At 37.3% G+C, this 136215-nt stretch overlaps 1 protein-coding gene and 1 non-coding gene across 2 annotated transcripts; both read right to left on the bottom strand.

Annotated features, from left to right (window-relative positions):
* Nucleotides 1-5959: 5959 nt before the first annotated feature.
* On the bottom strand, nt 5960-6064 carry LOC131145341 (small nucleolar RNA R71). Its single transcript, XR_009134124.1, has one exon. It is a non-coding gene; the product is annotated as a small nucleolar RNA R71 (small nucleolar RNA).
* Nucleotides 6065-62054: 55990 nt separating this feature from the next.
* LOC131144605 (ethylene receptor) lies at nt 62055-118392 on the bottom strand. The gene is made up of 7 exons (XM_058093338.1): nt 118165-118392; nt 114505-115452; nt 79705-80073; nt 79309-79575; nt 79070-79197; nt 78364-78561; nt 62055-62616 (listed from the first exon to the last, which is right to left on the bottom strand). Exons 2-7 carry the CDS (start codon nt 115408-115410, stop codon nt 62262-62264), a joined length of 2223 nt encoding a protein of 740 aa, XP_057949321.1. The 5' UTR covers nt 115411-115452; nt 118165-118392; the 3' UTR covers nt 62055-62261.
* Between the last annotated feature and the right edge of the window lie 17823 nt (nt 118393-136215).

Here is a 136215-nt window from a genome sequence, read left to right on the forward strand (position 1 = left end):
GGAGTGCCTATGTCCATCGTTTCTGACTGAGATCCACGTTTCACATCACAATTCTAGAAAAGTTTATAAAAAGCTTTGGGGTCCCAGTTGGCTTTTAGCATGACCTTTTATCCACATACCGATGGATAAAATGAGAGGACTATTCAGATATTGGAGGATATGTTACATGCCTATGTGCTAGATTTTGGAGGCAGCTGGATTCAATACCTGCCACTAGTGGAATTTGCTTACAACAACAGCTACTAGGCCAGTATCGAGATGGCCTCGTATGAGGCATTGTATGGATGGAGGTGTCGATCTCCGTTATATTGAGATGATATTGGAGAGAAGCAGATATTGGGGCCATAAATGGTACAACAGGCTTTTGAGAAAATCAAGCATATCCAAGAAAGGATTAAGACAGCTCAAAGCCAATAGAAAAGTTATGCGGATATCCATTGACACGCACTAGAATTTAAAATGGGTGATAATGTATTCTTAAAGATTGCACTGATAAAGAGAGTAATGAGATTTGGGAAGAAGGGTAAGCTTAGCCCTAGGTACATTGGCCTATCTGGGATACTGGAAAGAGTTGGCCCAATTGCCTATAAGTTAGCGTTACCCCCAGCGCTATCTAGAATTCATAATGTATTTCACGTGTCTAGGTTAAAGAAATACATCCCAGATCCATCTCACATAATAAGTTATGAAGCGCTAGATATTGGCGACACCTTATCTTATGAAGAGATACCAGTTCAGGTCTTAGATTATAAAGAACATGAATTGCGCACCAAGAAAATCCCACTAGTGAAAATGCTCTGTAGAAATCACGCAGTTAAGGAAACTTTATGGGAATTAGAGGAAATGCGACAGAATTACCCACATCTGTTTTAGTGGGATTCAGCATCAGTCAGAAGAAGGAAATGTTCAGGTAAGAAATCATGTAAGTAAGTAAATTTTTGTGCAAGTTAATAAGTTGTATGCTATAGTTTTTAGTTTTGATGGTTTTGGGAGGGTTTTTGTTTGGTTATCGTAATCTCCCATAACCGTAAATGTTATCACAATATTCCTCCAACATAAGTGAGGGTAATTAAAAAAAATTTAGCATTTACCTTTAAGGATTGGTGCAAGAGATGAATAGTAAATTTCAAGGACGACATTTTTATGAAGGAAGGATGTAGAGACTCAAAAAATTAATAACAATAAAATAATAAAGGTAAAATGGAGAATAAAGGAAAAGAAAAAAGAAAAAATGGGGGGAATCAATAGGAGCAGATTGTTGATTTGGGGTTCTTGGGCAGCATCCCAAAATCAGGATAAGTAAGTTATTTTAGGGTTTATGTCGTTATTTGGGATTTGTGAACTCAGGAAAGGTGTTAGATGATAATATACTGGGTTTTGAGTCTATTTAACTGGGATTAATGCAATTTCAGGGTTTGGAGTTCTAAAAGCCACAGGCGTGATTTGGGGTTTTTCTACAAGCTTCTTAGGAAATATGTAAGGGGATAAACTAAGTCAGATACTTTCAAGAAATTTACTATTGAATATATAGTATTTAATTCAAAAATTTATATATATGATTAGTATAGTTTTGGGGAATATTGATGTTAAATGAGAAAACCCTAGAAACAGATCAAATGATATTTTTCAGTAAAATATGCTTTTTCCATACAGATAAAATAATATATATATATATATATATATATAGTAGCACTCATTTTTGTGGCATAAGTATATATATATATATATATATATATATATATATATATATATATATATATATATTACAGCATAAATAACTTATCAGAGTACTATAAACAGTATAGAAATTATGTTTTTAGTATATTATGATATTCAGCTGGCCTAGATGCTGTGATTATTCAACTGGCGCAGATGCCGTGATTTTTCAGCCGGCGCAGATGCCATGATTATTCAGTTGGCTCAGATGCCGTAATATTTTAGCCGGCATAGATGCCATGAACAAATTTATATGTATAAAACAATTTAATCAGAAATATTATTATGTCGGATTTTACACAGGATCATGAAACAGTATATATAGTATTTATGAAATATATTATATGATAGTAGAACCTGGATGGCTTAGTTTAGATTCAAAGCACGGAACCATAACTATTCAGTTCAAGTAGTGCTACCACACATCTCAAATAAAGTGTGGGAGTTGGATAGTCAATTTGGCATCAGGGAAGAGTAGTGTGCCCCCCTAGCGGTTCGGACCAGGCTAGGCAGGTCAATCGTACTTACAGACTTATCAGTTTTAGCTTAGAGTGGTAGGCCAACCATTTCTAGGTCCCGCCTACGGACCGCACAACCCAGTCATGTGGGGGTAATACATGACGTCAGCTAACTATCTATCCAGAGTATAATTCCAGTGTAATACACAGATATAACAAATGATTTGTATATATACAGAAATTTAGTATGTTATGTTGTATTATGTTTGATTCAAATTTTATACAGAACAGTTTTACCAGATTTTTCAAATGCAAGTTCGGTTATGTACAAAGTTTCTTTACTTATCAAATACAAATTATCATATACAGTATATGTCTAAAACAAAGTAATACTCATGTTGCCACACACTGATATTAGTCTATTTCTCTTATTAAGAGGTGTCTCACCTTAGCATTACAAACATTTCAGGAAACCCCGATAGACGTGTGGAGCGAGCTCTGAGATAGAGGAGTTCGTTGATACCACCCCAGTTGTAGGGTAAGCGGTCGAGTTAGGATTAGGGTGGATTATTGGGCTTGACTCTAAAATTTTTAGTCCTTTTGGGATGCATATGTGTATATATATATATATATATATATATATATATATATATATATATATATATAGAAGCAGTAAAACTCTGGTATCGTGTATAACTTTAAGTACAACATGGTTTCCGCTGCTTAGTTGACAGGTATGTACAAACAGGTGAATTCCCGGTACCTATGGGTCCGGGTTGACTTTGTTTACGTTTTATGGTATCAGAGTATGCTTATTAATATTATAAGGAAAAAAAATATAGCAGAAATTTGGGGTTGTTACAAGTGTGGTATCAGAGCCTAGGTTGCTAGGTTTTGTAGACTCTAGTGCCCAACAGAAACAATACTAGAGTATAGTAATAAATTTTGGAAAGTATAGAAAATGGGGTAGATCATAATTTTAGTGAGACGAAGTTGGGAAGTTATGATGAAAATTTAGGATTTTGTTGCGCAGTCTGGAAACAGGATTTCCGTAGTGGTTTCTGTGTCTTTTCTGGTGTGACGATTTCAAGAAAGTCATAGTAAACTATTATTGGGTTGTGTTTCTAAATTGCTAGACTGAATCTTAAATTGAAAATAAGGATAATAGGTTAATTGATAATATGAGATTTTAGTTGGATAAATATAATAGTTATGTTATGAAGATAGGGTCCTCATATTACGTTTACTTGCTTTTCAAGATGGACCCTTGAGGTAGCAGTGCTCATGCTAGTGGCAATGATGGCGCAGGGCCCTCTAGCATTGGCAGCGATGATTGAGTTGCAGTTCTGCGCAGTGTAGCTCAGCAGGTTATAGCTGAGATTGCATAGAGCTCTAGGGAGCAGGGAGACCCATCAGCAGGCTAGGGCTACATGATGAGTCCCTAAAATCTATGATTTTAGATCCTCATTTAACTATGCTTATCCTCATTTTATTATGTATTTACCCATAGTTATCATTGTTCACAGCTATGCAAGGTTTGTTTGCCTTTTCAGGAAAAACAAGACAAAACCATGGAGTTAAGCATTACAAGAAGTCAAGGAGAATTTGGAGGATTCAAAGTATGAATTCAAACATTTAGCCAAGCTCTAGAAGCTTCAAAGCATAAATGGACAAGAAGATGATGCTCAACCATGTCGCACGACCAGCAAACCACAGGGGTGACTTAGTCTTCCACTGCAAACTCCATGGTTTAGACTGTGATTAAAATGTTGCAAAGCTCGACCAAGTGCTACCAAGTGACCCACAGGGGTGACCACGTTGAGATGCTGAGACAGAACTAAAATTCAGAAGTACTGAGAGTCTCAACGAAGTTTTTGACCAAGAGACCTTCAGGAGCGGCTATGTCAAAATACTGAGACTTCTTGAAGATCTAGATACCGCAAGTCTCGACCATTAACTTGACCATCATGACCCTGAGGCACGATGAAGTCAAAGGCATTGGAGATTCGAATCCCTGACTTTCCGTGAGTCTCGACCAGGGTGCGCACAAAAATGACAAAGGGGCGACCTAGTCAACAGCGACGATCTTCTGCGCAAGATTTGCTGCAAACTTTCCTAAATTGTAAAACAAACTTTGTAAACCCTAGATCCTATAATTATTCACTATGAAAATGAGCTCTAGGTTCCTCTTTGGCCTCTCGTAGGTTAGTGACAGACTTAAGATGTCATTAAGAGCTAAGTTAGATTAGGAGTAGTACAGTTTTCAATTCCTATTTCAGTGTGTGCATGAAGTGTTCTTCGACCTGTGACAACTGACGACGTTCGTGTGCTATCCGTGTATATTACACGGTCACTCCTTTTGTAATTCCTGACATTGGTGACAGACGTTCTGAATAATAAAGGGATGATCCTTTTACTTTTTCTTTCATTTACATGCTTTCATTTACTACTTTCCATTTACCTACTGCGTGTTTGATGAAGGATTACTGATAAGAATAAGCACTTCTGCATTTTAGTCAGAGCTAAATAGTCAGCTATGGAATCGCAAAGGTGTTCATTCATCGTTGAGACAGGGTATACTCTGGTTCCCGACCGTGCCCCAGACGATTAGTGCACCCTTGCTACCCTATGCCCACGATCGCCCCTCTCCTGCCTTGGCCCGCTTGGGTTAGTACTTCTATGGAAGTCCTGATGAATGTAGATAGAGGCATCGTTTCCAGCGTCTGATTTGGACCACAATATCACTTTGTAGGAGTAAGGTAACTTATAAATTTACTTGCTTTCCAGTAGCATAGATTTACTTGCTTTCATTTAATTGCTTTCCAATAGTTAGAAACAACCACATTTTCAAAAGATCACCTTTACTTCTTTTTCATAAAAAGACCATAATAAACTAACTTGGAAGTGGTTTACTAACTACACTTCAAGTCCCCGTGGATCGACACCCGAATTAACCACTTTCTACTAAACTTGGGATAGTTAGGTTTATAAATATTATTTTTGGTAGTTACAAACCCAAGCCTTGGTGACCCTACCAAATTTCGGTGTCATTGTTGGGGACTTGGCTACGGTTATAAGCCAACTTCCACTTTAGAGTATTATTGCCTTACTCTTTTGATTTTCTCTCCTTTTATTTTCACTTTCTTACTTAATTTCTATTTTCTTTATTTTGTTTTCTATTTTCTATGAATGAATCTGTTTGCTTATACGTGTGTATGTTTTGTTTGCGTTCTTGGCAACCCGAGATATTTCCCATAGATCTTGAGATTGAAAAATCTCGTAGGTCCCTTAGGAAACCTATGTCTAATCCAAAGAAAGTTAAGTCATCTGAACTAAAAGCAATGGCCAAAGATAACCCACCGGTTCCCGCTGAACAAATCTCGGAACCCCATGCTCCTCACCTACCTGTGGTGGAAGAGCAACACCTACAGCCTCTTAGGGACTACTTTGCACCTAATGCATACACATCGCCATCCTGCATCTGGTTCCTAGATGTTTAGGAGGCCCAATTTGAGATTAAGACTTCAATCATCTCGATGCTACCCAACTTTCATGGGAACTCTACTGAAAATCCTTATCAACATCTGGATGAGTTCTTAGAAATATGTTCCACCATCCACATCCCTAATTTTAGTGATGATGTTCTCTATCTTAGGATTTTCCCATTCTCTCTAAAGGATAAAGCCAAATATTGGTCGACGTCCTTACAACCAAACTCGGTGACCAATTGGGCCACCATGCAATATGAATTTCTTAAAAAGTACTTCCCAATTGGGGAAAAAATCAGCTTCTAAAGTCATCACAAGTTTCTCACAAATGGATGGGGAACTCTTTTTTGAGACTTGAGAGCGCTTTAGGGACCTGCTCCATAAATGCCCACATCACTAAGTCCCAAAGTGGCAATTAGTCCAAACTTTATATGAAGGGTTCTCTAAGAGGGATAGGTCTATGGTTGATGCGTCGTGTGGAAGTATTTTCCGTACTAAGCACGAGAATGAGGCCTGGATTCTTTTTGAAAATCTGGCGAAAAATTCTCAGCAGCACATGGCTACCAAAAGGAGATTATGAGTTGGCCACTAGCCAAGATCTAGCCCCGACCTTGCATGCCATATCTAAAAAGTTAGATCAATGTCTATCCTTAGGACTGCAGACAACAATGTGTGTAGAGAATTGTGCAATTTGCTCCGACCCTTCCCATACATGTTACAATTGCCCTCACGCATATTCCCAGCCTTAGATTGTGTAGGAGGAAGTAAAGGCCACTCACAATTGGTATGATAAGCCATCTAACGACCCTTATTCAAATACCAACAATCCTAGGTGGGAACAACATCCTAACTTCTCCTAAAGGCCGCAAGCTCGAGGTTTTTAAAGCCAAAGACCTTAACAAAACCCTAATGATGTGCCTCCACGCCTATATCAAAATTTCCAAAACCATACGGACTCAACCCCTAAACCTTTAACCATTCAGCATCCACCTCCACCTCAATCCAAATATGATTCATTCCAAGAGATGGTGTTGACAGCCCTTAAGCGAATTGAAGCTAACTGTCAAGTGGACCGACAACTCCTTCACTCCCACTCCTAGTCTATTACAAAGCTAGAAACTACCATGGGAAAGCTAGCCATTGCTTTAAGTCAAAGCGATGAGGGTAAGTTACCAAGTCAACCCATCATGAATCCAAAAGGACAATATGGGATAGAATGTGAATCGGACGCTGGACCCTCCTCATACTATGAGCAGGTCCAGGTAGTAACCACATTTCAAAATGGCAGGCTGACACTTGAACAAGGTAAAAAGCATCCAAGCAGGAGGGAGACCCAAGATGAAAAATTGGAAGTACCCAACGCGGATTCATGCACTCTCTCTTCCTTTAGTCGGGTACACAGACCATTGAGTCTCACACCCACCACCAGAAGAACAACACCTCACTTTGCCCCCCATAGGTCTTTTCATAGCTACTCAGTGACACATCTAGCAACCCCACTTGCACCCTCTATATTCAGGAAAACAGCTTCCACTGAGTCAATCTGGGACATGTTTAAACAAGTGCGAATGGATAAGCCTCTCCTCGATGACATTGAGCAATCACCTGCGTTTATAAAATTCCTTAAGGACTTGTCAATGCAAGAGATAGAATCAAGGGTGCATATGGATGGTTTGGTTAAGCAGACCGAGCATCTGAGTTCCATAATACTAAAGCACCTGGTTCCTAAACTAAAAGACCCAGGCTCACCTACGATCTCATGTGTAATTGGTAATTACATCATTGATGGGGCTCTTCTGGATTTAGGTGCAAGTGTGAACATTCTTTCATACTCAACCTATCAGAAACTTAACCCAGGAGTGTTGCAACCCACCACGGTTTCCATATGTCTTGCTGATTGATCTCTTAAGCAACCTCGGGCTATGGTAGAAGATGCGGTAGTCAAGATGGGAGATTTCCATTACCCCGGTGACTTTATCATTTTGGATATGGAGACCTCCACCAACCCAATCCCTATCCTTTCGGGACGACCATTCCTAGCCACGGCTAATGCCTACATTCAATGTAGGATAGGGATTATGGACATCTCATAGGGCCATAAGCAATGCAGGCTAAACATATTTAATGCTTTCCAACATCCTCTGAACGTCGTCCGAGCTATGGATGAAGACATAATTGACAAAATTGTTAGGGATGCAACTCCTTCAATGCTATGGAAACACCCTTGGGAAATTCCAGTGCAACTCAACAGCCCTACCCATGCTGAATTTGGGGATTCCCTTAAGCAATCTATGCTAAAACATGATTGGGACCCCAAATATGAAACTAAGTTGGGGGTATGCAACTTAGGGTGTGAGGAAGAGGAGGAAGAAACTAATGTTAGCTAGGAACCATGATGAGTTTAAAATAAGCTTTGAAGTTTCTGGGTGAAGATGGTAAACTTAACTCTTCTGGGAGGCAACCAGATAAATGTTTGGCTAAAGACAGAAAACTTAGCGCTTCTAGGAGGCAATCCAATAGTTTTTTGTCTTTTATTTAGTCCATAGGAGTGCAACAAAGTACAGTGACCATCACGTATGAGGGCGGCCTGGTCGAATCCCTACACCATTATTAGATTGGGAGATACCGAGAGGGTTGACCAAGTTCGCGACTAGCACTGAACATGGTGCGACTTGGTCTAGAAACATTGAGAAGTCATTTACTGCTTGACCCTCACTCTTCACCTTCTTCCTTCTTATTACAATGTGGGCGATCATAGTTGCCCTTTCCTCACACTTGCTACTGGAGCAAGCCGCAGTCCCATTGCACTCCCTCACAATGTTTTCTTCGTCCGATTCATCTCTGGTATCCTCTTATGCATCATCCCAACCAGCTTCTATGAGACAATCACTTGGAGCCTTGCCACAACGAGGCTCTTCATTAAGGGGCTGCTAGAGTTTAGTGGCACTGGAAAAAAGGGTGTATATGGTATGGCAACCCCACAGGCATCTATGGCAGATTCCATGGCAAGGTTCGACCCCATGACTAGTAGGAGTGTCCGACTCTATCACACCACCATTTAAGGAACAACCCTCCACCATTCTCCATGAACTTAGGTTTCCCTATCCATTAACATTTCAACAAACCCTACTATGTCGTATATCCCACCATCAGAAGCCTTCGACCCATCCCCCACCGAGCCCCAGGCTCCCAAGACTAACCCAAAACCATTGCCATACCCCTTTCTGTCATATCAGACCCTTCTACCACGACCAATGCCTGACCAGCCGAGGCCACTCCAGGCTCTTTAGCCACAGCAGCCTCGACCTCCCCTCTCTCCCCACCAGCTTCAGTACCTGTGGGAAACCACACCTGCTTGTAACGCTGCAATGGCCCAACCACTGATAATCTCATTTGATTCGGATTCTGACTCTGATTCCAACAAAAGTTTGTATCAAGTAATATTGGGTCTTGTAATCTGCCTCTACGACATTGGGTTTTTTTTTTTTTTTTTACACGAGTCCACCATGTTTTGTAGCTCTCATGCTTGCACTACATTGTACTAATTGGGATTTAAATGAAATGACCATGGTGCTGTTAACTTATATCTATCTTTTGTGCTACAGTATTTTCTTGCTTGCATGTTATTTTGGTTCTTATATTTTGCAAGGCACTATTTGCTCTTCCTAACACCGTGCACTGTCTTATCCCTTGCCCTGATCCTATTCTCTTTCAACACTTCAGTAAGGACACTGAAGTTCTAAGTTGGGGGTAGGGGACAATACATTGCACGTCATTATTTCATGCACAAAAATGACACAATGGACATATAAAAATTTTTTGAAAATTCCAGGGAACCATGCTAACATATTTATACTTTATACATACACCCATATAACCTAAGGTTACATACATAAACTAGTTTATTATATGATTTCACCATACTCACCAATAGTGTAGTAAATCAGTTGTATACAATTTGCATAACATGGCTGACAGCTTGACATTACTCTACGTAATTAACTAAGTGGTTTGTTTGGGTTAATATTGCGGTGTAAACTCTTATATTTACATGGTACTTCATGGGGCCAAGAACATATTCGCACATGATTTGTAACACTTCAGGTTCTTTGAGAGTACTGAAAGAACAACCATGGCGACTATGACACCTTGTGAGGTACTTGAGTCATTCGTCATTTCTCGAGTTTTTTACGTCAAACTCTAAGTTTACAAAACTCAACTACCCACCTTTCACTGAATTTCCCTTGTCAACTAGTCTTTATTCTTGTATTCGCTAGCCTAGAGGTGTCATCAAGTGGAGAGATATAAATCTAGGTCTTGTACCTTACTCAAGACATAAAGGTAAAGCCACCCTTAGAAATCAACTTCTCCATAGACTCATGTTTGAGCTACATTCCCATTGGAAACATGAAGACAAGATAAGAATATGATGATTGTCTTAGCTGACCATCTAAAGAAGAAAATAAAATGAGAAAGAAAGAAAAAAAAAACTGAGCAGAGAGAAATAAAAGCAAAAATTATACACCTGCTCTGAGTAAAGATAAAGAGATCAAGCTAAGGACACAACAAGTCTGCACGCACGAAGACTCTTTTGACCAATGCAATTTCTGAATTCACGCTAGTCTGAAATAAGTTTATCTAGGGTGGTCTTGATTAAATGTGGCGAGTAAGTGAGAAGATGCTAGTTTGAAGGACCCGATACCTCATTAAGGGCTGGATTCCTCTCCTATATGACTAGTTCACTCCACATTTCTAACGTTAGTTCTTCAAATGCGTGATATTTTTTATCGTAACACTTTTCCTCACATATGAGAGTGAACCCATTTTCCTGAGTGAATTCAGAGGGAATAAACCTGTGAAGCGGAGTCAATACGACCATTCTATAGGTGCCTTTAAGTATTCTAAGTGATACAAATCATATACTGTACACATGCTCTGTGAGGTGGCCTATTCATACTTGGATTTGCATACTAATATTAAATTTGAATTATAATCACAGGCTAATTGTCTGTGAGTTGTATCCGGAAATGGCTGTGTTGTGTTGAGTTTTACATGATTGAAATGTTGCAGAGTGGGTGTACAATGGAGCCATGTATGGAGTCATTTGTATGTAATAAGGTTATATTTTTGTATATAAAATGGTATGATTATATTACATGTGTTTCCAAATTTTATTCACTACACTATTGTTTGTGGGAATCACTCTAGAAACCCTCACGAGACTAGAACTCATCCACTAGGATGGACCTAGGGGTTTAAAACCTTGTTGCATATGGTAAATGCAATTGTGTTTCCCGCGAAAGAGGATATAGGTAGAATTGGGTAGTTTTCTAAATTTTTCTTTGCTCGATGACCAACAAAGTGTAAGTTGGGGTTGTGATGAGTCCCTAAAATATATGATTTCAAACCCTCATTTACCAATGCTTATCCTCATTTTATTATATATTTACCCAGAGTTATCATTGTTCAGAGTTATGTAAGGTTTGTTTGTCTTTTCAAGAAAAACATGACAAAACCATGGAGTTAAGCATTACATAAAGCCAAGAAGATTTTGGAGGATTCAAAGCTCAAATTTAGATGTTTAGCCAATCTCCAGAAGCTTCAAAGCATAAATGGACAAGAAGATAATGCTCAACCATGTGGCACGACCAGAAAACCACAGGGGGTGACTTAGTCTTCCACTCTAAACTCCAAGGTTCAGACCGAGATCAGAATGCTACAATGTTTGACCAAGTGCTTGACCAAATGACCCACAAGTATGACCACGTCGAGATGCTGAGATAGAACTGAAATTAAAAAGTGCAAAGAATCTCAACGAAGTGTTTGACTAAAAGACCTTCAAGGGCAACTATGTCGAGATACTGAGATTTACTGAAGATCGAGATACTACAAGCCTCAACCATCAACTTGACCATTAAAACCCTGAGGCACGACAAAGTCAAAGGCATTGGAGATTTGAATCCCTAACTTCTTGTGAGTCTTGACCAGGGTGTGCACAAGAATGATAGAGGGGCGACCTGGCCGACAGCGACGATCTTCTGCGCGAGATTTGCTACAAACTTTCCTAAATTGTAAAACAAACTTTGTAAACCCTAGACCCTATAAGAATTCTCTACAAACACAAGCTCTAGGTTCCTCTTTGGCCTCTCTTAGTTTAGTGATAGAATTAAGATATCATTGAGAGCCAAGTTAGATTAGGAGTAGCACAGTTTTCAATTCCTGTGTGTGTGCATGAAGTGTTTGTTGGCCTGTGACAACCGATGGTGTTCATGTGCTATCCGTGTATAGTACACAGTTACTCCTTTTGTAACTCTTGGTGTTAGTGACAGATATTCTGTATAATAAAGGGAAAATATTTTTACTCTTGCTTTCATTTACATGCTTTCATTTACTACTTTCCATTTACCTGTTGCGTGTTTGATGAAGGATTACAAATTAGGATAAGCACTTCTGCGTTTCAGTCAAAAGGAAATAGTCGGCTACAGAACCGTGAAGGTGTTCACTCATTGTTGAGACAGGGTATACTCTGGTTCTCAACCATGCTCGGGATGGTTGGTGCACCCTTGCTACCTTGTGCCCTCGATCACCCCTCTCCCACCTTGGCTCGCTCGGGTTAGTACTTCTATGGAAGTCTTGACGAACGTAGATGGAGGCATGGCATCTAGCATCTGATTTGGACCATAGTATCGCTTTGTAGGAGTAGGGTAACTTATAAATTTACTTGCTTTCCAATAGCATAGATTTACTTACTTTCATTTAATCGCTTTTCAGTAGTTAGAAACAACCACCATTTCAAATGATCACCTTTTACTTCTTTTTCATAACAAGGCCATTATAAACTAACTTGGAAATGGTTTACTAACTACGCTTCAAGTCCCCATGGATCGATACCTAACTTACCCACTTTCCATTAAACTCGAGATAGTTAGGTTTATAAATATTTTTTTTGGTAGTTAAGGACCCAAACCTTGGCGAGCCTACCACTGCACTATAGAACGGTTCACCAAAATGAAGCCTCTGGATTTTTCAAGGGGTACAGATCCAATTGCAATGGAGAACTAGGTAAAATGGAAAAGATACAAACATTACTACACTGCACTAATGAGCGGAGAGTGTTATTTGCCATCTTTAGACTAATAGGGGAGGCAAAGCATTGGTGGTCAGCTGTGAGACTCTTGGAGGAGCAAAGGCCGATACCTGTAGCTCTGACTTAGAGTTGGTTTAAAGAGATATTCTTTGATAGATATTTCCCTACCACCACCATAGAAGCTAAATTGGAGGAATTCTTAAATCTGATGTAGGGAAAGCTGACAATTCAGCAGTATGCAGCGAAATTTATTGAATTGTCCCGCTTTGCCCCGTACATAGTCCCAGATAAGGCAAAAAAATTTGAGAGAGGTTTGAGGCCAGAAATCTACAAGCAAGTAGTGGTGTTGAAAGTGCAGGATTTTTCCAAGTTGGTGGATAGAGCATTTGTGCCTGAGGCGAGCAAATAGAGGGGTGTTGAGGTGCAGAGCCAGAGGAAGAGACCCACTCCTCCTGGATTTTAGGTGGGCTCTAGAAAAGTCTCGTGGAGGAGAGGTGGACATAACAAGGGGACAAAGGCAAGAGACTGGGAGCCGTGAGGTTCAGGGCGAGCTGACCTATCCTGTTTGTCCGACATGTGGTAAGAGACACATGGAAGAGTGTCAAGCGGGGAGAAATATCTATTACCGTTGTGGTAGACCAGGTAATTTAGCATGGGACTATCATGCATAGCATAGCATTCCTCCTAGTCACAAACAGTTCTGGGATAATATCCAATAGCCCCGAGGAGGCCAGTAGAAAAATTCCGCGCAGGCATGGATTTACACACTAACGTCGTGAGATGCTGAGGCAGCTGGCAATGTGGTGACAGGTACGATAAATATGTTTATAATTAAATTTATTGTATTATTTTAAATCAGGCATATTTTAAAATTAATCCTGATATAATATATTCCCCTTACCTTAGCCCTGGAGTGGTGCCTACGACGTCCAAATGACGAAATCTCTCCGGTTAAATTGTTGAGGAGTGAAGTTAGGACCCCAAAAATGATGTTTGTTTTTCAATTTGGCCAAGAAATAGATGATAAATTGAGAGAAAGAGAGGGTGAAGAGAGAGATTGATGAGAGAGAGAGAGAGAGAGAATTCGATTCTGGGGAGTTCAATTGAAATCTCAAATTGATTTCTCCTGAAGTTGAGACTTATATATATTATAATATTATATTATATTATATTATATTATTTAATTAATAATTATTATTTAAGTAATTAATATAATTTTTTTTTTGTTACTACATCCTCCCCTCCTTATAAAAATTTCGTCCTTGAGATTTGTTAACTTAATGTTTAACCCAAATCAATTCTGAACTATTTTAATTCTATCCTATATGAGTTTTATTTTCTCATAAGTTTGTTGTATAATCTCTAACCCCAAAATTTTTCATTCACTAACCTCATCCCAATATAACGCCTGCAACAGAGGCAAGAGACTGCGTTATATATCGGAAGTTGGATTTGATATATAACGCCTCATATGGTGTCATCTCAATACTAACGTAATAGTTATTGTTGTAGGTAAACTCATCCAATGGTAGATACTGAATCAAACTTCCTCCGAAATCCAACACACATGCCTGCAACATATCCTCCAATATATGAATTGTTCTCTCTGATTGTTCAACTGTCTTGGGGTGAAATGTTGTACTAAAGGTAAGTTGAGATCCCAAGGCTTTCTGCAAACTTTTCCAAAACTAGGAGGTGAACCGTGGGCCCTGATCTGATATGATGGATACTAGTACGCCGTGCAATCTAACTATCTCCTGAACATACAACTCTGCTAATCTATTTATAGAGTAGTTAACTTTGATTGGGAAAAAATGGGCAATTTTTGTTAGAGAATTAACAATTACCCAAATGACATTTTTCCCATGAAGTACTGATAGTAATCCTATAACAAAATCCATGGAAATGTGCTCCCACTTCCACTTAGGAACGTGGAATGGTTGCAATAGCCCTTCTGTTCTCTAATATTCAGCTTTCACTTGCTAACATGTAAGGCACTGCTCCACAAATTGAGCAATTTCTCTCTTCATGTTGTTCCATCAGAAAGATTCTCACAAATCTCAATACATTTTGGTGCTTCCTGGATGCACTATATAAAGATAGCGATGAGCCTATTCTAGAATTGTTCTTTTAATCTCTGCCTCATTGGGTACACATAATCTGGTGTGAAACCTCAAAATCCCATCATCTGAGATGCTAAAATTTGTTCTCAATCCACTCTGTGCTTAACCCATAACCCCTACCAACTCCGAATCTTTCATCTGTGTGGTGTTAATCTTTTCCAACAAGGTCGGTTGGATTACCAGATTAGAAATGAAAGCTTAGTGATTTTCCTTCACTATTTTCACACCAAATCTCTCTAGATCCATCCCAATTGGATGTTGAGTTACCATTGCTGATACTGATGCCTTCAATGACTTCCGACTTAACGCATTTGCTACCACATTGGCTTTCCTCGGGTTGTAACTAATGGTACAATCATAGTCCTTTATCAATTCTAATCATCTTCTCTATCTCATATTCAGTTCTTTTTGTGTAAAGAAGTACTTGAGGCTTTTATGGTCCGTAAAAATCTCGCACCTTTCATCATACAGGTAGTGTCTCTAGATTTTCAACCTAAATACCACTGCCGCCAATTCCAAATCGTGCGTAGGATAGTTCTTCTTGTACTCCTTGAGTTGCCGAGAAGCATATGCCATGACCTTCCCCTATTGCATTAATACGCACCCAAACCTTTTTCAAGATGCATCATTGTAAATCACAAAACCACCTTCTTCTGATGGAATGGTTAGGACTGGAGTAGTGACGAGTCATTGTTTAAATTCTTGGAAACTTTGCTCACATTCATTTTTCTACTCATACCTCACATTCTTTCTTATCAACCTTGCCAAAGGACCTGATAATTTAGAAAACCCTTTCATGAATTGGTGATAATACCCTGCCAAACCTAAAAAACTCCTCAGTTCGTGAACATTCTTTGGTCTCGTCCAATCCACTACTGCCTCTATCTTGCTTAGGTCCATAGAAATACCATCCATGGATATCACATGTCCTAGGAATGCAACTTTTTCCAACCAAAACTCACATTTTTTGAATTTGGCATAAAGCTTCTTTTCCCTTAGGTACCAACCTCAAATGAATCTCATGCTCTTCAAGACTCTTCGAATATACCAGAATATCATCAATAAAAACCACCACAAATTGATCAAGATATTTATGGAAAACCCTATTCATAAGGTCAATAAATGCAGTAGGAGCATTAGTCAGTCTAAATGGCATAACTAGGAATTCATAGTGACCATACCTAGTTCGGAATGCAATCTTTGGAACATCCTCTGATTTATCCTTCACCTGATGGTACCTTGATCAAAGATCGATCTTAGAGAAAACTTATGTTCCTTGAAGCTGGTCAAACAAATCATCTATTCAGGGTAGTGGGTACTTCTTCTTGGTCATCACCTTATTTATTTCTTAGTAATCAATACACATCCTCATCAGCCCGTCTTTTTTTTTTTTTAACAAATAAAACTAGTGCGCCTCAAGATGACATACTAGGTCTAATGAATCCTTTATCAAGTAAATCTTGTAATTGTTCCTTCAATTCTTTTAATTCTGCCAGAGCCATTCTGTATGGAGCCTTAGAGATTGGTGTCATTCCTGAAAGTAGGTCAATAGCAAACTCTACTTTACGATCGAGAGGCAAGCTGGGTAGGTCCTCCGGAACACATGTGAGAATTCCCTTACTATTGAGACATCCTCAAGCTTTAATTCTCCCTCTAGTGCTTCCTTCACACATGCCAGGTACCCCTGACATCCATCTAAGAGTAGCATTTTTTCTTGAATAGCTGATAGTATTTGTGGTGAGGAGCGCACGCACGACCCAACAAACTTGTACTCTTGCTCTCCAGAAGGTCTGAACACTGCCTCTTTCTTGTAACAATCTATACTAGTATATCTGGAGGCTAACCAATCCATCCCAAAAATCACATCAAACCCATGCGCGTCAAACACTACTAGATTCGCAGGTAGCATCCTTCCCCGAATACTAATTGGATAATCTTTTTAAGTACCTTTCTATATACCACTAAGGTTCCCGTCGGTGTGACCATAGATAAGTTAGCATCTAATGGTTGAGTTCCTACCCCCGCACATTTTAATAACTTCAGATATATAAATGAATTAGTTATTTTAGAATTAAATAATACTATTGCTTGCTTCGAAAAATATAAAAATGTTACCGATCACTCGCATTTTCTGCCTCTTCCAGGGTAAGGGAATAAACACACGCCTGGGCCTTGTTCCTCTGTTGTTTGCCTCAGGGTACCTAATTTTTTCCTTAAAATTGACTAGGAGTGGGTACATGATTCAGTGGCACACGAAAGTCTCATATAATGTGGCTGGGTCTACCGCATCGATAACAGATAACTGCTCTAACCTGACATTCCCCCGAATGCCTCACATAACACCTAGGACAAGGAGGGCGTGATGGATTACCCTGATGATCTCTATTCCCCATTTCCTATCTCTGGCCCACATTGTTACTATCTCTTCTCCATGGACACTAACTTGTACCTGCTTCAAAACCAGGAGACATGGGCCTTCTCCTTTGATTCTGTACACCTGCACTTCTCTGTAAACTTGTCTCCAATCTTGTTGTTTTGTCCACCAACTCTGAGAAATTTTAGACTTGAAATGCCACCACCTACTCGTAGATCCTCAGACTCAAACTGTTGATTTAGGTGTAATCCCAAGAGGGGGGGGGGTAGATTGGGTATTTTAAAATTTTTTGAAACTATTTAGCAATTAATCCCTATTCTATATTTAACTAATTAATGGCAGGGATTTGAAGCTGATTTAAATTACTATATCAATGACTTCTTTTTTACCCAATTAAGTGTGTGTGAAGTTATTCAACATACACAAGCACGCTAGATATTGAAATACAATGTGGAAAATAAAGAGATAAGGGAAGAGAGCATGCAAACACAATTTTTACAAGGTTCTGCCAACCCGGCCTACGACCTTGCCTTGAGCAACCTACTCAAGGATTCCACTATAATCCCTGCTCCTTAAATTGGGATGGAGCTTCCCTTACAATCTGCTGCTTACAAGAGGTACAACTTCCTCCTACTCCGCTGCTTACAAGAGATATAACTCTCTCCTCAAACCTGGTTCACAACCCGAATCGTGAATACAATGAATTCTGTAAAACACTTAAATTTTCTTCCAAAAAAAGCTAGTGAGTAAAATTCAAATTCCTAATACATAATCATACAATGAAACTTGAAGTTCAAAATGTATGTAACGATACAATCGTTAACGAATGAATATGCTTCAATACACAAATCCCTTTTTATCAAATCTCCTAAAAATATTTATATGAATCAATGCTTTGGAGAACTTAGGTTAAATCTTTGAATAAAAAAACAATTTTGAAGATTGCAAAGATTTCAAACACACTTTATCACAACAATATTTCTTTCAAGTTTCCAACCATTATACGATCTTTGTAGTATGCAACTAAGTATAAATACGATATGTGAACCAAAGATCAAAATCCTAATGTGATATATTTCAAAAAATATGCCTCAATAATATATCGATATGAACACTAAGGATATTCAAATAAGTAGATTTGTAATGTTAAAAATATCAAGTCTTTGAATGAAAACTCACTTGAACCTAAAGTATTTAATCAATAACTAAAGCTCTTCTTAAGTGGTAATCTTCTCAAAAATGATTTACTATATGCACACTCAAGATCAACCTCTTATCAAATATTCAAAAATGGATTTTCCCATGACAAGCTCTTTGAAAAATGAATATCAACAAGTAGATCAGTTTATATATGAAGAACTCTATGCAACTAACTCTTAACAAGAAGTATGATTTACTAAACCTCAATATCAAATAAGCTTGTACAAAAATCACAAGAAAACCTTTTTAGGATCAAAGTACGTTTAGCTCATATGTGTAGCATAAGATTTGAAATCCCAATCACAACCTCAGTAGTGTGATCTCCCAAGCTGTGCTAGTATGTTCAATTGTATTGCCAAGCTTTGATTTTTCTTCTTCTTGTGGTTTAGTTTTATTGTTGTTCTTGTTCTTGTTGATCTTAGCTTTTGCACTAGGGTTTAGATGTTCAATATATAGGTGCCTTACACTTAGAATAGATCTCAACCGTTGGATCAAAAAATATCTCGCGAGTTCTCTTATTAAAAATTAAATTTTTAAGTTTTCCCGCAAGTTCAGACGACTGAGGTGAAAGGCCCAGATGACTGAAGTTCCTTAAAGCTTCAAAAAAATCAACCTAGATACAGGGTCAGACAACTGAAGTGTTTTGTTCAAATGACTGAAGTCTGAGTTCAGTCTTCTAAGCTGCTTCTGCCAGGTTTTGTGTTTCACCATAAATTCTTCAGACGACTGAACTTAATCTTCGGTCTTCTGAAGAAATTCTTCAAACGACTGAGGTTATCTTCAGTCTTCTGAAGTGGCAACTTCAGGGGACTAACCACTAAGTTCGATCATCTAAAATTCCTAAATCCTGAAATTTTTCTTTAAACTTTGAAAAACCATTTTCCCCTCTTTCTAGTGGAAGAGGGAAAGTATCGATCATAGAAGATTTCCTTAAAATGGTTCCATGTCAGGGTTGCTGGTTCTAGCCTTTGTTCTTCGAGTAACTTCGCAGAAATCCACCAACGTTTGGCCTCCCTAGCCATTTTAAAAACATCATACAGATTCTTCCGCTTGTTTGCGCAACGAAGAATTTCCAATAATTCCTCTATCTCCTAGATCTAGTCCTTTGCAATAATTGGATCAGCTTCTCCCATAAAAAATGGGGGCTTCATATGGGTGAATTACTTGATAGTGCAATCCTGCTCAAGGGGCAAGCAGTTTTGTCCCCTAGAATTCTATATAATCTCTGCCATAACCTACTAGTTTAGCCTATGTAGCAATGAAGTTGAATCACTAACTTCTTCATTGAAAGCCCCTAAATTATTACTTCCCCCCACATCTATGTTCTTATCTCTAGGATCCATCCTAAAGATAGGACAAACAACCAATTTAGAATCCTAATGTCGTAACACGACCAGCACAATATTTCAATAGGAATTTATAAAGTACTCAACACACTATACAGGATTGCGTAGACTTTCCTTTAGGGACTTCCTCTGATTTAACTTTCGCATGACTGTATCCTAATTAGAGATTGATCTTAGAGAAAACTTGTGTTTCCTGAAGTTGGTCAAAAAAAACATCTATTCAGGGTAGTGGGTACTTGTTCTTAGTCAACACCTTATTTATTTCCCAGTAATCAATATACATCCTCATCGACTCATCTTTCTTTTTAACAAATAAAACTAGTGCACCTCAAGATGACACACTAGGTCTGATGAATCCTTTATCCAGTAACTCTTGTAGTTGTTCCTTTAATTGTTTAAATTCTACAGGAGTCGTTCTGTATGGAACCTTAGAGATTGGTGTCGTTCCTGGAAGTAGGTCAATAGCAAACTCTACTTCATAATTAGGAGGCAACCCAGGTAGGTCACATCCGAGAATTCCTATACTAGTGGGACATCCTCAAGCTTTAATTCTCCCTCTGGAACTTCCTTCACACATGCTAGGTACCCTTGACATTCATGCAAGAGTAGCCTTTTTGCCTGAATAGCTGACAATATTTGTGGTGAGGAGCACACGCACGACCCAACAAATTTTTACTCTTGCTCTCCAAGAGGTCTGAACACTACCTCTTTCTTGTAACAGTCTATACTAGTATAACTAGAGGCTAACCAGACTATCCCTAAAATCACATCAAACTCATGCATTTCAAACACTACTAGATTCGTAGGTAGCATCCTTCCTCGAATACTAATTGGATAATCTTAAAGTACCTTTCTACATACCATTAAGGTTCCCGTCGATGTGACCACAGATAAGTCAGCATCTAATGGTTGAGTTCCTACCCCACACATTTTAATATACTCTAGATATATAAATGAATGAGTTCTTTCATAATTAAATTAGACTATTGCTTGCTTCAAAAAAATATAAAAATGTTACCTATCACTACGTCACCAGCATTTTCTACCTCTTCCAGGGAAGGGGAATAAACACGCATCTGGGCGGTGTTCCTCTTTTGGTTGCCTCGGGGTCCCTAATTGTTTCCCCAAAATTGACTAGGAGTGGGTACATGATTCAGCAGCATACGACAGTCTCAGACAATGTGGCCGAGTCTACCACATCAATAACAAATAACTGCTCTAACCTGACATTGCCCCGAATGCCTCACATTACACCCAGGACAAGGAGGGCATGATGGATTATCCTAGTGAGCTTTATTCCCCATAACCTATCTCTGGCCCACATTGTTACTATTTCTTCTCCATGGAAAGTGACTTGTACCAGCTTGAAAACCAGGAGACATAGGTGTAACGACCTGTTTAATTTCCATTTATATTTTTTTTCCTTAAATAATGCAAATCAGTATAGTAAATCCAGTAGATCATAATCAATCTGTACCCGTGGGTACCAGAGATTTGTTAGAAAATAGCATGGAAGCCTAAGCAGTAAGAAACATAAAATCATGAATAACTCATAATACCAAATAATGTACCATCCATCACAATACCAGAGATACTATAACCACTATAACTACATATGTAAACAACCCAAAAGAGTCCTAGGGTCATTTCCCAAAATATCCCCTGACCCTATCACAATATATGTACCCTTCAGAAAGGGAAGATCAGTACTAACTACCTCAGCGGAGCTTTATCCGCTCTCCTATCCAGGGCTCCTGAAATGTTTATGAAATTTTAGGGTGAGACACTTCTCAGTAAGGGAAATAAACTAATACTAGTGTGTGGCAACATGAGTATTAGTGTTATACATATAATCTTATTCACAAACATATCCAGTAAAACTGTATGTATCATATATGGGAAAACATATATACTCATTTCAAAGCAGAACGTAATGGATTTCTAGTTGCATAGATCATCTCATTTAATAATAATACAAAAACCACCCTAGTAGGTTAGCTAGCTGTTGTCATGTATTACCCCCACATGACTAGGTTATGTAGCCCGAAGGCGGGACCTGACAATGGTTGGCCGATCACTGCCAAGTCAAAAGTACAGTCTGTAAATCCGATGGGTCTGGCATACCTGGTCTGTACACCAAGGGCGCTCACACTTCTTAAAGACTATCTGTCCTCACGCTACTCCGTACAGCAGCATTAACACAATATCATGATGATCATGAACATATAGCAACGATACCGTGCAAGTGTTAGCCTAAACCAAGCCAACCAGGTTCTGATAACATATAATATATAATCAAACTGTGAAACATGGATACTTCATATTATTAACTTCCAAATCAATATCATGGAATCATTTTGTATATTTATATATCATGAAAATCATCGACCCATACGCCGGCATTTCATATTTTACCATAGCTCAGCCCATACGTTGGCAAATCATATCCATAGCTCGGCCCATACACCGGAAAAACATATCCATAACTCGGCCCGCACGCCGACAAAACATATCCATAGCTCAGTCCGTACCCCAGTTTTTCATCATAAAAATCCATAATATTATCATGTTCTCATAAAACAGCAATTCATCATAATTTCTACTTATGCCACAAAAAATGGGTATTACGTATATTCAGAACATATCATCATTTTCAACAGTATTTTCCAATATAATACATAATTATATATATATATATATATAAACGTATATTTCCCTAAAATTAGATGCTATAAAAATTATACTTATTTTTCATGAAACATCTAGCTTAGTTTATCCCCTTACCTGACTCCTGAAAGAGCCCCTAAAATAATCAACTCAACACCCGCCGAGTTCCCCGTTCAACACCCTGAAAATGATATTTTCCAGAACTAAACTTAAGTATTTCTACACGTACTACGCTTGTTACAGCTGTCATAAAGTCAAAAACTAAGTAGAAAGCCTTACCCTGGATATGGGAAGGATTCCGAACTAGTCCCACCAACGATCCACACCGGAAGATATGAAGAGAACTTCCCCAGAAGCGTCGTGGTGGCCTCAGATCGTCGAACCGGCACAAGATCGGCCTTAAATCCTAGGGAGAAGTAAGGAGGGAAGAAAAGAGGAGTGAGAGAGAGATTCTCATAGGGTTTTTGGCCATAAAATGAGGGTTAGGCCTATTTATACGCTAGCCTTCGTCGACGAGCCACGTTTCCTCATCGACGAGGTCATGAAGACAACTCGTCGACGAACTCTCTCCTTGTCGATGAAATTCAGAATCACCCAAAACCCCCTCTCGGTATTTTCTACATACCACTAAGGTTCCCGTCGGTGAGACCACAGATAAGTCAACATCTAATGGTTGAGTTCTTACCCCACACATTTTAATATACTCCATATATATAAATGAATGAGTTCTTTAAGAATTAAATAAAACTTTTCTTTCTTCAAAAAATATAAAAATGTTACCTGTCACCACGTCACCAGCATTTTCTACCTCTTCTGGGGCAAGGGAATAAACACGCGCTTGGGCAGTGTTCCTCTATTGGTTGCCTCAAGGTGCCTGATTATTTCCCTGATATTGACTAGGAGTGGGTATATGATTTAGTGGCATACAACAGTTTTGTACAATATGGTCGGGTCTACCGCATCGATAACAGATAACTGCTCTAACCCGACATTCCCCTGAATGCCTCATATTACACCACAGACAAGTAGGGTGTGTTGGATTACCCTAATGAGCTTTGTTTCCCATTTCCTGTCTCTGGCCCACGTTGTTACTATTTCTTCTCCATGGACACTGACTTGTACCAGCTTGAAAACCAGGAGACATGGGCCTCTTCCTCTGATTATGTGCCCCTGCACTTCTCTATAGACTTGTCTCCAATACCGTTGTCTTGTCCACCAACTTTGAGAAATTCTAGACTTGAAATGCCACTACCTACTCGTAGATCCTCAGACTCAAACCTTTCTCAAATCTCTGAGCCTTCTTAGATTCATTTGGAACCATGTCCGGGGCAAATCAAGACAACTCAATAAACTTGGCCACATATTGCCAAACGGTCAAGTTCCCCTGGGTTAAATTGGTAAACTCCTCTGCCTTGGCATCTCTGGTGGAAGAGGGAAAGTATTGATCATAGAAGATTTCCTTAAAACGGTTATATTGGAATTGGTGTGATCTCTAGAGGGGGGTAAGTTGGGTTTTAAAACTTTTGGGCTAAATTAAAACATTTACACCGATTCACCAGAGTTCATATCCCATTCAGTATTATAGCATGTATGAAAAATAATGAAGTTATATGTTTAAACATACACGTGTGACATATCTCATTTAAAATAGAGGTGTGCATACAAATAATTATAACAATAAATGAAAGCATACACATACAAAAATTTAAGTGTAGTAATATAAATGAGATTGAGATAGAGCAACACATAATATTTGTTATCAAAGTTTGGCCAAACCAACCTACATCCTCGCCTTGGGCATACCCCCCAAGGATTACACTATCCCTGCTCACTTAAATAGGTGGAGCATAAGTCATTACAACCTCTCCCTACGAGGCGAGCTAAACCCCAACTCAATTATAAGGCTGAGCCCACCTTGTCTCACTTATGGGCTGAGACTCCCCAGTTCAATTTCCGGACAGAATCGAGCTGGTCTCACTTACGGGATTGAGACTCCCCAGTTCAATTAATGGGATGAACCCAACCGGTACAATAAACCATTTTTATACATATAAAAATGCTTCTAAAAGCAAGCAGATATGTACAACATTAAAAGCTCAAATACATGCACTCTAATATGATATGAGTTAAGCTCAATAGAGTAAATGGTGCTTATCTAAATAATTTTGCACAAATAAAATATATATGAAAAATGAGTATTATTGTTCTCCTATAAATAATTTTTCAAATAAAGAATATTTGAAGAATTTAGGAATTTAAGCTCAAGAAAATATTTGTGCTGTGAATAATTTTCTCCCGAAAATATTTATCAAAGAAATAACCAGGAGAAAACCTAAGCAAATACTCTCAAAAATGTTTTTCAAACATAAAAGTTATGTGAAAGTAAAAACAAATAAAATGCCCTAAAAAAAAAATACTCTCCTCAAAATTGATTTTGAAATAAATGCATGAAAGAGAGTTGGAGAGATTTGTATTAAAGATTTGCCCCAAAAGAATGATTTTATCAATAAAAATTGGTTTTGGGGGAACTTTGATTAACAAAGGTTTAGAAAGAATTTGGAGTTAATCAAAGTTGCTAATCTGAGTTATGGAGGGGGTTTTTATAGATTTTTTGAAAATTATGACCGTTGGGGACACTCTCGGTATTTTGGAAAAGCTTAATTAAAAAATTAATGATGTTTTAGCCCTTAAAAAATTTCCAACCCGAGAGGTTCGGTTGACCACTTTAATGAGTTCGGTCGACCATGGATAATTTGAACTGCAAGTTCGGTCAACCATATCATGGCGGTTTTGAACCCTCCAAGGTTCAGTCGACCAGAGTAGGTTCGATTGACCATATTTTGATGTTCGGTCAACCAAATCAAATTTCAACTAATTGTTTGATCGACTAGAGGGTTGGGAATTACCCACGTGCTAGTTCGGTCGACTGTGTGGTGCAAGATCATTTTAAAAGTGGTAGACCGAATAGTCAACTATTGACCCTGGAAGGTTCGGTTGATCGAAAGTTTATATAGTTCAGGTTCGGTCGACCGAGCATATTAAAATTGTGCATTTAAGTCTAGATTTTTATTCCAAGTCACCCCTATTCACATAATTATAACTTCTAAGTTATAGAAGACTTTTCATGTGATATTTTGGGACCTAAAGTCAATCTATGGTCATTGAGAGTCAACCCCAAAAATCCCTAAGGTCACTCTATGGTCTTGTGACTCCCTATGGTCAATCTATGGTCTTGTCTGAGCAAATAATCATATCATGCATATGCATGCATTATTACAAACCAAATAATAAAAATAAATGCAATTACAATAAGAAATAAATGTCTTCTTCGTCTTTTTGCTCTTCTGACTTCATGGAATGCGCTTAATTGTATAGGCTTTAAGTCCTGCAAGCTTCCATCACCATTTCCTTATGTGTGTGTTAAATTAATGGACCTGTTCACATGCTAAATACACACATAAGAAACATGTGCTTTGTAAGTATCAAAATAGGGACGGACTCAAAATGTCAACAGGTTCCATATTAGGGTTGCTGGTTCTGGCCTTTGTTCTTCGAGTAACTTCGCGGAAATCCAACAACGTTTGGCCTCCCCAATCATTTTTAAAACGGCATATAGATTCTTCTAATCATCTGTGAAGCAAAGACTTGCCAATAATTCCTCCATCTCCTAGATCTAATCCTCTGCAATGATTGGATTAGCTCCTCTTGTAAAAGTCAGGGGATTCATGTGGTTGAATTGCTCGACAGTGCAACAATAGTCAGAGGGCGGGTAGTTTTGTCCCCTAGAATTCCGCATAATCTCTGCCATAACCTGCTGATTTAGCCCACGTAGCAATGAAGTAGAATAATTGCCTTCTTCATTGAAAGCCCCCAAATTATTACTTCCCCCAGCATCCATGTTTTTATCTCAGTGGTCCATCCTGAAGATAGGACAAACAACTAATTTAGAATCCTAATGTCATAACACGATCGACACAATATTTCACTAGGAATTTATAAAGTACTCAACACACTATACAAGATTACATTCACTTTCCTTTAGGGGCTTCTTCCCACAACTCAATCAACTTAAAGTTCAAGTTTAAATTTTACATTTTAGTCTCATTGCCCCAAAACAAAACCATCAGTGGTTTGCCATGCCTTTTCTGAAACCATCAATTGCTTTAGAAAAATCACAGAAATTGTTCGACGGATTTATGCTTCCAGGATGCGAGATAAAAGTCCAAAATTCCAATGCATCCTATACCGGATCAACCTTACTACACCTATTCTATTCATTCCTACCCTCATCATAATTCATACCTATACTCTGGTAATAATCATCCCTAAAGTCTACAAAACCTATTAATCTAGACTTTAATACCACAACTGTAATGCCCCGAACCCAAAACTGGGGTCCAGAGTGCCACATAGGAATAAATATACTCTTTGATACTACAATTCATACACCCCAAACCCATTGGGGTCTAGGGTGGGACTTCCCCAAAATCAACTCAATGCAAACAACGGAAATAATTTAAACTCAAATACTATACCAGAGTACTAAACCACCACCAACATATAGGTATCTCCAAGTAAAAATAATACAACCCAAGGAGTAAAAATAAAACATATATATAATTCAATATCTTATAAACACTTACTCTAAATTATAATATCTAACCCCTTCCGAGAGCTCGCTAAGATTGATTTCCTATAGGTCCTAAAAAGTTGAAATATTTATTGGGGTGTGACACCCCTCAGTAAGAAGGAATAGATTATTATCAATGTGTGGCTAACATGAGTTTTATTGTAAGAAAAATACATCCATTAATTTAACTTTGAATAAAAATGACATTTGTAAAATGTAACTCACACCTATATAATTAAAAGTACACATTTTCCTTCAAAACATAATTTCCATCTCAATAATAGCCCATTTACAAAAACCTACAAATATGCATAGAAGAACTCCTCATTTGGACTAATGACATGTTTAACCCCCATAACGAGTTGTGCGGTCCAAAGATTGGAATTAGCCCTGGCTGGCCAACCACCAAGGTAAGTCAAAGTAACTCATCTACAAGTACGATTTGCCTCCCGCATCCTGGTCCAGACCCAAGAGGGTCCACAACTCTTCTCAGGCCAAATTGACTTTTACCGCCTACACTTCCACAATAATGTGGTTGCACTGGTAATCTCATTAGCTACGGTACCGAGATTTCATCACACCAAGTCCATCAGGTTCTTAAACCATATATTGCAATTTTACATAATAAAACAAATAAAATAATCTCATTTTCTCAATACATGATTCACATTAGCTTTTCCAAAATTTTCCTGCACTCTCTAGGATCTGTATAAAACCATCAAATTCACAATATGCACGTTATTCTCAACCATTCAAGAAACTAGTACAATATCACAACTTTCATCATATAATACCATATAAATTCCAACGGGTTTAATTATAAAATAAAAGTAAATCATTCTCATGCCACACAATTTGAATATTAATAATTATAATTTCATAAATTTCTTGGAAAATTCTTATAAATATAAATACACAGTAAATTTAAATAAAAATGCGGGTATGATCAATTTCACCTATTTAATTTAATTCCAGTATATTCCCAAAAATCCAATTTGATCAAATCCCCGTAGTTTAATTTAAGTCAAATATATTTCCAAAAATACGATTTGATCAAATCCCCGCAGTGTAATTTAACTCAAATATATTTCCGAAAACCTGATTTGATCAAATGTCCACAGTTTAATTTAACCCAGACATTTGAAAATAATTAAAATAAAAATAATTATTTTAAATCAGGCATATTTTAAAATTAAGTCTAACATAATTTGTCCCCTTACCTTACCCCTGGAGTGGTGCCTACGACGTCCAAACAACAAAATCTCTTCGGTTAAATTATTGAGAAGTGGAGCTAGGACCTGAAAATGATGTTCGTTTTTCAAGAGAGAGAGAGAGAGAGAGAGGGTGAAGAGAGAGATTGATGAGAGAGAGAGAGAGAGAGAGAGAGAGAGAGAGAGAGAGAGAGAATTCGGTTCGGGGGGGTTAAATTGAAATCTCAAATTGATTTCTTTCTCCAGCTTTAGGAGACTTATATATATATTATATTAATATATTATTATATTATATTATTTAATTAATAATTATTATTAATTAATTATTTAAGTTAATTTTTTTTTTGTTACTACAATTCTTGTTACCATTCTATGACCACCTTGTAATAGTTATATAAATATATATATCTCGAAACTAAAGATTTATAAGAACATAATAATCTTCCTTACAAGTTCTCCCCTCTAAAAATTTTGTTGTTGTTGATCCAATCATGATTTCTTTGTGACCATTCTTGCAATGTATATGCCTTGTTAACCAAGTCGCATTATTCCTATATCTTGATTGGTGAGTACATGTCAATCAAAAAGGTTGTTGTATCTTGGGGCAAATGCCAATAAGCCTTTTGCATCATATTAAAGGGGCAAAATCTTGCATAAGGAAAATGTTACTCACGCCTCAACCAATAAGTTCCCTTGGTTTTATTTTCTATATATATTTTTTAGATTCATTTTCCAACAAATGCTCCCCTTATCTCTGATTGACAACGGTTGATAGTAAAACAAAGATTTCTCTATACTTCATTAATTAAAATAAAGGTAAGTATTAAGTATCAAAAAATTATGTGAATGATCGAATGGTTTGGCCTTGAGTTCTGTATATTCTATATAACCTTTATGTTAGCTTTGGTGCAACCCCAAAAGGGGGGTGAATTGGGTATTTAAAATTTATTGCCTAAGTTAACAGATTTAACCAATAGTACAAACCAACCTAGAGTCAGTCTTACACAATCAACAAATAAACATGTACGTGCAATAAAGATAAGTTGCAGAAATGTAAAGAACATGCACGATATGTTATCGGGGTTCGGCCAACTGTGTCAACGTGCCCGCCTTGGCCACACCAGCACAAAGAATACCACTATAATGCTCACTTAAATGGCTGGAGCGGCACCTGATACAACTAGGTCAATTCAAGGGACTGACCTCAATCGACACGCTTTAGCAGGATGGCGCAACTAGCTTTCCTAATTGGGTCTAAGCCAATCCGAGACTATTCCAGGACTAGTCTCCCTCTTCAGGCCCGTGCTTGGAATACAACCAATGTGTATAAAATGTTTGAACGCGGAAATTCGCTTCTAGACAAGAAGATGTGTGCACCAATATAGCTCAATCAATAATGCAAGCATGAATGCTATGTAAGTATGCACAATGCTCTAACATGTGCTAAACACTCAATCACGTATAAGTTTTCAGTTTAGATCTAGAGTGTATACCTACGCAATATTTAAAACACACTATGTGAATAATACAATATCATATTAGGGTTTCAGAATATGCTAAGCAAGTTCAAAACAAACAAACTCAATAATGTATTCTAATATTCAAAGCACATAAAAGTTGTTTGAGGCACTAGCTTTTGAGGAAGATTTTTGCACACAAAATCTAGGTTTAGGTATCTTGCAACAACAATGCAAGAACCACAACCCTCAAAGTCTTTCCACTCTAGGTTTATCAAATGAAACCGGTGGAAGAACTTTAATGCTAAACTCTTTCAGAAAATTAATCAGGCAACAATGTAAATGAGAGTTCTAGCAAATGTGATTAAGCACACTAGCCTTACAAGATACTCACAATGCTTTTGAGAAATCAATAATGAAGAGTTTGTGAGTGTTTGGAAGTGGTATTTGGCTAATATAGGGTTTTGAAAGTTGAGAGAATTTTGCCTTAATCAAGTTTGCTAATCCTTACTAATTAAAAGAAATGAATGAGTATATATAGGCAAGGAGGAATTTTTGACCATTGGGGATATAGTGGGTATAATTAAATTTGTTTAAAAGACCATTAAGAATATTAACCCTTTTTATCCCATTTAAAAATTCGATAAAAAATATTTTAACCCGCGAGGTTTGGGTGCCCGACCAGAGGTTTGAGTGCCCGAACACACAGTCAAAAATTCAACTTTTAGAGGTTCAGGTACCTGAATGTTAAGTAGCTCGGCTGAAAGAAAGCCAGTAGCAATTGTTCAATAATTCGGGTACCCGACTCATAGTTCGGTTAATCAAACTAGGCCGTTCGGTCGCCCGAGCCTCTTTTTAAACGTAAACATTCGGTCACCCGAGTAGTTGAAAAGTGCACTGACAAGCATTCAAGTGCCCAAGGAAGGTACGTTCAAAATAGGTTCAGTGCCCGAAGACCAACTCAACAAATTGACTGGTTTAGTCGCCGGAGCCGCTTTACATAGAAAAGGTTCGGTCACCCGAACCCTCTCATCTTTTCCCATTAAATTAATTTTAGCCTTATTTTGATTCCCCTAATTATGATAAGTGATGTAGGGGACTTGTGTCCTTAGTGTAGGTACCTAAGGTCCAACTATGGTCCTTTTGAGCATACCTACCTACCATGCATGATGCAAATTATTACAAGTCACACATGTGCACAGTTCATAATAAATTACATCCCGAAATGAAGAAATAAACAACTGAATACAAATTACAACACAGAGATCTTCATTCTTTGGCACGAACACCGCACGCCATCATGATATGTCTTTTAGTCCTGAAACACGCACAAGGTGAACCTGCATGCAATTCTCAGTACAACCATTAGTACCAAAAGTATTTGTCATAATCAAAACTGGGTGTGACCTATAAGGTCAACAATCTCTCCATTTTTTATGATGACAAATACTTCATGCGAAAGTGGGTTCAGCCAAAAAAGGCTCCCCTTGACTTGATACATAAAGATACTTAAAGTGATGGATAATAAAAGATTAAACATAATTAACGGTCTGAATAAGTACAGTTTTACCCCACTTTTGCCTCTTCTCCCCCTTTTGACAACAACAAAAAGGGTTAAGCAATAAGATACGAAGGCAAAGTATGTCATGTAGATGCAAAAGGTACATTAGGAGAAAATAAATTCGGCAACATGCCATTTGAAAATAGAGCATTCCCAATCATAACCCTATATCTAACTGACCTGTTTGGAGTTTCCATACACAGTATGTAGCAAATTGCAACTAAGTAATCTAAATAGAATGTGTATCAAGGAAGTAAGAGTAGCATTTAGCATATGATACCAATTGATAATCTTAATGTTCTATACTCCCCCAATGGATGATTATGCAAGGATGAAGATTAAAATTTTAATTTGGTTTTCACTCATCCTTTCAAAAATATTTTCACGTAAATTGTATCATAGTCATCTTTTGTTTGCCAAAACAAGCTCGAATTTCCACAAGGTATTGTATAATAAAAATATGTCAACCTAATACCAAGTGTCATACTTATGTGATAGTGAGCCTACCAACTATAATCATGCTAATTGATAAAAACACTAATATTTGTAAAGGCATGATATTTTGAAGTGGGCATGATATCTAATAAAGATTTTGTCAAAACATGCACATGGATATCATCTAGTTAATGTATTGGCTAAATGATGTATAGAATAAAGGAACAAAACATTTCTATTTCTTAGGTCTTAATGATTTAAATGTTAAGTGACTCCGCCTAAAAATATGCATTTTCTTTGTAAATCAACTTGAGTAAAATTTACAAATCATTTTGGAAGCACAACTCAAGTTTAAGGAGTTTTGCATTCATAAAATGATATAAAGTTATATGCAAAGGTTTCAAAAATTTGGGCAGCATTTTGTCTGAAGATGTAATTAATTCCATAAAAGCCTGCCAATATTCAAGCCCTTTAAATATATACGCACAACCAGCCCCAAGGAATTTAAAATTTCAACGCAAATGAGCCAAGCGTAAATATTTAGAATTTAATATTAAATTGCATTTGCACACAAGATAATATAAAAAAATGTTTTAATCATTTGGGCAAATGTCTACAGAAAATTCGGCTGCATATCGGCTATGAATAGGACATTTTCCAAAATTTACCTGCACAAAAACGATTCTCAAACATGCAGTATCTCAAGAGTAAGGCATGGGAGAACATATAATCTACCAGTAGGAAATTCTCATCAATTACATCTGCCATGCAGGAGGCTTTCTACACTAAGCGTGCATTTCGACAGAATGGTCATCCAAGCACAAATGCATGCAAATCAAAGTACTTCAGATATATATAATCATAAGCAAAAGCACAATCACCATATCATAGTTTCTGCGAGTGTATGTGGTGAGTGTGATCGTCAAAAGAAACAAATATAACAGTTGTTTTAAAATACAGACCAAAAGAGAGTGTATCTAAATAAAACATAACAGATGATCAAATGAGGAACTGGAATATAACGAAATGGATCCTCATGAAGTACTCATATGTCTCCTCCTCGTCATGATCATCATCCTCTTCCTCACCGCTCAACTCCATCTGGTTATCCTCCCCAATGTCCTCATCATTCATCTCTCTCAGCCACTTACCAAGGATATGGAAATTAGCCCGTACCTCGGACTGGAACTCGATGAACTCGCTGTAAAAGGAGTCAAGTCTAGCTTGCGATGAAGATACCTTCTCAATCATGGAGATTCAAAACTCTTGAAATGAGGCAGAGAGATCGATGATGGTTGTCATGATCTCGACACTAGATGGTACATGGGGCAGCTCTTGTGGGATCTCCTGAGCTCCAGGGTCTCTCTTATGTGTAGTGGGAAACCACATGTTGTCGGTAAACTCGTGTCCCATCAACTTGAGTGTGGTGGAGTTGAAGATGTCTGAGGACCTGATCTTCTTGATAGTGGCAAGTGGTGACCTATTAAGCCTTTCCCTAACAAATATCCTAGTCAAAATCCCACCGTAGGGTAGAATGATCTTCTTTCTAATGGTTTTGATGAACATCCACCATAGGATCAATATAGGAAGGTCTAGCTTATTTTTGGTGAAGAGGCACCACATCACAAAACAATCCAAGTAGAATACATGGTCCCTCGATCCATACTTGGGTAAGATGTTATAGGAAATTAGGTGGTGTACCACTTTTGCCTCTAGAGTCAAGGATCTATAGTTGGGAGTATGGGTCAGAACAACTACTAGATTCATCATAACTAAATTAATGAATACACTCACCGTGAAGTCCTGCTCGGCTATCTAGGTAGAGGACGAATCGAGGGAGATGAAGTCGCCACGCTGGATCTCAAAAGTCTCTGCCAGGTAGGCATCGTCAAAGTGGAGATCCGTCTCGAGCATCCTAGAGTACTAGCTCTGGCCATCTTAAGCAAGATTGGCATAAAAGAGCCGGATGAGCAATAGGTACATCCCCCTGGGATGAAAGGCAATGAACTCATACTATCCTTGATATTGAAACATGTCTAGGGCATTGTTGAAGTGGATTTGCACGAATTCGATATCAAGGATTTTCCCAGAATGGGGTCCTTGAGGTGAAAGATTTTCTCATACTTGATTCACCAATCGGGTGTGGGAAACCATAGATCCAATGGAACACCCGCAATGACACGTCTCTGTTCCCTTGCCATAGAAAAATCTCAAAGAACACCCGGGCTAGAATGAGAGGAAAACAGAGGAGGCACTCAAAGAAATGGGAGAAAATGAGCTAATTTTCGTGGAGAAGCATATATATCAGCGCAGTTGGGGTACCTGAGCATAAGTTCTGTCACCCGAACAGCTTTAAATATGGACACCCTCTGAGTCTTTTCGGTAGCCCGAACACTGGTTCGATCAGCTAAATATTAGGCGCCATTTTGTATTTTTCGAGGGTCGGTCGCCTGAATTGAGTTTGAACTGTTCTCACCAGTCACCTGAAATCTCTGTTTGGTAGCCCGAAGATAAGTTCGGGGACTCAAAGAAGTTTGACAGCCCGAAGTGTGGTCAATGGCTTGGTCAAAATTCAAGTTCGGTCGGCCTAAGTGCAAATGCACTGCTTTGTTCGGTCGCTCAAACTTGGTCCACTTGTTTTTTATTTGACTGGATTTTCAAAGCTAGAGACCCTATGGTTTATCTATGTGATTTAGGGCATTGATAGGGTTTCAAGATGAGTTTAGGACAAGATTTTTTACTTTAATTTCTAAACCTCAAATTCGTACAACGGACAAGGTATGCTTAAACGTTAGATGTTCATATTTAAGCAAGAGTTAAGCAATTTGAAAAACAAATACAAAGGAGACAAGCCAAGTCCATTTGGGAATAGATTTTTATTTAAACAACCAATAAATTTATATTTCAACCAAAGAATATGTTCATTAAGTTCAGATTGGTTTGATTCTTCGAAATGCTTAGTATGTGAGATTTTACATATTGGACATACTAAGATTTTACATTTTCAGCCCCTTAGAGAATACTACCTCCAATAACTAATCCTAACTCCTAAGGAAGAATTGTGTGATAATGTAATTCCTGTTTGAGCAAATTCTTCCTTGAATTTCAAGAGGTTTTCTTTCTTAACAACCCATATCATTTTTCTTCCTTTTATTTTCGATGGGTTAGGAGTTGGTGATTCCTTAAATTTCCATACTCGTTTGGGTTTCATACCTTTTCTTTTAAATAGGCAATCCAATATCGTGTGCCCCTTCTTTTTACATAAGATGCATGTGGTGTGAGTGTACGGACCAGACAAGATACTAGCATAATATTTTGATTCTTTTACAAAGTACCCCATGTATAGGTTTTTTCTTTTCTTATTTTCTATTCCATTATAACCTATACCTTCCTTATCTAAGGTCATCTTTTGTGCACCTAGCAATTTTTCAAAGTTTTCCTTACCTCTAGTGAACATGTAGATGATCTTAGATTGTTCTTCTATTTTCTTCTCTAGATCTTGAATTTTTTAGTTTTCCAAATCTTTGCAAGCATTCTGAAGTTTCAAAAGTTATTAGACAAATCGTTTGCTTTACTTTCAAGATCTGTAATCAAGTGGTTATTTTCATCATCATTAGAAGCTTTAGATTTCAAGCCAACCAATTCTTTTTCTAATGATTCATTCTTGCTCTCTAGTCTTTTAATTTTCAAATAATTTTCTCTTTTAGTAAGAATTTTTGAGTCATATTTTTTTAATGCATGCATCATACTTGTTTTTTAGCACAGAATATTTCTTATTTGATTTTACGAGTAACTTATGAGTCCTCATGTATTCAATTTACAGTTCCTCATAAGATGGCATGCTTTCACTATCACTACTATCATATGATTCATAATCATACACAACATTCAAATCAGTGCATGAATCATGTTCATATTTATCTACTAAGACAAAAGGAACTGAGATAACCTCATCATTAGTCAAAGCCACAAAACACTCGTTACCTTCCTTGAGATCAGTGGAGCCTAAATCGCATGGGGAGATGTCTTCCTTTTGCATGGACACACCATATCTCTACTCAAGTTTGTCCCAAATCTGCTTAACACTACTACACGCCATAACCTCACATAAAACATTAGAATCTAAAGCATGCAGTAAGGTATTCATGGAATCAAAATTTATATGTACTAAATTCCTATCATGATCATTCATTTCACACTCAGAGGAACATTAGTACAACTAATAGATTTCATAGGCACACAATCACCCTAATCAATGACTTTCCAAAGTTTCCAATTCAAAGCTATCACATACACAGTCATTCTAAATTTCCATATAGCATAATCATTACCACAGAATACAGGTGGGTGTGTGACTAGTCTTCCCTCACATGAAGGGGATGCACTAATACGAGCCATCATGATATTTTAACTAAATAATGTCTAAGTCTAGGTTATGAGGCTCTAATACCAATTGTTAGCTTTGGTGCAACCACAATAGGGGGGTGAATTGGGTATTTAAAATTTATTGTCTAGGTTAACAAATGTAATCAAAGTACAAACCAACCTAGAGTAGGTCTTACACAATCAACAAATAATCATGCATGTGCAATAAAGGTAAGGTGCGGAAATGTAAAGAACATGCACAATATGTTATCATGGTTCGGCCAACTGTGCCTACGTCCCTGCTTTGGCCATACCAGCAAGAGGATTACGACTATAATGCTCACTTAAACAGGTGGAGCGGCACCTGATACAACCAGGTCAATTCAAGGGGCTAATCTCAACCAACACGCCTTAGCAGAATGGCGCACCTAACTTTCCTAACCGGGTTTAAACCAATCTGGGACTATTCCACAGGGTTAGTCTCCCTCTTCAAGCCCGTGCCTAAAATACAACCAATCTGTATAAAATATTTGTACACGAAAATTCGCTTCTAGAAAAGCAAATGTGTGCACCTGTATAGCTCAATTAATAATGCAAGTACAAATGATATGTAAATATGCTCAATGCTCTAATGTGTGCTAAACACTCAATCACGTATAAGTTTTCAGTTCAAATCTAAAGTGTATACCCAAGCAATATTTGAAACACACTATGTGAATAATACAATATCAGATTAGGGTTTCAGAATATCCTAAGCAAGTTCAAACAAACAAACTCAATAATGCATTCTAATATTCAAAGAACACAAGAGTTGTTTGAGGCACTAACTTTTGAGAATGATTTTTGCACACAAAATCTAGGTTTAGGTATCTTGCAACAACAATGCTAGTACCACAACACTCAAAGTCTTTCCACTCTAGGTTTATCAAATGAAACCAGTGGAAGAACTTTAATGCTAAACTCTCTCATAAAATCGATCAGACAATAATGTAAATGAGAGTTCTAGAAAATGTGATTAAGCACATTAGCCTTACAAGATACTCACAATGCTTTTGAGAAATCAAGAATGAAGAGTTTGTGAATATTTGGAAGTGGTATTTGGCAAATATAGGGTTTTGAAAGTTGAGAGAATTTTTCCCTAATCAAGTTTGCTAATCCTTGCTAATTAAGACAAATGAATGAGTATATATAGGCAAGGAGGAATTTTTGACCATTGGAGATATAGTGGGTATAATTAAATTTGTTTAAAAGACCATTAAGAATATTAACCCTTTTTACCCCATTTAAAAATTTGGTAAAAAATATTTTAACCCGCGAGTTTCGGGTGCTCAGCCAAACGTTCGGGTGCCTGAACAAGAGGTTCAGGTGCTTGAAGGTTTAGTAGGTCGATTGAAACAAAGTCAGTAGCAATTGTTCGATAATTCGGGTGCCTGACTCACAATTCGATTAATCGAACTAGGTCGTTCGTTCACCTAAGCCTCCTTTTGACCATAAACATTTGATCGCCCGAGTAGTTGAAAAGTGCTCTGACAAGCATTCGGGTGCCCAAAGAAGGTACGTTCAAAATAGGTTCAGGTGCCCGAAGACCAAGTCAACATATTGACTGGTTCGATCACCCGAGCCGCTTTACACAGCAAAGGTTTGGTCGCCCGAACCCTCTCATCTTTTCCCATTAAATTCATTTTAGCCTTATTTTGATTCCCTTGATTATGATAAGTAATGTAGGGGACTTGTGTCCTTAGTGTAGGTACCTAAGGTCCAACTATGGTCGTTTTGAGCATACCTACCTACCATGCATGATGCAAATTATTATAAGTCATACACGCGCACAGTTCATAATAAATTACTTTCCTAAATGAAGAAATAAACAACTGAATACAAATTACAACACATAGATCTTCATTCTTTGGCACGAACATCGCACGCCATCATGATATGTCTTTTAGTCCTGAAACGCGCACAAGATGAACCTGCATGCAATTCTCAGTACAACCATTAGTACCAAGAGTATTTGTCATAATCAAAACTTGGTGTTACCTATAAGGTCAACACTTTACAAGAATGCTATACATGGAAAGTAAATAATTTCTAGCATGATTCTAGCCCTATACACGTAAACTATAATCTATCAAGCCTTATACATGTAAACTAAATATATGCTAACTGTACAAAATAATAAATTGAGAAATAAGGAAATAATTGTGGGCTAAAGTAAGGAAAGAAATCTTTTTCTTGGTTGTTTTCTATTTCGTTGACAGCATCCCTCAAATCGATGCGGGTCGATCAACAAACATCAATTTGCTACTTAGGAAGCAATGTCGGTGATGAGCAAGAGCCTTGGTGAAGATATTTGCAATTTGTAATTAAGTGAAAATATATGGAAGAGTGATAACACGAGCTTCAAATGCTTCATGGATAGAGTGACAATCGACTTCAATATGCTTCATGCGCTCATGATAGATAAGATTGGCCATGATCTGGATAGCACTCGTATTATTGGTTTAGAGACCCAAAAAATTTTGCTCAATTCCTCTAAAATTCTCTGATACCACCTGTAATAACCTGAATATTTCATATGATAATAATCACTGATAAATACAACGAAAGAAGTTAAATGCAAATTACCAAAGTACTAAACTATTCCAATATAACAATATCAATCTCATTGTCACAATAATGATTTGAACTCATCAAAAATATAAATAAAATAATACAATTCTAAACACGACCTTCTATCCCACCCACGCTTCACTGTGCTACTTCGATCACTGTTATACTCCACACGACATCTAAAAAATATTAGATAATCATAGGGTGAGACACCTCTCACTAAGACGAAATAGATTATTATCAGTGTGTGGCAACATGAGTTTTAATGTAGTAGAAACACATTTAATAATTAACTTAACTTTAATTGAGAAATCATATAAAATTGTACTCACACCTATATATTTTAAAAATACTTACTTTCTTCTCAAAGCATGCTCTAACTTAATAAATTTCCCTGTTTACATAAATTCACATATATGCATAAAAGAACCTCCCTGAATGGATAATTATATAACATCATGAATTAACCCCGCATGATCAGGTTGTGCGGTCCAAAGATTAGACTTAGTTATGGCTAGCCTACCACCAGGCTAAGTCAAACTATATCTATATCTGTATTTGTATATGTAACTATAAGTACAATGTGCCTACCCAACTAGTCCAGACTCCAAGGGGTAACTCTACTCTTCACTAGCCAAATTGACTGTATACCACTAATACTCTCACAACAGTGTGGCTGCACTAGTATCTATGAAGCTACGATATCGTGCTTAGTTCTGGTCCATCAGGGTTCTTAAACCATATAACGCTATTTATAAAACAATACAATAACATGATTTCATTTTCACAATTCGGTATAAAATTGTCATACTATACTTCTGTATATAAAATATTGTAATACTGTTACTCAGTATAAAACACTATTACATTGTAGTTCTGTATAAAACATTGTCATTCTCTAACTCGGTATAAAATGTTGTCATACTGGTAGTTTTATATAGAACACTATCATTCTGTAACTCTGTATAAAAACTCTATCATATCATAACTCTATATAAAACATTGTCATACTATTACTCTGTATTAATAAACATGGTCATTCAATAACTCTGTTAAATTCTATCATACTATAATTCTACATAAAAACACTATTATATCATTATTCTGTATTAATCTCATGCTACACAATTTGAGTTAATAATTCATAATATAATATTCTACTTGGGATAACTATATGTTCTACTGAAAACATGGGTATTATTAATTTCCTATTTGATTTAATTCCAAAATATTCCCAAATAATTTGATTTAATTAAATCCCTACAATTTAATTTAATTTCAAAATATTCTAAAAAATATGATTTAATCAAATCCTTGTAGTTTAATTTAACTCAAGCATATTTTTAAAATAAAATATGAATATAGATATAATTAATTTCACATGCTCAATTTAAATCAGACATATTTTACTTAACATTAATCTAATTAAATTCACGTACTCAAAATTTAATCAATAAATATTTTTAAAATAAACCTAATATAATCTATTCCCCTTACCTTACCCCTAGAGTGGTGTCTACGACGTCCAAATGACGAATCCACTCTGGTTAAAGTGTTCAATAGTAGAGTTAGGACCCGGATATGGTGTTCATTTTTTGATTTGGCTTACCGACGAAGAGAAATTGAAGAGAGAGAGAGAGAGAGAGAGAGAGAGAGCATGAGGAGAGAGAGGGAGAGGGCGCGAGAAATAATGGGGGGGGTCTCTCTGTGAATTCTCCTGAAGCTTTAGTAAGCTTCAGGAGTATAACTTATATATATAACTTATGTTATAATATTATATCATATTATAATAATATATTATTATATTATATTATTTAATTAATTATTTTATTTTAAATTACTTTTTTTTAAATTTAATTAATTAATTAATTTTAATTTTTTAAAATTAATAATAATAATAATAATTATTATTATTATTATTATTATTATTATTATTATTTAGGATTATACTTGCATATTATTTTTGGGGTTGTTACAATCAGCATGTAAAGGTGTAGGATTGGTCTCAAAAAAATCTTACTCAGCAATCAAACCTCAAAGCCAAATAATTTCACAACTAGCAAGAGACATCGCCCGGTTTTCAGCTTTCGTTAGTTACTTAGAAACTTTGTCTTGCTTCTTACTCTTCCAAGAGATCAATGCATCACCTAAGAACACACACCAACCAGTGATGGAGCGACGTGTACCCGCACAACCAGCCCAATCAGCATCGCTATAAGCAGCAAGGAGAGTATAATTTCCTGCAGGGAAGAATAAGCCATGGGCAAAAGTGTAACAACCTGCTGAATTAACTGGTTTTTTTTTTATTTTATATATACCATAATATTTAACATGCTCTGATACCATACTAGGATAAACCCAACCATAAACCTAAGCAGCAAGAAGCAGAAACTGAATAAACATATCCATATGTAAATATATACAACACCATACCATACAATACCAAAGTACTACATGTTTCCCAAAAATATACACATATCACTGTTTTCCCAAAATATCCTCAACCACGCTGGGATATACAAAAACACTCCCAAAATATACTCACTCTCTGATAGGGCACTACTGAAACCCCTCTATCTACGAGCCTGGTTTGCTCGCCTACCTGGATCACCTGAAAAATGATTCAACACTAGGGTGAGCCAACGCTTAGTAAGACGAAATATGCTATTACTAGTGTGTGGCAAATGAGCTACTATATATCATGAATTTTGTTTTCATATAAACATGTATAACTGAACATGTAAGTACGGTATAAGTAATAGAATTCACCCCCCCTTTCCATGTTACTTAACATTACAGTATCGTAGTTTACTATTCAAAATACTTCTATTAGGCATAAGTATATCTCTTGTTTCTGTAAAACTGTAAGTACATAATAATAATAACTGAAAATGTTCCCTGTGGATATCTATGTGTCATGACTTACCCCCTTATGACAGGGTTGCGGCCCGTAGGTTGGATTTACCCTAACTGACCAACTAGGAATAAGTCACTATACTCCATTGGTCGATTTGCCCACCTCAACCCATATCTGGATGGGGAGCCTAACCTCTTCAAGGGCCTAGGTGAACGACCTTACCATGTATTATCTAAATAGGTGGTTGCACTCATAAAGTAACATAATATCTATAGCAACGGTACCGTGCTCTGTAGCTGCATAGTCTAATAGGGTCTGATATCATATAATAAATTTCTATATATATATATATATATATATATATGATTTACCATGATTCTGAAATACTGAAATAACTATGATGCTGCATAAACTGTAACTATAGTTCATACGTAATACTGAGAACTGTATAATCATAACACTGACATCTGCATAATCATAGTATTGAAACTATATGATCATAATACTAATATTCGCATTATCATGGTACTGAGGTTCATGAATCATGGTACTGAAATATCGTAAAATCAAAATACTAAAATATCGTAAAACATATCTTCATACTAGATTCTTATTCACAAGCCACATGATACTTTAATACATCATTTTCGTAATTTAATAAATTGTATAATATTTTAAAAATACCTAACATAGCATATTTCCCTTACCTGACTACTGGTAAGCCCCTATGGAATACTAGTCTAACACCCGCAGGGCCTCTTACAAAACACCCTGAAAACAATATTCGCCAAAACAAAATATCAGTATTTTTCTGTCTATATCATTTCCTATAACTGTCCTAAGGCCAAAAATGGGCTAAAAGGTCTTACCCTGAATTTGGGATGAAATCCAACTTCGTTTCCCTAATGATCCGTCCTAGCAAACTTGAAAAGAACTTTGCCAGGAATGTCGTGGTGGCTTCAGATCGTCGATCCGGTGTCTGGCGAGGCTGAAAATGAAGAGAGAAGTGAGAGGATCCGTAGGAGAGAGAGGAGAGAGAGAGCGGCGTGAGAAATGAATAAAAAATCTGGTTTTTAGCTATTTATGGGGCTAGATTTGTCGACGAGTCCTTCATTAAATTCGTCGACAAAACCTTGTATTCGTTGACGAAATTTAGAGCAGCCAAAAACCCCGCTCGATATTTTCTTGTCGACGAATCCCTGCATTCGTCAATGAATTCTCTATTGCACTCGTCGACGAATCCCTGTATTCGTCGACGAATTCTCTATTGCACTCGTCGACAAATCCTTGTATTCGTCGACGAAGTCTACGACCTCCTTCTGTTTCTATTTCTATTTCTCTCTCTCTCTTATTATTTAAATAAATTTATTCTTTAGGTCACTACATTCTCCCCTCCTTATAAAATTTCGTCCTCGAAATTTACTATCTGAATCTCTATCTATACTTTTATCATTCCATAAAGAAAAGGGTCTACTTATTTTATTACCTGCCCTCACTTATGGCGGAGGAATACCATGGTTATATGAGTAGTTCTGGGAGATTACAACCATTAAAGAAAATTTCTCCCAAAACAAAATACTGCCTACCCTATACTCTACATTACAATTACATTGAACTCAACAAAATAAAATTACCATCTTAGCATATACATCAATACTATAATTCATCAAATAAATTGGGATATTTATGTCTAATCTCATTTTCAAGCTCCCACGAAGCTTCTTCTATCACGTGGTTTCTCCATAGAACTTTCACTAGTGGTATCTTCTTGTTGCGCAATTCTTGTTCTTTCCTATCTAGGATTTGTACTGGAGCTTCTTCATACGCTAAAATCTCATTGACTTCCGATTCTACATGGCTGGTGATATGGGAAGGATCTAGGATGTATTTCCTCAACATAGAAACATGAAATATATCATGAACTCGAAATAGAGATGGTGGCAAAGCCAGCCGATAGGCTACTGACCCAATCTTCTCAAGTATCTCAAAAGGGCCAGTAAACCTAGGGCTCAACTTACCCTTCTTCCCAAATCTCAAGATCCTCTTTAGTGGAGTTATTCTCAGAAAAACATGATCACCTACTCCAAATTCTTGTTCTCAGCGGCGAGCATCCGCGTAGCTTTTCTGCCGACTCTGCGTAGCACTGATCCTATCTTGAATCAGTCGGACTTTATCACACACCTGCTGAATAATATCTAAACCCAAAACTCACCTTTCGCCTACTTCATCCTAGAAAAGAGGAGACCTACATCTCCTACCATACAATGCCTCATAGGGTGCCATGCCGATGCTAAACTGATAACTGTTATTATAAGCAAATTCAACTAGCAGAAAAAACTGAATCCAGCTACCTCCAAAGTCTAGCACATAGGCTTGAAGTATATCTTCCAATACCTGGATGGTTCTCTCAATCTGACCATCAGTCTGAGGGTAAAAAGTTGTGCTGAATGCTAGCTGGATCCCTAGATCCTCCAGCAAAATCCTCCAGAACCGTGATGTAAAACGTGGATCATGATCCGAGACTATGGGTACCAGCACTCCATGGGATCGAAAAATCTCCTCTATGTAAATCTCTGCTAACCTGTTGATAGGGTAGCTGACCTTAATAGATAGAAAATGCGTTGTCTTCGTCAATCTATCAACTATCACCTAGATGGCATTCTGACTGTGCGCCGTTCGCGGTAGCTTAGTAACAAAATCCATGGATACATGGTCCCACTTCCACTCGGGAATGAAAAGTGGCTGCAACTGCCCAACCGGCCTCTGGTGCTCAGCTTTAACCTGCTAGCACGTCAAACACTGGCGTACAAAAAATGCTTCTATCTCTCTCTTCATGACACTCCACCAGAAATAGTCCCGCAGATCCCTAACCATTTTCGTACTGCCAGGATGAACAGTGTATAAAGACCTGTGTGCCTCCTCCAAAATTGTCCTCCTGATGCTATCATCTGTAGGCACACACAATCTGGTGCGAAATCTCAAAGAACCATCATCAGAAATACTGAATTCTTCCCCCTGACCATCCTGTACTCTGGCTATCACCTCCACTAACTCTGCATCATCTCTCTGAGAAGCTTTAATCATTTCATATAATATGGGTTGTACAACTAAACTGGAAATAAGAGCCTAAGGATCATCCTCCACTAACTCTACACCGAGTCTTTCTAAGTTCATCTGAATCGGATGCTGAACTACCGCTACTAGCTGTGCAGTGTCTCCTGATTTACGGCTCAGTGCATCAGCTACCACATTTGCTTTACCTGGTTGGTAACTGATGGTGCAGTCATAATCCTTGATAAGTTCCAACCATCTCCTCTGCCGCATATTCAACTCTTTCTATGTAAAAATGTACTTTAGGCTCTTATGATCTGAAAATATCTCACACCTCTCACCATAAAGGTAATGCCTCCAGATCTTCAGTGCATGTACCACCACAGCAAATTCTAGATCATAAGTAGGGTAGTTCTTCTCATATTCTTTCAACTTCCTAGACGCATACACCACCACCCTACCATGTTGCATCAACACACAACCGAGTCCTTTCAAAAACGTGTCACTGTAAATAACATAACCATCGCCTCCCGATGAATCATCAGAACTGATGTAGTGACGAGTCACTGCTTTAATTCCTTGAAGCTCTGCTCACATTCTTAATCCCACATAAATCTAGCATTTTCCCTAGTCAACCACGTGAGAGGACCTGACAAGGCTGAAAAATCCTCAACAAAACGACAGTAATAACCTGCCAATCCTAAAAAACTCCTAACTTCCTGCACATTTCTCGGCCTAGCTCAATTTACCACTGCGTCAATCTTGTTGGGATCCACTGCTATATCGTCTCCTAAGATTACATGGCCTAAAATTGCCACCTTCTCAAGCCAAAACTCACATTTTCTAAACTTAGCATAAAGCTTCTCTTCCCCAAGAGTCTGCAGCACCTGCCTCAAATGCACCTCATGCTCCTCAAAACTCCTCGAGTACACCAATATGTCATCAATGAAAACTACTACAAACTGATCTAGATACTGGTGAAAAACTCTATTCATCAAGTCCATGAACACGGACGGGGCATTCGTCAGACCAAACGACATAACGAGAAATTCATACTACCCGTACCTGATCCTAAAGGCTGTCTTCGCGATGTCCTCCACTCTTACTCTCACTTGATGATACCCGGATCTGAGGTCAATCTTGGAATATACCCATGTACCCTGGAGTTGATCAAAAAAATCGTCTATACGAGGTAGAGGATATTTATTATTGATAGTAACTTTGTTTATCTCCTTGTAATCAATGCACATCCTCAGGGACCCATCTTTCTTCTTTACAAACAACACTAGAGCTCCCCATGGCGATACACTGGGTCGTATAAACCCCTTACTTAGCAAGTCTTGCAACTGCTCCTTTAATTCTCTCAATTTAGCTGGAGCCATACAATAGGGGACCTTAGAGATCGGCGCAGTCCCCGGAGGTAAATCTATACGAAAATCTAGCTCGCACATAAGAGGCAACCCTAGTAGCTCCTCTTGAAAAACATTTGGAAATTCTCGTACCACTAGGGTGCTATTAATCTTCAATTTATTTTCAAATACTTCTTTCACAAATGTTATAAACCCCTGACCTCCATCCAGGAGTAATCTGTTCGCCTGCACAGCGGACACTAGCTGTGTTGGAGCACGTACCTGTGAACCAACGAATCTGAATTCCAGCTCTCCAGGAGGTCTGAAAATTACTTCTTTCTGGAAACAATCAATGCTAGCGTGATTGGAAGCCAACCAGTCCATACCCAGTATTATATCAAACCCGCACATATCAAACACAATAAGATCTGTTGGTAGCACTTTCCCCTGAATTTCTATCTGATAGCCTCTAAGTACCCTCTGACATCTAATCACTGACCCTAATGGTGTAGCTACCGACAGTGATATATCTAATGACTGGGTCTCACTCTCAAATAATTTAACATAAGATATAGAAATGAAAGAATGAGTAGCACCCGAGTCAAAGAGAACAATAATTAGATATGATGAAACAGTAAATGTACCTGTCACCACATCCATAGCAGCCTCTGCATCTCCTAGCGTCAGAGTGTATACTCGTGCTGGGGCCACATTCCTCAGCTGGCCACCTCGAGGCACCTGGTATCCTCCCCGAGCTGCCTGATGTCCTCCCTGATAAGGCCTCGGAGCTGGAACCTGGTCCTGCTGACCTGGGCACTGACGCATCACATGACCGAGTCTCCCACAACGATAACATACACCCTTGCCTACCTGGCACTCTCCCAAATGATGTCTCCTGCATGTCTGACACACCGAGTATGTTGGTGTACCCTGGTTCCCACGGGGTCCTGCCATCTACCTCTGGTCTCCTCTATCGCGACCCCCTCTCCATGGACCCCTACTGGAGCCAGCCTGAAAACCCTAAGGCGCAGGCCTCTTCCTCTAACTCTGAGTTGCTACACCCCTCTGAATACCACTCTTAATTATCGCGGCTCTATCTACAACTTGTGTGAATGTCTGAACTCTAAAACCAATCACCTACTCAAACAAATTCTGCCTCAGTCCCTTTTCAAACTTCCTCGCCTTCTTCTCTTCATCAGGTGCTAGGTGTGGAGCAAAACGCGACAACTCGACAAACCGAGCAGCGTACTAGGATACAGTCATCTGTCCCTGTACCAAATGCAGAAACTCTGCTGCCTTCGCACTCCGAACGATAGCAAGGAAATACCGCTCGAAGAATAGATTCTTGAATCGGTCCCACATCACTGGAACTGGAACCGGCCTCTGCTCCTCTATCAGACGCTCTACTCTCCACTAGCACTTCGCCTCCCCTATCAACTAAATGTGGCAAATGCTACCTTCTGCTCATCCGTACATAGAAGCACTGCCAATGTCTCCTCAATGTCCTGGACCCAATTCTCAGCTACAATCAAGTTATCTCCTCTAGCAAAGGATGGGGGCTTCATACGCATAAACTGCTCAATCGAACAGCCATGCTCTGCAGAACTCCTGGCCATCTCAGCCATCACCTTCTGAGTGACACTGCGCAGTACAGCATCTGTATCTCCTCCACCTATGTTGGAAGGTCCTGGTCTATCCTCCCCAGCATTCGTGCCACTACTTCCTAGGTCCATCCTGAAAACAAAGAACATACTTAAGCACTTTATCTCCTATACGGACCTATCTTGTACCAAGTCAAAAATAACTACCTTCCCTAACCTTTCCCAATATCAAGTTCTGTCACCTAGACACACGACCCGACAATAGTTTACTATGGTTTTTCTGAAATCGTCACCCCAAGGAAAACACAGAAACCATCACAGTAATCCTATACCCAGACACAAAACAAACCTCAAATCCTTTTCCTAAACTCTGGTATTACTTCTGCTGCACTCTAAAGTCTACAGAACCTAGCAAACCTAGGCTCTGATACCAAATTGTAACGACCTGCTGAATTAACTGGTTTTATATATATATACCATAATATTTAACATGCTCTGATACCATACTAGGATAAACCCAACCATAAACCTAAGCAGCAAGAAGCAGAAACTGAATAAACATATCCATATGTAAATATATACAATACCATACCATACAATACCAGAGTACTACATGTTTCCCAAATATATACACATATCACTGTTTCCCCAAAATACCCTCAACCATGCTAGGATATACAAAAACACTCCCAAAATATACTCACTCTCTGACAGGGCACTACTGAAGTCCCTTTATCTATGAGCCTGGTCTGCTCGCCTACCTGGATCACCTGAAAAATGATTCAATACTAGGGTGAGCCAATGCTCAGTAAGACGAAATATGCTATTACTAGTGTGTGACAAATAAGCTACTATATATCATGAATTTTGTTTTCATATAAACATGTATAACTGAACATTACAGTATCGTAGTTTACTATTCAAAAACTTCTATTATGCATAAGTATATCCCCTGTTTTTGTAAAACTGTAAATACATAATAATAATAATAATAATAATAATAATAATAATAATAATAATAATAATAATAATAATAATAATAATAACTAAAAATGTTCCCTGTGGATATCTGTGTGTCATGACTTACCCCCTCATGACAGGGTTGTGCGGCTCGTAGGCTGGATTTACCCTGGCTGGCCAACCAGGAATAAATCACTATACTCCATCGGTCGATCTGCCCACCTCAACCCATATCTGGATGGGGAGCTTAACCTCTTCAAGAGCCTAGGTGAACGACCTTACCACATATTATCTAAATAGGTGGTTGCACTCATAAAGTAACATAATATATGTAGTAATGGTACCGTGTTCTGTAGCTGCATAGTCCAATATGGTTTGATATCATATAATATATTTCTATATATATATATATATATATATATATATATCTATTTGATTTACCATGATTCTGAAATATTGAAATAACCAAGATGCTGCATAAACTGTAATTGTAGTTCATACGTAATACTGAGAACTGTATAATCATAACACTGACATCTGCATAATCATAATACTGAAACTGCATGATCATAATACTGATATTCGTATTATCATGGTACTGAGGTTCATGAAATCATGGTACTGAAATATCATAAAATCAAAATATTGAAATATCGTAAAACATATCTTCGTACTAGATTCTTATTCACAAGCCACACAATACTTTAATACATAATTTTTGTAAAATAATAAACTGTATAACATTTTGAAAATACCTAGCATAGCATATTTCCCTTACCTGACTACTAGTAAGCCCCTATGGAATACTAGCTTAACACCCGCAAGGCCTCCTACAAAACACCCTAAAAATAATATTCTCCAAAACAAAATATCAGTATTTTTCCATCTATATCATTTCCTATAACTATCTTAAGGCCAAAAATGGGCTAAAAGGTCTTACCCTGAATTTGGGATGAAATCCAACTTCGTTTCCCCAAAGATCCGTCCTAGCAAACTTGAAAAGAACTTTGCCAGGAACATTGTGGTGGCTTCAAATTGTCGATCTGGCGTCTGGTGGGGCCAGAAAGGAAGAGAGAAGTGAGAGGATCCATAGGAGAGAGAGAGAGAGAGAGAGAGAGAGAGAGAGCGGCGTGAGAAATGAATAAAAATCTGGTTTTTAGCTATTTATATGGCCAGATTCATTGACGAGACACGTCACTTTGTCGATGAGTCCTTCATTAAATTCGTCAACGAAACCCTATATTCGTCGACAAAATTCAGAGCAACCAAAAACCCTGCTCGGTATTTTCTCGTCAACGAATCCCTGTATTCGTCGACGAATTCTCTATTGAACTCATCGACGAATCTAGGTAATTCCCTTGAAATTATTTTTGTCCCCCAAAATGCAATGTCATCGACGAAGTCTACGGCCTCCTTCTATTTCTATTTCTATTTCTATTTCTATTTCTCTCCCTCTTATTATTTAAATAATTTTATTCTTCGGTTCACTACAAGAAGTGCCCTGAACATAGCATATGATCCTATGGACAGCAACCAAATGAAGATGATGAGGAGTCTAAAGAAACTGGCTGACTTGTTGTACAACAAAAGAAATGTTTGGTCTAGTAATGGTGAGATAGACAAGACTACCCATGAACTTCCAGTATAAATTGGGATCAGCAAGTAAGTCATGCTCCTCTTTGTGAAGCTTGACATTCAATTCCATGGGAGTATCAATAGAAGTACCCTTATGAAGGCCAGTTGTGGCCACCAAGTCACTAGCATACTTATGTTGATTAAGTGAAATACCATAGGGACTATGATTCACCTCAAGACCAAGAAAATTTGTGAGAGACCCAAGATCTTTCATATGAAAGGACTCTAAGAGATGAGGCTTGAGCTGAGGAAGTAAAGTAGAATTTAAAATAGTAATCACAATATCATCAACATAAACCAAAAGAACAATACCCATGTTTGATTTCCGAAGAAACAATGAAGTGTCATACTTGCTCTACTTGAATGAAAATTGTAATAAAGTTGTGCAGAATTTATCAAACTAGGCCCTCGGAGCTTGCTTGAGATCATAAAGAAAGCGACGAACAAACATGTGAAGCTAGAGAGGGAAACAAACCCGAGGGTGGCTTCATATAAATACACTATATAAAATCCCCATGAAGAAAAGCATTCTTGACATCCATTTGATGTAGTGGCCAATCACTAGAAGCAGCAATAGCCAGAATCGTACGGACAGTAGTCATCTTAGCCACAGGAGCAAAGGTCTCTTCATAATTGACACCATATTCTTGATTATTCCCAAGTGCAACAAGGCGAGCTTTGTAACAATCCAGACTTCCATCATATCAAACCTTGACTGAGTAAACCCATTTATAACCTAAAGGAACAATGGTGAGAGGACAAGGCTCAATGTCCTAGGCATGATTGGCCTCTAGAGCAGCAATTTCTTCCTGCATAACTTGCCACCAACAATCATGCTTGGCAGCGTGTGAATAGGATGTGGGAATATCTAAATTAGACAATGTAGTAGTAAGAGCTGAAATAGAATTTCTAGAACTTGAAAAGGGAAACCCATACCTATCTGGGGATTATGTACCAAAGGCTCTGGAGGTGCTGCAACTTACTGAATTTGGAGTGTGGTAGGATTAGATATTGGATGAGTTACCAGAAGAGACTGTGGGCAGGAGTGTCATGTATACACAATACCTGGTTTAAAATGAGAACTGAATTTATGAGGATCCGAGAACTGCTCCTCAAATGAGGGGAGAATCACAATAGAAGAGGAGGGTACAAAGGACACAATAAGAAAATTTTGATTTTTAAAGAAAATAATATTCTTAAAAATTCATGTACGATGTAATGTAGGATCATAGCAGACAAATCCCTTTTGACACACATTATATCCCAAGAATGAACATAAAAAAGATTGAGCAAATAATTCATGTCGCTCATGAGGAGGCAAATGAACAAAAAATACACAACCAAATGTACGGAAGTTATCATAAATAGGTTTCTTAGCAAATAAATAGAAATAAGGAGACTCCATAAGTAGGACTTGAGAAGGTAAACGATCAATCAAGTAAGTAGTAGTTTTCAAAGCCTTAACCCAAAACAAGGATGGAATAGAGGATTCCAGCAAGAGAGTACATTCCACATCTAGGAGATGACGATTTTTTTTCGTTCAGCTACTCCATTCTGTTGGGGAGTAGCGGGACATGAACGTTGATGAATAATACCTTTATAAGCCAAAAATGCCCAAAACTAAGTAGACACATATTCACCACCAAAATTTGTGTGTAATGTCTTAATAAATGTAGAAAATTGATTGTTAACATACACAAAAAACTTAGTAAAAGTATGAAAAACCTCATATTTAGAGCAAAAAAATTATACCCAAGTAAATGTGCTATAATCATCAATTAAAGTCACATAGTGTTTAAATTTTTCATGTGAACTAACCGGGAAGGTCCCCAAACATCACTATGGATAAGATCAAAGCACTGAGAAGCTCTACTAGCATGCAAAGGAAAGGGAAGAGTTTTTTATTTTACCAAGTTTGCCAGAGGCACACTCAATAGATAAATAAAAACATTCTTTATTACCAAATAAATCAGAGTTCAATACATGAGATAAGATATGAATATTGGGATGGCCTAAACAACGATGTCACACCATACTAAGATCTGAAACATTATTACAAGTAAAAGAATTAATAAAAGAAACTGGAGAACATGGTGAAATAGGAAAAAGTAGTGGAAACAAGCACCCCACTTTAGGTCCTTTCGCGATCAACTCCCCTGTTACCTAGTCCTGCACAACACAACCATTACTAGAAAAATTAACAGCAAAATTAATATAAACTAATTGACCAACAAAAAAAAGATTCGTGGAAAGCTAAGGAGCAAGAAACACATCAGTGAACTTAGAAGAGGCATCTCCCACAATTTCTATTGGCAAAGAACTTCCATTAGTAGTCTAAATAGCAGATTGACCAATGTAGGGCCGAATATGACACAAGGTAGTGAGATTATTCATCATGTGATTAGAGGTACTTGAACCCACATGCTAGATTTCAGTAGAATTGTTACCTTAGAGCCTCATTGCTGATAATGTCGAAATTAGCATCACTTGAACCATTTCGGGCATATAATGATTCACTATACGAGGTGCAAGAATAGAGAAGTCACCTGAAGAAGAGTCAAGGGCCACAAAAGTCACTGTGGGGGGGGGGGTACAATAACAAAAGTCTGTAATGCTTGGGCCCAACGATTCTACCTGCGGATATGACAATCTTTGATAATGTGACCCTTCTTCTCGCAGTAAGAACAAAATTTCTTTAAATAATTAGCAACGATATGCCTAAATTCTTTGCAACAAAAACACTACAAGGTGCTATAATGCGCAGGGGGTCCTCGTCGTTAAGCAGCATAAGCCATAGGGGCAGACCCTAAGCTACCATGAGATTGTGCCAAACTAACTTGAGTACTAAGTTGTAATTTTTCACGAAATAACTCACCAAAACATGAGCGAAGAGATTCATACTCGGGGCGGAGTTTCATAAGAAACTGATCACAACGACTAGTCTCGTGAAAACGTTGAATAATGGGAAGAGAGGCAACATCAACATCCACAGTAACTAGGTCGGAATAATAGTTCCAAAGAGTCAAAAACTCAGAATAATAGTCTTGTATGAAACAATTGTCATGTTGAAACATGGCAAACGCATGCTCTAATTGAAAAGAACGGGCATCGTTATCTTGATGATATACTGTTTTTAAATAAGTCAACATGGATTGAGTGGTGCGATAAGGTCACAAGTTGGGGATAATATGTGGCAAAAAGCCAAGACATAATCTGGGCATCAAGCACAGCCCATAAAGGACCAGTTGTTGAATCCTTGGCACCAAGCACTTCCTATGAAGGATAAGTCGCTGACTCCTCTGTTTATTAGGATTAAGTGCACAATCCGTGCCATCAATATGACCCCAAAGATCTTTTCCCTTCAGGAAAAGTTCAAATTGAAAAGCCCATATAGAATAATTATTGCTCGTAAACTTGGCACAAATAAGTGCGGAGTCCATCCTAAATAAAAAATAAAATCAAGAAGTGCAAAAAAAAAAAAAAAAACAGACAATGCCGAAAGAAAAAGACCACCAAAAAATATAGAAGCCCAAAAAAATAAATGAACACAAGTATAAAGAAAACCAAGAACAACCTACCTGCACTAAGAAATAAATCTCGAACAAAAAAACCTACTATGCCAAGAATCACAAGGACAGAGGAACACTAGAAACAGCAATAGAGAGAACCAAGACCAACCTTCCTGCACTAAAAAATAAATCTTAAAGCAAGAAACCTATTGTGCCAAGAATCACAAGGACACAAATTTGTTGTGCCGAGACAGAGAAGCACCAGAAAGAGCAACAAAAAGTTGTTGCCTGCTGTGTCGAGAATCACAAGGACAAAAACTTGCTGTGCCGAGATAGAGAAGCACTAGAAACAATAACAGAAAGTTGTTGCCTACACTAAAATAAATGGCAAACAAGAAAACCGATTGTGCCGACAACCACTCAGCCACAGAAATACCGAAAGAAAAGAGAACAAAAAAAAATCCAGAAGAGAGAAAAAAAAAAACCCACAACAGCCACAGAAACGAGAAACACCTCCAAAACCAAGAAGACAAAAAAAATCGAAGGGGAAAAAGAACATTAGCAGTTGGCTAGCTCTGATACCATGTCAAAGTATTGTGTGAATGGCCGAATGATTTGGCCTTGAGTTCTGTATATTATATATAGACTTTAGAAGGATGCTATACATGGAATGTAAATAAGTTCTAGCATGATTCTAACTTTATACATGTAAACTATAATATGTCAAGCCATATACATGTAAACTAAATATATGCTAACTGTACAAAAATAATGAATTGAGAAATAAGGAAATAATCGTGGGTTGAAGTAAGGAAAGAAATCTTTTGTTTTACTGTTTGCTGTTCTGTTGACATTAAGTTCCGCTAAAATTGGGTTGTCATGTAATATTTATCTTATGTTGAGATTGATGTTCTTATATGTAGTTTTTTAAATAATGATTATTGAATAAACTTAAACTTTTGTTATGCTATAAGCAAATTTTCATAAATAATAAAAGAAAAAAGTATCAGTTTTTGTTGCAAGCTAATTTTATAATTTTTTAAATAAGTATATTTAGAATCAAAGGAGGAACCAGTGGGTTACTTGTACATGTTTATTATCATTTTGTTCATAAAAAAAAAAAAAAAAAATTCTTTCTTCTTCCTTGATTTGATATTTTTTAGTGTGTAGTGCACACTCTCTCAACTATTGTCTAAGCACCAAAGATGTTACGGGTTATATATATATATATATATATATATATATTTTCGTTCTTCCCTTTATAGAATTTTATAGCAAAATTTTGTGATTGTTAATGTTCACGTAGGCATCTAAATTTTGCCTCCTTTTGAAATCACCTAAATAGTATGGATGTTAAATGGAAGGATGTCCCAGGGGTTTATGAAATTAACTATGAAACAAGAGGAGCCAGATGCATCTTTAGATTCTACCTTCATGGAAATTCAAAAAAATGTTCTTTCTTAATGTATGATGTAGGCATAGGCTTGGCAAAATAAGTAGGAGTAGGATTTTTTGGCTCGATGAATGCATTTTGGCTTTGGATTTATTGGGCAATTTGTAACTTGGCATCCTAAAAAAAATAATTCAACAATAGTTGGTTGAGGTTTTTAGTTTTCTTTATTTTTTTATTTTTTATTTTTTTTATATAGAAACTTTAGCCACCAACAAGCCCTTCGAACCCCCTAGTACGATATCAAACTTATGGATTAGCGTCCTCCCCCTAGGTCTCGCTGATCAGGTCAAGTTCAAAATGCATACACAGCTTCCGTGCATCAGTTGGACATTCGGCCAACCCGACCATCTCTATTACCATTCACAGTCCCCGCTGGCTCACAGAGAACTCACACCATCCACGGTTCTCGCTAGCTCATAGAACGAACTCTCACCATCCATAGTTTCCACTGGCTCATAAAGTAAATTCTCACCATCCATAGGTACCGCTGGTTCCGTGAGTATATCTACCTGGAATTGAACCTCCGATACTCTTTCTTACGTACTAATACCTTTCCACCGCGCCATGCCCGTGGGGTGGTTGAGGCTATTATTAGGCTGGAAGTGGATTTGTTTTTCCTTTTTATTTCACTTTCATCAAAAAATAAAATGGTCAAAATTTTATTTTGTGCCTTTTTGGCATAAGAAAGGTCCTTTTATTTTATTGGTTGGTGATTATTTTTCTATGATTTTAAATTTATAGACTGCTGCAGTGAGAGGCATTGAAAAGTATGGCTGTGAGGTTTGGAGATTTTACATGCATTTGATGTTGGTAATTTATATAGAATTATATTAAATGATAAAAAATGGTGGTTCATTTGTGGAAGTGAATTTGAAATTTTTACAAGTTGAAGAATATATGTACTGTCATAAAAAAAAATGTTATTGGAATTTTGATAGGAGCTAATTAGTGAATAATGTTAATTTTTGACAAAAATAAAACTCATTTTAAAAAAAAAAAAAAAAGGATACCTTCTTATGTCGTGTAACAATTTTCATCATTATGAACTTTCTTTTAATACATTTTTTTTATTTTAGCTCCTTTATCAAGAATATTTTTCTTGATCAGGTGCATAATATTTGAACAAATATTAAGTATACTGAATTTTCTATCTATCGTTTTAGCACCTTAAATTATCCATGTTTATGTCCGTTTATAATACTTGCAACTAGTATTTTGTATTAAGAGAAAAGTCTTATGATTCAATAGTCAAAGAAGGAGAAGAAGCGCTTTTAGGAGATCAATGCTTGAATTGGAGCCAACAAGTTCTCCAAAAAGAGACTTTCACAGGAATGATAATGTAATATAAAATTATATTAAAATTTATCCAAATCCACTCAACTACAAATCTAAGATTCAAATATATACTCCCAAACGTAGCGTAAAGCTTTTGCTTACAGCATATACAATCACATAAAAAATCTCGAGTTTGATTTACTATCCAATATGCATGAAGCTTCAAAATAATTGAATGCAAATAGCAGGAAAATTTGCTTTAGTCCACTAAATGCTTTGACAATAAGTGTAATAATTCAGGAAAAAAAATTTTTTATTTTTTTAAAAAATAATAATAATAAAATAATAAATAATAAATAAATAAATTTAAATTTTAAAATTTAAAAAATAATTAATTAAAATTAATTAAATTATTATTAATTAAATAATATGATATAATATAATAATATATTATATTATATTATAATATAAGATTATATATATAGGTTAAGTTAAGGTAAGTTAAAAAAAAAGATAGGAAGCTTAACTTCGTGCGCAAAGAAATAAAGAGAGCTCAGGCTCTCCGTCGCCTTTCTGTCTCCACCTCTCTCTCTTCCCTCATTTCTCGATAGCTATTCGACCGATCGGGAAACAGAAGGTGTCGTTGGATTACTAACTCCGCTACTGACATTTCTACTGGAGCGGATTTGTCGTGAGAGTGGCATAGGCACCACTCCTAAGGAAAGGTATATTTTTCCTAATTTCTCAATTTCTCGTTAAATATGCTGTTAAATCGACGATCAAACACCACCATGGGGTCCTAGTCATGATTGTCGTCGTTTTAACATGAGTAAATTTTCAATTAGAGTTTTCTAAACCCCACTCCAAAGCGAGAGTGGGATTTGAAAAATTTAGTAATTTGGTTATATTTAAGGGTATATTTATTTATTTAGAATTTATGGGTTTATGAAATATTAAAATAATATTTTATTCATGATTAATTACATGAAACTAGAATTTTTAATATTAGGATCCGGATAAGCACCTCAGACATCTTTTTGGGGTCCTTGTTGGCGTAATTTAAGAAATCAGGTAAGGGAAAAAATATATATTAAATCAGAATTTTTATGAATTTAATGAAAAATAAATTGTGTTATATATACATGTATATGTTTCAGTATGCGTTTAAAATGTCAACTATTTAAATTATATTTTTTCGAGTTTATGACTGTTTATTATATATATATATATATATATATATATATATATATATATATATGTGTGTGTGTGTGTGTGTGTGAAAATGAACTAATGAAAGTGGAAAAATATTTTCAGGGTAATTATCTAAGGAATGAAAGGCATTTTCAGTATATAAACGTTAAATGTTGGTTAGCGTATTTTATAGGCAATGTATGAATTTTATTGCTAAACTGTGTGGCATGAGATTATGTGTCAATATATGTTAAATGTATGAGATGCAGGTTAAGTAAGTAATGCATTATGAATAAAACATGATATGGACTACGTTACTTGTGTGTGTTAATGCAACCATGTAAACAGTTGAAAAATGTTAGGTAAATAGCTGAAAAATGTTGGGTAAAACAGCTGAAAGATGTTGGGTAAATGTGTAACAACTAAAAGATGTTGGGTAAATGTGTAACAACTGAAAAATGTTAGGTAAAACAATTGAAAGATATTGAGTAAATGTATGACAATTAAAAAATATTGGGTAAAACAACTGAAAGATGTTAGGTAAAACAGCTAAAAGATAATGGGTATGAAATTAAATAAAATGAAATTGAAAATGAATGGAACGGAAATGAAGTGTGAAATGTGAACAATGTAAAATGGGAAAGAGTCACTTAAAGTAAAATGAAGTGAAATGTTAAAGTTATGAACATGAACATATATGAATGGTTGAATAATGACAGAAAGAATAATGTATTATGATATTAGAATTACTTATGTACTTAGAATGTGCTATGACTTGAGCAGGGCGTACTCTTCGCCTGAGGGCTTGCTGAGAAAGGCAAGTGCACTAGCAACTTCAGATGTAGTAGTAGTTGCATAACGTATTAGGGCAGATGGAACCTACTTGTATGGGTGGGTAGATTTCCCTATTCTTGGGAACCTTCGCCAATAAACCTTTGTTTGAACTATGTGAGTACGAGATCAATTTAATACTTGAGGGCTTACTAAGTAAGATGAGTGTCGTGGTATACTTCTGCTGTGACCTTTGGGTTGCCTAGGTATCAGGGCAGAGGGGTGCTACTTGTATTGGCGGATAATCACCCCTATCTTCGGGTAATCTTATGAGTTAAATCTTTTGCATATATTTAATTAAGATCAGAAAATGATTTCATAAATTATGTTAATGATTTTCAAATGTTAAATATTATGTTGTTATATACCTCATGTTAACCACACGCTGTGTTTAATATATTATTTTTTCCCTTACTGAAATGTGCCTCACCCGAATATAAATGTATTTTTTTCAGAATTTCCTTGAGATCGAGTTTAGAGAGCTCGAGGGTTTTTTATACTTTTTGATAAGTATTAAAAGAAAAAGGTATATTTCTATATTAATTTTGGGATGTATAAATATTTATATTTTATGTCTTTATATTTAAAGACTGTTGAGTAAAGAATGATTGTGAAAATACTGAAATGTTTTAAGAGTTATGTAAATTTATGGAAATGCAGGTGATGGATGATTACTGTGGATTATAAATAGGAATTAGTAAACTCTGGTATTATATTTGCTGGAAGATTATAATTATGTTTTTCCTTGCGTAAATGTTGATTATGGATTATCAAGGATTTTAACAGGTATAACGCGTCGGACTTGGGTTTAAGGATTCAGGACGTTACATTATGGTATCAGAGCAATGTCCAGCCGGAAGTGTGATTAATTTCACATCGCCTGGATATGGAAATATTAGAATATCAGGTTATGAATGATTTATACCAGAGTATATGATTGAGTTGCGATAAGGATAGGAATAGGTAGATTAAGATACTGTTAGGAATTCTAAATCATGTTTCATAAGCTTGGGGGCAGAAATCCCTTGATGATCTTCTGTACTTTTCTGAAGAAGTAGTTAGTTTCAGAAAATCATGGTAAATTCATTGATGGTGATGTTTCCGAGCAGAGAAATAAGAACTTGGAATTTGAACTCGAAGGTTAGGTTGATTGATTTGTAGAGGAAAATATTTGAAAGAGAATAATTTAAGTGATGTGATTTAATGGTTCGTGGTCAACTTGGATGTTTGATATTTAAATTGAAGTATATGGAAATCTGTGGTATGAGGTTAGCTAGTTGATTTCAGAAGTTAGGGAAATGGTTGATTAGTTAGCAAAATTTTGAGAACGAAATTCTTTAAAGAAGGGAAGAATGTAATAACCTAGGAAAAAATTTTTTTTTTTAATTTTAAAAATTAATTAATTAAAAAAATGATAAATAATAAATTAATTAATTAAAAATTAAAATTAATTAAATTATTATTAATTAAATAATATAATATATTATATTATAATATAAGATTTTATAGATATAGGTTAAGTTAAAGTAAGTTAAAAAAAAAAAAAAAGAGAAGATAAGGAAGCTGAGCTTCCTGCGCAGAGAAAGAAAGAGAGCTCAGGCTCTCCGTCGCCACCTCTCTCTCTTCCCTCATTTCTCGACAGATATTCGACCGATCGAGAAACAGAAGATGTCGTTGGATTCCTAACTCCGCCACCGACATTTCTAATGAGCGAATTTGTCGTGGGAGCGGCGTAGACACCACTCCTGGGGAAAGATATATTTTCCTTAATTTCTCAATTTCTCGTTAAATCTGCTATTGAATCGACGATCAGGCACCACCATGAGGTCCTAGTTATGATCGTCGTCGTTTTGACATAAGTAAATTTTCAATTTGAGTTTTCTAAACCCCACTCCAAAGCGATAGTGAGATTTGGAAAATTATAACTTCAATATAGAGACATTGACATGCCAATGGAACTCATCCATCATTTAAATGGTAATCAAGAAACGAAAGTATGAGCACTTACGGAGTCAATGATACTTATGAATGATAAGAGTTCACTCTGTGAGACAGTGTAGACCGTGGATGGTGAGAGTTCGCTCTGTGAGCCAGCGGGGACCGTAGATGGTGAGAGTTCTCTATGAGCCAGCAGGGACCATGGATGGAAATGGAGATGTGTCCCAGGAATCGAGTTGGCCGAACGTCCAACTGATGCATGGAAGCTGTATCCGCATTTCAACCTTTACCCTAATCAACGAGACCTGGGGACGGAGGATGCTGATCCGTAAGTTTGATACCGCATCAAAGGATCCGAAGGGCTCATTGGTGGCTGAAATACCTATATAATCAAAAGAAAAAAAAAATGGAATTATGAGGCAAAATAAAGAAAAAAATAATTTATTTAACTAATATTGTCGTCTCCATTAATATTGAGTTTCATCTCTCAATGGATGATTACTTTGAGAGATATTATGAAGAATTAAATGATGTGCATGTTGAAAGTAATGCTAATTTTTCGGGAAGCTTATATTATCCACACAACACGACATTGATAACATGTTCAAGTATAGAAGCATAGTGGACCAAGCCAGAAACCATACGAGACAAATATATATTTATATATAGTGTAAGACCATGGAAAAAAACAAAATTCACACAGAATAAGCCCATGCGATCTACATTCGACCGAAAAAGAGCATACAGCAAATCAGCCTTATCCAAAACCAGTCTGTATTTTATTGTACCATCATATGGGTTTCTTTATCTCCAGTTTTATCAATAATTAAAACATTTGGAAGCCTGCTCCTACAGTAGAGAAAGGTGCATAAAAGGATGGCAATTGTCAGAGTGAGAGGCACATACTAATAGATTAACCTCTTCCAGCGAGTGTTCTTGTAAACCCAACCATGCCAATGTCTTGGGTACGTTGTCTTCAATGTTGCTCCTGGCAATTGTTCTCATGGTATCACGGACAAGAAGAGCCATGAAGGCACTGTTCATGAATAATGTACGCTGTTATTTTATATTTGTATTATGTGGTTAACTTAGTCAGAACAATTTGGTAATTATCTAAGTCTTTCAAAAAATATAAAAAAATTTACGTCATCCATACAAGCAAATATCAGAATTGTGTTGCATGAAACACTAAACCGGAAAGGTCTTATAATCCAGTCATCCGATACTTGCCCATTATATATGCACAGGTAGAGACACAATTTGACAGTTCGACCATTTTAGAGCTATCTTTAAACTTTAGGAGCAAATATTGCGTCGAGCCCAACCTCGCTAGTTTCTCTATATCTTAATGAGAAATGCTGTACATGATCAAATTCATCTCTAAATGATTTTTTTTACCAGCCAACTCGAATGCGGTCAAAATAAAAATTAAGCTTCAGTAGATGGACTAAAATGGAGAGTGCGGATGCAGGAAACCCAGTCAAGACCTTGAAGGCATGCGCATACACAAACTGCATCAAGGTAAACATGATCATTGCAAGGGATCATCCAAGAGACTTCTTGTTTTTATGAACGGGGTTGCAGCTCCCTACTATAGTTTCTGGGCCTTCGGCCAATGTTTTAAGAGAAGTCGTAGAGAGAGGATCCGTCAGCCTTCCACCGGCATGCAAATGCAATTTAGGTAACACCAGTGCATCTTCCATTGGATTTCCGGGATGTAGTGTAGAGTGTAATATGTACATAACTTATTTAAGCTATAAAAAAAAAAATTAAACAAATAAAAAAGGCAAAGAATCTTTAGCAAATCATTTTTCCAATCAAAACCAAAAAGAAGTTTAAAAAAAAAAAAAAAAATCTGATTTTGAGCATTTCTCTAAAGTACATCATGTCTCCCGCACAACTCGGTGCTCTAAAAGCTCCAACAGAACACTCCTCATCTTATCAAGTGAAACGGGCTTCAATACAACTTCATCCATACCAACTCTCAAGCAGCTCTCCTTGGCAGCCGTGTCTGTGTTCCCAGTCAAGGCCACTATTAATGGCCTTTCAAGGCGTCTTGCGAATTTGTCATATATCCGTACAGCAAGTGCATAGCTGTCTATACCTGGCATGCTGACATCCATGAACACCACTTTGTGCTCCTGAGAAATGAAGCGCAAGCACTCATCACCTGAGCTTACGGAAGTTACATCACATCCCAAATGCACAAGAAGTCCCTTTGTGATGCTCCTACTGACCCTGCATCATGATTTTAAGAGTTCAAATCAGCACTCCACATATATAGACACACACACACACAAACATAGATATATATATATATATATGCAACAATTTCCTTTTCGAAATAGAAGGGCATGACCATGAATTGACCAACTACCTTCAAGACACCTAGCACAGCAGTCTCTCCCACCACAGGCATCCAATTAAATGCACCAAAGTAAACAGATTAAAAAATAGCAACTTAACAACATTCTCCAGCTCTTCTTCCACCGTCCTGTTGACTTTGATTATAACTCAATCAAAACTTGACCCTTCAGATTGGTCAAGTCAGATAAAATCAATCAAGTTTTTTAGTCAACTGTCCATGTAATAAGAAGGAAAAGACCAACAGCACAATTTAAAACCATTTTGATCTTTGTCTGAAAAACATTAGGCACTGGTAGAAGGTAGCAGGAGCTGCATCACACGCTTCATGAGACTGGACACCTAGCTCTGAGTTAATAGAAGTGAAGTGTGCACCATGCAAGGCAAGCTTGCTAGAGATAGCAATTAGAATGACAGAAGGAACAATGAAAGAAAATGCAAATATATAAATCAAGAAATGATGTTCGGCTCACGCAAACTATGCTAAAGTTTTCACTTTTCAAAGTTACAAAAAAGCTTGAGACTCACACCTGCAATTGAGGTGGACCTACATATTCCCTGGTTTAAACAGCAAAACAAGAACTGTAAACATCACTAGGCACAGAATTCTTATTTGTTCCTGAGAGCTTCTTTTCCTGTTTCTTTTTCTTTGGGAAAAGAGTGCATGGAAATTTCAAATATCAAGGATGCAAAACCTTGTTTATAATTTCTGCTTTCAAGACAATGAATATGAAAATTAATCCAAGAAAATCATATATGTTATGCAGAGACGAAAGATGCAGTGTTTTCTTTTTCATGGTGTGTTTGGATATAAAGATAATTAGGTTATACTTCAAGAAGAGGAAAATAGAAAGAAGTGCAGGAAAAAATAACCTATAATTGCAGAATGTTGTAATATAATTACATAGAACATAAGAACAAATAAATACAATAAAAAGTATAGCAGTTACAGATAATCTAAGCCAAAGTATGGCAGCCCATTAGCAGAACCCTCTTCGCTTCCTTGTGTTCCAGCCTTAACTCAAAAACCTGGAACTGATGCTAGAAAGAATTATTTATTGTCTACTCTGAAAATCTCACAGAAAATCCTTAATTTCTCGCAATCAGAGATACAGTTTCCCTTCAATATTCCTCAAAGTCTCACACAAAAGCCTCAATTCTCACAATGAGATTCAGTTTATCTTCAGTATTTCTCAAAATCACAAAGGAAAGCCTCAATTCCTCACAGTCGGATTCAACTTATCTTCAGTATTCACTCTTGCAGTCCAAAATTTCTGCAAGCAGCATTCAATATATCCTCTCTCCGGTCACAGTAGCTTTGTTGGGCTACTAGAACTTACAACATGATTAGGACTGTGATGATGGTGAGGGGCTGTGAAGGGGAAAAGGGGCTTCAGCCAGTATTGAATGGCTGCAACAATGAGGGTTTTGCAATGGTGGAAAGTATTTCAGGCAAGGTGGAGGGCCAATGGTGAAAGAGATGGATAAGGTAGAGGCTATCCTTGCAAGTGCACTCATTGAGGACAGGTCATACAAATAAGCAATGTTAGGATATCCATGGTAAACCTCCTCATGTCACCAATGCAGCCACCATAGATTCCACGCTTCCAAGCCCAAGTAGGGGGCAGCATACCTTATCTGTCAGAGGAAGAGTATTCCAAATTCCAGCAAAATCAAGCATCCCAACAAGCTTCCCTTTCCATTGAATCTCTTGCACAGAAAGGTAACCCTACAGCTTGCCCATCACCCAGTACTTCTCATCCAAGTCCTTCGGTAATAGATTCCGCTGCCACTAATCATATAACATGTATACCTAATTTCTTCTTTACTATTCCTCGTATTATTCTTGTTGACGGGTCCACCAATGCCATTAAGGGAATAAGGACCATAAATCCCACTTCCTCTATTTCTCTTCCTTCAATTTTGTGTATTCCAAGCTCCCTTTCAATCTTATCAATTAGAAAGATCACAAAATCCATGAATTGTTCAATAGATTACCAAATCCATGAATTTTTCAGTAGCATTCTTTCCTGATTCTATGGTCATTCAAGATTTGAAGACAAGGAAGAACATTGGCAAAGGGCGTGAAGCTGGTAAACTTTGCCACTTTGAGCTGCTATCTTCTTCTAGAGCCTGCACTGCTGCTACCACACCACTCCAAAATCATCATCGCTTCTGTCATCCTTTGTTGGAAAAGTTAAAACTACTAGTTCTTACTCGAGCCCTATGTCTAGTCTTGAGTGTGAATCATGTTAATTGGGAAACCATCATTGTGTCCTTTTTGCTTACTGAGTCAATAAACAGACAGCAAGCCCTTTCAAGTTAGTCCATTCTGATGTTTGAGCTCCTAGCAGGGTTATGTCCAAGTTAGGTTGCCAATACTTTGTAGCCTTTGTGGATGATTATTCAAGTATGACTTGGCTTTATTTAATAAAAGATCGATTTGAATCATTTCATACATTTTGTGCCTTTTGTTCTGAAATAAAGACACAATTTGGTTTTGCCTGTTTGGTTACTAACTACTATGGAGTGATAATGCTAGAGAGTAGTTCAATACTCAATTCAGTACTTATAATTAGTCATCTTGTGCCCATAGTCCTTTAAAAATTAAAAAAAAAAGGAAAAAAAAAAGTGCCCATAGTCCTTGACAACATTGGGCTGTAGAGAGGGAAAATAGACATATCCTTGAAGTCAATCACACCTTACTTTATCAAAGGCATGCTCCTAAAGTGTTTTTGGACTGATGGCGTACTCACTGTTTGCTATCTTACCAACAAAATGCAATCCTCTATTCTTGGTGGTAGAATTCTCTACTCGGTTCTCTTTCCTAATTCCCCTTTGTTCTCTTTATCACCTCATATATTGGAGTGAGCGTCCTTTGTTTATCAGCTAACACCTGAGATGGAAAAGTTGGATCCTTGCGTTATTAAATGTCTCTCTAGCTACTTGTGTACTCAAAAGGGATATCCTTTTTATATCCTACTCTGCATTGGGTTTTTGTTTCTATTGACGTTACCTTTTCTAAGCCTATAAGACTGCACCATACTACTCTCAATCCTTGAGTGCTTCTGAATTTTGATCTCAATGAGACTCTTCCTCTACCTAATCTTCCAGATTCCAATTTGTTGTCCTTACCCAGTCATCCACCTGTGTCTCCATGTTGTTCGAGTCCTTATCATCTCAATCATTTTAACTTGAGGTGCATTCATGATGGCATCTCCAGGAAAGTCCCCTCTAGCTTCTATTGCTATGCCTTTGGGTTGTTGTTTCCTCCTTTGACAATCATATTTCCCACAATGTTGATCCTCCCATTGCTATAAGGAAAGGTAAAAGCACAAGTGCACAACATCCCATTTCCAACTTTGTTTGCTATGGCTTCTTGTCACCCTCCTATAGTTTTGTTACTACCCTATCCTTTGTTGCCCTCCATAAATCTATTACTTAAGCCTAAGCTCACTTTGGATAAAGGGATGCAAAGGATAAAGAGATGAGTGCATTAAAAGAACATGATACTTGGGAATTGGTATCTCTTCATCCTAACAAATCTATATTCTTTAAAGTCAACCCTGATGGTTTTGTGGCTCATTTGAAGGCACATCTTGTTACTAGGGGATATACTCAAGAATATGGTTTGGATTATTTAGGCACATTCTCCTCAATCACCAAACTTACCTAAGAAAGTCTGTTCATCTCCTTGGTCACCACATATTGCTGGCCTCTGCATCAATTAGATGTGAAGAATGCCTACCTGCATGATGATCTTAAGGAGGAGGTCTATATGGAGAAACCACTTGGGTTTATTGGTTCAAGGGGAGTTAGGCTTCTATGTCAACTCAAGAAGCCATTATATAGCTTAAAACAATCTCCCATAGCATGGTACGGTCGATTAAGTGTTGTAGTACTTGAGTTTGGCCTTCAACAATGTGCAATGGATCACTTTGTATTTTATCATCATAGTCCATCAAGTAGCATTCTAATTATTGTGTATGTGGATGATATTGTGATTATAGGTGATGATGATAAAAGTTTTCAAGGCCTAAAACATTTTCTACATATTAATTTTCAAACCAAAGATTTGGGACCATTGATGAACCCAAGAAGTATCCAGATCTTGTATGGGAACTACTTTGACTCAGAGAAAGTATATTCCTAATATTTTGGATGAGACTAGGCTACTAGGATCTAAACCTGTTGATACGCCCATGAATCCTAACAAGATGTTAAGTGTTGAATATGGGTGATTTGTTGCCTAACCTAGGACAGTATCGGGGACTTGCTGCAAAATTGAATAATCTCACAGTCACTCGACCATATATATCTTTTGCAACAAGTGTCGTGACATAATTTTGGATTCTCTGAGAATAAGTCATTGGGATGCAGTAATTTGCATCTTGCAAATATTCAAAGGTGCACATGGGAGAAATCTCTTAAATCGAGATAAAGTTCACACTTATATTGAGGGATATACATATGAAACTTGGGTCGGATCACCTCCAGATAAAAGATCCACAACCGGATGTTGTGTCTTTGTTGGTGGTAACTTAGTTTCCTGGCTAAGTAAGAAACAAACTGTAGTGGCTAGGCCAAGTGCTGAGTCAGAGTATAGGGCCATAGTTCACACTACATGTGAGTTAGTTTGGTCAAAAAACTTGTTCGAGGAATTGGGTTTTTCACATTCTCGGTCTACAGAGTTGATGTGTGAAGGATTTTGAAAAGAAGAATAACCATTCTTATTGAATTTCAAGAGACACGATTACAAGATAAATAGTAGAGGAAGGCCACCAAATTAGGAAGGCCACGAAATCAGCAAATCAAATCAGCAAATCTCTAGGCTAGAAAATAGGAAACTGAAACTACTAGAAACTGGAACAGTAATTTCAGCTTTTAAAAAATAGAATTTCCTAATTTATTCACTAGAAATCCGACCTCCCCCACCCCCTTCTTTCAAGTTGGAGCGTAGATATCTATCATACCCAACTTGCTTACAAAGAGCTCAAAACTAGGTCTAAAAATTCATTTGGTGAAGATATTGGCTATTTGTTGAGTAGTAGGAACAAAAGGCATGCAAACAGCTCCACTATCAATCTTCTCTTTTATGAAGTGTATCAATCTCTACATGCTTCGTGCGATCATGTTGCACTGTATTTTGAGCAATACTTATGGCACCTTTGTTGTCACAATACAACTTCATTGGCATGTTCACCGGCATCCGCAGCTCTTCAAGAATTCTCTTCAACCATAGCATCTCACAAACTCCGTTAGCCATACCCCTATATTCTGCCTCGGCACCACTCCTTGCAACCACATTCTGTTTCTTGCTTGGCCATGTGACCATATTTCCCCAGACATAAGTACAGTATCCTAATGTGGATCTCTTGTCAATAATTGAGCCTACCCAATCTACATCAGTGTATGCCTCTATGCTCTGCTGTGTAGTAAACCCTTGCCTGGTGTACTTTTGAAGTATCTAAGAATCCGATAAAATGCTTCAAGATGTTTCTCATAGGATGAATGCATAAACTGGCTTACCAAACTCACAACAAAAGCAATATCGGTTCGTGTATGTGATAAGTAAATTAACTTTCCCACCAACTTTTGATACTGAGTTGTATTCATTGGATCACCTTCCTTATCATCTCCAAGTTTCTAATTGGGATCTATTGGAGTGTCTACTGGCCTACAACCGCTCATCCCAGTTTCCTTAAGGAGGTCAAGGACATACTTCCGTTGGGAGACAACAATCCCTTTCTTTGACCGAGCAACCTCCATTTTAAGGAAATACCTTAGAGATCGTAAGTCCTTGATCTCAAATGTTGATGAGAGGGGAGTCTTCAATCAATTCATCTCAAGTACATCATCTCCAGTAAGAATTATATTGTCCACATACACAAACAGTATCTTTATCTTCCCATCCTATGAATGTCTTATAAACATCATATGATCACCTTTCCCTTGAGTATACCCCTAGCTTTTAACAAATTGAGTGAATTTCTCAAACCAGACTCTTAGTGATTGCTTTAACCCATATAAGGACTTCTTCAGTTTACACACCTTTGTGCCAAACTTTTCACCAAATCCTGGAGGTGCATCCATGTACACTTCTTCCTCCAGGTCTCCATTAAGAAACGCATTTTTTATGTCCAATTGTTGCAGAGGCCAATCACATTTAGCTACAAGTGACAAAAGAACTCTTACAAAGTTTAGCTTTGCAACTGGGGCGAATGTCTCCAAATAATCAATGCCATAGGTGTGAGTGAATCCCTTGGCGACCAATCAAGCTCTACCGTTCTAGAGAACCATCAAATTTATACTTGATCGTAAACACCCATTTGCACTCTACAATTGTCTTTCCTCTTGGTAGATCAACTAACTCCCACGTGCCATTTTTTTCAAGAGCTTTCATCTCCTTGAAGACAGCCTCCTTCCACTCAGGAACATTCAGAGCATCTTGCACACTATTAGGAATCTCCATACAAGGAATTGTGAGGTAAAAGCATGAAAAATAGGTGAGAGATTTTCATATGACACATAATTGGACAATGGATGTTGGGTGCAAGACCCCACACTCTTCCGGACAGTAATGGGAAGTTCAGAATCATCAAACTCGGGATTGGAACTAGACTCGGGTTCAGAACTAGAGGACTTGGAACTCGAAGATGAAATGGACTGAACATGAGGTAAAGGCTCGGTGAGGACATTACTTGGAGGGTTTATGGATTCTGGACAGTGTAAAGGATTGGAAGATCCTTTCTTTCGAGTTGTTCTCTGTCGTGAATAGACAATGTCAAATGGTACCAACGCTGTGGTGTTTTTTTTTTCTGTTTCTCCTTTGTTAGTCATTATAGGATCATGAACATCATGAGATGCCACTATAGGAAGACCTGCCTTTTCAATATCTAATAAACTCGACTCACTTTCTCTTGGTACAATAAAGCTTGGGTTTTCAGGTTGAATAATCAAAGTTGGAGAAGGATCATTTTGTGAGTCTTCAGTTTGGAAAAATCATGAAACACGCCCGAATCTTTATTTTGGTTCCCCCCTGAAGATGTGGCATAAAATAGGGATGTAATCCAAATAATGTAACATCCATGGTAACAAACATTTTTATGGAAATGGGTTCAAAACATTTATACCCCTTTTGAGTGGGAGCATAACCAACAAACACACATTTTGTGGCTCAGGGTTCAAGTTTTCCTCAATTATGACAATGAATATGAACAAAAGCAGTACAACCAAATATCTTTAGTGGTAAAGAAGAAGACGGCCAATTTTTTTGGATAAAACTTATGAAAAACATCAAAAGGTGTTTCAAAGCTTAAAACCTTATTAAGCATTCTATTTATGAGATATGTAGTAGTAAGAACAGCTTCACCCCAAAGATATTTAGGTACCTGATTGGTAAAAAGCAATGCTCGAGCTACTTCTAATAAGTGTTTGTTTTTTCTTTCAGTCAAACCATTTTGTTGCGGAGTGTCAACATAAGAACTTTGATGAATAATTCCTTTTTCAAGAAAAAATTAGCCCAAAATGTTTTTGAAATATTCTCGACCATTACCACTCCGCAATATTTGAATATTTTTTTGAAATTGTGTTTGCACCATGGTGTAAAAATTTTTGAAACTTGTTTCCACTTCAGATTTTTCCTTTATCAAATAAACCCAACTTAATCTCGTGTGATCATCAATAAAGGTCACAAAACATTTTTTTCCAAAAGACGTAGATGTTCAACATGGGCCCGAGATATCACTGTATATCACAGTAAATGGTATAGTTGGTTTGTAGGGTTGGGTGGAAAACGACGCACGATGATGTTTAGCAAACTAACAAACTTCACATTGAAAAGAAGATGGACTTTTATTCTGAAATAAATTGGGAAACAAACATTTTAAATATTGAAAACTAGGATGGCCTAACCTATAATGCCATAACATGATATCATTATCTTTGAAAACAGAAACAGAATTTAAGCAAGTACTTTGACATTGTCTACTCGAGTTAGGTCCATCGTCAAATAATAGAGTCCATTTTTTCCTTAGCACTGCCAATCATCGTCCCCATAGTCAATTTCTAAAACTTGCAATAAGAAGAGTAGAAATTAGCTTGACATTGATGATTCAGAGGTAATTTTACTAATGGACAACAAATTGCATGACAAATTTGGAACGTGGAGCAGATCATGAAGAGTTAACAACGAAGTGAGTTTGATAGTTCCTATCCCGACAATTACCGAGAGTGAACCATCTGCAATTTTGACCTTTTTATTGCATGTACATGGACTAGAGGATGAGAACAATTTGGAGCAACCAGTCATATGATCAGTTGTGCCAGAATCAATTATTCAAGAATGATCAGAATTAGGAATAACACCTAAAAACGCAGTAGCAAGAGAGTTACCCTTCTGTACCAAAGAACAAGACGTAGTTAAGGACAGTTTTGGAGATCGAAACAATTTGTATAGGTGTTCTAATTGCTCCTTGGTAAAAGGGACTGCATCCAAGTTGGTAGAAGGCTCCTAAGTCTCTCCAGTAGTGGCTTGATAAGCGTAATTGTCACGTTTGGATTTTGGCTTCCAATTTGTTGGTTTACCATGAAGCTTCCAACATGTCTCCTTCGTATGCCATGGTTTTTTTCAATGCTCACAGCACGGTTTCTTATGCCCATCGTTGTCAAAATTATTAACACCTATTGACACAAGAGCAGAGCTCTCAGGCTTTAGGTTAAAACCAAGTTCAGTGTTGCGTAACAAGATTTTTCTCCTTGACTCCTAATGTCTAACTTCAGAAAAAACTTCCTAAATAGAGGGCAATGGCTTCCTGCCGAGAATGCAGCCTCGGACCTCGTTCAAACTCCGATTAAGGCCAGCTAAAAACATGTACACCCTGTCGTTTTCCTCTTTCTTGTGGCAAGCGTGGTCCTTCAAGCTCTCCTAAACATCATCATTACATTGATCAAGTTCCTGCCATAACGTTACCAATTCGTTGTAATAAGTAGTAACATCACGATCATGCTTGGATCTCCACGGTCGAGTTTTCAACTCAAATATTTGAGAAGAATTCTCCAAATCCAAATAAAGATCTCGAATGGCCTCCTAGATGTCTTTAGCAGTGGGAAGAAATAGGTGAGGTTTTCCAATGGCAGGTTCCATGGAATTGATGAGCCAAGCAATAATAAGAGAATTTTTCAACTGCCATTTTTTTAGATCAGGATCACCAGCTGGTTTCAATATTTCGCCAGTCAAATGCCCTATTTTTCCTCTGCCATCGATCACCAATTTTACAGACTAAGCCCACTCGAGATAGTTGTGCCCATTGAGTTTTGTAACTGTGAGATAAAGGGCTAAATTTTGGGAATAGTAATAAGCAAATACAAACATGAGAGGAATAGTGGGATTGGGCAGAATGGTTTTGGAAGGACTGGAAGAGCCGGTAGGATTTCTTTGGGCACCGGTCATTGTCGACATACACAACATCATCAGAAGAAAGAACAAAATAGAAAAAGAGCACGAGGCTCTGATACCGTGAAGGATTTTTTAGAAGAATAACAATTCTTATTGAATTACAAGAAACACGATTACACAATAAATAGTAGAGGAAGGCCACCAAATTAGGAAGGCCACAAAATCAGCAAATCAAATCAACAGATCTCTAGGCTAAAAAACAGGAAACTGAAACTACTAGAAACTGAAATAGTAATTTCAAATATTAAAAAATAGAATTTCCTAATTTATTCCCTACAAATCCGACAATGTGTAATAATGAAGCTACTATCATATTGCCTCCAACCAAGTCTTCCATGAGCAGACAAAACACATTGAAGTTGATTGCCATTTTGTTCGAAAGAAACTTGTGCAAAAGCTCATTGCAAGTTTGCAATCACTTATGTGAAGTCTAATATGCAGCTTGCTGACTTGTTCACTAAAGCTTTTTTTTGGGGGAGGGGGGTGGTGCTTGAGTTAAATTCATTTGTAACAAGCTAGGAGCATATGATACCTATTCTCCAACTTAAGGGGGAGTTTGTAAGGGTATTATGGTAGTTAGTAAGGGGGAGTCTTAATGATTATTTTAGTCATTTAGCATTTTTAGTGTGTTAGTGTTATGTTAATAAATGTGAGTTTGTAAGGGTATTATGGTCACAGCAATGACATAATCATAAATAAAGGGAGAGACCTATCATCGTGATTAGGTCTTCCGTTTTACTTAAAATCTTAACAATAAACAAAGAACTCTATTATAAAAAGATAGGAAGAAAAAATAGGGGGTGTGGGGTCAAAGCATCCCCCAAAAATATAAGAAAAAAAACAAATAATTACAAAACAATTCTAATGAAGAAAAACAACTCAATCCCATTGTAAATCAGCAAAAGGTAAATGTCGAAAGAAACCATTCTCCGAAACCCATAATAACACAAGGAGCACCACAATAGCAAGTCAGGAGAAGTAGCCACACTTCTAAAAATTTTAGCATTTCTCTCCATCCTAATGCACCAAAAGATAACCATCACCAGGCATCACTACAAACTCCTCCTTTTTACAAAGGCCCTAAAACTTATAGAACAGAATTCCTCCAAAGAGTAGGGGCACACCCACTTCTCTACACAAACATTGAACAAGTTACTCCGATGGGTCCAAGACAAATGACCATATAAGACAACCGCAAAAAAGTTTCTCCACTCCTAATGCAGGGACACACCGAGGGATAAAGACTTGTTAGATCTGCATTTCTAAAGAAAGTCATTGGCATTAATTTTTCCCAAGATCGCTAGTCATGTAAAGGCTCAACCTATGAAGGAACTTTGGCATTCCAAATGAAATAATAAGGGGCAAAAGGAATAGCATTAGCATAATGAGTAAATGAAATAGAATGAGTCACAAAAAAACCCCAAAAGAATCCAAACTCCAAACCCTTGTCACTCCGCAATTGGAACTGAAAAGAATGTAGCACATTAATCAAGGAAGCTAATTAGCAAATTTCTCTCTCATTAAGGTTCCTCACAAAATGAAAATCCCAAAAATACCCAATTTGGCAAGAGGATGATGGCAGAAATAGAGGTATCATAAACAGAAGATAAGCGAGTGAAGCAAGCATGCATGACAGCCCAAGGAGCCTCCCCAATCCAATGATCCTCCCAAAAGCATCTCTCCCCATTAAATACTATACTGAACATGAGGGAAGAAATATTAATAAATCAGAAGCACAAATTTGCAAGGAGTTTAATATGTATTGGCCCCGATAGTAGCATCCCACTCATTGTGTGTAGAAGTCCAAATTTATTGTGGATAACCCTATGCAAAAGAGAGCTAGGGCCCGTTTAATTGAAAAAAAAATAGTTTTTACTCACCATTTTAGTTTTTCAAAAAATTACAAAAAAGTTAGATAATTATGGAGAGAAGTTTCAAAATCTATAGTCTTTAGGATAAGTAGAAATAAGATAGAATATATGAAATGTTTTCAATCATAGTAGGAGGAATATAGGAGACAAAGTTAAACTAGATGATGAAGAAATCAATAGCACTACAAGATTTTGATACCTTGGATCCATTATGCAAGCTGAAGGAGAAATTGAAGAAGATATAATACATAGAGTTAAAGTAGGTTGGGTAAAATGGAGAAGTGCTTCGAGCGTGCTGACTGCTGTGTGATGGTAGAATACCCTTAAAATTAAAAGGGAAGTTCTATAAGATGGTTGTAAGACCAATTATGCCATACGTATTAGAATGTTGGGTGACTAAGAAACAACATATCCAAAAAGTAAAAGTTGTCAAGATGAGAATGCTAAGATGGATGAGTGTTATAACATTAAAGGACATTTAAGGAATGAACATATTCACGGTACGTTAGGCATAGCTTCTATAGAAGATAAGATAAAGAAGGGATGGCTCTGTTGGTTTGATCACCTGCAATGTAGGCCAAATAGTGCACCAATGAGGAAGAGTAAATTAGTTACTGTGAGGGATAGTAGAAGTGATAGGGATAGACCTAAAATAACTTGGAATGAGATAGTAAGAACTTAATAGCCCTAAATTTGTCGGAAGAAATTGCCCATGATCGCATAAATTGGCAGAAAAAGATTCATATAGCCGACCTCACCTAATGGGACTTAAGGCTTCGTTTGTTGTTGTTGTTGTACATAAAAAAATTAGAAAACATCTTTTTATTACTTTCTAGATTTCTAACTTCCTAATTTGCATATGGGAGCATAGAATTCTGATTTTGGACTTTGATTTGTGTGGATTATGTATTAAATTTCTTCCAAATCCACACAACTCCAAATCCAAGCCCCAAAGTCCATTATCTAACTTAAGAAAAAGCTGTCTTTTTTGTAATTATTTTGAAATGTGGAAATAAAAAATTAAAAATGTTTTGCGCAACTAAACAAACTCCTTGTTTCTATCTTTTTAATACAAATCCTGGAAAAATAAAAATAAAAATGAAATTTTTACAATTCTTTGGAGGACTGAAAAATGAAGAATGAAAAATGTCTTCCACATCTAAATGGGTCTTTAGTTCTAAAGAGAAAGGCCAAAACCACTCACCAACCAAGGAAATGCTTTCGGACACCAAATTACTCAGACCCAAACCTCCTTCCCTTTTGGATCTACTCATAGTCACCCAACTAACAAGATGCTCTCTATCACGCTGACCTACTCCCAACCAAAAAAAAGTCCCTCATCAATTTCTCCAATCTTTGAGCCACTATCATGCACCAAACTTAGATGATGTTGTTTATATGTTGTGATACCTTAAAGGTGCACCTGGGCGAGGTATATTGTATTAGGACAAAGCATACTCGTGTTTAAGGAAGCAAATGCAGATTTGGTTGGGTCACCTTTTAACAAAAATCCACAAGGAGGCACTGCATGCTTGTTGGTGGCAACTTGGGGTCGCCAAAAAATAAGGAGATTGATGTTGCACAGTAAGTGTAGAGCCAGAGTATTGAGCCATTTGGTTGAAAACAAGCTTGAACTTGGTTTTCCATATTCATGGTCCATGGGATTGATGTGTCATAATCAAGCTATCATTCATATTGCTTCCAATCCAGTGTTCACAACAGGACAAAACACATTGATGTTGATTGTCATTTTGTTTGAGAGAAACTTGTGTAGAAGCTCATTGTAACCACATGTGAAGTCTGAATATCAACTGGCTGACTTGTTCACCAAGTCTTTGGGGGTTACCCAAATTCAATTCATTTGTAACAAGCTTAAAGCCTAGGAGCATCTGACATATACGCCCCCAACTAGTGAGGAAAGGTTGCCACTAATCGTGTTTATTGTTGCTTATTACCTTAAGTTATTAATGGTACAATGCGTGAAATAATTCTAAATAGAGCAGAAGATCTATCGTTTGTTTTAGGTTCTTTAATTAATACAATGCTTACAAAGCTTTATGGAAAAACAAGGGCCCCTATGGAACGGCTTTTTTTACAGAAGGCAGCCAGTGAAAGAATTAAAATAGCAGATAATTTGAGGCAGGGGGTACTTGTAACTTGTAGGTTAAAGCTCCATGGAGATTCATTTATATGGCTTTGGGCATAAGATGGCTAGCAGCTGAAAAGGATGACAGGAATAAAATCTTGGAGGGGATCTTTGAGCAGGGAGAGGGAGGATTCTCTCGGTGCAATTTCTCTGGTTGTTTATTGACTGGTCTGGATAAAAAAAAAATTCCAGAGCCAGAGGGAATTGAATCTTCACTGGGGCAACTGGACCTTGTAGACTTTTAGATGAAGGGTTCCTCTGCAATAGCTCTCATTCCCCTGTTAATTTTGTCAAGGGATATTTTTTATTGTGTCTAGTGTCAAATTTCTTTCATGTCATGGGTCAATCCCCCTTGGAATCCTTATAGCAATACAAGTACTTTTGCTTTAAAAAAATTAATAAATTAACCAGGACATTGCCAACCTGGATCATTTAGAAATGGTTGATGGATCCAAGTTGGAAGTTGGTTTCAGTATATGTCATTATCAATTGAATGATTTGGATCATTTTAGGTTTGGGTTGGACTTAAAAATAACTCTAAGCAGCCAGATCTATACTACTGATTGGTTAGAAAAACAAATAACTCTGCTCCACAAATACAAGTTCAGGCCAACCCACCAAGCAAAATGGGAAATATTTTGGAGAGGTACAAACTTATCCAGGTATGAGCTCTTAAATACAAAATCTAGCCCTGCATTTGGGAGCATGGAGTTCAGGACTCGTATTTGGACAAAATGTAGTATAAATTGTATATAGTTTCTTCCAAATCCACACAAATCCAAATCAAGCCCCAAAATACACGCTCCCAACACACTACATTAATGACTTAAATGTTTATATTGTTATGTTAGATCCACAATCAATCCCATTGATCCTCAGGATTAGTGCCTTTTAATATATCCTGTAGTTTTATACAAGGGATCAAACCAAACAACTGAAAAAACATGACATAGGAGAAACACTATTTATATTTACAATTGAAAAGCGGTTTCATCATAAATGGTGAAGGAATATCCCAAAATCCCACAAAAGAAAAATCTTTTTTTTTTTTTTCAGTGCATACTCATTTTCCCAGTTAGTAATCCTAGCTAATGGCTATGGCTCTCCATGCTTAAAATTACTTCTAATTTCAGCTGTGATGGTAAAACCCAATCCAAACCACTAATTGAGCATACAATCAGATGCCAATGTAATCTACAACCTTCTACCAAGGAATTGTCCAGAAATAAATATCCAGCAATATCCATTTACTAGGATAACTAAAACCTATCAATCCACTTGCCAATGAAACTAATATTACTGACTGGCTTCAAAATAACAGTTTATTTCCTTAGAATCTTCCAATGCACCATTAAATAGAGACTAGAACAATCAAGCTTACACACTAAGAAGACAAATCTTGAATGCCAAATAAATGTGGAAAGTGACTCAAGCAAATCCTGAAACTACTACGCATGACACAACTAAAGTAGACCCCAAACATATAAGCCCACAAAACAAAGCAAACAGAACCAGCCCAATGGCCAGCAAAGCATAGTAATAGACCACAAACTCAAATGACCAAAATATCCATAGCATACAAAGCTTAAATTAATCAAAATGTACAAAATTTATAATACCTCAACGACCTTTATAAGTTCTAATCAAGAATCATAAAAGATTAACTACATGAACCTTCAAAGTTGGTTTTGCCCCAATTTAACCTCGTACCTTAGTTTATTAAAATATACTTCTTAATTTTAAGTCATCCAACAGCCTGTACATATGTATCTTACAGAAACTAGACCCCAAATGACTTTATTAACTTTTAAGCATCCTTCTGATATTCATTGCATTGAGTCAAAGCCAAGCATGCGCTTCGAACATGTTAAATATCCTTACCCATGCAAGTCCCATTGACTGGGGCTGTGAAGAACTATTGTAGAAAGGGTCACTACCTTCACCATTTTTGAATGGTATGGCTGCTCAAGATAACTGCCCCTTGCTAAACATATTAACCATGATAAATTAAAAAGATTCGTGACAAGCCCAAACCAGAGAAAAACTCAGATTAGTACTCAAAGCCAAGCTAGCTAAAAATTTATCCATTTTGGGCCGCCCACAACTAAATTATGAATAGAAAATATAACAGGAGTTATGCTACTAACCCGTTGTCATCCATAACAAGAACTTTGAGCCCTTGAAAATTTGCCTGTCCATGAGCTGCTGACACTAAGGGCATGAGAGAAAGCTTGGATTCATTTGAGCAATCAGCAATTCCCAGTTTTACAATAAAAATAGCAGTACATCCCTTGCCAAGACCTTCACTTTCAACCCAAATATGCCCCTCCATGAGATTTACAAACCTAATGCATTAAAGGTAAAAAGATTAAGAATGAACTAAAACCAATTTAATATTAGCTCCCCAAGGAAAAAAGGGGGAAAAAAGAAACAAATAACTATTACAAATGGATAGTATGACGCAAAACTAGTACATAAGTCTGTTTAAAGTGGTCAATTGAAAAGCAATGACACTATTTGGAAGGAGCCATATCCTCATCGGATACAAACGCTCTGAACAATCCTTGAACAGGCACATTCAAGATGCAGCTATAGCTCTTTAAAAAATATAAAATACATAATTGTTTTCCTAATTTTTGACATTAGTTCATGGCCTTCATCTTTTTAAATAAAGAAACATTGTTAAGAAAAAATTTTACAAGAGTTACTCGCAAATCACAAAAGAGATGAAAAAACATGGCTAGATTGCCATGCCCTTATCAAGATTCTGATCAATTAGCTGTTTTGGCGTGTTGTGGTCACTGCATTGCCAACAATAATTTTTAACATGGTGAGACCAAAACAAAGAATTACCTCTTACAAATTGCAAGGCCAAGTCCACTGCCCCCAGAGTTTCTAGTTGCTAATGATGGACTCTGAGCAAACTTAGTGAATAATTTTGGAATGTCTTGGGGGTTAATTCCTGATCCAGAATCTTTTACCTACACTAGAAAACAAAGTGATGTCCATGACTAATTCCAACATTCTAGGAATGAACTTTCCAATAGAATTAAAAAAAAAAAGATTTTAAAATGTGATAGGAAGAACCAAACCTGAACTCGCAAATAGAAGTGATTATCACTTGGCACAGGGAAAAAGTCTGGAGCCCGAGAATCTCTTAAAGATTCTGAATTTGCAACAAAAGCGGTGATTGAGAAGCTGCCCTCTTTCGAATATTTTACAGCATTACCAACAATGTTTAAAATAGTTTGCATAAGGCGTTTTTCATCTCCAACAGCATATTCTGGCAAATCCGGAGCCAAACATAATGAAATGGTCAACCTTTTGACTGATGCAATAGGCTTGATCAAGTTTAGGACCTGTAATGAAAAGCATGCATATTAACACAGCAGCAACATCCATCAGCATTGAAAAGACACATAAATTGACTAATGTTCATCCGACAATCAAAGAGCAAATAACAAATAGCTGCAAATGCATTATTCTACCCCCTTGAAAATGGCATGAAGATTAAAGGTTCCAATGTCAAGTTGCAGGCTACCATCTTCAAGCCTTGAAAGATCTAATACGTCATTTATCAGTGTTGCCAAGAGATTGCTACTCTTCAGGATCGTTTCAACCATCAAGCGCTGCTCAGGTGTCAGCTCCGTTTCCTGCAGTAATGAAGAGAGTGCTATAATAGCATGCATTGGGGTTCTCATCTCATTGTTCATTACAGCCAAGAAGTCATTGCGAGCACGAATTGCTGTTTCTGCTTCTCTCCTGGCCAGGTCAAGGGCAACATTCTGCTCCATCAGAAGATCTCTTGCCCTCATTGATTCTTCTAGGATTGCAGCATGCGAAAGAGCTACAGCAACCTGGTCAACAAGATGGTTTTATGAATGAGCACCTCTAAATCAAAGCTGAAGTACAGTCCCAGTCAACAGAATCTCAGCAGAAAAAAGCTGAAAAATATAAATAAAGTAACCCAGTACCAGGAAGGATACATTAAGAAGGAGATATGAGATTTTCCAGAGACATAATGTCTAGGGGAAATAAAATTAAGATGCAAGTGGGAATGCACAAAAACACCATGAAGAACCAAATAAAAGATTAGAAACAACATAAGCAAATTTAGTACTTATACCATATTACATGCACGCACACGGAAAGAAAGAAATATGCCGGACTATGTGAGCAATTAGTCTATGAATCTCCCCAACCCAACTTTGTTCGTACTCCCAAATTTATGCTCCACAAACCGATCTGAAAGGCTAGAGGTTTCCAGACGATTGCTAAAAATCAACAACTGAAACATCCCCACAACTGGGCTAATGATTGGTTCTAGAATGAGTAATATGCCTCAAATTTTTTTACTTCAATAACACTTGCGTATGAATGTGATAATAGATGATGAAAGGATACAAACAAGCATCAGATAACTTCATACCAAGTGTTTGACGCAAATGTGCGTCCAGACTCCAGATGCCAGATTCATTGAATCACCAAACTCAGAATAAGAGGCTGGTTGAATTACAAAATTATTCAGTTTTTTCTTATTCTTATGCTTTGAATACATGTCACACAACATTTCACACATGAAAAAAAAAAAATCACTTTTATAGAAATATGTTAATGCAACAGAAGGGTGAATTAAGAAAGAATAACATGGATTATAGTGGAGTTATGACAGCTATGATTTTCCTTCCTTTTTCCTTTGTTGGGTATAGTTGAAGGGAATATATTTGACATAATCCATGCTAGCCTCATTCTTTGCCAATACACATCCAAGCCCCCAACATTTGTAGTTCACATATCTTTTAAGTGTTAATAATGCAGAGCTAGAAGGAGAGGGAAGAGGAAGAGAAAACACGAGACAAGAAAGGATTTCTCAAATCAGAACTGTTAGATTACCACTTTACCTAGAAGCTGTTAGGTTGTGGGTCAACAATGTATACCAGGCCTTAGCACTCCCCCGCATGTGCAGCCCAACAGCATGTGGAGAGATAAAGAATAAACAACACCCAGAACAGGAAATAATATAATTCTTGACAAACAAACAGTAAACACGGGCAACAAGAATAGAACCCAGGGCCTCCTGGTAACCTGCTCCGATATTAAGTTAGAATACCACTTTACCTAAAAGTTTAAGCTATTAGGTTGTGGGTCAACATGTATAATGCACTAATTCACCCAATAAAGTTTACAAGCTATTTGAAACCACATAAAACCTAACTCAAATAAACGTATTAATCAAATAAAAATAATTTAGTAGTAACTAAATAACTCCCAAGGACAAGAACCAAAACAAAAATCACTACAGGACCAAGATCTGAGCCGAGATTTTGGCTTCCATCATGGGCTTTCTTGCAATTGAATAGTTGTGTAACAAGAGGTCATATCACGAGAGAGCTTAGGCTACTAGCTGATTTTATCATCACTGACTCAACTATAGGGTAAAGGATCAAAAATGCAAGCCTTGGCTGTGTCTCCCTGTATAGCTGCCATTGCAATCAAAATTCACCTCATCAATCACATGCAAACAAGTCAGACAATGAGCCTGAACGTGTCCACACCATCAATAACTAAAGCACAAGATTTTCATCTTTGAGATTTTTCATCTGCTCTTGGAGGGCAGTTTTGGTATTTGAACTACCTGCTGAAGATGTTCGCTTAGATTATACAGCTGTAGAAGCACTATACATCACCTCAATAGCCTTCAAAAGAATAGAGTCAAACTGAACTGTCAGATTTAATCAATATACTAGTTGAAGACTTGATTGCCACTTCTTCTTATGTTCAAAGTTAAGCTGATAAGCAACAGTGTCAAGCAATCTGAAAAATCTGGCAGTAGCCAAACAAGAGGAAAAAAACAAAAAATTGGAATGTAATCCTACCCACGCATAGAGATAATCACATTTTTTTCTATAGAAATACTGATCCAGAAGCTGTATATTCCTCCACATTCATACACCCTTGAAATAAATAGCTGAATCAAGTAGGCAGATCAGTTTCCCCCTCATTTAGTGAGATTATTCTAATAAACTTCAGCTAGAGCTGCCAAGACTCCAATTTTTTCTTTGTTTTTTCTGTGAGTAAATTAACAATCCATTGCTTCTAAGCCACAAGCAAAATAACTGAGCATAACAATGTTTGTGATCTCCCAATCTCACATAAATCCAAATTAGAGAGCTTATATTAGCACATCACATTTGCAACTTCGAATATTGACACAGCAAATAATAACCTGAAACTCAGAAGGACTGTCAGTGTCTCCATGAAAATCTGAAACTTTCCAATTGTTCATTAATCATCTTGATTTCCAACTTATATTGTGGGTTGAATAAAATACTTGGGTGGTAATAAGAGCAGAGTAAGGAATAGAAATTATACAACATTTCTGTCACTTTCCCAACAAAGCCTGCAAAGCCTCAACCTAGGAGTGGATTTTTACCCCAAGAAGCTCAATTTTTGGAATTTGTAGGAACATATTGGGAGTTCACAACTTTATTACAGTTGAGATGCCAGGAAGATAGCTCATCCTCATCAAGAACGGTCAAAAAATAAAAGAACAATTAAAATAAAGAAATAACATCAGCCAAGCAAACCTTTCGACTCGTGCAAGAAGCCAGTGGAGCACAATCACTTAAAAGCATAAAGATGTGCACCACATAGGGATGCAAGAAAAACAATTTATCCGAAGCAACTCGAAAGATAGAAATTGACACATAATCCAAGCATTCCTCTCTAACCAATTGTCTTGGTGCATGTACACATTTGCAGCTTGGAATTTATCAGCTAAGCATTGCACCAAAGTTTTGCAAGTTGTAAGTAAAGTTTCCTTGAGAGTGACTTCCTCATTTGTTTTCCTTATAATTGGAGTCCCCATGGATGTGTAAAGTCTCCAAGACTCATCGTAACTAGAAGTGCAAGTATGATCTTTATATTCTACCTCGTTATTTGTGTAAGTCCGATTTGTAGGCTAAGGAGATTGGACCTAGAGCTAAAACCAGGGACATAGGATCTCCACCCAATACTTAGAAGATTAGACCTTGACCTAGTCGCAGCAAACGTGTAAGTCGTGATACCATCCATTGTGATTTTCAAAGTAGAGCACTTTTCGTCCCAAAGATGCTCTCTTGACCTAGGTTTGGAGTCGTGCAATTTCATTTAAAATTATGCAAGTGGAGATCACTGTACAATTTCGGAAGGATACCCTTAAAAAAGAGACAGGGAGACATCATCTCCACCCAGATCCAAGGAGATGGTTTCTTGACTTGGATTTGGGGAGAGGAGCTCTTGACCCAAATCCAAGGAAATCCAAGGAGTCATAAGCTGAACTTGGCAGTGTAAGCACTATCCTAACACCTCCTACAGTCGCAGCATCAGTGTAACGGCTTTTAATTGCAAAGAATAAGGACTTCATAGAATTCTTGGGAATAGTGTATGATATGACTTCTGTAATTTTAAGATGGAAATTGATCCAAAAGGTTTGTGAGAGAGCTAGAAAATGTGGTTGGCCTAGGAGGAATGATGGTGATATCTTACCGCTCAAGTATAAAAAACCACTAGGCAATCTTCCCAAAAGAATTGGCATGATGAGGAAATGTCAAACTTGGTCTGGCTTGTGACTAAGAAGATAAGTGTAGGAAATGAGGTTATAAATTTTGATTTCAACAAAAATCTCAAGGTTTCAAAAGTGATGTAAATCTGTTAAGCATGGAACTTTGTTTGGAACTTTAGAAACTGTCATAATAATGCCACATTTACAACAGAGATATCATAAATAAATAAATAATACATCAATTACAAATATTCAGTGTATAAAGTGCAACGCCTATAATACAATAATCATATCAAGCATGTTCAATTAATGTAAATAAAATTCAAAAATCATTTAATTATTAGTTTTTACACAAATGCAAATATCTTTTTTCTAAAAATGGTCAAATCAAACATTGCAGCTAATATCTAAGTTTAATTTTGCATAAATTTCAAAAGTTAGAAAGTTGGCATTCGTACCCTCCTTCTACTCATCATTATTTTCAATAAAACATGCTGCAGGCACATGTGACACACGTGCCCACGGCTTTTGTCCATAATTGACAACAAACATTAAAATTAATAAGTAAAGCATGTCAAAAAAAAAACTGGTAATGTCCCTAACATCCCAACAATTAGCGTTGGGAATTCTATATGGGATATTTTCTAATTCTAACCTTGAAAGGGTAGAGGATAGTAGATGGCATGGGAGATGAGCTACTTCCTACTATGAAGACTAGACGCCATCATAGACTTAAATTTTCATTAAACAGAAAAATTTCACCCAAAATTTATCAAAAGTTCAAAATTTCAACAAAACTTGTTGAAATTTTGACTATAGAATTAAATTTCCTTGAAACTTGAATTTGACAAACTCAAATAAAAATTTCTCTCTTAATTTATCTCTTTTTTTTTTTGGATCTAAAGATTAATACAAGAAGGATACAAATGGCTTTCAAATCTTTGAAACTATACAAACAATTAAACATCGATATTAGCATTTCACTTGACCATTTATGTCTAAATTATATGTATTTGAAATAAATAATGTATAACAGATTTACGAAAAATATGTATACTAATCGAATATGTTAAATATCATTATTATAATACAATTCTTGCACCTTATGCAGCACCACATACCCATTCTTGTTGTATTTTATTTATAATATTTTAGTTCTAACTTCTAAGAATAGATTATTATGTCGATTAGTAGTTTCTAAAGTTTCATAAAAAATAAAAAATAAAAAACATGTTCTACAGCATATTTTCATTGTTTTTTAAAATTTAAATCAAAATCATTGACATCAAAATTTATGTACTTGTGAGGCCTCAAAATTTTGGTCGAAATCAAAATTTAAGACCATATTTTCATTGTATTTTAAAATTTAAATCAAAATCATTGACATTGAAATTTATGTATTTATGAGGGCCCAAAATTTTGGTCAAAATCAAAATTTAAGACCATAAGCCCAGCAGACTTCCGTGAACTTAAAAAAGCACAGGTAATGAATATGGAAAAAATTATACATTTATACTCCTGCCCTTGCTCAATCCCACATCATTTAGGCATAAGAATTGCATACAAAATTTAATTTTCTGTTCCATGTTCATGAATAGATATATGTCCCAAGAAAAATACGCCATCATAACTAATTTATTTTTCCACCAACTCTTGCACTAACCAAACACTAACCCTCCAATCAAATCTGAGCAAAAAAAAAATCTTCAAATTAAACAAATAAAAAAATTTTACTCCCACATCATTTAGACATCAGAATCACATACTCAATTTCATTTTCCATTCCATGTTCATGAACATATATGCACAAATAAAAATATGTTATCACTAATAAGTCTTCACACCAACTCCCCACTAACCAAATACTAAAGCCTAAAGAAATTTTTTCTTCAAATTAGACAAAAAAAAAAATTTGCTCGAAAGATGTTATTTTTTTAACACTTTCTTTTAGCGAACAACATCAGGCCACTAATCTCTTAAGAGTGCCATTTAGTGCAAAGTCACCAGCAACAAAATCGACTTATTTGCCATCTTGGTCAATTTATACAAATGACAATTTATGATTCATTGGCGGCATATGCTATTTTCTCTGGCCTCCAATTCCTGATGAAAAGTACGCATTATAGCAGACTTTGTAAGCAGCAAGAAACTCATCAACATCATCAGCCCTCCTATGATGCCACCTTGCTTGCTCTTTCCACTCAACCACGGCATTCTCTACTTTCTAGACCCTTTGAGAGTACCCTTGTCAGCTGGTGAGCCCCACAAACTCCTTCATTGTCTCCATTCCTTCAAACTTCATGGAATCCACCACTCATATAATCAGTCTTTCCTTGAAAAATGATAAACAACACTAACAATTGACATTCAATCATTGAAGGGAAGAGAAAATAGGGAGGGAGGAAACATGCTCCATATTTTCGCTTTGCAATGAACCACTTAGCCGAAATTCTCCACTAGAAACCCGCTCCCCACTCCCCTCTACCTCGCAATCATGTTTGCTATAGCATTCACCCCTAAATCGACACCCCATCATGATAGATCCCAACCTTAGATCCTTCTACCATTGCACTTTGGCCTCTCCCACAACCAGAACTTCACCCCTCAACCCTAACCTTCTTCAAAACCCATTTCTTGCAACTATTTGTCGTCCTTTGTCGTCTTACAAACCCACAATCACAGTCCTAACCATAACTCTCTTCCTTTCTTGCTTGCCTTGTGACTCTAATCCTCTTCGATCATAGCTTGCCTTGTTATGGCTGCAAACCTAACCTTCTCCAGAAAGGACCTTGAACAAACATGGACAATAAGCCAAAAAAAAAAAAAAAAACAATCTTGATCAACAAGAAACAGTTTTGCCATTGAAGAGAGAGGTAAAGCTTGGTGCAACTAGACGTTGTAGATTCTTCATCTCCTTTCAGAAGAGAATGAAGATGGCCGGAAATAGAATTACAAATGTTCCTTTTCTTGAAAACCTCAAACCCGAGGGTGAAAATGTTTGGGCACCCAACCACATCATTATATGCTTGCACAGAGAGCTAATACCTTTGAATTCATTTTGATGGAGAAGATATTGCACAAGGGGACTATGCAATGGGTGTGTATACAAGCGGTGAGGAGGTGTCAAGTTGAAAGAAGATAAGGGAAGCTTTGAAAGGAACAGGTGGAAGTAACAGAGTAAAAACCTATTAGGATTTGCGATGCCTTGACTACGGCATATCAAACATTGGCAAAGATCTTGAGCCCAAAAATCAGCCAGTGTTCTCTTGCATCTCTGCTGTGCCAGCAGTGGAGGACCTCAAACATGTTTGAACAGTAAAAGAAGAATCCCAAAAAAAGAAAGCAAACTACAGACTTTCACAAGGGGTTTGTAAGGAGAGAAAGGAATCTGTTTCGGAAAAAATTCAAGTTCTACTTGGAATTCAACCTCAGGCTCTAGTTTGAGGCCTAACTAAACAGCTAACCCCAAGCCCAAAGCTAGGAAAGCCAATACATTCCGATAGATGGGCGCAGGCAGATGAAAGAAGCTCTGAATGAAGGCCAAAAGGGTTAAAAAGAGGTGCTGGCGAGGGGGCTGCCAAAGCTGACTTAGAGGGAACTCATAGAAGGAACTGAAGAATCACTAAAACAAATCATACAAAGGCTTTTCAAAGCTCTACAGGAAATAAAATTGCACTTGGAAGCTGGGGATGTTGATCCACTAAATGAGGGATGCAGATAGCTGATTGGGATGGAGAAGAATCTGACTTGAGCTTCGAAAAGGATGACGTTCACTCTCACAGCACTCACTCGTCTGAAACTGAAGGGCTCCTAGTTGAACATTTACGCATGAAAGTAAAATATCAGAGCCAAAGATGGGAGCAAATCAAAAGAGATATTTTGCAGGGGCTTTAAAATCTGAAAAGGATTGAAAAAATCTATTATGAGAAGCACAATCCAAGATGAAGCCCATAACAAAGAAAAATCCCACCCTAAGTATATCTGATACCCAACTTGCCAACCAGCTATGCAATGATAATTCCCTTGAGCCCAATTCCTTCCCAAGTTTGGCAACAATGGAGCTAGCTAGAAGAGACCTTTCCAGAGACCTTGTAGTTAAATAATGCACCATTTGATGTTAATTCCCCTGTTTTCTGGCATCTCATAAACATTTTGAGTCACCTTTATGCCGTATGGAGTCGCTGAAAAGGAGTATCCCAAAACTGTGGACTAATTAGATGACGAAAGGGATAACTAGGCAGCTCAGGATCTCGTAGACAAGATGGATGTCACTCTGGTGAACTCAAATGGTGATAGATTTAGGTTGAGGAAACGGGATTCCACCCCTCGGGGGGGGGGGGTGGTGGGAGTGTGTGGGGTAGGAACAGAGCTAAGAAAGGAAAGTGTTGGATAGACTGGCATTGTCAGTTATATAAGATAAGGGAGGCAAGTCCACAAGGGACTTTAGTAGTGTAAAATGAAGCTTCTTTCCTGGAATGTTAGAGGGCCAGGTGGTTGGAGTAAGAGGAGAGTGGTCAAAGAGTTAATAAATAAGGTCAGCCCTGACCATTTGTTTCTCCAAGAGACTAAGTCGAGGCAAGCGATTTTTTTTTTATTTTTATGATAGCAAAAGAAAATTATATTCACAAAAGAAGAATTTACAAAAAGGAGAATGAGACATCTCCCAAAAAAAATCTAGAACAAACCAGGGAAAAAACAACTAAAACCTACAGATAAAGGAGAAAATCAACAAACTAGCACATTTCTCCGATCTCTTCAAATCTCCTAGAGACTATTTCCACTGAAAAACTCAAGCCCAATGCACCACAGTGACGCTAAATACTGAATCTTATCCCAGACCAGCCCCCAAATTAATTTTTTCCCAGAGAAGATCCATGCATTACATTCCATTCATATCCCCCATAAAACTGCAAATAAACCATACCTCCATAAGGCTGCCCTATCCTTCAAAGAAATGGCTAGTAAATCTTCCACCAATACAGCACATACCCAACTCTACCCTAGAAAGTTAGTAGATTTTTTCCTCCTCAAAAATTTATGGGGCTCTAGAAACAAAGACTGGGTAGCTCAACCTTCATTTAGGGCGTCTGAAGGCCAATTTGTGGCTTCAGATACAAGGATGGCCTCCATTAAGGATTGCCTTGATTTTCAACGATGTTCAAGTTAAGCAAGGAGATAAGGCTCCCAGCCCCAATGGTTTCACAATGACTTTCATTCAAAAGAATTGGGAGGAAAAGCAAAAAGACTTTTCGAGGCTTTTTTAGTTTTTTCATAATGGGGTGGTGAGTAACAATGAGAATTCAACCTTTCTTATCCTAATCCTAAAGATAGAGAGATCCTTGAGCTTGGGGGGTTTCCAACCCATAAGTCTAGTCACCAGTTTAGACAAAATTCTCTCCAAGGTCTTAGCAAAGAGACTTCAAGTGATTTTGGAGGAACCAGTTGCCACAGCACAACTTGCGTTTTATTCAAGACTAAAAAATTATAGACATTGCGCTTGTGGCTAACAAGGTGGTTGAGGATGTGAGGAGGAGGAGAAGCAGGGGGCTTTTATTTCAATTGGATTATGAGAATGCCTACAATAATAAGTAAAATTGGGACTTGTAAGACAAGTTGATGTGTACGAATGGTTTTGGGGTGGTGTGGAGGAAATGGATAAAAAGTGATTGAGCTTGACCAATTCGTCAATTATTGTCAATGGCCAACCTAAAGAGTGGTTCAAAGTGACTAAGGGGCTTACACCTTTGGGGTGATCAAAGGCCTTCACATGAGGAGGAAAGGGGAGGCATGTCATACCATGTTGTTTCTCAATTACAATGTTGTGAAATTTTGTAAAGTTGTCTTCTTAAAATCTTTGAGAAGATATCAGGTTCAAAGATCAACTTCTAATAGAGTGGGGTCATTGGCCGTTGGGGATTTAGAGAGTTTTAAATCCTCAATAGGGTATGTTTCCATTAAATGTCCGTTCCCTTATACTGGCCCCCCACTTGGGGGCAATCCAAACTCCATAGCCATTTGCCCTATGATTGTGCAGGTGAGTGGATGATTGGAGGGTTAGAAGAGGGCGTACTTGTCTCTTGGGGGTAATTGTCACACTTACTGGCGCCTCACTTTCCAACAACCCTGTCCATTTCCTCTCTCTTTTGAGAGTGCCCCCAAAAGTTGCTTAGGTTCTAGAGAGGTTGATGCATGACTTCCTTTGGGTGAGTTATAAGGAGAGCAAGAGAGGGCAAGTAGTTAGTCGAAAGGTTGGTAATAGGCCTAAATTTGAAGAAGGATTGGGGCTTGGCAATGTGGTATTCCAAAATATCTCCCTTATTGGTATGGTTGTGGAGGTTCCCACTGAAGGTAGCATATTATTTCTAATGCCCCTAGAAGTTTGCGTTGAAGATGATGAATCAGTTTTTTTTCTCTCACTTACTTCAAAGTGGGAAACAGAAATAGGATTTGCTTCAAGGAGGATGCCTGCATGGGTCAGGTTTCTTGGAGCTAAAGGTGCCCCATTTGTTTAAGCTCTTATCTCTCCACAATGTTTCTATCAGCTCATTCGTCTCTTACGAAGGGGGCTCTTTTTTGTTAGGCTTCCGATTTTCAAGAATCTCAACACAAGAGATCGATGAGCTCACCAACATGCTTTCTAGACCAGTTTGGTCCTACCAATAGGGAGGATGACCAAGCATGAGCGAGTGATTCTTCAAAATGTTCTCAAATCATTTTTCACACGTCTCTTAAAAACTCGTTCTCCCAACATTTTTCCTTGGAGCCACATCATTTGGAACACTAAGATTCCTTGGAATTCGAACCTTCATTTGGACAATGACTTCGACTGGAACTAATACACATGCTATGCTACAAATAAGAAGGCCCTATATGTCTCTCAGTCTCAACAAGTGCTTGATGTGTTACGAGTCCAACGAAATGAATGCATGCCTCTTCCTACTACGTTTTGGGCCTTTTTTTTTTTTTGGGGGGGGGGGGGGGGGGGGGGGGGGGGGGGGTGGAGAGGTGTCTATCGTTTTCTAATCTTCAAAAGGATTGGAAGGTAGCTTTATTCTAGTGGTAGACCATTATACTTAGAGGACTTGTCTCATCCTTTGTACATCGTTTCAGTTCTTAACACTATTTTTTCTCTTATCCAAAGAAAAAAAAGGAGCGGGAGGGGGTGAGTTCATAGAGAACACAAAAAGGTTGGGTGGGATAAGGAATGAAATTGGAGGAATGAATGTCCTAAATTAGAATTTTTTTAAAGGAGATAAGGTGGAGTTGTGGGTAGCTTTTAAAAAAATATGAATTTACTAATTACCCATTTAGTTGATAATTTTATTTTACTTTTAATCTTGTAGAAAAAGGGAATTTTAGGAACAATGAGGGAAAAATGTGCAAGTTGAAAACTACCTCCTCAATACTAATTAATAGTAGAGAGAATACCTATTAAAAGGGAAATTTCAATTTTGAGTTTAGAATCTCAATTTTTTCAAATTCAAGGAAATTCCGTACAATTGTCAAATTTTCAAAAAAAAAAAATTCCTTGAAAATTTTGAGATTCTTTTAAGTTCTCAATGATTTGTGGAAATTTTGATGGAAATATAGTAAGATGGAAATTAACTACCCTTTTGACTTTGAAGATGGTTGAAATTTCAATAGAAATTTTGACAATTTCATGGAATTTTAAGGTCTTGGTAGGAGCTTCTGTGCAGCAAAGACAAGTGACAAGCAATGCTTACGCATCACCCAAGTAAATTATGTTCACTCCTGTGCAAAGATATGCTTTAATAATAAACTAGGGCTCATACTCGCCCACTCCTCATGCCAGTAGAGCCCCTATGCAATTCTCAAAGGAAATGAGATACAAACCATGGTTCGAAAACCTAGACCGGACCAGCCAAGACCAGCGGGAACCAGTCACCAAATTGCCAAAAATGCTGCAAACCAGCATTGACCTGGCCAATCCAATCCAAATTAGCATGAACATTTCTGAACTAGAGTCAAAGTGGGTCAACATAGCCCCTTAAAAGGAAAGGGGAAAAAAAAAAAGCAGCATGGGTGTGGCATGCTGAATGTTTGGACACACGATTTCATGGAGAAAACATGCCTTAGCGTCACAAACCAAGCTTGTTCAAGGCATTATGCTTGCCTGTGACTGCTTATCTCATTCGTTTGGGATAGGTTTCTATCATGTAAAAACTAGTGTAGGGTTACTTTTCAGAGATAGTTTTTTCCCTAGGCTAACAAAGGGAGTATCTCATCAGTCATATTGACGTTTCCTAGTGATAGAATGAGAATAACATAGAAAGATGTTTAAGGGAGGGTGAGTGTTCATCAACTAGTAAAACTCACTAGCTATTGCAAACATGAATAGCCTACTTGCCCCTCTCGCTAAACACACATTGTTAACGGAGGTGTTGATAATGAATTATCTTAGTTCAATGTTTACTGTTTAAGTGTCATTGCTTTCATAATTGCTTATTATTTCCACCTATATTTGCTTGAATGACCATGAAAGTGTTTCGTTGGTGAATTGTGGTAAACGCTAGGTTGGCCAGTTAAACAAGAATGTTTTTGCTAGCACCGCACGGTCCTTTCACAAAGGTGTGAAATAATCGGCCCGTGACACTTGGTATCAGAGCTCAGTTAGTTAATACATGAATTCAGCTGCCTTTGTTGGGGGATTGGTAAAGCTTTGGTAAATGACCATGCCAACCAATGCCCACAAAATTAATGTGCTGGAAGCACAGGCTGAAACAGTAGCCAACAATGTGGCCGTAAAGATGGCCCGGCTGATGGTATGTGTTGATGAATTGGAGGGATCAAAAAAGCATCAACAAAGTCAATGGTGGAAATGTCAGAGGACTTTCACCACACAGTGGAGACCTTACAAGCTCAGATAGTTGATCTGACTGCAAAGATGAATGTGATGGTTCCTGCTATAGGAAACTCTTAACACTCCGGAGTTTACCAAGACCAAGGCACTAGAACCCAATACGTATGCGGGTGCCCATGATGCCAAGGAGTTGGAGAACTTCTTGTTTGATATGAAGCAGTACTTTCGCGCGTTGAGCACGGACTCGGAACATGTGAAAGTGGATACTGCGACTATGTACTTGGTTGGTGACGCCAAACTGTGGTGACGTACTAAGTACAATAAAATTGAGAATGGACGTTGCATAGTGGATTGTTGGGCAAAGTTGAAGAGAGAGATCAAGGCCCAATTCTTTCCTAAGAATGTTGAGTACAATGCTAGGAAGAAGCTGAGAGACCTTAAGCATACTGGGTCAATCAGGGAATACGTGAAACAATTTTCTGCTTTGATGTTAGATATCAAGGACATGTCAAAAAAGGACAAGTTGTTCTAGTTTTTTAAGGGGTTGAAACCGTGAGCAAGGACAAAACTTCATAGGCAAAGATTTCAAGACTTGTCTACCGCACAAAGTGCCATGGATCACTTGACTGACAACGCCAACGATAATACCACTTCGTCCAAAGAGAGTGGCATAGGTGGAAACAACGGAGAGACTTTCAAGAAAGGCAAACCCGAAAGTGGGGGAGTCGACAGTAAGGCGCAACTTCAAAAGAAGCTTCATTGATTTGAGGGTTCAACACACCCACTGGAAAGGGTAAAATTTCATGCTACTTATGTCGAGGTCCACACAAAGTTGCTAAGTGACCTCATAAGTCATCACTCAATGCCTTACAAGCATCCATCGCAGAGGGAGCATTGGAGAATGATGAGAAAAAGAAATATACCCCAAGGATAGGTGTAATGTGACTAGTGAATGCATTGGAAAAGCAAGCGAAAGCACCGAAAGTTACACAGCTGAAAGGATTGATGTTTGCATACTTGAGGATCAATAGAAAGAGTACCCATGCTATGGAGGATACCGGGGCTAACCATAATTTTGTTCCACAGGCAGAAGCAAGGAGACTCAACTTATCCTTGGAGAAGAATTCAGATGCATGAAAGCAGTGAATTCTATAGCCCAACCTACTCTAGGAGTAGCAAAGCAAGTGATTGTGAAACTTGGGCCGTGAACAAGTCATGCAAATTACACAACGGTGCCATTGGATGACTTCCAAGTCATTTTGGGAATGGAATTCCAAATGGAGACTAAGGCAGTGTCGATGCCTTTTGCTGGTTCCCTGTGTCTGAGGGAGATCACCCTTGCATGGTGCAAGTCATTATAAAGAAAGGAGACGACAAGAAGTTCCTTTTAGTCATGCAACTCAAGAAGGGAGTGAGAAGGGGTGAGTAGACATATCTAGCCACGATGGTTGTAGAGGAAGAAGTAGGCCAAAAGCTGGTGCCTATGACCATCCAAGTTGTGTTGGATGAGTACAAGGAGGTGATGCCGGGTAAATTGCCTCACAACTTGCCTCCACGACGGGGTGTTGAGCATGAGAACGAGTTGTTGCTAGGAGTGAAACCACCTTCTAAGAATCCATATCGGATGGCGCCTCTAGAGCTAGCAGAGTTAAGAAAACAACTTGATGATTTGTTGGAAGTGGGATATACTCGCCTTTCCAAAGCACGGTTCAAAGCACCAATTTTGTTTCGGAGGAAACATGATGGGAGCATGTAGATGTGTGTAGACTACTGCACGTTCAATAAGGTGACAGTGCACAACAAATATCCTATTCCGTTGATTGCCAATCTATTTGATCAGCTGAGTCATGTCAAGTACTTCACTAAACTCGACTTGAGGTCGGGCTATTATCAAGTGAGGATTGCTGATGGGGATGACCCGAAGACAACTTGTGAAATGTGGTATGGGGCATATGAATTCTTGGTGATGCCATTCGGGTTGACAAATGCGCCCGTGACATTTTGTACCTTGATGAACTAGTTAATTTGTGAGTACCTTGACAAGTTTGTCACGGTGTACTTGCATGATATTGTTGTCTACAGTTCCACCTTAGAGGAACATAAAGAGCATCTACAGAAGGTGTTCGACAAGTTGAAGGAGAACAGTCTGTATGTGAAGAAAGAGAAGTGTTCTTTCACTCAGCAGAGCATCAAATTCCTTGGTCATGTGATTAAGCAAGGTCATATCAGGATGGATATGGAGAAGGTGAGAGTTATTCAAGAATGGAAGATCCCAACAACAATGAAGGAGTTGTGTTCCTTTCTTGGTCTTGCCAACTATTACAGGAAGTTCGTAGAGGGGGTACTCGAGGAGAACTGCTCCTTTGACAAAACTACTGAAGAAGAGTCGGGGGTGGAATTGAACAGAGAAGTGTTAGGGAGCCTTTGATGACTTGAAAGATGCTATGATGAGAGATCTGGTACTTGCTCTTCCAAATATCATGAAAACCCTTCGAGGTACAAACAGATCGGACTACGCCCTTGGAGGAGTATTGTTGTAGGAGGGACATCCTATTGCGTACGAGAGCCATAAGCTTAGTGAAGCGAAACAGAAGTACACAGCTCAGGAGAAGGAGATGCAAACGGTGATCATAGTAGTCAGAGGCACAAGGCGAGCCGAGGCGCAAAGGGTATTTGAAGCCGAGGCGCAAGGCGAAGGCGCGCACCTCTCCTTCAATTATTAAAATTGTGTAAAATGCCTATTTGGGATAATTAATATATGAACATATGAATATCTAGTAATATTAGAATTTAAAATGTCAAAACATTCAACAACAAAATTGGAAATTTAATAAAATTGCCAAGAGAAAGGCCAAAAGCATCAACAATTCAACATAGTTCAACATCAAACGAAAAGAGTACAATAAAACATAGTTTGCGTGGGAGCGATCAATATTGTAATTGATCCAAATTCTCTTAGATAAATTTTAGCAGCAATAATTATAATTGAAGATTTGACTATACAATAATCACGACTTGAATTTGTATTAAAGTGATTCTAATGATTTAAAATAATACTCATAAAATTTAATATCAAAATTAAGTTTAAATTGTCACATTTGATATATCAAAACTTTCTTAAAAATACTATAGGAAGAGTGAATATAAATTATTTTAATGAGGATGTTTAAGATTATTATTTCCTACATTCAATGTGTGGTACAAAAATTTTGATCATATAAGAATTATTTAAACATTAACCTTTTGAAAATCCTTTTTTTATTTTTTGGGATCATTCTTCAAAGCAAGTTGTATCCAAAATCCAATCCTAAGAAGACGGCAAAAGCTTGAAATCCATTGTGATCCATTGATTTGGGGGGTTACGTGTCTGAAATCCACCATCACCCTCACGTGACATAAGAAAAATGCAAATAGGAAGCAAGACGCAAGCAGCAGAAAGAAGAAGAAGAAGAAGAAGAAGAAGAAGAAGAGCTCGCTGCTGGTTCAAAATGTTGAAGATGACGTGACAAACTCACGGCTGGTTCGAAGGCTCGCAAACGAACTCGAGAAGGCTCCTACTAGTTCGAAATGTGGAAGACAAAGTCACAAAGGGTCGTGCGACTCGTGCTAGTTCAAAATGTCGAACACAAACTCATGGTGCTGGTTTGAACGCTCAAAGACAAGCTTGCGAAGGCTTCGAGCTGGTTTGAAGGCTCACAGACGAACTCAAGCTGCTGGTTCGAAGGCTCGCGAAGGCTCCTGCTGGTTTGAATGTGCAAGACGAACTCACAAACGGTCATGGAGCTTCGAAGGGTCGAAGAGGGTTTAGGGCTCCTATTTGTTCAAGTCGAATGAGGGCTACGGCTTTGGCTCTAGCTATTTCTTTCATTTAATAGACTCAAAGTTTTCAAGGTGCACCTCACTATGCCTGTCGCCCCTCTGCGCCTCACTGTGTTGCAAGCCGTCTCGCCTCGCATGGAATAAGGCACTAGCCTCCCCGCTTCTCTACGCCTCATGCCTAGGCACGCCTCCGGCGCACTTTTAACTACTATGGCGGTGATACATTGTCTCTACATGGTGACATTACTTACTTGGGTCAAGGCTTATGGTGAAAACAAATAACTCAAGTGTTAGCCACTTCTTCACACAACCAAAGTTGATACCCAAGCAAGGCCAGTGGCACGAATTCTTGGCAGAATTTGATTTCTCATTTTAGCACAAGGCAAGGCGGCTAAACCAAGTTGTTGATGCACTAAGTAGGAAGGCCAAGATGGCGGCTTTATAGATGGTAACACACTTAACAATGAGTATCGTTACCACGACAATGTGAGAGCGCATCAAGAAGAATTCAGCCAAAGATCCAATTGCGCAGAACCTTATGAAGATAACAAAAGAGGGGAAAGCACGTCAGTTCTAAATGGAAGACGGATTGCTAATGACCCATGGTAGCCGACTCTTTGTGCGACGAGCTGGAAATCTAAGGAAGACATTGTTAAAAGAGTGTCATGATACCATGTGGGCCGAACATTTAGGATGGTAGCGCACTTTGGCATTAATGAAACAGAGGAATTATTGGCCGCATATGCGTGATGATGTGATTGATTATGCCCAGACTTGTCTCACCAGCCAACAAGACAAGGTGGAGTAGAAAAAGATTGCAGGACTACTAAGCCCCTATCAGTACCATCCAAATCGTGGGAAAGTGTCTCACTAGGCTTCATCACCAAGCTGCCCAAAGTGGGAGATGCAAGATCTATATTTATGATTATAGACAGGCTTTCGAAGTACAATACGTTTATACTCGAACCGAAGCACTATTCAGCAGAGGAGATGGCACAACTATTATTTAAGATATTGTCAATGACCGAGACTCAAGATTCACCAACAACTTCTGGAAATAACTTTTAAGAATCTTCGGACTTGACATCTCTTCGAGCTACCATCCACAAACAAACGAATAGATGGAGAGATTCAGCGGACTACTATAAAAGTACTTAGGCCATTTCATCAACGCCAACCGGAAGAATTGGGTGCAATGACTTGACGTGGCTCAATTCTGTTTCAATGCCCAAAAGAGCTTAACAACCAACAAGAGTCCTTTTGAGCTTGTTACAGGCCAGCAACTGCTATTACCTCACACAGTGGATGAGCCGTACAGAGGAAAGAGTCCGAGAGTGTACATCTTCACCAAAGAATGGAGACAGACTGCAAAGATCGCCCAAGCCTACCTGGAGAAAGCTTCTTACTGAATGAAAAAGTGGGTAGATCAGGGAAGAAGATCGCAGCACTTCAGTGTAGGTGACTTGGTGCTTGTTAAGCTCAATCCAAAACAAATCAGGTCACTATGGGGACAAGATAGGAAACTACTTCGTAAATATAAAGGACCAATCCCCATCTTAGCCAAAATCGGGAAGGCCTCTTATAGAATTGACCCTCCAACTTGGGTGTAAGTGCATCCCGTGTTTCATGTCAGCTGCTTCAAGTCGTTTAATGCCAACACTGAAGATCCAAGCTGAAGTCAGGCAACCAGAGCATAATTGAAGACAGTGCAACCCGACAGATGAGAAGTTGAAGACATCCTTGCAAACAAAGAATTCACATCCTCAAGGAAGAAGCGGCGGGTGAAGCAGAAAGGCTTTAGCGACGACGAAATCAATTGGGTTTCTGCGGAAGATATACAACCGTTCGTGGACAAATATGAAATGTACCCAGTGTCAAAGTCTACGAGGACGTTGACTGCACAAGTGGGGAGCGTCACAAGTCGAGCTTGTTCAAAGCATTACGCGTACCTGTGACTGCTTGTCTTGTGCGTTTGGGATGGATTTCCATAATGTAAATACTAGTGTAGGGTTACTTTCTAGAGATAGTTCTTCCTTAGGCTAAAAAGGGGAGTATGACTCCTTGATTAGATTGATGTTTCCTAGTGCCACAATGAGAATAGCATAGAAAGCTCTTTAAGAGAGGACGAGTGTTCATCAACTTGTAAAACTCACTAGCTATTGTAAACATGTTTAACCTACTTGCTAGATACACATTGTTAACGGAGGTGTTGATAATGAATTACGTTGCTTCAATGTTTACTGCTTAAGTGTCATTGCTTTCATAAGTTGCTTATATGTTTCCACTTATATTTGTTTGAATGACAATTAAAGTGTTTTGTTGGTGAATTATGGTAAACGCTAGGCAAGTTAGTTAAACTAGAGTGCTTTAGCTAGCGCCGCATGGTCCTTTCACAAATGTGTGAAATATTCGACCTGTGACACTTAGTACTACAGCAACTGCTGTTTTTAGCTTATTAATGGGGTAAATTATATACATAAATAACAATAAATATATTTATGTTGACACCAATAACACAATTTTTTTATTAATAATAAAATTAAGAAAAATAAGACAAGTAGTATAAGTTTTAATTTAGATGGTCGTTATTGATTTCTTTTGCTTTAATTGGCCAATATAGGTGATTTTAATCAACATCTTTGTAATATTTTTAAGGGTCAATGTAATATTAATCTTTTTGATTCAGACATAAATGCATACATAAATAATATATATTATTAGGTTGCTATGACATCACTAGTCTGACCACCAGTTTGACCCACCTGTCGGTTGAATCAACCCAGTGACTTCAATGGGTTGGTCACTTGTGCGGTTTTAAAAGGCAGACTAGCAGTCCAACCAGGTTTGAACCGGTCACCAAATTGGATCAGGCCTAAACACCACCCAAAAATGGGATTTGATATAAACTGGTCTTCACCTAGTGTTCACCAGGCAGACCCAGTTAGAACCAGCCTAAACTGAACGAATCAATGGTGGCCTTGGTGGGTCAACCCGCCTCCTCTTTCACAAAAAATACAATTCTCATGGAGATGCAGCAGCTAGTAGACTAGAATCTGGAACCCTATCATGGAAAGAAATTGAGATACCACTTAACACAAATTTTTTTCTCAATTTACCAAGTAAATAATAGTTATGCGTAATAAGTAATGCACCTTCTCTGTTGATTTTTTAGGGTGTGCTGATTTTCTTGTGCTGTTCTCTGCACTTTTTGTTTTTCATTTCTTTGTTTTCTTAGGGGTTCCTAGATTTTACTAAAGAGATGTCTCTTCTGATGATTGTACATTCTTAATCTATTAAATGAATTTTTTTGCTATCAAAATAAAAAAAAAGTAATGCACCTTGACACCTTAAATAAATATTTAATTGAACCATACTCTTCTCTCTCTGCATTTCAATATTTGTCCAACTCCTAATAACTCAATATTTGTTCATTCTGTTGCTAGTAATTGTTTTTTTTTTTTTAAATAGCTAATAATAAGTGATTATGACTAGTAAATTATATCTTATTGTTGGAAAGTTCCAAATCTGTTTAGTCAACTTTCCTATTATTTCTAAGAGAATCTCGGCTGTAAATGTGTGAATATCCTAGAATATTTAGTTTCCTTAGAAGTTAGCATCTTTTATTCTTTCCTTCTGGGTTCTTTCCTTCTATTCTCCTGTTGTACATCTATTTATACATACATGTACCTATGTTACGATAAATGAGAATTTTTTTTTTCCCACAAGAAACTATCTCATTCTAGATGGTATCAGAGCAAGGTCCGGCTCTTGGCCTTGTGTAAACCCTAGTTTCCCTGGGCAGCTCCAATCTAACCCTAATCTCTATAGGGTTTTCTTTTGTTCAACTCTACCCTAATCTCTTCTGTTGTTGTAGCCATGGCTGAAACCAAACCTGAAACCAGACCTACCCATTCTGAACCTTATTCTGTCCAAATTACCAATACACGATTGAATGAGGCCAACTTCCTACGATGGTCACAATCTGTCAGGATGTATATTCGTGGAAGAGGGAAGATAGGGTACTTGACTGGTGAAGCTAAGGAGCCCGAGAAGACAGACCCATCTTATGCTATATGGAATGCTGAAAATTCCATGGTGATGGCATGGCTCGTGAATGCTATGGATGAAGAGATTAGTGATAATTACATGTTGCAAAGGAACTCTAGGACAATGTGAGCTAGATGTACTCTGACCTTGAGAATTACTCTTAGATTTATGAACTGCAGCAGAAGATCAGCAATACTTATCAAGGAGACGGCAATGTAACAAGGTATTTCAATGTTCTTAAGGGCCTATGGCAAGATCTGGATTTATTCAATGATTATGAATGGAAAAATCCTGCTGACTACAATCACAATAAAAAGATGGTGGAGAATGCAAGAATTTTTAAATTCTTGGCTGGACTTAATGATGAGTTTGATGAAGTAAGGGGAAGAATCCTAGGGAGACAGCCTCTACCCCCACTCAGGGAAGTATTTTCTGAAGTACGTCGAGAAGATTGTTGAAGGAGTGTGATGATGAAGAAAAAGGAGCATGAGACTCTGGAAAATTTTGCTCTGCTTGCTGCCAATAATCCTGCTCCTCATGCTGCTGGTAACACAGATTTGGCTACTACCAATATTTCTGCACAGCAGCCTTACTCTAATCAAAGGAGGTAGGAAGGTAAGCCTCAAGTATGGTGTGACTATTTCAATAAGCCACGCCACACTCGACAAAATTGCTAGATACTCCATAGAAAGCCAGCAAACTGGAAGAGCAACAAATATGGACCCTTTGGTAGCAATCATGCAGTCCCTAAAGCCAATGAAGCTAATTTCCTAAGTGCTGAGCAGGTGGATCATCTTCTTCAACTGCTGACATCTACTTTTGCCTCTAGTCTTCCTACTGGTTCATTGGCCCAAACAGGTGATAACTCTAGTGCCTACTGTTGTTGCTTAAATCTTGAACCATGGATTATTGATTCTGGTGCATTTGATCACATAACCAGTACCTCACAATTGTTTCAATCTTATTCTCCTTGTCCTAGTAATAAAAAATTAGAATTGTAGATGGAAGTTTTTCATCCCTTGCTGGAACAGGTTCTGTCCAAATCTCCGAAAAAATAGAACTCAAATATGTCCTTCACGTCCCTGAACTTGCTTGGAACCTGCTGTTTGTTAGTAAACTCTCACGGGATTCTCATTGTTGCGTCATTTTCTTTGATTCCCATTGTGAATTTCAGGACCAACTCTCGGGGAGGATGATTGGCAGTGCTAGGATGATTGATGGACTCTACTACTTCAATGAGACTTTATTCAACAATAAACAAGTTCAGGGTTTGAGTAGTAGTACTAGTTCTGTTTCTGTACGTGAACAAATAATGCTTTGGCATCTTAGACTAGGACATACTAGTTTTCTCTATTCAAGACATTTGTTTCCTAACTTATTTAAAAAATTGGATTGCAATTCTCTTCATTGTGATGTTTGCCACATATCCAAAAGTCACCGAAGCACCTATCAATCAAAAGCTTATCATTCTTCCAAACCTTTTTATTTAATTCATAGTGATGTTTGGGGTCCCTCAAAAATCACTACTACTTCTGGTAAGAAATGGTTTGTTACATTTATTGATGATCATACACGTTTGTATTGGGTGTACTTATTGAGTGCCAAATCTGAGGTTGAAAAAAAATTTCAGGTTTTTTAAAATATGGTTGAAACCCAATTCCAAACGAAAATCAATATCCTTAGAACTGATAATGGTACTAAATATTTTAACAAATGTTTAGGAACGTTTCTTTCAACAAAGGGTATTCAACATCAATCTACTTGTTGTGACACCCCACAACAAAAAGGCATTGCCAAGAGAAAAAATCGCCATTTGTTAGAGGTTGCACGGGCCCTAATGTTTTCAATGCAAGTTCCTAAATATCTATGGGGTGATGCTATATTAATTGCATGTTATCTTATTAATAGGATGCCTATTCGAGTGCTAAAATACATCACTCCCTTAGATTGCCTAAAAAAATTGTTTCCTGCATGTCGGATAACATCAGACCTGCCACTAAAAGTGTTTGGATGCACAGTTTTTCTTCATATACCTACCAATCTTCGATCCAAGCTTGATCCTAGGGCAGAAAAATGTGTTTTCCTTGGATATGCTCCTACTAAAAAGGGTACAATTGTTTTAACCCTCTGACCAGAAAAATTCATATCAGTATCAATGTTGTTTTTATTGAAAACCAGCCATTTTTTGGCCATAACTATCTTCAGGGGGGGGAAAAGGAAACTGAAGATGAGTTCTGGCAAACCTCTAAGCCTCTTCCAAAAGTTTTCCTTGACATTGACATCCACTCTTTCAAGGATTAGGAAACCGATACTTTAACTAGCGAAAATAATGGAAATCCTAGTCTACCTATACAAGGAATACCTGATTCACAAACAGGGGGAGAAGTACTATCAAATATTCCCTCATCTGAGCTTCGTGTTTATACCAGAAGAAGAAATCATCAAAATAATAGAGCTATTTCTTCAAATCCAGAGCACGGCCAATCATCATCACCTACACAAATTGGTCCTCCTTCACATACTCCACGTACTTTTTCTTCTTTAGATCTTTGTTTTGATAATTCTTCTGATCTTGACCTACCCATTGCACTTAGGAAAGGAGTTAGAACCTATACCACACATCCTATTTCCAACCATCTATCCTATCATAGACTCTCCGATTCTCATAAGGCATTTACTTCAAATGTTTCTCATCTATTTATTCCAAGAACCATCCAGGAAGCACTAGATCACCCGGAATGGAGATTGGCTGTTCAAGAAGAGATGGATGCACTAATTGCTAGCAACACTTAGAAAATTGGTGACCTACCGGAGGGGAAGAAGACTGTTGGATGTAAATGGGTATTTACAGTAAAATTCAAGGCTGATGGGAGTATAGAAAGCTACAAAGCAAGACTTGAGGTGAAGGGGATCACTCAAACATATGGAATTGACTACCAGGAAACATTTGCTCCTGTAGCCAAGATGAACTCAATCTGTGTGTTGCTCTCTCTAGCAGCTCACTCTAACTGACCCTTATATCAACTAGATGTGAAGAATGTCTTCTTAAATGGAGACTTAGAGGAGGAAGTCTTTACGGATTGACCGCCAGGATTTGAAAGGAAAGGTGCCAAAGGCAAGGTGTGCAAATTGAGGAAATCTTGTATGGAATCAAACAATCTCCTAGAGCTTGGTTTGAACACTTTGGGAAGGTAGTAAAGAGTCATGGCTACAGCCAAGGTCAAGTCGATCATACTATGTTCTATAGACACACGAGTGAAGGTAAAATGGCTATCCTTATTGCCTATGTAGATGATATAATTCTGACAGGTGATGATAGCAATGAGCTAGAGAGGTTAAAGAAGATCCTTGCTCGGGAATTTGAGATCAAATACTTAGGAAACTTGAAGTATTTTCTTGGTATGGAATTTGCAAGGTCAAAGAAAGGAATTTTTGTTTCCCAACGCAAGTATGTGCTTGATTTACTTGGAGAAACAGGTCTGCTAGGATGCAAAGCAGCAAAAACACCTATAGAGCCGAACATGAAACTCCAACCAGCTAAGGCTGAAGAAGTGATCAATAGAGAGCAATACCAAAGATTGGTAGGGAAACTAGTTTATCTCTCTCATACACGTCCTGCGTAGCCTTTGCAACAAGCGTGGTAAGTCAATTTATGCACTCACCAGGACCCGAGCATTTTGAGGCTGCGTACAGGAATCTAAGGTACCTAAAGGGACTCTAGGTAAAGGTTTATTATTTGGAGGACATGGGAATTTACAGGTTGAAGTATACACTGATGTAGATTGGGCTGGAAGTACCACTGCTTTAAGATCAACTTCTGGCTATTGTACCTTTGTTGGAGGAAACCTAGTAACATGGTGCAGCAAGAAACAAAATGTGGTGGCAAGAGTAGTGCAGAGGCAGAATTTAGGGTTGTTGCTCATGGAATTTGTGAAGCACTATGGATCAAAAGGTTGTTGGAAGAATTAAAGATTACTAATTCACTACCAATGAAATTGTATTGTGACAACAAAGCTACAATAGCTATCGCTCACAACCCAGTTCTTCATGATAGAACTAAACATGTGGAGGTAGACAAGCATTTTATCAAGGAGAAAATAGATGAGGGAGTAATATGTCTGCCATATATCTCGACAACTGAGCAAGTAGCAGACATACTGACAAAGGGGCTGCCGAAGAAATAGTTTGAAAACTTCATTAGCAAGCTGGCCATGGAAGATATCTTCAAGCTAGCTTGAGGGGGAGTGTTGGAAAGTTTCAAATTTGTTTAGTCAACTTTCCTATTTTTTCTAAGAGAATCTCGACTGTAAATGTGTGAATATCCAAGAATATTTAGTTTCCTTAGAAGTTAGCATCTTTGATTCTTTCCTTGGTTCTTTCCTTCTATTCTCCTACTGTACATCTATTTATACAGACCGGTACCTATGTTACGATAAATGAGAATTTTTTTTTTCCACAAGAAGCTATCTCATTCCAGACTTATCTGTGTAATATTATTGTTGTAACAGTGTAAAATACATCTATATGTGTATGTAAGCATATATGCTGCAACATCATGCAAGCATCACCAATTCAACCAGTCAGACCCACAAACCCAACTAGTCCTACCAACCAAGTGACCTCACCCAATTGGTCATGAGCATGATACAGCCTCATGGGAAGGTCCTTGATTGCATGGTAACAACAGCCAAGGCAGCAAGGACCTTCTTTGTTCTGTCAAAAGCTTCATATTGCTTGAATGCCCACTTGAATGGAACATCTTCGTCAATGGAATCTATAATAATGGAGAGATCTTAACCAAGGTTGGGATGAATCTCCTTATATATGACACAATGAAGCTCTTAAGTAGGAGGCATTTCTCATATTAGCTTTCACCTCGGAGGGGCCAAGTTCAGCTCCTTCTGCAAGACCAAGACTTCCAAAAACTTCTAAGACAAAACCCCAAAAGCACACCTGAGAGAGTTCATCCTTAGCTTTAATTGTCAACATCTATTGAATGCACTCCTCAAGTGCTCAAGTGATCTTGCTCCTTGGATTTCACTATTATGTCATCCATGTAGTCTTATATAATATCATGCATCGAATCATAGAAGAGGGAAATCATAGTTTTCTTGTAGGATGCTCCAACTTTCTTGAGACCAGAAGGCATGATTATCCACTAGAAATTCCCAATTGGGGTTCTAAAGACATTCTCTTATGCATCCTTGTGAGCCATCTTAATCTAGCTACACCCAACAAAACCATCCACGAAGAAGAACATCTCATGTCCCAAAATTGAATCTAATAGAATATCAATGTTAGGAAGCATAAAATCATGCTTGGGACAAGCTTTGTTAACGTTACTACAGCCATGCACACCCATATTTGGCCGTTCTTCGTCAACTATTTTCGCCAGCTACACTAATATTGAATTGGTTTGCCTAAAGAAGTTTCTGAAACAGCCAGCATGGGAATATTTAATTTTTAATTCAATTTCATTTTTTTTTTAGCAAAAAAATTCATCAGATAGAAAAATGATGTACAATTAGGAGAAGAGACAACTCCTTAACAAAGTATAGGAAACCCAAAGGAAAGCCAAAAAAAAAATGTAAAAAAGCTGCCCAAGAAATCAGCACATCCTAAGTCAATAAAGAAATCTAATCCCACGTAATATCTAAGAAGCATATCCCCATGAAATTACCATTACCCATGGCCCACGCACCATAGAGAAGCTATAAAATGAATGTTATCCCACACCAACAAAAATGCTCATTTCTTCCCTGAAAATATACACAAGTTTCATTCCTTCCATAAACCCCAAAATACTGCAAATAAAGCACTAATCCATAGCACTTTTTCCTTCCTTCTTCCTTCTAAATCCAACAAAAGATATTGTCAAAAACTCCTACACTATCCCTGGACAAACCTAACTTCATCCAAAATAGCTGAATAACTTGTTCCAAACTTTCCATGCAAAATCACAATGCAAGAAAAGATGCGGAGTAGATTCTTAGCAGTAAAACCAAAGCACGCAAATATCTGGGGAGAGAACCTTTAAAGGCCTTCTAATCTGTAGCAAGGTATTAGCATTTATCCTATTAAGCATAACCAACCAAATAAAAGCTTAGATTATGGTAGAAGCTGACCTTCCAAATAGTTTTATAGAGAGGGAAGGAAGAGTTAGCATTGACCAAGAAAGAGCAAGGTATATGTAATTGGAAGAGCCCCCTATTTGCATCCCAAGAGGCCCACAAGGAGTGGACCCTTTATTATGTCCCAAGAAGAATAAGCTTGCTTTTTTTCCCAAATTCACCTTCAAACTGAAGACTACTTCAAAACCTAGGAGGAAGCACACACAATTAAGGATTTAATGAGGGTCAATTACACAAAAAAAAAAATAGTATCATCCGTGAAAAGGAGATGGAAGACTTCCATTTCCCTCCTGTTTATCCAAATTCAAAGACCTTTGAGGAGGCCTCCGTTTAAGATCAGGCTTAAAACTTCCATGACCAAGATAAATAGAAAGGGGGGAGGGTATCCCCTTGCCTCAAGCTTCCAGTAGATCAAAAAAGCTATGACGGGCAGCCATTAACAAGCATTGAGAATGATGCAATTGACATACATTGATGAATCCACCTACATCACAAACCCCCCAAATCCATTTCTCAAAGAACATGAAGGAGGACATCCCAATTCACATGATCCAGAACCTTTTCCAAGCCAAGTCTGCAAACTAGCCCATTCTTCCTCTCTTTTTTAAAGGGTTGGACTCCGGAAGTGATGAGTTTAAAGAACAGGTTTCTGATTGGGTACTTCGTAAAAATAAGGATGATTAGGAAAACCAATGGAGTCTCGTAGGAGGGCTCCAAAGAATTTGGAGCATCCTTTGGGCCATGTAGGTGGCAAAAGTCTTGGAATTGTTGGCTCAATAGGATAATCACCCGAGTCTGCCCGACTCTAAATCTCTTGGCTATATTAGGTGGTAGGAGGTGGTCGAGTATCTCGTGTTCTCTTAGCCATTATCATGCACAACCACACTCTCCCCAATGGAACCACCAAAACGTAGAGAGCGTTCTTGCAAGGGGAAAACTTGCATTGTTCATAAGTAATGAATGTTGCATAAAGGACCAAATAGAAGAACCAAGCAATCCATAGGAAGCTCAAGCATTAAAATTGCTTAAGGGATTCTAGATAATCCTCAGTTTACAAGCATTCCAAAGTTAGGAAGACTAATAGAGAGAATGAGTGAGAGAATGTCAAGGCCCCAACTTAAGCATTCGAGTATTTATAAGGGCAACACAAATGTGTGTGCAGTCATCATCAAATGAAAGAATGTCAGTCAATCTCAACCAATAAAGAGACAAATTATTGATCCTAGATAGAATTGACATAGGACAAGAAGCAACACCATGGGAAGATCCTTGTTGGAGAATAATTAAGAAGAATTGTGTCAAGGGATTGTTGGGTTTAGTTTAATTATATGTTTAGTTCAATTGGTATAATATTAAGTGTATTTGGGGGCTTGTTTGCAATATTTGTGAATTTTAGGGTTTTCTTGTAGTTTAATGTAATTTTTGGGGTATGTAGTTTCATATGTTAGAGGCTTTCTTATAAATAGAGTGTGAAAACCATGTAGGAATAGTTGTTGATGAATTTGAATTAAATTGAACATGTGACTCATCCGTGTATCTCCTCTCTTTCTTCTTCCTTCTTCCCCTTTCCTCCTTTTTATCTCTCATAGCAGCAGATTCTTGATGTTGTCATGCATCATTAGGGTTATGGTGAAAAGCAACACATGGAAATGATATGTAGCAGACACTTAAACAACCTTGAAAAATACTAAAGGGTCAGGACTCCCTTAATGAACCCTAGTTGGAGCCAAGGACTTAAATTTCGATTTCAATGGAAAATTTGATGGTCTCAATTTACGAAAATTTTGATGGAAATTTCAATTTCAATTTCAATTTCAATTTAAAGAAATTACGTAAATTTATAGTAAATGATGGAAATTTACAATAAAACTTTAGGAAATATTAAAATATATGATTATGCTTAATATGGTATCAAAATACATTAAAAAAAATGCATATATGACAAGTTTTTTGTGAGTAGGATATTAAACTACCTATCACAAAACAAGCTATGAAGTGAAGAACATTCAAATGATTATAAAGTTTTGAAGCTATTCCTTTGATGATTTAAGGCAACAGGTTATCATTTAAACAACTACATTTTCAATAAATATCATACATTTAAGGATCTAATGCTACATGGACTTTCTTGGTGGCTCAAAGTCATCTCTCCTATCCCTATCATTGGGATTTCAAGATGACATATATAATTTACAATAATCGCTCCATGTCATATAATTTCCAAAATACTGAGTAAAAGTGTACATGTGTTGTTCATACTCCTCCATAGTCATCTGGTTCATGGCAATTTTTATTCGTCCAGAAGATCTTCTTGTACTAGGATGTCTTCTTGTAGGTTCTATTTCTTGTGTATGTCCATAGGATTGTTTTGCATTTACATACTAGTCATACCCATATTCTTGGTTTGTTTGTCCATACCCATACGCATGTGGTTGCCAATTTCCATATTGTCGTGCCTGCTCATATGCATACGGAAAAGGTTGGCCATATGTACATTGTAAAAAGTTGTTCTGTGTAAATTCATAACCACTATAACTATTAGTCATGCTATGTTCCTATACTCATAGATTCCAAACTAAGGGAAAAGGTCTCCTTTTTTATTTGATGCATCTTCCTTTTTCCCTTTCTACGACTATACTACCTATCAATTGGGCACGTTTCTCTTTGTGGACCCTCATCTTCTAATTGGGGAGGACGTGTGTATTCCACTTCTAGTCTATAATCTTGTCATCCCTCATTTCCTCCATAGTCCCCACCATCACCACCTTGCCCACAACTATCGTCGGGGTTAGATCTGTCACCACTAGCATCGTCGTCATCATTATCATCATCACCACCAAAGGGCATAGTGGATGAAGTTCCATATCTAAACCCAAGATTCAATAGTGAATCATCACTACTAGATATTACTTCTTCTACCATCACTTGATTAACATTAATGCCAAAGTCATCTCATGCATGCTTGGCCATATGTGGGTGGGGATTTCCGTCTCATTCATCAAAATGGGATGGTCTAATCCACTGGAAAAGTAGGTACTCATCCTCATCACCCAATTCAACTAATATATCAAGAAGGTCCACGGGATCTTGTTCAGCCACTTTGTCCATTTCGGCCTCCATATCTCTTATTCGAAGCTTCATGTTATAATAACAAAAAATAAGCTGCTTAAGTCTAGCGTAGGCTAGTCTATTTCTTTGCTTTGTGTGAATGAGTGCAAATGTGCTCCAATTTCGCTCACAAGCTAATGAAGATGCAGTTTGTGACAAAATGCGCAATGCTAGCTTCCTTAGGATTGGAGCAGTTGATCCATACATCATCCACCAATCAGCTATGCAAGATATTTTAAGAACATACGTTAGTACTTAGTAGATTGTACTTGAAGTTTGAAACTTTGTATTGTATATTTATATATAAATACTTACCAGGTGTCATGGTTTCCCTACTGCTTCTCCGAAGCTTCTTTTAGCATCACTAAATAGAATCATCTAAAAAAAAAAATTATTGAATAATTAAACATGGATTAAGACTTACTTTATTTAATTTTTATTTTGAAAATATGCCTCATTTCCAATTTGATCCAAACCAGAGGAATGTGGCTCAAGGGTGTTAAAAACTTTATGAATTGCATCAAGAAAATAAGGATCTTCCCCAACACCTTTGTAATGACATTTTGGATTTAAAAAATAAGTTGTCAATCAATTAAAGTAAAATATAAATATGTAATAAGTTACTTGATATATGAATTTCTTGAAATTTATAAATATTTTATACTTACTGCATGAAATGTTCAAGGGTTCTTTCCCACCTGTCATTGATTACTTTGAGAACCCATCTTGCACTTCTTGCACCTACTTCAATGGCCTCTTTCATCACCCTTATTGTTTCAAATACAACTCCTAATGTTGGTCACACTTCACTATCGACTATACACAATACTCGATATATAGGCTCATAAATGTTACAAACTTTTGCCACTTTATCCCAAAATTGATGGTTAAGAACTACGCTTTCAATTTCTCCACCATATTTTATTCGACTAAGAGCATGCTCAACTTATTCATCATATGTGAATAGAGATTTTAAACCAACTCTTTTTTTTTTTTTTTTGTAGGCTATCAAGGGCAATGTAGTTTGTAGCAAATCGTGTGGCTCCTGGACGCACAATATCTCCTTGACAGTGCTCCCTCACTTTAGCAAGCAACCATTCATGGTTACATATAAAATTAGTGATCTATCTCCACTACAAGATCATTGTTCTTATTGCCTCTCTTTTGCCGATCTCCTAAAAAATAAGATCAATACAATAGGCAGCGCAAGGAGTCCAATATAAGTTGAATTTTTTCATTAATTTTAGACCCGCTTTCTTGTGGGCACTACCATTATTGGTCACCACCTGGACAACATGTTCCTTTCCTACCTCTTGCACAACATGTTTTAATAGGGAATATATGTATTCATGGTCTTTTATTTTGTCAAAAGCATCTACTAACTTTAAAAAAATTGTGCTTCCTTTCAAGTAAACCATGAAATTTATGATGGATAATTTTGTAGGGTCTGTCCATCCATCACACATTACAGTGCAGCCATACGCGGCCAACTTTTTCTTTACTTCTTCTACGTGGCCTTCCATTTCTTTTACCTCTAAATCAAGGTATTTTGTTTTAATTTCATAGGGTGTGAGTAGATCAACTCCCTTTCTAGCTGTTTGGCAACCTCATACCATGTTTTTAAAATGAGGTGATTTTGCCTTCTCAGGTGGAATATTATCATATATGAAAAACTTTAAAAACAACCTATTCATTTCTTCTTTTATTTTACCTCCTTTGAATAAATTTTATATGCATTTTTGTTTTGCTGCGTCTGACTTGTAATATTGAGAAGGCTTTAAAATATATGGCTCTATTTTTGGCTCTCTCACACTTTGAGATCACCTCATCAGAGGTCGCCCTCCACTACTACTAGCCCCAGAACTACCTCCTTGTTGGCTACCTGCAAACCTACGAGATTGGTCTCTTTCTTATTCCGTCTGTTTTGAAGCATAGAATGCTCGACGGTATGCAAACCTTACGTAGGGAGAAATGTCAGGCGGGTATGCAATACCGTCAGCATCATCCTCTTCATCAATTTGCTGTGGTTGCATCAAGTTCCCGCACAGTTCAGTTTTTATTTCCTCCGTTCTTTCTATTTTCTTTGCCTTAGCTGCTGTTTTTCTTTCTAAAACAATTTTCATTTCCTGCTTAACTTCTGGAGGTACTTTGTCGTAGAAATTTATATTATGTTGTGGGTCATAATTTGCTAAGTGCATTTTTAATCTTGTTGCACCACCACTCTTCATTTGTATTCCGCAGTATTTGCAAATAAATCCATTCTTTACATTGGGCATCGAGTACCCATATTCCTATGCTGGATCTTGTTTTCTTCCTTCAAACAATTTTGTAGATAATTTTACTTTCCTAAAGGTTACAATGAACCAAAAATTAGGCATTAAATTAGTCAACAATTTTAAAAGGAAATTATTTAAGATATTTTATAATCAATATAAAATTAATACACATATTAAAATATTAAATTAAATTTTAAGAAATTTAATGATAATGTACAAAATTACTAATAAATTATGAAAATTAAATTAGTCAAATAAATGAAATAATTTAAACTATATTAAACTAATAAGTAGTAAATTACTTTAATTTATTTAATTACTAGGCTATAATGATTAGGTGTTAAATTACTCTAAAATTTTATAAAAAAAATTTATAAGAATGTTACTCTACAATTTTAAAAGAAAAATATTTAGATGCTAAATAAAGATAAATTAATAACTAAGAGAAATATTAAATTATTAAATTAAAATTACAAAATTAATGATAATTTTTACAAAATTAATATTAAGTAATAAATTTTGGAAATTAAAATATTCAAATAAATGAAATAATTTATAATTTATACTATAATAAGCTAATAAATAGTAAATTACTCTAATTTTATTTAGTTACTAAACTTACTATTTACAATTTACTAGCAATCAAGGATTAAGGGGGTAAATGGGAGAGGTTAATAGGGATTAGGGAAAATGTATCTAAGTTCTAAGGAGGGGCAATCTCATAAATATATTGGGGAGAAGGGAGATTTTGAGTAAATAAAAATATATATAAAAGTTAAAAGTTAAAACTTCAAATTTTAAACTTAAACCAGGCAATTTGCCTATCTTTTTTCCTGCTGCTACTCGTGGAGGTGGACTCGAGTCTCAAGTCAATTGGTTCGTATCCTGTTCGCAGCTCTGCAAGAGCCGAGAGAAAGATTGCAAGTATTGCTGCTGGCTGCGAGTCTGCAACTTGGGACATGGAGGTGGACTCGAGTCTCGAGTCTCGAGTCTCGAGTCTCGAGTCTCGACTGGTTCGTGCCCTGTTCGCAGCTCTGTGAGAGCTGAGAGGAAGATTGCAGGTGTTGCTGCTGGCTGCGAGTCTGCGACTTGGGAGATGGAGGTGGAGGGTGAAGCCAAAGGCTAGAGGCAGAGGGTCGGAGGGTCAGGGCACTAGAGGGGAGCCGAAGGCTAGGGCTTTTCGGAGTTCGAAGGTGGAGGCAGGAGGCAGCCGAAATCTAGGGGTTTTTTTTTTAAGTTTGAAGGTGGAACTTGGAATATGGAAGAGAAGAAGCCTTTTGTCAAGGACCTTGAGGTATGTATCCTAATGCATGCTACAAGCTAATTTATAGAAAAAAATTTCCTTTTGTTTGCATTATTGTGTAGCCGGTAAGGTCTTAAGCCTCTTGATGAATTTGTGGAATTGTTGGCTTGCATCTGCAGAGCATCTCTGCAAGATCTCTTATTTTCCACTATATACTCACGGGTGCACAACTTGCACAAAAAGAGCCAACAAATCACATGGGAAAAACAAAACAAAGGCGGAGTCATAGAGAACAGCACTAAAATTCCCCCCTCCAATTATTTTTTCCCCATGATTTCCAGAAAATTTCGGAAGAACAACCGAAATTTTCGAAATTTTGCTCGAAATTTACCGATATCTCGAAAGTTCGGTCAAATTTATGCAAAATCAAATCTGTATCTCAATTCCCTTTTGAGACCCCTCCAAATTCAAAATTTCAGTCGAAATTCAAAATTTCGGTCGAAACTTCGACCAAAATTTAAGTCCTTGATTGGAGCCTGACAAACCATTGCTCTCTACGACATTATAGGACCAGGATAGTTAAGGAGACTCCACCACAGCTCCAGAACCAGTCCTGGGCATACGCTGCGAGATTGAGCTAATGCAATATAAGATAGTAACCAATTAGTTCATAATCTTGCGCATGCAAGTTCAATGTGGGACAATTTCAAAATCTACACAAAAAGGTCATTTTATGCATTCACAAAAGCCATAAAACTTCAAGATAAAAATAGAAATTATTCTAAATTTAGGGACCAAATAAATGGTTTAGCCTTCAGCTTTACATGAAAACTCATATGCCCATGCAAAAAAGCTAAGTTTAATCCCCGAGATATAATATATAGTAACAATTTAGCTGCATTCAACACATTCAAACTCTAAATCATCGAATGCCCACACAAATGCTAGGCTGAATTTTATCATTAGCCACATTTCCATCAATTAAGTGAATACTGCCTTCAAAAACCAAGACACCAACTTCCACCATGATTTTAATTATCACGACAATCATGGATTTGATAGATCCAAAAATATCAACATGAACATCACAATATCACATATTTATGACACAAGGAGTTCATTCTTTTACACTCAATCAAATGTGCTCATTCACAAAGAGAACAATCAAAGAATATTCTCATAAAAATGAAAACACTAACAAATTCAAATCAAAATGCATCAACTTACAAATTTAACATTAGAAAATACTATCTGATAAATGCAGGCAATGTCAAGTGCAGGGAGAGGAAAAATTCAAAACCTGATCAGCAACCACTTCAACAAGCTCCAACTCATGAACATGCCATTGCCTTGCACTGTCTGAGGGAAGCATTAAAACCATCAAAGCATAGCGTTTTGTTGAGAGCTCTGTCCAGTCATTACTTTGGAAGTTAGAGAGATGTAGGAGAGGGACACGCACAGCAACCACCTCTCCAGGCAAGTAGTTCCCCGCAAGAGGTCGTAATCTCGCAACTGGAGAATTAGGTGATATTTTTACAGCACGACTAGTGCTGAATACATGATTGATCACAGGAAGCTGAATGGGTACCGTAAATCCAACAGGATTTTGGTGACGAAGGGTATAGGATAGTTGAAGCTCTAATCCAGTATGTGTTGGCATCCACAAGGCACATTCTTCCAATGCCAGGGTTCTACCCAGCTCAACCAGAGTGGTTTTTAGTATGGTATGCCTGTCAAGAGTGCTCCTGATTTCATGGGTTAGCATTCTAACATGACGACCTGTTTCTTCTTGTGTACGAATCAGGCCCATCTCTCTATCAAGCTCAGCAGCCTTGTTTTTCAAAAATAGTTCCCTAGTTTTAACACTTAATAAATCAGGAATAATGTGCACCAGCATGAGGGCAGTTGCACAAGATACCACAGCAGTCAAAACCTTTGCAATGGTCATTACTACAGCAACAGTTCTTGAATGCAAGGTAAAAGTCCACAAGTTTATAAGATGTGTTGCTCCACATAAAACAATGAAAGCACCAAACTGTACAAGCACCCATCTATATGGAAATACTGCAGATTTCTTAACAAAGTATATCAGCTCTAAAGGGATGGAAAAATAAGCAAGCGCAATGAAGAAATCTGAAATATATTGATATTTTATCAATAGTTCATCAGCTGGCCATTGCGGCTCAATGCAATTGCAAGACTCCATAGTAAGGGAACAACTTTAGTTGACACTCCCTCCTTCACATACCTGCAAGATCATACAATAACTGGATAATCCTGGTTACACAGATGTTTTCCATAGTAAGGCAGAGAAGAGATTTGTCAAGATGCCAAGTGTGACACACAATTTATAACAAACAACAAGGAGCTTCATGTTTCATCCTTCCTTTTTTTGGTGGGGGAGGGGGAAGGGTTTTCCATGTTTTACTAGCAGGGAGTAATTGAAGCAGGACAATGTAAGATAAGAACAAGCAACAAAAAGCAAAAGATTTATAAGAACTCAACAAACAATATCAGTAATTCTCAGCATCAAATATATATATGTGTGTGTGTGTGTGTGTGTGTGCGCGCGCGCGCGTGTCTGTGGATGTTGGTAGTCCTAAATCAAGCCAAACAGAGGCAAAAATATCAGCCAAAACCCAGATTAGGATCAAGGCTCACTCAAAATTGGGACATATAAGAACAGCATACACTAACGGTTCACAAAGCCAGTTTATATTATAAAGAAAATTAACAAAATTAAGAATGAACTAAAGAACAAAAGTAAAACAAAAGAAGCTACTTTTAAAAAATAAATAAATAAATAAGAAAGCCCCTTTCCAAACCCTTCCGATTGGCTAATACCTGCTGACCCTTCTTCATAGCTCTATGACCCTCATCCAAAAGAACTTGTTGCCTCCAGGATCACCCTGCAACAGGCCCATCTTATCCGGCAATTGTTGGGCGAATTCCTTCCCATTTATCTCCTCCATAGGATCAAGCAGAATCCTGTCCTTACACTTCCACTCTTTACCCATTCCCTCATCCTCAAAGACAGGAACACCCTCCAAACCTTGAATCAGAGATGGAGGAGCAATCAATAAATCCTCAAGTAAAACAGATGAATCAGAAACATAGCCATATTATTTCTGAAACTCATCAAGAAGCAAACCACCATCATGGTCAAACTGCCTAGTGTCATCACTATCATTCAAAATCCAACACATCACCCCATTTTTTCTTCACCTTCCGTTTCTTAACCCTCTAATTTGTAGCCCCATTCTAACAAAACAGAGATTCCACAACACACAAGCTCCTTCAGCATTTTTTTTATTTTTATTTTTTTCCATTCTCCCGTAAGAATCACATCGCTTGAATTAATTCCTCCTCTTACTGGTAACCTCATCCCACGCAACATCACCTCTACCCTGAATATCCTCCACACAACCTTCTAGAACCTTAGTCAAGTGCGTCCAACCTCTCCACTCCCCCCCCACCCCCCCCCCCCCCCAAAAAAAAAAAAAAAAAAACAACAGAAACAAAAACAAAAACAAAAAAAGTTACCACCATTCACCAACACATACTTACCGATCTCATCATGACAGCAGCCCTCCCCCACTAAAACACGAAAGCATCAGTAGTCTCCCACACACGCCTGAACCATTGCCATCCTGAGCTAGAATCTGCTTACATCATGCAGCTTATGATTAACCCTAATCTGGAAATAATAATTACTCAAACTAACCTAGCAGTCCTGCAAGGCTGTATACTTTCAAAGTGGATCACTGACCCCTATGCTTCACCCTCATAATGTGAAAATATCACATTTGTTAGGCTTCTTACATTCCTCCCATGAGGATTTCCACACTAAACCAACATGGGAATCTGATGTATACTGCATTGACACTTTCTGCAGGTTACCCAAGATAAGGATTGGTAATGAAGTCCATGTTTTGTGGAAATATAACATTCCAAAGGTATCTTACATTTCCCAACTCCCATGGCAAACCAAACAAGGACTCTGTCCAGCATCACATTTCCATGAATCCTCTAGAATACAGCAAATCAAACAGCCCTAAAATCAAGCTGATTTCTGCCTTTGTGCAATATTTGTAACATGATAAAGTACAGAAATACAGGTTCCCAGTGAAACATCACTACATTCAATAACAGTGCATTGTCTTTACACATGCACAATAATCCACGGCAAGGTAAGATGCCATGCATTGGCATTAGCATCCATCAACCACACAAGGAAATGATGAAACCATTACAGAAATAAATTATTCAGTTACAGAGCTGAAATTCATATGGAATGGAAAAGGTTAGTGGTAATAAACATCTAAATCTAAACAATGTGAGATATACACTGGAACAATAATAAAATTTGTGGTTAAGGAACTAAGAAGCTCAGAAAGCAACTGACAGAAATAATATTGCCATGTGCTACAAAATGAATCAGCCTAGTATTATTGTTATACAGTTTTAGAACCATTCAACCATCGATTCTATCTACACAACAAACACACTCTGCACAAGCGTTGTTTCTCCAAACTGTCCAGTAATTTTCAAAGATTCTATGAAGCTTCTACATCAATAGTCCCCACCACCAACCTCCATGACACCTTGTGCTTCCAAATTCGCACACAAACACATGCCTCCGAATTGAAAACATACAGGAATGAAACAGAATTATGAAGTTTGAGCCTAAAAGTAGTAATAAAAAATAAAAATAAGCATTAAATATAAAAAAGTAAACAGCAACACCATGAAAATGTACTCAAAACCCTAGAATCATAGATAAGTGAGTAAAGCAAATGAACAACTCTGCAGTCAATTCAGCTCAAACAAACAGAAAAATTCAGCGCAGGCGATACCACAAACACAAAAACAATCGAAGAGAGAGTCATCAAGTGAGAGTAGTCAAACCAGCTCAAAATTAATCGGATAATGCGAACGAGAATGAATTGAGAGTCATTACCGAAATTGTCTGAAAAAACGGGTAGAGAACGAGACAGAGACTCAGTGACTGGAAGAAGGAATCTGTAAGGGATCATTGAACCCGGGAAAGATGAGAGATCAGATTTGACGATCTGCACAGATTCTGTGTCAAGCAGAGAGAGGGAGAGGGAGAGGGAGAGAGAGGGGGTTCGAAACCTTGTGAGACGTACGTAAGCCAAGCAAGTTCGAGAAGTTGGACGGCTGTGACGTTTGCACGGTCACAGCTGCTTCGTTTGTGCATCAGGTGAGGACCCACAGCACCCCCACAACAGCGAGTGATCTGGAGTGCATTAACGGTGGAGAAGCATCAACGCCATCACAGCCGTGTGAGACTAGGTCGAGCGTGCAGTGAATGCCAAAATGGGGGACAGTTGTTTCTACGCAGTGGCGTGGGCTGGTCGACTCGGGTGGCTTCCCATCAGAAGAAATATGAATTTATATGCAAGTACAATAAAAGCACCGAAAAATTAGTTAGTCTACTGTCACCCCCTCGAAGTGGGAGCTCCCATTCTAACAAAGAAACTCGTACATGCTTAAGCATGTTACATCTCAACTAGGGTGTGCAAACAGCATCAAATTATAATTAATTATGAGAAAAAAATATAATTGTATGCTTTTAATATTTAATTTATATTTAATTATTAATTATATAATAATTATGAAATCCTAATTATAAATTATATAATTTATATTTAATTATTAATTAATTATATATTTTGGTTAAATTGGTTAAACGAAATGTAATTTTTCCATAACCGAATAACCGGTTTTGCCAAAATATAAAATAAATCGAATTAAAAATTAATCGAACCGAACCAACCGAATTTGGTTGATTAATTCGGTTTTTGCCGAATTATGCACAGCCCTAACCTCTAGTGTTTAAGATATTCATATTCTTTCTACTATTCACATGCATGCGCCATGTGTGTACCACACAATTTTTTTGAGATTTTTAATTATAAAATGATATTCATAAATTTCAGACTCTTAATTTTAAAACTAAAAAGTTGTCATGTGAAATTTGATGACAATGGTAATATATGACTTTTGTGATTAATAAATTAATTAATTAAATAATATTCATGTGTTCTAAAATATTTATGCAAAAATAGTCATTAAAAAAAACTTGTATCCACTATTGTAAATAAAGAGGTAATAGTTAAAAAATAATTTAATATTTACCCAAAAAACAATCAAATAAAATTTCAATACTTTGTTTCAACAACTATACAACACAAATATGAACATCTTTCAATCTTCTTCTAATTGTCTCCCACTAATTTGTGCAATACCCTTGTTAATAAATATACAAATAATAATACTATGTGAATATAATTTTGTATTGTGTAATGTAGTGAATAAAATAATACCTTATAATTCATCAATCATTTTCTCTTCGATTCTTATTTATGATTTAAAGAACTGTGACATAAGAAGGCATAGTAAATTATTGCAATTTACGATACGTAGTTAGGCATATTAAACTGTAAAAACATACCTCTAATATAGTTATCTCCATTCTTATATGCTTTATTCAACTGTTTATTTTGTAATCTTGCAAACACATTTTCTTTAAATAGTTAGAATATAAAAATATAATATCATCGTTTGTGAGAATTATACCTTTCGGATAACTCATCAAAAGTTGTATTTCGTTCAGAAAGCAAAACTCGTTTAACCATATTTCGATGCTGTGTTTTATCTACTCTAACATTACAACTCCATCCAAAACTATAGATTTAAAATTGTTTTACCTAGTGTAGTCGTAAACATAGACAACGTGATATATGAATTATCTTGAATTCATTATTGAATTAAATTGACATTTTGTTTATAACCAATTTTGTTTGCACTATTTGTCAAGAGGTATGATAAGATCATTTAATCAAATATCTCTCTTGCATGGAAAGTCCAAATAAGCCTATGATAAAATAAATTTAAAAAGATAAGAAAGATCTAGTGTAAAATGTAAATGTAAAATAAGTAGGTAAAAGGTTATAGGTAATTACATATGGTTAGGTTTTGATTGTCTTTATTCCTTTACATATCTTCAAGATGTGAGGCACGTACCCTATTAAGTTGTTGTCCTGCTTGAATTGATAAGATTTTGAGACTTTAATTGTAAACAAATAGTGGACATTTTGTCAAATTATAGTTTATTAAAGAAATAAAATAAACTAAACATATACATAGTTAGAAGGTAACAAAACCTTTTATATACCGCATTCCGTGTATAAATTTCTTCCTTTGCATCTATATTGTCTTTATCAATCAAATTTTTAGTTGTTGACATTGATACTCCTCATAACAATATTACATACTATTGATCATGGCTGAACATATGAAGTGGAAGATAAATACCAATATTTTTAAATTGTGATTTGTTTATTGTCAAGACAAAACTCAAATATATTGGAAATTGTCTCCTTACAAATGGAAGATGAACATTTTTTTTTTTTTTTTTTTGTGGTCTTCAAAGGGGTTCTAAGCAAAAAAAAACTTTAGTTCTAGAAAATTCAAGGGTTAAAATTTCTACACCAACCACTTTATTAAAACAATCACAACAAATTAATCTTACATCATTACATGGTCCAACTTTTGGATCTAAGTTTATTAACAACATTATAGACATGTTGTTAACATTATTTTGTCCAAGGATCAAATTAGAAAATAATAAGAAAAGTGAATTTTTAGAGGATTAAAATGAGGAAAATGAATTTTTACAAATGAAGAAAGTGAATCTTGGAAAAGTAAAATGAAAAAAAAAATTAATGAGAAAATAGAATTTTGAAAAAGAAAAAATGAAATTTTGAGAATGAAAATGGGCGAGGAAAATAGATTTTGAAAATGGAAAATTATATTTGAGTTTAGAATAAAGAAAAATTGAATTTTTGAAAAAAAAAAAAAAAGAAATTTTAAAGAAAAAAAGAATTTCGAAAAAAATAATAATAATGGTTCGTGTGTGGCTCTTCAGGCACAGGCGCATGAGTTCAAGCGCCAGCTTGAAAACGGCGCCATTTTTGGCTCACTAAAAACTGTAAAATATTTTAAAGGAGGGGTGGGAACGGCGTCGTTTCACACCTCGGTGTTGTCTTTTTCTTGCCATCATCTTATGCCACGCGCACTGCCATCCCGCCTGCGACCTATTCGCCATGGAAGCCTAACCAACCCTACCACTCCTTTGCCACCACTGACCGCCTGGAATCGCTCTTCACTCTCTCCATTTTCCTTCCTCTACCCCGACACCACCCCAAATAATGAAAATCAAGTTGCCTGAGCAGCTGCGCTGATCACGTTCTACTCGTCGGTCGTCCGCTTTGCCTAGCGATCATTCACCCAAACTTTGGTTATTAACCGATACATTATGCCCATAAAAAGAGAGACCACAGTGCGGGAAAAGGAGGAAGGAACCCAAGAGCTTCTCACTGCAATTCCGGCCTATCATTTTTCGGCCACACCTATTACCCCAAGTTCCCTTCGCCGCACCACAGCAGTCCCTCCATATTCCAGTTTTGGCGAATCCCATCTGTCAACAACCTCCAGGGTCCAGCAGGTCGTCTCTCTCTCTCTCTCTATCTCTCCCCTCGGTAGAATGTTATGCATGCATGGCGACGCGAAGTGAGGTGGTGTATATGGGTGCGCGTGAAGTAATCGGCCATGATGCATGCAATTAATTAATCAAGACGCAGCAGTGTGCATGTGCAGTTGGGTTTGCATGAGTGTGAATCCATAGATGTGTTTGGGCATCCATGAAGCCACGTGCATTTATGCATGGCGAGGGAGTGTTTGCATGCGACAAGTAGGGTGGTGTGAGTGTGTGTATATTGGTTTGTGCAAGTATGCCATACAATGCATGCACATGCACACTTGAACTTGCCTAGTATTATTATTATTATTATGTGTGATTGATGCTATTTTTGTTCAAAAAAATATTTGAGAAAAGTATAAAAAAAAAAAAAAAAGGTCTTGCTTGCATGTATGTGTGTGCGCGCACACACCCCTATGAGGAAAATTCTTTGAGGTTATTCAATTCTCAATTACTTCCTAAGGGGCAGAAAGCCTAATGTAATCACTTTGAATTTGTTTGAGTAATTCTATTAGACCCTCTGATTTTGGTGCACGCATTTGATAATTCTCTACTTATTATATTTATCTGCATGCATATTTGTGTATAAAGTAGTTTAAACTATTCACGTGTATGTGTTTTCTGCCTCTTCATATGTCTATGTGCTCCCTTGATTAAGTTAGATGAACGTTCATAATTAACCTTCTTCCAGAACTTGGGGGTTATGTCTTTGCATACCTTTTAGGGTCTGGGAGTGAGGGAGGTCATTATCTTGTGCAAGACCCCCAATATTTAAAGGTAAGGTAAATGACACACATAAAAAAGAAAAATACTTAAGAAAGAGTAAGTCTTCTTGGGATGATGTTTGTACATACCTCTGGGTCCTGAGGTAAGGACAGTTTATATCTTTCACAAAGCTATCCAATATTGACGGCTTGAAAATTAAATAAAGAAGAGAAGAATGAAAATCTTGATTAATTGATTGATTTCAAAGATAATCTTAGGTTAATCAAGTAATGTCCATTGGACAGGTGTGTAGAGGGTTCTAATACCTTCTTTTCACATAATTGTACTCCCGAACTTTATTTGGTTGCACAAACTTTGAATATCGGTTCATTGACCCTAAGATTAGCTTAGAGATCGATCAACTAATAGTAATTAATTAGGTGTTCTAACCTCACCCAGGATGAAATAGGTTAGTGATGACTCTGTTAGACAAGATATTAAAGCCATCATTCTTTTTAATTTCTAAGTCACCGTTCAGTTAAGGCGATTCATGTAACGACCCCAGAAATAATATGCATGGAAATGTAAAAAAAAAAAAATTATTATTACAGGAGGATATATTGATTCCAAAAAAACTAAATATATTATAATATTAATATATTATATAAGTTATATATATGTAAGTAAAGGTTTCCTAATAGTTCGGGAAACTTGAGATTTACATTTACAGAGAGCTCATCTCTCTCTCTCCGTCTCTCTCACGCCCTCTCTCTCCTTTGTCCCTCCTTCTCTTTCTCATCAATTTCTCCGACCCAACGAGCATCGATCGAAAAACAGAAAACATCACTTGGTTCCATTTTTCGCCACCGACATTTTAATTAGAGTGGATTTGTAGTAAAAGTAACGTAGACACCACTCCTGGGGTAAGGTAACCACTCGCTCCCATCTCAATTTTTCCTTAAATCTTCAGTCAAACTAACGATCGGACACCACCATAGGGTCCTAGGTTCGATCCTCGTCACATTAATCGAAGCAGATTTTTGATTTGGGGGTCCTAGGCACCACTCCAAGGTTAAGGCGGGGAGCACAAATTATGTCAATTATTTTAGAAATTCAACCGGTTAAATTATAATATGGGATTATTAAATTGGAGTATTTGATTGTAGCATATTTTTGGGGAATATTTTGGAATAAGTTAAATTTTAGGGATTTGATTAAATTAGATTTCAGGGAATATTTTGGAATTAGATTAACTGCGGGAATTTGATCCTATTGATATTTTTAATATGTTAGAAATTAAATTAAAATATGGGAAGCAGATCAAACCCGCGTTTTTAGAATTTAACCAGTTAATGGGAGTGTGTGAGCTTAGGAAATGTTAAAATAACTATAATTCCGGGGTTGAGTTAATTGAATTGGGGAAAATATGATTTAAGGATTTAGAGTTCCGAACGCCGCAGGCGTGGATTTAGGATTTTAAACAGACCTCTCAGTAAGTCAGGTAAAGGGAATAAATTATAACAGTTATTTTGAAAACTACTAGTTGAATAAAAACGTGAAAATGAGAATATGATATTTTGCTTAAAATTATTATGATACGAATATCAGATAAAATTGTGTGGCATATGAGTCATATTGAATTGTAATGTTTTGAAATTTGAATATATGAAATGATGAATTATGTTATACCAATGTGTATTTTACTGAGAGGTGATGGAATATGAAATATGAATATAGAAATATTTTCTATGATAAATGGGGAAATATGAAATGATGAGAGAAATGTTGAAATATGCGAAATGAGATATATACTATTATGAGAATGGAATGTGTATTGAAAAGATGAGAAAGAAACAAAAAATAATGAGAATATTGAAATGTGATATATATACTATTATGAGATGAGATATGAATACTGAAAATGTGAATATTAGAATGAGAATATTGAAAGGCGAATTCTGAAATGTGAATATTGAATTGTGAATACTGAAATTTGAATATGAAAATGTGAATATTGCAATGTGAATACTGCAATGTGAATACTAAAATGTGAATGCGAAAGGTGAATAATAAAATGTGGAAATGAGAACCCTGATGGACGATTGTTGATAAAGAGCACGATACCGTTGCTAGTGAGGTATTAGTGCAATCACACGGTCTCATGGAGAGTGTGACGTGACAGTCGATTGAGCCAGTGAGAAAGGTAGTTTTGCCCCCTAGAGTTTGGACCAAGGTAGGCAGGTCACTCATACTATAAACAGACAGGTAGAGTTCTTATTTTGATCTAACTGGATAGGCCAACCGCGGTTTAGATCCAGCCTTCGGGCTACACAACCTTGACCATGGGAGGAAGCATGGCATGGAGAATATCCTCAGGGTAGCCATGAGTTACAGACGACGCATGGATAGGTTACAATGGACACTCATGAGCTATACGGTGAAATGAAAATGAGAAATGAAAGAGTGTGAATTTAATTACATAAATAATTAAGTTGAAGTAAAACTCTCCGCCTAAGGGTTTATTGAGTAAGTTGAGTACCCTAATAAGTATTAGTTGTAGTCGTACCCAAACTATTCGGGTAAGGTTACAAACGATATCAGAGCAGAGGGGAGCTACATGTATAGGCGTGTAATCTCCCCTATCCTCGGAAACTTTCGCTAATAAATATGGGATGCATGTGCATGAATTTGAGAAATGGAATAAAGCTTATAAAAGATTGTGTTTTATATCTAAATGATTTTGAATGCGAATTTGTATATTTTCTCATATGGTATTATCACTAAAATGAGTATTTTATGATATAACAAAATTCATACTGCCACACACTGTAAATAATTTATTCTCTCTTATTAAGATGTGTCTCACCCAAATATCTAATATTTGAGGAAACCGTGACAGACTAGGTGATAGAGTTCCGTGATAGAAGGAAGTCAGTACCCTTATAGATAGTGTGAGTGTTTTGTTTAGGGATATATGATTCCTAGTGTATATTGTGGGTTTTTGGGGATGTGTATGGTTGTATAGAAATTTAGGTACTTGTATTCTAGATGGTTTGTAAATATTGACTTCCGTTGTTAGGAATGTGCGTATATGGTGAACTGATTACCTTGTACCCCACTTCGGGTCGAGTTATGTTTAAATGGTATTAGAATTTTTGACGTGGCCGATGTTTGATTAATATTTATTATTTATTGAAGAGGAAAAAAATGGTATGAAAATCAGGGCGTCACAATTCAAATACTTGACCCCCTGTTTGGGGAGGTGACCCTCCGGGACGTTGCGACAGCTTGGCAACTCCACTATGGATAGTAGAGAGTCGAGCCAGGGATTAAAGTCTTATTATCTTAAATTCAACTAATCAAGATTTGATAACTCTTCCTAAATAAATATTGTTTCCTTTGTTGCTGCAACACTTGTATAATAAGACAATTTTGTGCTTTGTGATGCTTTTTGCTTGTGGGGTGAGGGTTTTTGGGTTTTTCTTAAACTTATTTTTCACACACTTCATGATCTTATACCCAAGTTGTTCCCTTCTTAGGTTAGTTCGGGATGGAGTAGTTTTAGCCTTTGAGAGGCAAGAACCTCCTGATTGGTATATGCATGAAACATTCCACCTAAGACATATCTTATTTCTTTGTAACTTGTAACGGGTGAGGATAGTAGCTCTGCTAGTTGTAAGGTTATGCAAAAGCAAACTAGGAGCATTTATCAATTAGGGATTAGGCTCGATACCTTGCACATAGTTTGCCATGGAGCCTAGTCTTTAGGGTAGAAGTCCTTTGAAATTATCCATATCTAAGCTATCTTAGGGGCTATCATTATGGTTTGTTAGTGTTCACTCGATTGCCTCCCCATACAACTTATCTTATTATCCCGTCATCTCATCATATCATTTTCTCATTATCATCTCATCCTTTATTGGTGTCCTTGTGCGTTACAATGTTTAGTCTTGCATAGTAGTCGCGTCTAAAATATTTGCATTCTTCCTAAAGTCTAGGGTGCATTTGCATGCTTGTTCCTATGAGTTAGTTCAACACATTGCATTATTTTCAATCCTTCACTTAAATCATTGCATGTATAGATATAAGGTTTAACACATTGCATTATTGTTAACACATTGCATTATTGTCCTTACTAAAGAGCTTAGAGGTGAGAAGCAAAAGGTGGTGGCCAGCAGGCTCCACAAGGCAACAAAAGCATCGAAGGGGAACTAGAGAAGGGAAAAGACAGAAAGTCAAGAGAGATATAGAGTAGAGACTAAAATTGGTTAAGGACTTAGGGAGGGTTTTTCGGTTTTGTATTTTGTAATTTTTTTTTTCTTTTTTTCTTTTTTAACTTAAGTGCAAATAAGGTATGTTGGAATTGGTATATTCTCAAGAGGGGGTGAATTGGGTATTTAAAAATTATCCTTCCTAGATTAGGTTCAAATCGTAGTCAGTAATACACAACAAAACATTCTTAATCCCCCAAGCAATTAACTGAGCAAATATTCAAAGCATATATAGCAGGCTTAGTAATTCACAATCATACACAATGATAAAACATAAACATTCAAGTGTAGAAATTATATTGCAGAAATTAAAATTAGGCACAAGAAATGTTATCAGAGTTCGGCCAAACTTGCCTACGTCCCTGCTTCAAGCTCACAAGCAAGAGGATTCACTAAATGCTCGCTTAACGGGTGGTGCGACACCGATTACACTATCCTTTTCTTATTGGGCAAGGGAATACCCTAGGTCACATTCACAGGGGTGACCCCAACCTATACAACCACACCTTAGAAAGGTACACCCGGTTTTCCTAACCGGGTCTAAACCATCCGGTGCTTTCTTAAACGAGTCCAAGCAATCCGGTGCACGTTATAGGCTAGTACAGTCCTCTTCCGACCACACGTCGGGAATACCATAGATATTCAATAAATTTTGTACAAATAGGATGCTTCTACTACAAACAGATGATGTACAATATGAAGCACAAATGCACTCACAGATGATATGAATTAAAGCTCAATGTGAGTATGTGATTTTCTCAAAAATAATTTTATAATCTTTGAAACTGATCTATAATATAAAATTTAATTAATTATAAAATATTTAATTATTTTAATTAATTTAAAAAAAATTTTAATTTAATTTAATATTATTATTTATTGATTCATTTATTTTATTATTTATTTATTTTTATTATTTATTTATTTATTTTTATTTATCTTTTTTGGAATCACTACATTCTCCCCTCCTTAAAAAGAATTTCCTCCTCGAAATTCTACTAACTAATCATCCTTTCATATTACCTAAATTCATTTGCTAACTACCATCATAAGAACTCAACATACATATTATCATATTAATCATTCAATCATTTTTCATTAAGTTAAATCATCACTATCTTAAATATAATCTCATACCCGCTTCTCTAATGGCATCCTCCTCAGCTCGAAGTGTGTACAGTCGGGGTGGAGCACCTCTTCCAAGCGATACCTGTTGTTTTCCCTGATCTTGATTTTGAATAGATACCATAGGCAATGGTTCTCAACAATCCTTTTTAATATGCCCTGGCGTACCGCACCTGTAATAATTTGGAGTGCCAAACCAGCATTCACCTCTATGCCTCTTATTACATTTCGAGCATACAAAGCCTACTTTTCCTTCCCTTTCTTCGCTGGTCCCTGACTGGCCTCAGACTAGAAACTAGATGGTGCAGATCTCTTCTTCTGCTCTAAAGGCTCAGTGCTGCTCTGGATACTCTTTTCCAACACCGATACCTTATCAACTAGTTCTGAAAAGCTCTGGACCTGAAACCCGACCTCCAACTCGTAGATCATACGCCTCAGGCCTTTCTCAAATTTCCTAGCCTTCCTTGCTTCATTTGGGATTTAAAATGGAGTGAAACGCGACAGTTCCACAAATTTAGTCGCATACTCCGCGACTGTCATATCTCCCTAGGTCAGATTAGTAAACTCTTTAATCTTTTCCTCTCTGACAGATGAAGGAAAATACCTGTCAAAGAACAGCTCCTTAAATCTCTCCCAGGTAGGAGCTCTCCTTACCACCCTCTGGTCCTCTAGCAGCATCGTAGAAAGACACTAGCGCTTCACCTCTCCTGTCATCTTAAAAGCGGCATAGCAGACCTTCTGTTCTTCTATGCTGTCGAGTACAGCCATAATCTCCTCTATCTCCTGTACCCAGTTCTCTGCAACCACAAGATCAAGTCCTCATGTAATGGCTGGAGGGTGCATCCTCATAAACTTTTTAATACTGCAGCCCTAACCTGTAGGTGGATAGCTATGTTCTTTAGGTTCCTTCTTCATCTCTGCCCTAACCTGGCGGACTATACCCCGCAGCACCTTGGAGGTATCAATGTCCTCTTCTTCACTAGAAGTCACTAAATCCTCTCTTCCTTCAGCCTCTACATTCTCATCTCCAGAATCCATCCTAAAAATAGGGCAGAGAAGAGATAAAAATTCCATATCATAACTTCAAATAACATAATCATTAAATTAAATCCAATAAAAATCTGAAATCTCCATAGAAGGACCAATCTCACGGCTAGGAAACATCACCGTCAATGGATTTACCGTGGTTTTTTGAAATTGTCAACTGAATCAAAAAATCACAAAAGTCCACCAAGGGATTTTTGCCTCCAAGCTATAAGACAAAATCCTATACTTCCCTATACCATACCTACTTCTCAATGCCTAACCTAACCTATCCATCTACGTTCCTTATCCTAGTTGCTTCCTATACTCTGGTATAAATCATTTCTAACCTAATACTCTAACATTTCCATATCTAGGTGATGTGAAATTAATCACACTTCCGGCTGGACATTGCTCTGATACCATAATGTAACGCCCCAAACCCTTAAACCCAGGTCCGGTGCGTTATACGTGATAAAATCCCTAATAATCCATAAGTCAACATATACGCTGCGGAAAACATAAACAAAATCTCCATACAACATAATCATATAATACCATAATTTCGTAATACTAGAGTTTACTAACCCTATCTAAATTTCACAATATTCATCCAATACCTGCATTTCCATAAATACACAAATCTCCAAAACATTTCAGTATGTTCACAACCATTCCATTCTCAACAGACTAAAAACATAACGACATAAAACATAAAATATATACATCCCCAAGTATTAACAAACATATACCCTTTATCTTTATGTTCCTAAAAAATGTTAAATACCCTCGAGCTCTCTAAGCTCGACCTTGAGGATGTCCTGAAAAGAAATCATCATATTCGGGTGAGACACATCTCAGTAAGGGAATAAACAATATATTAAACACAGCGTGTGGCTAACATGAGGCATATAAATATCATTTCAATAACATTTGTAAAATATTTGCATAAAATTTAAATCATTCTCTGAATCTAAACAATCACATGCAAAGGTTTAACCTATGAGATTACCCAAGGATAGGGGTGATTACCCACCCATACAAGTAGCACCTCTCTGCTCTGATACCTAGGTAACCCGAAGGTCACTACTAAAGCATACCAAAGATTCACCTTACTCAGCAAGCCCTCAAGTGTTAAATTGATCTCGTACTTACACCGTTCGACAATAGCTTTCTGGCAAAGGCTCTAAGGATAGGAAAATCTACCTACTCATACAAGTAGGTTCCCTCTGCCCTAGTGCATTATGTAACTACTACCACATCTGAAGCTACTAGTGCACTCACCTTTCTCAATAAGCCCTCAGGCAAAGAGTACACCCCGCCCAGTCATAACATGTTCTACGTACATAGGTACTTCTAGTATCATAATACATTATCCTTTTTGTCATTATTCAATCATACACATCTATTCATGTTCATAATGTCTACATTTCATTGCATTTCACTTTACATGATCTTCAACATTTCATTGTTCACATTTTTCATTTCATATCATGGTTATTTCATAGTCATTGCATAACATTTTCATTTCATTTCCTTTGTACTACAGCTAGTCTTTAGCCATCATCAGTTAGTCTACAGCTCCTTTTAGCTATCATCAGTTAGTCTACACAGAAATGTGCTAGATCTGCTAACATGGCTGTCTTTCAACTGTTTTACGTTTACACGGTTGCATTTAACATACACAAGCAACATAGTCCATTTCATGTTTTATTCTCAATGTTTTACTTAGCCTGTATCTCATATATTTAACATATATTTGCACAAAATCTTATGTCACACAATTTAGCAGTAGAATTCATACATATTCCTATAAAATAGGTCAACCCACATTTAGCATTTAATTAGTAAAAATACAATTTACATTTCTTACATAATTATCCAGAAAATTCCTTCCACTTTCTTTTGTTTATTTCCACAAATACATAACTAAATAAGTGGTCCTAGGCTCAGAAATCATAGTTTTACATGGTTGGCATTTTAATAATTCACACCAAAACATACATATAATACAACGTAAATTATTAGTTTTAATTTCATAAATTCTGATTTAATATATAATTTCCCCTTACCTGAATTCTCGAACTACACCAACAGGAATCCCACATAGATGCCCGCGGCGCTCACCCGAACCCTGATTCAAAAACCCTAATTCCATTAAATTATTATTAAATAAAATACTATTTAAATATTTCCTAGGGGCATAATTTCCAAATAAATAATAATACCTGCAAATATAACCATTTTGCCAAATTTTCCAAATCCCACTCTAGCTTTGGAGTGGGGCCTAGAAAATCTCAATTGGAAGTTTACCTACGCCAAAATGACGACAATTGCGACTAGGACCACGTGGTGGTACCCGATCGTCGATTTAACGGCAGATTTAAAGAAAAATTGAGAAATTAAGAAAAATTGTCCTATACCAGAAATGGTGCCTACACCACTTTCACGACAATTTTGTTCTAGTAGAAATGTCAGCAACGGAACTAGAAATCCAACGGCACCTTTCGTCTCCCGATCCGCCACAAACCCATTGACAAATTGAGAGAGAGAGAGAGAGAGAGATAGAGAGAGAGAGAGAGAGAGAGAGAGAGAGGGAGACGGAGCGGCCGCGACGCACACAGCAGGAGAGTAGGGGGGGCGTGAACCTTCTCTGAATCTTAAATCTTTCAATCCTTCCTAAAGAGTTGGGACGGATTGTTAGATTATATATATATATAATATAATATATTATATTATTATATTATATTATATAATTTAATTAATTATAAAATATTTAATTATTTTAATTAAAATTTTTTAAAATTTTAATTAAATTTAATTATTTATTGATTCATTTATTTTATTATTATTTATTTTTTTATTTTATTTTTATTTTTATTTTATTTTTTTGGAATCACTACACAGATGACAGTATCTTAGTATGCAGCTCAATTTATCGAGTTGTCATGTTTTGCCCCGCATATAGCGCCAAATGAAGAGAAAAAGGCAACAAAGTTTGAAGAGGGACCGAGGCAGAACCTGCTTAAGCAGGTGATTGGTTTCAAGGCTCAAACATTTACGGAGGTTGTAGATAGAGCTGCAATCATTGAGAGTGGTATTCAAAGGGGTTTAGCAGCTCAGAGTTAGAGGAAGAGGCCTGCGCCTCAGGGTTTTCAGGCTGGCTCCAGTAGGGGTCCATGGAGAGGAGGTCGAGATAAGGGAGCCAGCGGCAGATGACAGGGCCTTGTGAGAATCTAGGTACGCTGACTTTTCTTGTATGTCAGACTTGTGGGAGATGGCATTTGGGGGAGTGCCAGGTAGGGAGAGATGTTTGTTATCACTGTGGGAGACCCGTCCACATGGCACATGCATGCCCAGGTCCGTTAGACCAGGTCCTAGCTCCCAAACCCTATCGGGGAGGACATCAGGCATCTCATAGAGGCCAGCAAAGGAATGTAGCCCTGGCGAGGGTTTACGCATTGAAACCGGGCGATGGTGAGACTACTATAGATATGGTGATAGGTACATTTACTATTTTTTTAAATCCTATTATTGTCTTATTTGATTCTAGTGCTACTCATTCCTTTGTCTCTGTATCCTATGTTAAATTATCTGGAAATGAGACTTAGTTATTAGATAGAGAATTGTTAGTAGCTACACCATCTGGGTGAGTGATAAAATGTAAAAGGGTACTTAGAGGCTATCCTATAGAAATTTAGGGGAGAGTGCTACCAGCTGATCTGATCGTGTTAGAGATGTGCGGGTTTAATGTAATATTGGGTATAAATTGGCTGGCAATTAATTATGCCAATATTGATTGCCATCGGAAAGAAGTAGTTTCCAGACCCCTTGGTGAGAAAGAATTTAGGTTTACTAGTTCACGTGTACGTGCGCCGTCGCAATTGGTATCCACTGTGCAGGCAAAGAGATTGCTCCTAGATGGAAGTCAAGGGTTTGTAGCTTTTGTAAAAGAGGTGACAGAAAATGAATCGAAGCTTGACAGTACACCAGTAGTAAGGGAATTTCCAAATATTTTTCCAGAGGAGCTACCAAGGTTGCATCCTGAACACGAGGTGTATTTTTCAATAGATTTGCCTCCGAGGACAGCGTCGATCTCTAGGGTTCCCTACCTTATGGCTCCAACTAAATTAGGAGAGTTGAAGGATCAGTTGCAAGACCTACTGAATAGGGGTTTTATATGACCTAGTGTATCGCCGTGGGGAGCTCCAGTGTTGTTCGTAAAGAAGAAGGACGGGACTATAAGGATGCGTATTGATTACAAGGAGATAAACAAGGTTACTATTAAGAACAAGTATCCTGTACCCCATATAGACGATCTGTTTCATCAGCTCCAGGGTACTCAGGTGTATTCCAAGATCGACCTTAGATCAGGGTATCATCAAGTGAGAGTAAAAGCAGAGGACGTCGCGAAGACAGCCTTCAGGACCAAGTACGGGCACTATGAATTTCTTGTTATGCCTATTGGTCTGATGAATGCCCTAGTCGTGTTTATGAATTTGATGAATAGAGTCTTTCACCAGTATCTGGATTAGTTCATAGTGGTTTTTATTGATGATATACTGGTCTACTCAAGGAGTTCTGAGGATCATGAGATGCATCTGAGACAGGTACTACAAATTTTCAGAGAGGAAAAGCTTTATGCCAAGTTTAATAAGTGTGAGTTATAGCTTAAGAAAGTTGCATTTTTAGGCCATGTGATCTCAAGAGATGGTATTTCAATGGATCCCAGTAAGATTGATGCGGTGGTGAATTGGGTCAAGCCGAAGAATGTGCAAGAAGTCAGAAGTTTCTTGGGGCTAGTAGGTTATTACCATCGGTTTGTTGAGGGGTTTTCAGCTTTATCAGAACCTTTCACGCGTTTGACCAGGAAGAATGCTAGATTTTTGTAGGATGAAGAATGCGAGCAGAGTTTTCAGCAATTAAAGAAGCGGTTCGTCACTGCACCAGTACTGACGATTCCATCAGGAGGTGATGGTTATGTGATTTACAGTGACGCATCTTTGAAAGGGCTCGGTTGTGTACTGATGCAGCATGGTAGGGTGGTAGCGTATGCTTCCAGGTAGTTGAAAGAGTATGAAAAGAACTACCCTACTCATGATTTGGAATTGGCTGCAGTGGTGCACGCATTAAAGATATTGAGACAATATTTATATGGTGAGAGGTGTGAAATATTTTCTGATCATAAGAGCCTAAAGTATTTCTTTACACAGAAAGAGTTGAATATGTGTCAAATAAGGTGGTTAGAACTCATCAAGGATTACGAATGTACCATCAGTTAGCACTCAGGTAAAGAAAATGTGGTGGCTGATGCTTTGAGCCATAAATCAGAAGATGCAACACAATTAGCAGCGGTAATTCAGCACTCGATACAGATGGACTTGGAAAGGCTTGACATAGAATTAGTGAAAGATGATCCTCGAGCATTTATTGTCGATTTAGTTGTACAGTCTACGTTATATGAAAGAATTAAAACTGCTTAAGGGGATGATCCGAAATTAGTAGAAGTAATAGCCAGAATACAAGATGGTCAGGGAGAAGAATTCAGAATTTCTAATTATGGGGCTTTGAGATTTCGCACCAGATTATGTGTGCCTACGGATGACAGCATCAGGAGGATGATTCTAGAAGAGGCACACAGATCCTTGTACATTGTTCATCCTGGCAGTATGAAAATGTATAGGAATCTGCGGGAGTATTTCTGGTGGAGTGGCATGAAGAGGGAAATAGCAAAATTTGTACAGCAGTGCTTGACGTGCTAGCAGGTTAAGGCTGAGCAACAAAGGTCGGCTGGTCAGTTGTAGCCACTTTTCATTCTTGAATGAAAGTGGGACCACATATCTATGGATTTTGTTACTGGGTTGCCACCGGCATCGCATGGTCAGAATGCTATATGGGTAATTGTTGATAGGCTGACAAAGACAGCTCATTTCCTACCCATTAGAGTTAACTACCCTATGAATGAGTTAGTAGAGAATTACATACAAGAGATTGTTCAACCCTTTGGAGTGTCGATATCCATAGTCTCGGACCGTGATCCACGTTTTACATTGCGGTTCTAGAGGAGCTTGCAGGAGGCATTGGGGACTTAACTAGCATTCAACACCGCTTTCCATCCTCAGACAGACGGTTAGACAGAGAGAACAATTGAGGTGCTTGAGAATATGTTGCGAGCATGTGTGTTAGATTTTGGAGGTAGCTGGACTCAATATTTGTCATTGGTGAAATTTGCCTACAATAACAGTTATTAGGCTAGCATAGGCATAGCTCCTTATGTAACACTTTATGGTAGAAAGTGTCGTTAACCTCTATACTGGGATAAGTTAGGTGAGAGGTGAATTTTGGGGCCAGAAATAGTACAGCAAGCATACGACAAAGTTCGACTCATTTGAGATAGAATCAGTGCAGCACAGAGTTGGCAGAAAAGCTATGCAGATACTCGCCGCCGGGAATTGGAATTTGAAGTAGGTGATCATGTATTTCTGGAATTGGAATTTGAAGTGGATGATCATGTATTTTTGAAAATAGCACCATTGAAGGAGATCATGAGGTTTGGGAAGAAGGGTAAGTTGAGCCTTAGGTTCATTGGCCCATTTGAGGTTCTTGAGAAGATTGAGTCAGTTGCCTATCGGCTAGCTTTACTGCCATCTCTATTCAAGATTCACGACGTGTTTCATGCTTTTATGTTAAGGAAATACGTCCCAGATCCTTCACATATTATCAACTACGCCGAATTGGAACTCAGTGATGCTCTATCATATGAAGAAGCTCCAGTACAGATTTTGGATAGAAACGAACAGGAATTGCGCAGTAAGAAGATACCACTAGTGAAAGTCCTGTGGCAGAATCATGCGATAGAAGAAGCTTCTTGGGAGCTGGAGGATGAGATTAGACAGAAATACCCCCATCTATTTAGTGGGTTATAGCAGGGATGTGTAAATTAGTAGTGATAATTTTGTTTTGTACAATGTAATTGTAATGTAAAGTATGGGATAGGTAGTATTTTGGTTTTAGGGGAATTTTTTTTTATAGTTGTAATCTCCCAAAACTACCTATGTAACCACGGTATTCCCCCGCCAAAAATGAGGGCAGGTAATAAAATAAGTAGATTGTTTATTTTAAAGAATGAGGAATCATATGGATAAGTAAATTTCGAGGATGAAATTTAATAAGGAGGGGAGAATTTAATAACCCAAGGAATTTTCTTATGGCCTCATCGACAAACATAGGGTATTCGTCGATGAGGGTACAAAAGGATTTCATCGATGAGCACATGTTTCATCAATGAGAAGATACCAAGAGGATGTTTTGGGCGATTTTG

The sequence above is a fragment of the Malania oleifera genome, chromosome 12 (genome assembly GCF_029873635.1).
Source record: "Malania oleifera isolate guangnan ecotype guangnan chromosome 12, ASM2987363v1, whole genome shotgun sequence".
In the NCBI taxonomy this organism is placed as follows: domain Eukaryota; kingdom Viridiplantae; phylum Streptophyta; class Magnoliopsida; order Santalales; family Ximeniaceae; genus Malania; species Malania oleifera.

Bases quoted from the DNA above. Each gene is read 5' to 3' on its own strand.
- LOC131144605 (XM_058093338.1), bottom strand. From the start codon at position 115,410: ATGGAGTCTTGCAATTGCATTGAGCCGCAATGGCCAGCTGATGAACTA. The intron at 79,198-79,308 runs GTTTGGTTCTTC...TTTCTAGTGTAG, and splicing joins ACTTCTATTTGCGAGTTCAG to GTAAAAGATTCTGGATCAGG. The intron at 78,562-79,069 runs GTAATTCTTTGT...TTAATGCATTAG, and splicing joins GGCCTTGCAATTTGTAAGAG to GTTTGTAAATCTCATGGAGG.